Source organism: Betta splendens, chromosome 3 (genome assembly GCF_900634795.4).
Source record: "Betta splendens chromosome 3, fBetSpl5.4, whole genome shotgun sequence".
NCBI lineage: Eukaryota > Metazoa > Chordata > Actinopteri > Anabantiformes > Osphronemidae > Betta > Betta splendens.
The window spans coordinates 4937023-5081201 of NC_040883.2; the positions used below are offsets into that span (position 1 = coordinate 4937023).

The 144179-nt window shown below is 48.6% G+C and overlaps 1 protein-coding gene and 1 long non-coding RNA gene across 2 annotated transcripts in view; both read right to left on the bottom strand.

Moving 5' to 3' along the window:
- Positions 1-4297, bottom strand: part of LOC114851738 (uncharacterized) — a 25119-nt gene extending 20822 nt beyond the window's left edge. Inside the window, exon 1 of the long non-coding RNA XR_003785244.3 lies at positions 3975-4297. This is a non-coding gene — a long non-coding RNA (uncharacterized LOC114851738). The remainder of the gene's footprint in view (positions 1-3974) is intronic.
- A 7401-nt stretch (positions 4298-11698) lies between these two features.
- On the bottom strand, positions 11699-110333 carry fto (FTO alpha-ketoglutarate dependent dioxygenase). Its single transcript, XM_029143554.3, has 10 exons — positions 110090-110333; positions 92733-92810; positions 91624-92641; positions 89245-89370; positions 86357-86436; positions 86005-86148; positions 81134-81253; positions 66997-67121; positions 13505-13645; positions 11699-13261 (listed from the first exon to the last, which is right to left on the bottom strand). The coding sequence occupies exons 1-10, from the start codon at positions 110165-110167 to the stop codon at positions 13255-13257; spliced, it is 1917 nt and encodes a 638-aa protein (XP_028999387.1). The 5' UTR covers positions 110168-110333; the 3' UTR covers positions 11699-13254.
- Between the last annotated feature and the right edge of the window lie 33846 nt (positions 110334-144179).

Below are 144179 nucleotides of genomic sequence, written 5' to 3' on the forward strand. Positions count from 1 at the left end.
CCCTCCTCACTCCGGCGCGGGGCTGCGCAGCCAGTGGCGGTCGGAGCAGCAGCCCGATCGCTCCGGAAAACTGACCAGAGCTCACAGTCTTGTTATTGTGATTCCCAGAGTATCGGATTCAGAAAGGGGGGTTGCTGAGAATCTAACATTAGCAACCGGACCTTTTAACTGTTTAGCCTTTGGAAATCATCGAAGGTATCGGATGTACTGGATCCACAGCGGAGGCTCCCATAGTGCTCGTTAGGGCCGGGCCCAGGAGTCTTCCTGTCCCGGCACCGGTGGCCTCTCGTTTTCCGCGAGCTGGGCTCCTTTTGGGAATGCGCCGCGCCGACTTCTGACGAGCCGGGCCTCAGTCTTTGGATGTGCACACAAATTTGTGGGGAAAACATGTTACGCATGTGATACATGATATGTATTAGTGGGGGATGTGTATGCACACACACACACGTCAGCTGCTCCCTGAACCTCTTAAGAAGAGGTCACTCAGCATCTTCAATGACCCCAGTGCCTAATGCACGCACACACACGCACACACACGCACACACACACACACACACACACACACACACACACACACACACACACACACACACACACACACACACACACACACACACACACACACACACACACACACACACACACACACACACACACACACACACACACACACACACACACACACACACACACTAGCTCCATCTCTGTCAGGAACAGGTGTATGCTAAGCCGCACAGAAAACAGCCACACAGAGACAGCATCCATCTAACCACAGAGGCTTTTAACACATTTAAAAACAGCGTTTCCAGGAGAGCAACTCGTCTCAGAAGAGCAAAGTAAAAAAGAAAAAAAAAAAAAAATAGTCGACAGGAGACACAGTTACTAATTTATATCCAGGACTGGATGAAAGCTTTAGAGGCATCGGGGGGGACAGAGAAACGCCCTGAAATTGAAATCAGCACGTTCATTAGACTGAAAAGCCTGTTTTTGCTGCACCCTCTACTTCCTGTGCCGGCAATCACAACAACACATGGAAAAAAATGAAACAGGGGTGAAACAAGGCTTGACCTATGTCCACTAGCCAAGCATTCCATTTATTTAGCCCTTATCGCAGGGCTGATCTGAAGAGGCAGCTACACACTGATAACGCCCCAGGATAATAACAAGACCAGACAGAGTCTGACCAAAGAAAGACAGTCAGAAGAAAAGAGAAAGCGAAATAAAGAAAAATGCATTTGGGGATCGTCCTGACGTTCGTTGAGCTTTTTTTCCACACCCGCACACACAATGCTGAAATATGAGGGGCTCTTAGGAAACTTTTACAAGGGCTGTTTTTTGTTGTTTTTTTTCCCGCTGCCTCCTTTCTTGTTTGAGCCTGTAATTTAGTGGATCCCCATCAATAAGTGAGCGAATAGCTTTGTGGACGCCCGACTTGACAGCTAACAAGACCCGGGCCCTATCTGCAACAAACAGACAGAATAACAAACGCCGTTGTCTGTGTGCACACATTGAACAAACAGCGAGTGCAGCTCATCATTCATGCAGCAGCGCCGCATTGTGCAGCCCCTGCGAAGGCGCCTCGCACTGTACCGGCGCGAGCGCGCGTGTGCTTCGGCGAACGGCAAGGAAAAAAGTTTCCGCCGCCGGAGTGACCTGAATAGCGCCGCTTCTGCTACGCCTCTAATCTTCCAATGGTGAAGATCAGCGCGGCTGATGGCTTCCTCCACCTGAAACCGGGGCCCATTATAGCTCCCCTCCATATCAGCGGGGCCCCCCAGCCGGTGTCACCCCGCTTCCTACTGCTGATTTATGGCTACAGGGTTCACGGGCGCTAGCACATGCGCGCACGCACGCCTAAATGCAGGAAAACCCAAGTAGGTGCAAATTGTTCGTGACCCGAGCTCAACTTGCTACACCAGAGGTAGAGCAACCTGTCTTCAAGGGCACCTTTATCAGACTGGCGGTCCCCTCTTCACCTGGAGATTAGTCTGCGAGGCTGAGTGGCCTGCTAGACGGAGACCATATCTCCACTCACACAAATGAAATACAAATGGACTCAAATGTATCTACAAAAGGAAAATCTTTATTCAAATCCCTCAAATCCTAATGCCTATGCAACTCTCTCCTCTTATTCACTGTTCCAATCAGACAGAGAAAACTGTTTGCCCTCCGCCCGGAAGCGGGGAGTCTCCATCCCCAGGGGGAGCGTGCAGAGGAGGGGGTTCTGGGAAACTACAGTCACTGCACAGAGTTCAACAAAAGCCAAAATGTCTGTCATGGACGAAGTTCATTTCCTCATGAAATGAGCACTAATGCAACGGTGCAAGGCGAAAGCACACATTTACAAAGAGAGGACGCAGAAAGAGGAGCACGCGTGTAAACCAATGCTCCCGAGATGGCACGAAGATTTTGCATTTATCCCATGCACAGCTGAGCTCCATTCTAGATGATACCGGCCACATAGGAGTGTGTCCAGAGGCATTTCACAGCTTATCCATATTTACGGCCTGGAACGCGCTGACAGAGCTTAGCCCCGGGCACGCGAACAACTCAGCCATATATACAGGAGACAGGCCAGTCAAAGAGGCCACTGTTGACCATTTATTTATGAAGTCAGCGCTCGCTGGCAACAAGCTATCCACTCTGAAACAACTTAAAGCGCTTATATCCGAGCTGAATATTTCATCTTCGGATCACTCCTCCTTTTGAGTCGGTTTCAAAGCGAGGAAATAAGGACACAGGGCAAGGGAGAGAATAGAAGGAAAGATAGGACACTGCAGGTGATGCAAGGCCCCGCTCTAACCCAGGCAAAGTAAACAGGTGGAGCTGGGAAAGGAGGAGGAGGAGGGAGAGAGCCGCTCACAGACCTCTTCAAGGTCAGAAGAAGGGGAGCTTAGTATTCTTCCTCCCCCCCTCTCTCTCACTGTCTGGTCTTAAGCTTGTGCCGCCTCGTGCTTTCGTCGCTGACTTGTTCCGCGTGTCCCTCATTCCCCAGCACAACCATCTAGGAAATAAAACCAGCACCTTTCATGTGCTGAGCGGGGAAAAAAAGTGCTCAGGGCAAAAAGAAAGGGGCCTCAGAAAACAAAACGTTGGGCACAGATTTGACAACATCCAGGGACTCTTTCCATCTTTTAAAAGGACCCGACTGTTATGAAGCAGCTCCGTCTCACTGAAAATGTAAATGCGCCGACAGACGAAGAGAGAGGTGTCTTTTACCGTTCGCTCGTTCGCTCTCCCCCCTTCAGTTTGATCTGTCTATCCATGGTCTGCGCGCGAGAGGAGAGGGGCTGGCATGTGGCTGTCTGCAAAGGTACTGAGGCCTATGAAATATTTACCAAAGCAATAATGACTCCCTGGACAGAGCAAACAGAGGAAGAAGGTGTGAGGAGGAGATGAGGAAAAAAAAAATGGGAGAATGATGAGTGTCTGTCTTCTGTGTGTTCAGCAGGAAGAATGAACAAAAATGAAGGAGGACTTTGAAACGTTAAATAAATATAACACAAATAAAATTAGAATTGTCACATTATTGGGCTATATTAATGTACAGCTAGCTATAAAAGTCATTTTTTGGCACTTGGTTCCTTTTGTTACTAAATAAACAAACCAACAAGCGAGCTAGGACCTCACGCACAACATGGCTGCCTGACACACTGACAGAAGCCGACCCTCATTCACAGACCCAAACGTAAGCAAAATAAATTAACAGCAGTTTTCACTCAAGGGTGTACAAATAATCATAAACACAAAGTCACAGCAAAAACAAATAAAGCGTCAGCTAAAGCTTATAATGTGATGAAACCCAAAGACGAAGCATAAGCAGGGATTTCCCAGACAAACAACACTATATATACTAATATACTAACAATACTGAGCAACAAAGTAACAAGAAATATAAGACAGCAATACTAATAGGAATCACAACTTATAATAAATAAAGTTCCAAAGTTCAAATCTGTGGAAAACAGACTCACGTGGTGATGTTGATGGAGGAGTCTTTACAGGGCACAGGTGTTTGTGAAAACAATGAGAAGGCCAAGGCAGATTAAACAGGAAATGATGTTCATGAATCAGGTGACTTAACAAGTTGAAGAGTGAAACAGCTCCCCCGCTGGGCGGAGGCTGAACCGCAGCATCACCGGGTTTCTGCTCAGCACCGGATCACCTGCAAATAAAACCCTGTGAAAACGCTGCAGCAACTCTCTTTGAACTGCGAGCAAACATATCACGTGTTACGGCCCCGCGTCCGGTGTGGAGCAAAGTTGGACCACAATCTTCAAACAACACGTGAACACACGCTCCCCACATACACACGAGCGCTCCCTGTAATATTAGCCTCGCCAGAGCTGCTGGAGTAAAACTTCTAAGACGCGCTCCCCCATGGAGAGCCTTTAATGCACGGCCTCCCCTTGTTTGCAGACAGGACCCCGCGTCTCGCTGTGGGCCGGTCTGATCCGGAACAGCCAGCAGAGCCCGCGTCAGATGAGGCCGGGGAAGGAAACTGCAGCGCCGTGGCGCAGAGCAACAGTGAGCGCTCTCGCCCAAGACTCTGGGTTCAGCGTGGAAGGAAGGCGTGAGTGGCTGCAGCGGCGGTAGGGGGTCCGTTTGGATGTGTCTACAGTGGGTTGAACCTTTGTACAGTTTGACTCTGACTTCCAGGGTTTTCACTCAATGGTGAGATTTACTGCGTACTTGTACCACAACATCAAACACTAGGAATCCTATTGCTAGAAAACCTAAATATCCAATAATCAGCTCTTGTACTTGTTAGTAGCGTCTTCCTCACACTTGGCAGCAAAGCCCTGACACAGCACAAACACCCCCCCCCCCCCCTCGTGTAAAGCACGGAAGATTTATGTCAGGGTGCGAGCATGTGTCCAAAACACGACACTCCCTGTGTACTCCCTGAAGCGAGAGGCGACGCTTCCTGATCAGCAGGCCTGACACGCTGGACAGCTGACCTCTGACCCCTCGTTTCACCTGGGTCTCGCAGCGACCCCGCGGCCCATTCTCCGGCTCTCGCGGGGTCGCCGGGGTCGCAGTTGACACAGCAGTACTGTGTTATGCTGAGCTATGAGAGCCTCGGCGCATCAGCACCACCCCTTCACTCAGGAAATCAGTGTCAGGCCAAATGGACTCTACGTGTGAGTGTCTGTAGATTTGTGTGACTGCTTTTTCTATTATTAATTATTATTGTAATAGTTTTATTAGATTGTACATGTAGTAATTTGTGGACCTTTGTGTGTTGACACGGCGTCTGTCTTTAATCCATATATTGATTTAATTTCCCCCTCCACACATCTTCGCTAATACAAACATTAATTTCTCTCTATGTAGATATTACAGAAAGCAATGAGAGGAGGGACGTGCCGGGAAAAGACGAAGCACCTCTTAGAAGAAATGCGTCACGGGGCCGCTTCCGAACGCGCCCGTCCGCAGGATCCGTAATTGATCAGCGTGACGGAGCGCGGAGCAGCGGCGCTCGCGGGCCGCGTCTGACGAACGGCCGGCCGCGACCTCCAGAGCCGACCCGCACGCAGCGAGGAGGGCGCAGAGGAAGACCAGGCGCGCCGTGAACACGCAAGCGGGGCCGGAGAGGAGGAAGAGGACCAGAAAATCCATGCCGCCCAAACCGAACGGCACTTCACCTGATGAGCCGTGTTAAACAACAACCGGACCGGCGGGCAATTACCCTGATTGGAGGGCTGGGCTTCGCGAATCGCCATGGCGACGGAGGCAGAGGTAGCGGTGAGGCGCTCCTCAGCCAGCGCTCATTAACATGCATGCTTTTACAGGCCTGGTCAAAGCAGTCAATGCTCTGCACTTTATTTATTAGTAAATAGAGACAGATGGTGATGAGGAGGTGCTATCGACTACCCATAGCCTTTTAAACAGGAATCAATAGCAGGGGTGGAGCGCTGAGATGGGGGCATTAACTCACTGATATGGCCTCGTGAAACCACCCAGGGCTGTGTTGCAGCTTCCCCAATCTGCAGGGGTCATTAACAGAACAGCATGTAGCGTCATTTGTTTTGTGATGTTGAGGGAAAAGCCCGCGTTTCCTGTTACCCACAAGGCCCGGCAGCTGTCAGCACGTCTACTGTACGTGCAGACGCAACGCATTGAGTCGATCGCACTGATTAGCCAGACGGGCCTTGTTGCAGGTTTCGCTGTAGTGACAGGATCGACGCGGGCCTGTGTTGCGGTCGTACGGGACGCGATGGGAGGCGTCGGAGGCGTCGGACTGACTGATGCACGGACGCGCACGTGGTCAAGGCTGGAGGCAGACGCTGTAGGTGTCCACATTAACATTAACAGCATGTAGCGTCTAAATTCATCCCGCTAGTGGCTATTGATTTTGGGGGTAGGGCTGAGGTCAGTGCATGTGAAGCAAATGCATCCGTGTTCTACAGAACCGGCAGACGAGGTGCACGTGAAGGAAGGTAAAACAAAGTGCTAAGTGGTGAGGAATAAACAGATGCAGCGCCTGTTGTTGAGTCGCTGCGGAGCCGCTGTCAGAGGTCATCTCCATCATCTATATTAATAAGTCTTTATCATCTCTGAGCACTGGCTGCTCGCACGCAGCAGCCACAAACCAACACAAAGCAACTCATCCCCCGCAATAACCCCGCAGCCCCCTGCACAGGGACCAGCTGAGCTGTAGTGAGCCGGAGCCTTAAACCACCCACTGCCGAGGCAATTAAGAGTTTAACCTGGATGCAGCCGAGGGAATCCAGGGAGAGTCTCTAGTCAAATAGAGCGAGGCTGTGCAGAAAGAGAGAGGGGAGGGGGGGTGGAGAGAGAGAGAGACAGAGAGAGAGAGAGGCGCAGCACTGTACGAGAAGAGGACAGGAGGCAAGAGGGGAAGAGGAGACGGGAGGTGAAAGCGGAGCTCGGAAAAAGACAGAAGGAAACATGTCTGAGTAAACAGGAGGCTGGTGGAGGCTGGTGGAGGCAGAGTGAGCGAGCGGATCTCAGCCCAGTGTACACAGCGCTCTCCTCCCTGAGAAGAAGGTCAGCGAGCCCTCTCTGAGGACTCCCTTAAATAAAGTCCCCTAGCCTGCACTTTTCTGGGCAAACAACCTCCTCTGCTCCTTTATTAACTAAATATGAGGGGACTTTGACAGGGGACAAAAATTCAATATTTTTCCCCCACCAAATATTTAAACCGAGCAAATAAACAGACAAATAAATAGATCTCCTCTGCCAGGGGAGCGAGGGCCAGCCGGTCCTCTGGATGTAATTTGACGGCCCACTTACTTGGAGGGCTACTCAGACACTCATTTGAAGAGCTGTCAATCAAAGGGCAGCGGCGTTGGTGATGGGAAAGTGTGTGTGTGTGTGTGTGTGTGTGTGTGTGTGTGTGTGTGTGTGTGTGTGTGTGTGTGTGTGTGTGTGTGTGTGTGTGTTTGGAAGGGTTGGACAGCAATTCATCCTCAAGGTTGGAGCAGATAAGGTGAGCGTCCTCCTGATCTCCTTATTACCTTTTCTAGACTAAACCTCCACCCGCTCATATTTGTCCCACTCCTCCTCCACATTATTAAATCGCCTGAACATTAGCTGGATATCCAGAGGTTCATCTTGACCGTCTCCTGAATAAACCATTCATGTTCTTGTTTTATTTTTCTGACCCGATTTCCCACGATTCACCAGTCTCCCACAAAACCAAGTTACAGACAGGAAGCTGTGGTAATAACTAGTCTAATCTAAAGCTTCAACTGGTCCGTTCTGCTCTTCGTCTACTGGTTCGTCCCATTCGTTCATGTGTTGTTATTTAATAGAAACTCATCGCTCCTGACGCCTGATTGACGTCTCCCTCTCGTCTCCATTCTGTCCTTCTACAAAGAAGCCAGCGTGCCGTTCCCGCTGGGTACTGGGGCTTATCGGGGGGGGGGGGGGGGGCTGAAGACAGGAGAAGTCTTTTCATCAATTTTAGATGAGATGCAGAGGACTAAATTATGCTTGGCCTGACATCAAGACCACTTCGTGGAGAAGCTGCTAACGCCGGAAAATGATCCATTTAATCCCACTGATATGAGTGGCAGGGCACTAATAGGGACTGCAATGGGTGGACAGGAGACGGGCAGAGATGCTTCAGGAGCACAGGATGCAGTGTGGAGGTGAGCCCTTGGGAGAAGAGGCCCATACATGTGTACAGTATGATTAACTGATAATTGTTTGTCACAGACAGACACCTAATTAGAAAAGTGGAGGCTCACACACGACTGGCCTGTGGTTGGTGCCCCAAAGCGGTCCAGCTGATTTCTGTCTGCACATCAAGCGACACGTGTATCAAAATTCATAACATGAAGTGTGTGCGAGTGTTACAGTAAACTGATGTGACAAAGCTTTTCGCCGGGACTTCTTTGGTTTGGACTTAGCAGGAGACGACGCGGCCAGCTCGATCAGAGATGTACATAAAGAATGAGATCGAAGACCGAGCGAAGGAGGGAAATGGGTCACTTCAGATTGGAAATGAGAAAGAGAGAGTGAAATCCCGCAGGACAGATGATAACAGCGCCGCTGGTCACTGGAGTCAGGACCACAGCACCGACCCACAAACATGCTCCACATTCAATCAGACTGTGGTTTGATGTGCAAGGCCTCCGTCCCACAAGACCCACACACACACACACACACACACACACACACGGTATAAGCCTCCAGTCATGAGAGCTGCTGCGGCGATAGCATCACTTCCTTTCAGCCCACCAGATGTAATGCTGAGTGAACCGGAGGCCGTGAGCGAGAAGAACTTCACTTTAGTTTGATCTGAGCCCGAGAAGAGGAGATCTGGTTCAGACGGGAAACTGGCAGCATGTTGGTTCCTTTGAGAGCATATGGTTGTCTTCCCCATAGCTGCTGCCCAGTAATGTCTTTATTCAAGAAACATTTGTATTTGCGTGTAACCATATGGACTAATTTTGTAGAGCAAGTAGATAAAAGCAATTATTCATGTTTCAATTGATCAACTTTGAAAATCAAAGGAAAAGCTGAGTAACCAAAACCTGTAATCCATATAAAGATATCATTTTATAATGAAGGTTTACTTTAATTAAAAGCAGCTTTAGCAATAATCTCAATTAAAGGCATCCTCACAACGCTTCCCGCACATATATGTGTATTTTTAAATGTAAAATATTTCAGATGATGTTTTCCCACCGGCGCCCGTAACACCTCCGTGACCTAACGAAGCAGATGTTACTGTGCTCCCGACTTCCAGTGTGATCTGTGGCGCAACTGACAGTTGCAAAACACGCCTGGTGTTACTTCACGTGTAGTCAATCAAGCCGGCGTTGTGCTGGCGCTGAGTGGTGTTTGTCTGCGCGGGTGACAAATGAGCGCGGCCCCTCCCACCGCTGACAGCCGCCCCAGAGCTGCGATGCTATCGGCAGCGCTCCTACAATTACGGCCGCCTCTGTGGCCCCGGGGGCCCCCAGCGCCGGCCGGCATCCGGGGGCCCGGGACGCGCGCGCGCTCCAATGCGCTACACGTGTCTGTTCACAGCAGACAACGCTACACATGTATGCGTTTGTGTGGTTGCAAGAAACATGCAACAACTCAGGGTAACAAGACGTTGGCGTCAGCGTTCCTGCTGTGTAAACTATGTGTGGAGGCGCTCCTTCTCAGCATTATTTAAAAATCTGCATGATCATCCTTATTAATCTTTTCTGAGTTTAAGTAGAAAACACTTGTTGAAACTGCACTCATTGATTTTCTGATCTCATTAAATGACACCACCTCCAACCAGGATCACTCACGCCGAAACATTTGACTGGGATGTGACCCCGAACTGATCCCTTTCCTCACAACACACCTGGTTATTTTATCTCTCTCTGTGCCTATTGTTGGCCTAATTGAGGGTGGCTTGGCTGGCTGGCTAGCAGCTGACCCCAGTCAGAACAATGCATACCTGTGCCTCTCACCAGCGCTGTGTAATTGTCCCTTCAAGTGAGGCCCTCTTCCAGTCGTCCCCCTCGGGGGGAGAGCCCTCCACACTCATCCATCACTCAGTCACTCAGCCACTAAAGGAAGTAGTTAACATGGGCGACCTCTGGGACGGCGGCCCACTGTTGGTAGGGGTGTGAGGGTTTAGGGAGACATACAGAACATTAGCCATCACTTCATCACTGGGAGTGACATCACTCAATCCATCAATCCGTCAATCAGTCTGTCTCGGAAACTGTTTGCTTTGCTAATCCAACTAGCCGCTTTGAAGTTTAGGGAAAACAGATCGAGGATGGAAAAAGCAGATGTATGTACGTTTTAACCAGATGCCTATTGGTTCAGTGATCTTATTACCACGCATCAGTTTATGCATCACCTTGGAGCTAAGTGTTAAATGCACACTCAGCACTCTAAGACAACCACAGTGATCATGCTGACACGCTGACTTTGCCTTATTGATTGCTGCATAGTGCTCAATGTAAAGTAAAGCTAAGGCTCATGTGGCTAACATCATTTTTTACCAAATAAAACAATAAAATCACTAGCATTCGACTCTCTATAATAGTATATTCATATATACTCGTCATATATTTATGATATCCATCTGACGGAGTAGATCATGGACCATCTGACAAACAGGCCTCGGTTTGTGAGAGCCAGGGACTGTGTCTGACACTCTGACCTGCAGTGTGGGGTCCCACAGGGGCCTGTACTGGTCCCTTCCTCTTCGCCCTCTACACATCGGACTTCAAACGCAACACGGACAGCTGTGTTCTGCAGAAGTCCTCTGTTCTCCGTGATGGTCAGACTGATCACCGATGACGACGACGCAGAGTACAGAAGAACTCACTCAGAACTTTGTGGACTGGTGCCAGTGGAACCACCTCCTGATCAACGCAAGGAAAACAAAGGAGATGGTGGTGGATTTCTGCCGACGGCAGATCTTACCTACCTGCTGCTATCAGACTCTACAATCAGAACTACCTCCCACTTCACTCACTCACCCACTGCATCAGTGGTTATGTATCTCCTCTGCACAATATTTATGCAAACTCTGTGCATTAAATATATTTATTATATATTTACACAACATGCAACAACTCTTCTGTGCAACATTTGTGCAAACCAGTGCAAGATTTATATTTACACACTGTGCAATAACCCTTCCAATGACCTCATACTCACTCTACCACTGTACTGTACTGCGTTGTACTGTGCCAACACAAACTGTCTTCAGTTCTGTTGCTGCAGTCTATGCTCAGTACTTTGCTGTTGTGTGAAGCAATTTTTCCACTGTGGGTCTATTACAGGTTTTTCTTATCTCTCTTCTCTTATAGCAATCCATCTCTTAGTCAACCAGCTCCCTACAGATACAGCATGACAAAACTATTATAGAGTTAATATTTCAATTTTATTTTAACATCATTGAAAAGAGTTGTGAACATTTTTATAATTGAAAATGTAAATTGCCTCGGTTCCGCACCCCTGATGTTCCTGTCCATTATAAATATGACAGATCTTCTGTTACTGGAAGTTATTTGTAGGCCTACTGTCAACGTCAATGTGCTGAGTTACCCCACGAAATAGAAGATCTCTGACTGTTGCCGCGGTCTTTTATCCGCAGGTTCGAGGTACGTATTAAACATTCAGCGAATGAATTCAGCGTTGAAGCTTAAACACAGCTTACATCCACCAGGAATTAAAAAAAAAAAACTGACAAAAGGCAGTCACAAAACAGAGGGGACGCAGGTTGTTGGATAAAACACTGTTTTTTTTTTTTTTGCTTTTTTTATTTACTGCCATTCCTATTGCTTCAAACAGACAAGCTGTGGTGCAGGGAGCACAGAGTGATTTAAACAAGTCAACGCTACTGGCAATCTACAAACAAATCTCTCTGACAACAACAAACAACAGAGGCGCAGCAAAAGAAGAAGCAAGAAGAACAGCATTTGGCAACCATTAACATCTTGGAAAAAACTTCAGAAGTAAAAAAAGGAGTGCATTCTGCATTTTTAATAGTAAACAGCGTCTCTACTTCATCATGAACTAGATAGAGAAAGAAATCAAACGAGGAGGGCTGCTACACTGCTTTGACGTCGGCCCCCTTTTCCACCCTTTTTAGCTTTTATGAAAGTGGATTTTGTCAGAAGCGCCGGATCTTTCTCTCTCTCTCTCTCTTGGATGGCCTGCAGCATTACAGGGGAATGTGGTGCTCTACACACTTTAAGAGTAATTAAAAGCGATTGAACAGCTGTAATTATGTGAAACGGCGGTTGTGTTCCGGGTCATTCTATCAGTGCTGCCTTTCATCAGAGGAGAGGCAGAGGGGGCCCCGCTGCTCGTCTCTGTTTCTTCATATGCGCATCTTGGAGAACAAACAACTGGCAGGCTGCCTGACGGCTCAAGCACCCGCTATCGCACACACACACACACATGCAAACACACAAACACACGTGTCTCCACGTGGACCTGTGGGAGAGCGAGAATGCAACCGGGCACAAACACACGGGCCGACGGGCGAACACACACACACACACACACACACACACACACACACACACACACGCTCTCAGACACTCACACTGCAAACACCAACACCAAACAAACACATTCTTCATGTTCTTTATGGGGTGACATTCATATCTCACTTATAATCTTCCTTTGGTCTCTTCCTTTATGCTCATTACACATCAGAACACGGGAAACGGGGGGTTTACACCATACACCAAGTGGAGAATGCAATAGCATGTGAGCAAAGTTGGAATTGGTTTTACCATTCTATACTGTATTATAACACTGAGTGACAGATAGAAAGCATATATGCATGTACTGTACTGTGGCTACTGAGAATGAGTCAATCAATCGATAAAAGCATGACTGGGTTACATGAGATTAAGATTACACCGAAATAATAAATACTTGCACAATGTATGCTAACACTGAGATGCAGGTTCCACTTATGCTTTGTTAGACCATTGTGACACTACTAGCTCGTCGCTAAGCTTGCGTTGGTTGTTAGCATGTTACTGAAGCACTAGTCGGGTTGCTATTGGGATGTTTTGGTTTCCTTCCGGCCCGATCCAACCTGCGGTGCCGGGGTCAGTCAGGGTGGTGGAGCGGGTGTGGGTGGGGGTGTGTGGGGTTGGGTGTGCGGGGGGTGGATGTAGACGCCCCAATCTAGATGAACTTGATCCTGTCGGGGTAACAACGAAGCCGTCTTCAGTGGTCTGTCCCCTCTGATGTGGGGGCGCTTCAGAAATAAGCTGGTGGGTTTTCCTGCCTTTTGTTGCTTCATGTAGCTGTGCTTCACATCCTGTAGAAACAAACAGGTTTAGGACTTTATCAAACCTCAAGACTAACAAAATTAAGAGGCTGTGCTGTTTTATATCCTAAATTATAGGAGGATAAAATCTGTTTTTCATCTGTAATATAATAAAAAGGTGAGCAATAAACCGCAGGCGAGTAACAAATGATGGTCTCACCACCTGTGAGTGAGTGCATGCTGCCTGGGTTATGTATGTGTCTGTGTACACAAGCACATCTCCACGGGGCCCACCTCCAGAGCAGCGACTCCACTCTGTTGATGATGTCAGCCAGGTCAAAGGGCAACGGCATGCCGGGGTCGTCGACTCCCCAGAAGGGCCGGTCCACTGGGGCCTCCTCTGGGGGTAACGTCTGGGCCAGACTCGAGTGGCACCTGAGGCGACAGGACACAGGAACAAACAAAACCCGTTAACTCCTCCTCCCCATTAAACCGACGCAGTAAACACATCGCAGGCCGCCCTTTAAACACTGCAGTGTTTTACTCCTAATAGATGTTGACTTGACACAACAGCATTTTAGGTGATTTCTGTATCCATCATAACTGCGTCAGAGAGTTTGAGTCCGTGGCTGCTGATGGTCTGTGTGTGTGTGTGTGTGTGTGTGTGTGTGTGTGTGTGTGTGTGTGTGTGTGTGTGTGTGTGTGTGTGTGTGTGTGTGTGTGTGTGTGTGTGTGTGTCTGTCTCTCTGTCTGTCTATCTGGGGGCTTTGAAGGGGCCATTCCCACAAATGTCAAGTTGTTGAGTCACTGGTGTGTGTGTGTTAACCTCTCCTTAAACACACTAAGCTGTGTTTGACCAGAAGGCAGGCAGCTTGTGTGTTTCCTCTCCTTTTTATGACTCCTAATTATACTGGCCATAATTAAAGCCTCCAGGATATGAGAGAGTAAGAGTGTCTGCGTGTACAAAGGAAACCATACGAGGCTCCACTTCACTTCGGTTTCTTGCACAAATTTTAGGAATATTGAAATAATTGATCTTTATTCGGCTCGCGCTTCTTCCCTCTGTGCAACCTTCAAAGTTTCAAGCCCGTAAAGCAGACGCTGATTAATAATAATAATAATAATTTGTCTTTCTACAGCTGCAATTGGCCGCAGCGGACGACGTATCATGATTAATCTAGGCTCTGTTCATTACACACACAGAGACGCACACAGCAGGATGCTTTTACAAGAGCCTGGCACCGTGATGTAGCAATGGTGAAGCACAGTGAGGAATCACGTCCTAACAGGTCACTGTTCTAATTACACGCCGTTGACTTGTGATTTCTACAGCCTCTGGAACCCCCGCAGACCTCCGCCACATCTTTTGTCAGACCAGTGTAAATATTTACCGCGGCGACTTGGTGCTGCTCTCTGCTGTCAGTGTAAATCTACGCTCCCTGAGCTTCTTGACAGATGAGGGTGACCCCTGACCCCGAGGTGCAAGCGGGAGAGTCGGAGGCTGGCATTTGGACGGTCGCGCGCGTGTTTGAGCGGTGGCACGAGGGTTTCCTCCTCACTCCGCTACTACAGCGGCGTCTGTCATAACCGCGCTCCGCATCCACACACACGACCACCACCGCCCTGTGGCCAGAGACTGCGGGGGGGCGTCCGGGAGGGAGCCACGGGGAGGGGCAGGGGGGTCAGTTATGGATGGGATGAGGGGATGTTTAAGTTGTCAGGGGACAGCCGGGGCCTGCCACAATTTGTGGTTATATATTTTCGCGGGAGCCTCTTAATGTTCAACTGGCACTCGGCCTAAGTGCTGCGTTTTGGTGCGGTTAGCCCTTTAAAGAGCTGCTGCATTACGGTGGTGAGGAGCAGCATTAACATCCACTGTTCCAATATATCTTGTGCGCTCTGGATCAGGGCCTGATAATAGCATCTGTTAACATGCACTAAGTACCATTATGTAGCACATCACTTCATAAATAATACGATTAGGCGACCTTGGGGCTTTGCGACGAGCCGTGTGTTTAAATGTTCTCATCATTTATTTAGGGTGCGAATTAAAGGAAGCGCCACTTCAGAGGAGGAGGAGGAGGAGGAGAAGGAGGACATGGCTGGCATACATATCTGGAGAATGTGTGAGTGAGAACCAGAAGGCACACACACACACACACACACACACACACACACACACACACACACACACACACACACACAGCTTCTGCTGACATCAGCTTGAGGACACCACAGGCCAAGGGAACCCAGGCCTTTGATTTGCTGTGATTAAGTATTCATCCAGCGGAGCTATGAGAGAAAACACTCCGCTCTCCGCTGCTGCCCTGACTCCTAATGGAAAGGCTACATACTGTAAAACCCTGACCGACCGCCTTCAACGCGCGCTGATTCGTTTATCTGACAGGGGATCTTGGAACATTAGCTTGCAAATAGAAGGCTCCTGGTTTACCAGAGATATAAAAGATAGCAAGACGGGAAGACTATCAAAGATAATACGGTGGAGGTAATTCAGCACACATTTTTACACAATCTGCCACTGTTCACAGAGCGCCGTCCCTTGACTGCTAAAATGGAACCAAACAAAAAGTCAATATCAAGCGAGGTGCCTTAAGCTCCCCAGGGCTCTCGCTAGAATTTCAGTGTAAGCCACAGTAGCGTACAAACACGGCTCGCCGAAAGACGTTCCCATGGTAAAACAGCCCACCTTAAAGTTAAGGTCAAAGACAAAGAGGTGCGTAACGGGGGCAGGCGGAGGGTTGGGGGGGGGGGGGGGGGGGGGGATTCTGCGAGAAGGGAGAGAATGTGTTTGTGAGTCCAAGCTGTTCCAATGGATTAACCCCAGACAGATATGGGCCTAACTATCCCATCTGGCACTCGGTCAAGAGAGATTGGCAATACAATCACTCATTTCAATTTGCCCTGAAACCTTATAGCCTGCCAGGGCCCTGCTCAAATGGTATGCTAATGTGAAAGGTATCTGGGATTCTATCGCCTCTATTCCACAGAGGCCTTTTCCTCCATGCGGCACAGTGCACTTGAACTGCGGCTGGGGCGGCAGCTCCGCGGCCCCGGCTGCAATAAGGGCCGGAGCCCCCTTTGCGCTTAAACTAACCACTTTAGCTAAAGTGAGTGTTAATTATAGACAGGCAAAGCAGTCAATAAAAGGTTAATGTAAAAGTCAAAGGATAAATTCCTTTAAGCATTGCATCATTCCACCATCTCTGCGACCAACACAGTGCTCGCAGGTCTCCTAATCAATACGTTTTACTGTAATGCGCTCCCCATCGATTTCCACCCCCCCCACGGTCCGGGCTCCATCGCTTGGTTAAAGAAAGGAAAGGAAGAGCCAGATAGAGAGATACAGGAAGAAGGGAGGGAGGAAGGTAGAGAGAGGCGTGTGAATAAAATGATTAACTTTAGTTTCACTTTGTTTTTTCAATCGGCTCCCTCTAAAAGGCTCTTTGTTGACGAGCGTGCGGTGTTCCAATAGCGTCGCTGTCATCGCTATCATCGCCATCATCTATTTCACAAGGCAGCGCAATCTGTGGCTGCTGCGTAATTGTGCGGCGGTACACTCGAGCAGGGGCATACATTAAAAGGCCCTCAGCTCTTAACAGGATGGAAATCCGCCTAATAGACAACATCAGCGCTTCCGACTCATGCAATTACACTGATAAATGCACAATTGTGTCAGGCCAAGTGAAAAAGAACCCGGAGAACATAGATAGGAGACAACACTTATTGCATTATTGCTACAGGAGGTCATTTGTAACCACTTGGGACCAGTCGGCTTGGGCAGCTTGAGTCGGGACATCACATTAGGACATGGGTGGATCCATGCTGCACTGGGAGAAAGCTTTGAAAAGGTTTTATGTATCTGAGTTTCATAGTAAAGGTGTGGCCTTTAAATATTCTTTGAATTATTTGATGTAAAGTTCTGCGTAAAATTTCACAGAATTTGAATGAGTAACACACTGAGAATGTCCTCAGGTACAGTATGTGGCACATTAGCCAAAGCAAAAAGTACGGGAAGATGCAATGAAGCGGAAAATGAATCAATCATTGGTGTCAGCTCTGAGCTGTATTCTGTGTGTGTGCACATCAAGGGAAGCCAAATACCTAAGATCACCTGCTTCCTCATGCCCTGCTTGTGTTCCTTCTAACGCTCTAGAGATTCTGTGCAGGTGTGAGGTTTTATGGTTTTGGCAACCAGAGTGCCCAATAGCTGAGAATGCAATCAAACAAGTCATGAAAAAACAGACATGTGTCTCATAAATCAGCGTGCCCCGAAGGTAGAGCATGCAATCAAACAGTGTCTCAAACACTGCAAAGAAAGAAATCAGTACATTATCCATGTACATTCTGTGTTTATGCAAAGTTGTGTAAGAAGCGAGCGATTGAGCACATCTGTCTTTGTGTGCGAGGCAGAGGCAGAGAGATAGCGCTAGCCTACATGCTTATCTGTCTACTGTGTTGTGCAACACAGCGGTGATGTCACGCAGAGGCCAGTAGAACAGGCAGACTTTCCAGAACAAGGCCCAACCTGTGAACTGTCAAGCTCTGGATCCCATCCTGCACCACCCAAGCCTGCGAACGGGAGAACCAGCAGATCGGAGAAGGAGCAGATCAGGGAACCAGCAGATCTGAGAACCAGCAGATCGGAGAACCAGCAGATCAGAGAACCAGCAGATCTGAGAACCAGCAGATCGGAGAACCAGCAGATCGGAGAACCAGCAGATCAGAGAACCAGCAGATCCAATCCCTGCCCGCCGCCCCGGCTCCCATTATCCCAATCACTGCCACATTCGGCAATAAATGCAGAGCAGTCAGCCAGAAAGTGTGGGCAGAGACGCGTCTTAACCATTTCCTCAGGATCAATCACATGCTATTGTGTCTGCAGACAGCTGCTGACTGTACACTTTGTGAGTGTGTGAGGTGGGCAATTGTGGGGAGAAAAAAAAGAAACAGAGAGAAGGAGGGGGCGTCATCAAATGCACGACATATGTTCCTTTCATTTTGATTCCCTCTAAGGAGCCCGGGCTAATAAAACTAACATCTGATGCACCCCCGTTCCCTTTAATTAATGGTTGTCGAAGCCACACTGAAGCGCATTAGCAGCAGAGGGGGTCCGAGACGAGGTGGGCACCACCACCACCACCACCACCTCCTTGCCTGGTCCACGCGCCACCGTGACGGTGCCGAGCACTGGGTGGGGCAGCCCCTTCCTCAGACGCTGTGAGGTCTCCCTCCTGCCAGCTGCGGTCTGGGCTGCTCATTAAACCACATGAAACAAATAGGACTCATTACTGGCATCTCCAGCCAGTTGGGAGCGCAGGACTCCTAAGTTTTCATCAAGTCCACGCGCCGTACACAGAGCGAGGTGCAGACAGCGAAGGTTTATTACACCTGCACGTCCCCCGCCTGTTTGCCATCCAGGGCGTTTGATGTGGTTCTGCTGGGTGCCCCGTCTAGAACACACACACACACGCACACACAGGCAGGTAGCCTCTAAACAGCCTTAATAATTGCTGGCAATAAAACACTATTGTAGTCTGGCAGAGCAAAGGAGGCGAGCTCCTGAAGTGCAGCTACTATTCTCAAAAACCAGGTGGACGTCCATTAGGTGTTTAACAGCGTAACAAATTACACCGCGGCCTGCTCCTGCTGCTCCTCGGGCGACGGGGATGGAATGTGGCCCGACGTCGACGCAGGCGCAGAATTTACGTGCGGACAACTATTGTTCAAATGCAATCAGGTTCTAATAAAAAAGGAGGCAGGAAGAGGACAAATAGTTAGAGCCCTCCTGGCCATTTGGTCGTTGGACAAAGGGTGAAGAGACAGATCACCCCCCGAGGCTATGGATCTGTGTTAGACAGACACGGTGCTGGTGTGTATGTCTGAGGAACGGCAACAGAGTAAGTAAGAAAGAGTGAGAGACGGCATCCAGGTGCCTGTTTGAGAGGGAAACGAAGCTTGTGTGTGTCTCTCTCAGACAAATGACGGCGGCTGCGCCTTTCGGCCTACTTGCCACCTCTGCCAGGCTAAAGGTCAACAGGAGCAGCGGGTTTTCGGTAAAATAAGGAGTAAACAACACGGCAACACAAAGTGTTTACTTTGGACACACCCCCGAGTACTGCAACGCCGAGGAGGGACGTCTGCCTAGATCAACACAACAAGCCCCTCAATCATCGTCCCAAATGAGCCGCACATGACCAAATACCGGAGTGAAACATTGTGATATATACAGACAGACCTAATGAGGGCTGCTTCTGAAGAGATACTGGAGTTTTTCCTGATGACGCCGTTTATTTATAAAGCCCAGGAGAGAACATGGAGCAACACCAGGTCTTGATGGTGAGGGTAAAGAGGTTACGTGCCTGCAAATGACTGTGTTTTTTCTCTTACAGTGCGGCGTTTGGCGGCTGTAAATCTGCTGTTAGGGAACGGGACGAGTGTTAGTGCGGCGCTGGGAGCACTAACTCTTCGCTCGCTGGCGCAACGACGCGGCGTCGCCGCGGAAAGTTGTTGTTGCGCGAGTGTTCTTGCAAAGCGATCGCTCCTTAACCCTCATCCCCTCCCATCCATCCATCCATCGCGTGCCCCCCCCCCTCCGCCTCCCAGTGCCTCGTGGGCATCGTCTGAACGCTGCAATAGAGCCGGTGATGGATGAGGCCGGACTCAACAGCTCCGCAGCAGAGCCGCTGGACGACACCTGACCCCCGGTCACGTGATGAGGTCGATCGCACGCGGGCACAACTCCCACCTGTCTTGGGACGACAAAGGCAGGGGTCAAGCCGGCCTCGCTAATTATAGCCCATTGTAACTCCAGTTGCGTGGTTCCAAGGCATCTTTCTGGCTCCGGGGAATGTGGTGTTGAGTTCTGAAGTCTTTGTGTGAAGCTAAACTGTGAGACAGAAGCTTCAAACTGTTGCACAACAGATATTGGGTTTCAGGAAAGCGTAAAAAGGGGAGACACTGAATTCAGGCGCTCGCTCCAAAGAGTCAACCGGGAATCGGGTTCAAACTGTATGTCTAAGGATCAGAGCAGCGCTAATAAAGACATGAATCTTAACTATTTACAGCAAGTGGGACAGCACTAGGTTATTTCCTCCATCAATCAGAACTGACAGATGATCGATGACTTATTACAGCTGTACCTTGCATGCTTCTGGAATGTATCTGGTGTCTTTTCATTAGCCTTCAACGAACAAACAAAGGAGTGGCACAAAGACAGAAGATGTTCACATTCCCACAAAGGTATTTACACTAAGTCAGTGAGTTCAACTATCGCTCATCGTGCTGACAGGACAGGATCAAGCAACAGATATAGTGTACAGTAACCTTGTTGCAGTTTCCGAGATTCTTCTAAGTTTAAGAGAAAAAACACACCACTGGAGGAAGTTCACCTTCCAGGCTTGTAGCAAACCATTGCACACGACCGCGCGCGTGTGCACTCATGTGTCCACGCCGGAGCAGCGCCTCCTGCCAGGTGCTCGAACCTCTGCATCACCTGGCGCTCCCGCTGCGTGAACACCAGTTGTGTTTCACCCTATTAAGTAAATAGTGTAATTAAAGGGCCCCGGCATTTTAAAACGCCGTGAACAGCCAGCAATTTGTTTGGAGGAGCAGCCAGCCCAGGCCCCGAGGTGCTGCAGCAAACAGGATGCAAAAAAAGTGCACACAATGAGTCAGGGAACACACTGTAATGGTGTGTGTGGGTGTGTGAGCACATACGCTACCTGCCCATGCAAATGAGCTGGTTTATATGTTTGTGGAGGTGTGTGTGTGTGTAAATCTCTCATTTGAAGCTGTTCGGGGTGTTGACAATAAGGTTATTTGTGGTCTAACAGGTAGTCCACAGCGTCGTGTTTACAGTGATAATATCAGGATTTAACTGTAATACCAGCACGACTGTGGAGCCTGTTTTGTGGAGCCCAGCCCTTTGTCTACAGTGCCACAGGTGGTGTCCATATTAGAGCAAAGTACAGGATGGTTTTCAATGTATAATCAACAAATAAATCAAAGTAAAGGGTGACACAGGCACAAAAGGAAAAACACAGGAGTCAGAGAGTTCAACATGATCAAACCTGCGTTACCACCTAGTTAGTACCAGAGATCAACCCTGCTAATTAGTTTCCCCTATTAAAGACTTTTGTCCTCATGGCACAAACACACCCACTCTGCACAAGCAGCCCCACCAATCATTCTTACTAAACTCTCTGCCGTTACTGCTGATCCAGGGTCAGCTGTGGGGAGTAAGAAAGGGATAACCTCTGCTTCGGTACCACAGAAGCCCAGATGGCGACGCAGAAGCTCTGATCCAAGAACCAGCTTACATCTCAATCACTGTGGCCACATCTCCAAGTCCACAGTTTAACCCCCTCCGATGTCAGCCAAGGTCACAGATGCACACTTGAGAGGCAAAAAAGAGCCAGGAGTGAAGTGCTGCCAGAGTCGGAGGAATTAGATCCAGGCTGAGTGGCCCTCATCTGGCTAAGCCTGGTAAGCAGCAAGACTAACAGGCTGAGGCATGGGGGTTTGGGTTCCACACACACACACACACACACACACACACACACACACACACACACACACACACACACACACACACACACACACTCAAAACCCGCACAAAAATGAACACGCATAGACAAGGAGGTAGATGTGCACACACACACACACACACACACACACACACACACACACACACACACACACACACACACACACACCCACACACACACACACACACACACACACACGGAAGGACTCCGAGGGCTACAGATGGTGTGCCCTGGGCGTGGTGACTGAAGGCTCGGAATGAGCTGGTTTTGGATCCAGCGTGGAAGCTGCCACGATGCGCGGGGCTCAGGGGCGGAAGACAAAGAGGAGCGGAAAAAACTGCACGGAGGGAGGAGACGAGGAGGGGATCGAACTCTTGCCCCCAACATTTTTGGTACAGCATCGTGTCACTGTCCATTCGCTGCCTTGCCCCGTTGCCTGTGGCCTACCCATGGGTACACACACACACACACACACACACACACACACACACACACACACACACACACACACACACACACACACACACACACACACACACACACACACACACACACACACACACACAAATACCCAAATGCTAACGTACAAACATGCACTCTTGGAGCCAGCGGCCACTTCAGCGCTAATTCCACCTGACTTCCGCTGTCTGACTGGCAGAACACAGGGAGGGTGAGGACAACAAGCTGTGAATACGGGAAGAGACAGAAAATCATTGAGAACCTTGCCTTTATGAATCTTTGATGAGGGAGAGTGGGGGTTGGCGGGGCTTCGCCTCTGGTAAAATCAGAGCATAGTGTGTGTGGTGTGCGTATGACTGCCAACAGAGGTTGAGATAAACAAGGCCTGGACCGGGCCCAAACAACTGCAGTCGGGAACATTTGTCCCCGCAATTAGTCCCTGTCCTCCCTGTTCATGTCGCAGGTAAGTGGTGCTGGTTGCGAGCAAAGCTGCCACAGCTGCGAGGACAGAAGCCCAGCGAGAGCCTGAAGTTTGAGGTGAGGTCAAAGGCATTTCCTCATGCGTTCCTATGAATCTCCACGGTGACATGAACTGCCCTAATCTCTGCTTGTTGGGCTTTTCCACCCTCGCGTTCTGGGTGCGGATGCACTGCAACGCCTGTTACTGTTGCTGTTGTTGGGAAGTTCTGCAGCCGCGACCCACATTCTAAAGCCGCGTTTGCATTCATGGTTAACACTTCAGGCGGCGCGTGCGGGAAACGTCTGAACATACGCTGGGAATCTTCTCTTATGTAAAGCAACAATCAGTCTGTCAAAAAAATGCTTTAATGCTTCAGCTCCAACCTTACATTATAAACTGAATATGCATGTTGTTATTTCTTTGACATATGGCTATTCTTTAAGGAAGACTTTTCTATTCAGACACTTCCTTGTAGCCATAATTTGGGAATGCGTTTTGTTCTTAATGGCTGGTAATGGCCTCAATTCCTCATCTGACAGACGAGCAGTTTAATAAACACTAACAAGTGTGGCTTTCTGCCATGATGAATGGCATGAAACTAAGTGCAAGGGGAAAAAAACACACACAAACAATGTGACGAGCCGGTATTGTGTTGTGGTACACTGCAGTCCTCTAATTAACAGTGATAAAGCATGTTGCAATGTCTTGTAAGGACATACGAGCTCGCAATTACAGTGTGGGAAGTTGTGTTCCACCCACGCCCTGGTGATGCGTCGTCTTTCACTGTTCATTGTTTTACCTTCACACCTGTTCTCATTTCGGACACATAAAAAGCCGCCGGTGACTCAGAGGAGGTAGCTTTAATTAAAAATACAAGACGTGTTACAACAACCCTCCCTCACATCTCCGAAACGGCTTTTTAATAGGTGTCAAGCAGGTGCCAATTTTCTTCTCAACATGAGTTAGGTTATGTTACGAAACAAGCAGAGCAGCATAGTAGCTTTATCTCATCTGCCACCTGTGACAGCTCAGAATTCAGTCCTCCAGGAAGCTCGGCTCGCGTTAATGTGCCACCGACGAGGCCGTTTGAAGGCGCGATTCATCCCGCCTGTCAGCGAGCACACAGGTAATGCTGACTGACTCTCGATCACATGCGCGCTTGGAAATGAGATGAAGTGTCACAAAGTGATCAAAAGTTCGACTCGGCTTCCATCTACATCTGTCAGGTTCAAACTTTACACGTCACTACACATGTTGATCACATACAGCAAAAGTTCAGGCGAAATTTCAAGCTGCCGTTTGGATTGAATCGACCTTAGGCTTGAATTAACGCCGACTTTCTGGGACCGCGGACTGGAGGTGGAGGGTTGATTGACGCGCGCGCTGCCTTTTCTCACAGCTCGTAGCGCTGCCACCGCTGTGAACTCGCGGCTTCCTGCGCCCGCAGGAGGAGACAAAGGGGAGCGCTGCCAGGTCTGGGTTGGGTCACGCACGGAGTGGAAGAGCGAGTCTAACAGTGCCCCCTGATGGCTCCTTCGTGCGCTCTGAGGTGCAGGTGGGACGAGCGGCGAAGGCGGCGCCACAGAAGTAGTGGCGCCTGACGTCAAACGGGGGCCCACGTCCAGGATTTGGAGGCGGGAGGTGAAAAGAGCGGTACTTAGCGGAGCGGCTAACCTGTGGTCTGATCCGCTGGACAAATCAATAGCTGTGTCTGAGAGCGGAGCTGGGGGAGCGCTGGAGGGGCCACCCCTGGTCTGCTGCCCCCCGGGCCCCCCCTGGGGGTTACCTGCCTGTCTCCTCGGCCTCCATCTCTTCTGCTTCGCTGACCCCCCCCCTCCGTCCATGCGACAGACTGTATTCTGAGTGATGCACATCTCAAGGTATACAGCGCATAGAAGAGCGAGTTCGGGACAAGCGACAAATGGCTTCTCGTTGTAGTGGGTTTTTACTTGAGAGGTCACGGGAGGCCTTGTCTGACGCCAAAGCCCCGGAGAACAGTCGACAGCGAGAGCTGGGATCGGGCGCTCTAAAAGGCAGCCTCTTCTCCTCGTCGCTCCTCCGCGTTCTGCTGCCTACTTACTTTCAATCACAGTTAACATCGCAGAACAAGAAGTGGAGGGACGGGAGGAGGCGAAACACAAGCCGGCTGCACAATGCACTTGTCTGGCAGCTGCTCGCTCTGACATTTGAGGCCATAGGGACCTTGTTGAAAGAGCAGATGCTCACTGATGTACAGGCACAGGAACATGGCAACTACACAAGTGGCTGAAGCAGGAAAAAAAATCTGCACAAACATATGACAGGAAAGAACGGGGGGGGGGGGGCTCAAGATGGCAGGATCACGCTGGGGTGTGTTTGAGTCTAGGAGCATGACCACAGATGCACGGCAGAGTGGACATGACAGTGACATGCACCTGGGTGGAAGACGGCATAATGCAGTGACAGTGAAAATAAATGAAACTACACTGATGCAAATGAAAATGAGCTAAACAAAGAAACTACTGCGTTTGAATGGAGTCATCCCTGCACACAATGACACACAGGGCACCCGAGAGGCAGTCCATCCGATGAACTGCCGGCCCCCAGGTGACATCATGTCGCTGGAACAGCAACCATCACAGGAAAGGACGAAACCAGGCGCCCGGGGCTGGAAGAAAGCCAGCAGAAGATGAATGCGGCAGAAGATAGTGGGAAAATGAGGCACGGCGAATAAGGAGCGATGTAAAGATGAGAGCGGGAGCAGATGGAAACAAAAGAGAGAAGCACAGGGCGCAGAATGCAAAGCGAGCGCGGAGCGGCGCAGGCAGTATCGCGGCGCATCTCCGGCAGAGAGAAATGGGTTTCCGCCGAGGACCGCGGGCGGCGTTATGGAAATGGGTGGCTGGCAGCTCCTCGGCTGACTGTAAACAGGATCTCAGCAAGGCATATAGCCTCTGGTGAGGCCCTCGGAGTCTGGCAGCGCACTGCTCCCACGGTCCCTCCTTCCATCCGTCTGGTGCCTTCGCTCCAACCTGCCCGAACGGCTCCTGTGAGTAATTCATGAAGCGCGGCGGGGGCGGCGGCGGAAGCGGGACGCGCACATCCTGACACCGAGTACACGACATGTTCCACATGTCTCCCAACCGCACTACAAAGAGCTCTTTTGTCTCCGCGAAGAAAAACGAAACACAAACTACGCTTGACGCGAACTACAGCGAACCAGGTGGTCGGTAGCAGGAAGAAGCTAAGGCTACGGAAGGATATGACATCATCCTGCACAACTGTACTGTGGACACAGAACACTGCGGAAAATGAATGAAAAAATGAAAAAGAGACGTCTGTACAACAGGACATCACACTCAATCCCACCATCCTTTGCCACCTCCTCCCTCGTTACCCGTAAACCTCGTTTTTTTTTCCAGGTGTCGGGCTTTTGCGTCTCAGCCCCGGCACGTCCGAGTGTGACTCTCAGCAGCGCCGCTCTCTGTTGCAGCCGCAGCCGGCGCAATTAGGCCCGCTTTATCTTTGGCGTGTAATATGAAGTCCCGCACAAAAGTAAACAACTTCATCTTGTGTCTGAAATATGTGTCACCGCGATTGTGCAGAGCTGCCCATCGACACAGCAGCGTTGGCCTGAAGGAACGTCTCTAATTAATGAGCGAGCGAGAGAGAGAGAGAGAGAGAGAGAGAGACGGAGAAAGAGTGTCAAAGAGACAGAAACTCTCTCTTCCACAGTTCTCCTTCAAACAAACACTTCCTACGGGACTCCATTGTTTGGACTGAGGCATCATGGGTAGCCTTATTTACAGATTTTAATTGCTCTGGTGATCTGTGGGTAAAACACCCTGTCGTAATCACCCCACAATAGAATTGTTACTCTTTCTGACAATTGTAATAAAATGCTCTACAGCATCCAGGGGAAAACAAGCAGGGAGGGTAGAGACGAGGCAGCGCAGATGATAGACGACGCGAGGAAAAGAAAACAGGCAGGAAAGAAGGGCGAGAAATATTTTGGATGCAAATTTCCTTGGTAGCGAGAGAAACTAATCCAAGGGGGTGGGAAGCACGGATGAGGAAGGGACTGTTGTCCAAGGAAATGATTGCTCTCCCACCTCAAAGTGACAAGCGTGAGAAGCTCACCGTTCCTGGACCCCCGAAGCGGAACCGCAGAGGAGACATGCGCCGCAGCCATCAGGCTGCGCACACACACACACACACACACACACACACACACACACACACACACACACACAGGAAGAATTAATAGGTAGGTCACCTACAGGAAGAGATTAGTGTCACCTGGCGGAGGTGTGAACACAACACTGTCACCTGCAGCTGTCCCTGATCTGCCACAACCAACTCCGCTTCACCTTCGCGCCGCTTCCAGAGCGGCGGTAGAACACAGGTCGCGCCGCAGCTGAGGTTCTGATGATTCTGAGCATCCGCCATCATCAGCACGGCGCCACGAAAAGCTCCGTTCGAGACACGCAGACGCTGTTCATCTGACTAATCACAAGAAGAACTAAAGAGCTGCCAAGTGTGATGCGATGGAGAACAAGAGCCGTGCATTTAGCAGAGATGGCTGCGGTCGCGTTCGTGATGTATCACACCGCGCCCGTCACTTTACAGTAAAAAGGACCGAAAGGAATGAACAGCGACGGAGTTTCAAAGAGCAGCAGCTCAACTGTGAAAAAGCCCTTTTCTTACTTAAGTGTGTCAAACTCTATCCCATTATTATTCCTGCTGATAAAGGTAAGACAAACACCCCGTGCATCAAAGGTCCATGAAAAATTAAACAGCCAATCAGCTGGCAATTATTCTCTTTAATCTCCTGGAGGCAGCCAATGGGGATGTGCCTGCAGTGATGGTGGCCTGGGAGGGATTCGTGCCTTAGGTTCAGCATATTTCACAATCCAAACACTCGGCACGTTTGCGTTGTGCTCAGCACAGACTAAGTGCAGGCAAACTTTCCAAATTGTTTTACTTTTTCTTGTTTTTGAAAATATGCCATCTGGAGTAAAAGCGTGATAAGTTAATTGGTCTTTGTCTCTTTGGACTATTGATTGTTTAAAGACATTCCAAGTGGACGCGGAGACACCCTGTTCATGTTCCAAGGGAGCTGATCGATGCTTCACTTAAAGCAGCAGGATGCGGTGCCACGCTGTTAAAACCAGGTTATTGTATTACCATCACAGCTTAAGACTATTGAACATGTGCTGCTGATCCTGAGTTATCAATGCTCTCTGTTCATCTATTACAAGTTATCCAATACTCTTTATTATGGATTACAACAGAGGCAGATCAGCAGCTACTGTACACAAACTGCTTATTAAAGCGGAAACAGGAAAACAGAAAATTGACCAATTCATCAGCCAGAAGTGATGCAATTATTAGAATGCTGAATGAAAACTATCTTTGTTCTTATGCATAAGACAAAACGCTCAATAAAGAGCTGCCACAAATTGCACCTGAGGTGACCCAAAAATGAAACCGGCAGCGTTTCTGTGGAGCGCCGTGGCTTTGCTCGACCCACCGGCTTGATTTCCCTCACCGTTTCCGCCCTGTCCACACAAACGCCGGCTCCCTCCCCGCTCCGAACGATGGGCATGTGGCGCCGCTCGATGCCAACGATCCTCCCCCGATCTTAATTAGAGGAACGCATCAGATACAAACGACACCTCGAATCAATCGACAAGTGGAGGCGACCGCGTTCACCTGAAGAGACACCGTCTCCTTCAGCGTCATTCTGAATTCAACGCGTGCACATTGAGAATTCTAAACCATCAGCTTCGAGGCCTCGTAGGAAACTGTAGCCTCATACCGAGATTCTCTCCGGATTCCAAATTAGTCACAAAGTTGCACAACATAATTACAAAACAGAGTTCCTAAATGGGCTGATGAAATATAGATGGAGCGAGCTTCCATCCAATCCCTCTCTGACTCCTCCACCCAATGTTCCTTCCTTCCCGCTTCGTCTCCATTTTCCACTCCATCTCCTCCCCACTGTGTGATGGTGGCTGGATGGATGGTGGCGCGCGGGCAGAAGCGGGCTGACAGGCTCCTTAGCCGCATGGCTGAGCGTATAACTAGCAACATTAGCGAACACCTACACCCAAGGAGCCCAGAGAAGATGAGAGTGTTTAGTGCGGCACCTGGGGAAACACACACACACACGCACACACACACACACACACACACACACACACACACACACACACACACACACACACACACACACACACACACACACACACACACACACACACACACACACAAATGACACTGGTGTACTCCGCGAGTGTCTGTGTGCACCACAGAATGCTGCTAAAGCACACAAACACACACACACACTCACCACTAACAGAGTCAATAGTGCTGATTTTCCTTGTCAGCTCCTCGACAGGCACTGGTTTAAAGAGACATCAATCTGTGATGTCAGCACTTACCTAATGAACCCTTTCAGATCGATGGAGGCACTGGTCCGCTACACAGCCTGCCTCCCCTGCCCGGCCCGCTTTTATGTGGACTCTGACACTTTTGGAATCCACGGACCAGGCTGCACTGTGTCCGGGTGCGTGCGTTCACGTGCACACGCAGACAAATACACAATAAAAAGAAGGACGCTGAAACACCCATGCATTCCACATATCTGTGTCTTAATAGGAGTAAATGCACCAGCTCCAATAACTAATGACTTCGTCAGAAGCTTGTACTGGTGCTGCGCACAAATTAAAACGACTGGCGCGTTCCTTGTTTCGATTAATGTGTATCTGTCGCGTGCCAGTCCAACGGAGCAGCGTGTGGCCGTCACCGGAACTGCACGCGCCCCGTCTCCTCGGCCGACGCACTGGCTTATAGGCTGACTGCTGAAAGCGGCGCTCGTGGAGGGGGCAGCAGCATGAGATGCTGTACAATTAGATTAGTTCCATTTCCTTTGATCGCCCTCGCCCTGTCCCATCTCGCATGTGACACTTCAAATGCAGGAGCCTCCCCGCGCCCCCTAATTGACCAGAATAAACATATTATATTGTGATAAGTGTCGCAATTGTAACAAATTGTACGGCGTGACTGACACAAATCACGGCATTAGCCTTGCCTCTCTTATCGCTGGCCTCCGCGTGCCTTTTCAATAAACAATCTAGCAGGCGGAAGGAGAGAGGAGGGCAGAGCGCAGAAAGGAAGGAGGGATTGATGGCGGGCGCGGCGGACGGGAAGCGGCGCGGCTGAGATCCAGCGTTCACCCACTTAACCATTCAAAAAGTCATCTCCCTCCATCAGCGTCTCGCTTGGCGCTGGGTGGGAAACATTATCTTTCCGCGGGAGCTATCACTCACCGGTGGCTTCCTTCCCCTCAGCAGCCCGCCGCCGCGCGTCCCCACATTGGATTTCGTGTTCGCGCGTGTGTGGCTGTGTCTGCCGTAGGAAGTTCATATGGGAAGGAAGCGTCTGCTGGGACATTTCATTCTGTTTAAACGGCCATATTTATGCCGGGAGCGTAACGGTTTGAGCAGAGGCGGAAGGGCCGCAAGCTGGAGGCATGTGTGTGTCTGTGTGTGTGTGTGGGGGGGGCAGGCTGACGTGTTAATCAGTGAATCAGCGTCCATCCACTAATGTCTGCCAGTGTAAATAAGGCCCTCATCTCCTGCCGTCACATACGCTGGCTTTCCAGCCCATTAGGCCCGAGCTGGCGGGCTGAGGCGGCCCACCGCTCGCAGGAGACTCATTTACGTGTCTATAGGCATCTGTGACTGGTGATAGGGAGCTCACGTGAAATTAATGGGAATATGGGTGCTGCCAGCCAGCTCTCCTGTGCCTACACACACACACACACACACACACACACACACACACACACACCAATCACCAGTATGCACGCTTGAACGCATGAACTCACACACCTACACGTGCGCGCACACACACACACACACACACACACACACACACACACACACACACACACACACACACACACAGAAGCACGGGCACAGACACATACAGTGGCTTTTAATGCATGCTGGGTAAACTAACCTTTGCAGTAAAGATTTAGCAGCTTTATTAGTTCAGGAAATGGCTGTAATTAAGGATAATTCATAATGGCTGCTTCTCCCCTCTCTGCGGTATTAAAAGAGCGTTGGCCTAATTTAGTCCACTCGCGTTTGTGCACTAAGGCAGTAAAATGGGTGGGGTAGGTTAAATACATACACGCAGCGAGCAGGAGGGAGGCCTCCGCCAGGCCTGCGCCATCAATAGGCCAGCCCAGGGTTATTTCCTGAGGTCCTTAGACGTCCTATAATGCAAAACACTGTACACGGCAACATTTGTTCCGCTATTTTACAGTCCCTGAAATCCAGATAAGGGAGTCTATCATAAATCATAAATCATAAATATATTATTAATTTGTTTTTCGATCAAGGATATTTAGAACGCTTTAAATTATAGAAACAAATAGCCTCGCCACAGATTATTAACAGGACACAGTCTCCCCAGAATCATTAAGACATTTGTCCTTTCTGCACCTAAAAGCACAAGAATAAGAATGTTACGCTAAGAATATTAGCAAAGGAATCAGATCCAGTTCAAGCTCTGGGGTCAAATGCATTTTGTCACTGACCTCCAACAGGTCAAGGAACAAAACAAAACGCTGCTAGACTGAACGTTGCACGTAACAGAAACTACACACTTGAGCATTTGTTCAACACGTCAAAGCTAAGACAAAGAAAACAACAATCAACTCGGCCTTAAAAGCAGAAAACATACTCCAAAGTTACCTCTGTAGCCTTTTCACCTGCTGCTCCTTTAGTGCTGTGATGCATTATACACTATTTTCAGGTGTGAGCAGCAGCGAGGCGCTGACCATCGGCCCTTAAGTTACAGAAAAAGGGCTCAACCTTAAAGCTTCACCCAATCAATTATGAAGCAGCAACCTGTCCAAAGTGTGATTTCCACACTGTCTGCTACATCTTTCACACCATTATCGATTACCTTTGCTTGTAACGTTTTCTGTTAATTCTGTTCACCCACACAAAATCTATATGTGTGCATTTCAAAGTAGGCGTCTGAGCTGAGCAGAGGCTGCCTCAGCTCTCTGGACCAGACAATCACTGTCAATCTGCCTAATGACCAAGCGTGTGCTGATGTATGCCAGCGAAGTGCGGAGTGTCCCCGGGTGCAACATGAAGCAGAATGAAGAGCATCCCCTGCTTCTCAGTGTTGAAAGTACATGTAAACCCCTCCTGCTGGCGCCATCCCAGTGCTTCTCACTTCCCTCTGTAACTTTAGCTAGATCAAAGAGAATGGGGTCCTTGCGTAGAAGCAGTACAGATCAACTAGGGTTGGGATAGGTCACATGAAAATGCAGAGGGAAAAGGGAATGATCGAGTATTCTGTAAGAGTGCGATTCCTCGGCTAACGAAAGTGCGCTCTAACAATGTATGGCACGAGAAAACCTTCTCCGAAGGTTCAGGTTCAGCGAGGAAAGCGCCGAGAACGCGGGCTGAGCGGGAAGTAGCGGGGCGGCGGCTTTGTCCCGTACATCAGCCCGAGGATGTAGGAGATTGAATCACACCTGCCGGTTCACTGGCTGCTTCAGCAGCAAAACAAACGTCGAGGCAACTGGTGATGGGGACGCGAGGGCAGCCCAAAGGTGCAACCCCACTGATGAGATGAGAGGGTGGGACGGAGCTGCCAGACGCACTATTAGGATCTGAGTCAGACATGGGAGATGGAGGGAGAGGAAGAGATAGCGGGGGCACGGTGTCACTTTATCAAATTCCTCCTTGGCACGTGGTAACAGAGGTCAGGGGAGGAAAAGCAAGGGGGCCAGAGTGTAAAGCTGAGTGAAAACACACTGCTCCTCTAATACCTTTCATAAAGAGAAAAGCCTCCTCATCCGCCTGCTATGATTAAATAGAACCGCAGTGCCGTAAAGCTAACCCCACCCGGGCCCGCGCCGGCGCGAGCCTGTGCGCGAGCGCACTCGCGGGCGAGGAGGCTAAAAGCAATTAGTGGAGGAGTCGGCGGGCGAGCGCGGCGCGGGGGGAAAAGTGGGTGTACATCCTGGCCTTCAGCTCCCCGACACAAGCCGGGCAGGAGTTAGCGTGTCAGACGCCTGGAAACGAGTGCTGCCATCAGCAGGAAATAAACGCTGAGCGGGGACTTTGCGACGGGTGCCGAACAGTGGCCACTGTGGACGCGCCGGGCAATTACGCGACTTACAGCTGTAGCGCTGCTGCTCGACCGTTGGACCAGCGCCGGGACCACGGGCTAAAACGAGCGAGCGGTCCAGTCAGACGTCGGTAACGACCTGCCAGGGTTGCAGCGCCGCTCATTCAGAGAGCGTGAGTTCCCTCCCTGAACAATGTTAATGCAAAATAACTAACAAACGCAAGTGACAGAGAGCAGATTATTAAACGTGCAGACGCTCATGAGCCGCTGCTGCTGCTGCATTTTTGGGTGAACACGTCAAACAAAGATGGCTGCACAATTACTAATGCAGCTCCAGAAATTTAAGCAGAGTGGTACATCTTGATTCAAGAGGATCACGTATTGTCAGTTTTAAAGATCATATTTACTGTTGTTTATCTTGTTTATCAGACTTTTTGGTATTTGGATCATTTCGTAAATGAAAAATAAGCTGTGTGTGATTATGTAGGATGCAGTCGATGAGTCGCGTTCTTCTTAACTGTTAAACTGATTAGCAATCCCAAATGAACAACTAGCAGTCATCTCTGACAGTCCCTGGCCCTTTTTCCTTGGTAGCTTGTCTTATTACTTTGCAAAAGTTCAGTTTACACTCTGTACACTGACACAACATGCCAGAGATTTTCACCCTCGAGGCCATTTTGAAAAACTTTCCATTCTGCAGAGTAGAAGTAGTGTTCCCCCGGCTTAATGCAGACACACTCACAAACTGTAAAGAGTCATTTATACCACAAGTAGGGAACAGAATGTGTGGTGCATTTACAAGCTGCTTTACACAAAATCATCTCTCAAAAGCTACACATATCCGCTAAAGGCAGGCTTTTTTGCTCGCAATCCGAAAGGCATTGGTTGTTGTCAAAGAGTTAAAAAAGGGAACTCCCTGACCCTGAATGCACCATGGAACCTGACCCCTGTGGGTCTCACAAAGATACAACATGATTAGAAATTTCCTTTTACGTGCAGGACAATTGCAAGTAAAAAAACAAAAAGGGACAACGATGCTGTTGACACTCAGATGTGAGGAGCCAATATATACAATAACCTTATTTTATATATGCCTAGGTGGTCCTCAGAGATGGAGGGAAATTGGGCCATCAATGTCACTCAGAGCCTCAGTGTGTAGGCTTGTTTTCTTGATCTAATAGAAGGTAATGATCCAGAGAGCAGGGCTAGGCTTCCTCCACCGTGGAGAAGGCCTCCAGGGGCTACTCCACCCCTGACAGCGGCAGTGATCGCGGCAGTGCAATAAGAATAAACACATGCAGGCGGGGAGTCTATTTGGCTGAGAATGATGGCTAGCTTGTTGCTTATCCCAGCCCAATAAATCTCCATACAGGGCCAAGAGATGAGGAGCGCTTATCTCATCAGCCGCGCGACTGATGCCACCAGTCAGACCCCTGATTTATCATGAACAGGGGAGGAGAGAATTCTTTCACTACACTAAAGCTAAAATAGAAAGGGGGTTGGGGGGGGGTTCAGAGGCAGATGGAGGGCAAATGAAATAAAAGTTGGGGAGGAAAAAAAGGAAGACATATCAAAAGGCAGAGGACAGAGTCGCATAATGCAGAAATATAGGGAGCAAACAGAAAGGTTTTCAAAGGAAAACACGGAGGCTTTCACGCAATAAAGTAAAAATAAGAACTCCCAGACCTGAGGAGGGGAAGGGGGGAGGGTAAATGTCACAATCTCCATGTCAGAGAGTGCTGGGGAGGGGAATTACACTTGACGGTTGGATTCTGGGGGATTCAGCAGTTTCTCCAGGACAGGGGAGCGGAGAGAGGGGGACGCTGTGCTGCTGGAGTCGTCAGGGCTTATTCTGACTGATGACGGAGCTGCAGAACTCAAACGATGCTCATTAACGTAGAAGGCAAATCATACAGCAAAATGTACCAACTTAGCTTATAATTCAATAAATGAAGCTTTTGTAGGTATGTGGGACTTAAGAATCGATGCCATCTTGGAATAACCCACAGATGGGGTCTTGCCATCGCAGGCTCTCCTGTATCTTTACTCAGCCTCCACAAACATGACTCCCACCACGACCAAACTTCAGCGCGAGAAATGACACCGTGCCCCCATCTGCCCACCAGCCCCGCGACGTGATGAATAGTCCGGCCCAGGTTCAGCAGCAGATTTAGCCAATAAGAGGTTTTTAGCGGTATGAGAGCTGCAGGGCAGAGGATAAAGAGCGAGTATGTGTCAGCGGCGGGAGCTGGCGGCGGTGGACGGGGGCGTCGGGTGAGGAGGGGACGGACAATAAAGCGCGTAAAGGGGACCGGGAGAATTATGTCAGTGTGACTGTCAATCATGGCGGGCAGATGGTGAAAGTCAAACACGGGCAGCGACGGGGGCGGCGCGCCCGCCGCTCCCCGGCTCTCATTTCACTGCGCTCGCTCGCTCGCTCTCCATCTTGTGGCCGTGCGAATTAGTGTGGTGAGAGGAGCGAATGAAGAAGGTGGGAGGGGAGGATGGGGAGTGACGGGAAACAGACGGGCATAATATTCTCATCACTCTTCGCTCGGCAGTCATTGGCGAGGAGCGTGGCCCAGGGCACTCAGCGGCCCAGCCAGCCGCCTCATAGACCCTGCAAATATTTCTAAACCTCAATTTTTCATATTTCCCTGTATGCATAAGGAGATGAAAAATCATCCGATCATTTGTATTGTCTGACTGAGGTTATACACAAATATTAGTTTATCTACTGCACCTAAGATTGCCTCCCTAAGCAAGACGGATTGGTCTTTTGGAGAGGGCAATATTCCCGGGGAACATATTCAGTCCATCTTTTATGTGCTGCAATTCACAGAGCAGCAGGTATGAGTTCTATCTTCAGACAGGCTCGATAAAGCTAAACACCCAATAGAGACGCTGCTTATTATACACAATATGCTTTAATTGCTAGACAATTTGCAGCTGGGCGAAACATATAGTTTTCCAAACTGATCTAACGCAAAGAGGCTTGACACCCAATATTCATATTCACTCTCTGCACAACACTTGCCTGAAATGAATATTAAAGCAAAACAAGCAAAGGAATCAATTTAACCGGAGAGAGGGGAGGAAAGAAAAAAAAACTCCAAATCACAGTCTCAATTGATTTCCGTTACCTCTTCTGTGAACTACAGAGTGTCTGGTCGCTGCCCTGCTCCGGGAGAGTGAGAAAGTGAGAAAAATGAGAGGAGGAGGAGGAGGTGCGAAGAAGAGTTCTGGGTCAGAAATCACCGGGTGATTTATTCACCACTCAGCCATGTGTAAAACTCATTAGACAATGCATAATGCCTTTAATCAAATCAATGGCACAAGCAACTCCAAACTGATAGCTCCCATCAAAACTTACAAAAAGCGTGGCAAATTTCTCATTTACTTATAAAAATAGGTGAAGGCAGGGGAATTATCCCCAAAACGGGCTTAATTGTTGTCTGTCCTCGAATCGATACTTGTTGGGAAGTAGATAAACAGATAAATAACAAAAGTTTAGTATGAAAACAATGTGGAAAGAGAGGAACAGGAGAGAGGGAGCGAGGCGGCGGCCGACGCCTCCTTCGCGCGACCAAACCCGCAGGTCACGTGTTCGCTGTGGTGGACGTTGGGTCGAATCCACGGTCACGTCTTCACTGCAGTGGACGTTGGGTCGAATCCACCAGTCACGTCTTCACTGCAGTGGACGTTGGGTCGAATCCACCGGTGACAGCGGCCGGTCACGTGTTCGCTGTGGTGGATGTTGGGTCGAATCCACCGGTCACGTCTTCACTGCAGTGGACGTTGGGTCGAATCATACTCATCTCACCTCGTCCCCCTCCTCAGCTGTAGCGTTCAGGTGGTGACAGACTAGAGGGCGCTCGGGCAGGGGTGTTGTGGGTAATTAGGCGGGTGGAGCTACAGATGTTGAGCTGTGGAGGAGCCTTACTGGGACACTGGGAAGCACTGGAGCACAAATAACGCTGCATCTGCCTCCCTGTGCCAGCTCTAAGTACCTTTCTTTGTTAGGGGATGGGTCTTCATTTTTTACTGTTGACAGGCTGCGCTATCCCAGTTATTTGGTGGCATCTGGTTAGGCCGGGTGTGAGAGAAAAGGGAGTGAGGATGAAAAAAAGCTGCTAAAACACACACACACACACACAACCACATGCACAGGATGCACTTTAATTAATTGCAAGGAGATTACATGGTCTTCCAACCGTGTAGTTTGTCATCAGAGCCCATTACACACTTCTATTAGATGTTTCTTCACAGTGTCAAGTGTAATTTGAAGGAGAGTCTTGGTGCAGGATCTATAAGTACAGCGAGAGGCCTAATCGGGGCGACGGAGGTTCTCAACTGAAGCAAAAATAAACTCCACACCTCAATTAGCAGAAAGCAAAGTGTAAACAAATAAGTCTGACTGGAGCGCTGCCTATTTCACGGCGTGTCACTCACTCTCGCCGCCGAGCGTGCGGCCGCGTGCGGCGCCGGCCCGCCTCGGCGGCCTCCGCTGCCATTGCTCTTCATTCCGGCGGGAGAAGCTTTATTTTCATTGCCGAGCAATGAAGTGTCTTTGTGCGACTGCGGCGCGCGCCACAATCAATCTTGCACCGGCGGAGTTAACAGGACAGAAACCAATGCAGCCGTTACCCGGCACAGAACATTACCAGTGTATGGACTCATTATTCATCAGGGGCTCCATTAGACACCGCTCGCTACGCCGCCGCACTGGATATGAGACAGACAGCAAGTCAATGCGGCGTCGCACACAACGCTGCCCACAGTGAAACAACGCGGGAGACAACCCGGCACAGACGCCTTTGATTTGCGGCGCTGAAAATCTCCCGATCCATGCGCTCGGCTCAACGGAATTTCTCCATTTAAAGCATTTAACTGCGCTTCGCTGTTGTTTTTAATTTTGGGATGCCAATTTAAAAGTCAACCCATTCGCTCGGCTCTGCGTTTTAATTTGATGGCAGCCGTATAAAAGCGGTTGCTGGTTTACCTCCCTTAAATTGCCTGGAATCCTGTCAGCGTTGGGCTCCTTCCTCCATCCCACGCCGTGAGCCCACAGAGAAATGTGCGTGACAGACTGTGAGCCACCGCCACAGTTGGTGAAGTAACTAATGACACAGCAGTTAATAGTCAACATTAGGGAAGAAGGAATAATAGACTATAATCCATACATCAGCCTCTCAACCCCAGCCCTAATTGGCCACACATAATGTGTAAACTGAGAGAAGCGCACACGACTTCAATGGCAGCGTCACTTACGCGCTTTTACAAGGTTAGACAGCAGTGAGAGGCAGACAGCAGGAGCCCAACCAAGGTGGCAGCGCACAACACGCGCACCGTCCCCTATGAGCCTTCCTCCTCCTCCTCTTCCTCACTGTCACCGCCGTTAACTCCAACCATTCCCTGCCATCGCTGGCAGTGAGGCCTGGGACAGCTGTTCACCAGAACGAGCCACACACACACACACACACACACACACACACACACACACACACACACACACACACACACACACACACACACACACACACGCATGCACGCACACACACACACACAGCCCAAACGCAACTACAACCAGGCACTGGGACCCATGGTAATTGGGCTTTCCCATTCCAACAGCCAACAACAAGCAATGGCACATTCCTGTCTTGCCACAATGGCAGTTAAAAAAGCGGCATAATAAAAGACAGCGCAAACAAACATCCCAGAGGACCTCGACTGCAACATTCAGATGGGTGCAAACCAGGCGATAAACACCAGGCCGGGAACAGACGGCTAGATGGTGGTCAGGAAAACAGGAAGCTCTCCCACAAACAGGAAGTAGCGCGCGCCGCCCCCTCTCCCCGCCGCTTCTGACTCAATAATATGTGCGGAAAATGAAAAGAAAAGCTAATGAGAACAGCAAAGACATCGGTTTGGCTGTTTACAAGTGTCTGACTTTAATTTGAGAAGGAACTGAAATGGAAATTGAGGACAAACAATCAATGCCTCATTATAATCTCACATCATGTGCGCAGGCTTGTTTTTATACCCCTGTCAGTTTATTGTGAGAAACTAATTTTGGCTTGTGTTTGTTATGCTACCGCTATTACAGGATGATGTGTCCTCATTCTTAATTTCTGTCCTAGTTACTTTTTTTGCTTTCTTGTTTGTCTTGCGCTCAAATGTTCCTCCCGACTTCTTGGTGCTTTGAATCTACCCTGCATCTCTCGTTGCGCCGACGCCGGTCCCACGACAGCGAAAGAGTTAAGCGGATGACGTGCGCCTCTCACGCCTTATCTGCAACATTATTTCTTTACGCGCGTTTTCCCAAAGAACAAGCAGTGTTGACGTCTGCCAACACTACCACTACCCGCCTCAGTCAAACCTGCAATTACCGCCGTGTCTATCTCTACCTTAAACATTGCTTAACAAGAAAAATATGCCAATACGCCGCAAATGCTTTCATTTGGACCTTAAGATTAAACAAGCTGCTCGAAGCCATGTTGTAAATTACCCGGAGGAATGTGCAACTGGGCGTAGACACAAAGAGAACATCACACGGCCTCACTCATCAGTCGAACACTTATAATTTGTAGCATTTTGGAGATATTTATTATTTTCCAGCGTCGTCTTTTGTCCCAGTGGTCTGCGCTGGCCCCGGGCCTCGGCTCTTATGTGATTAGCGTGTCATGTCAGACATTTGTCACAACGGCGTAATGTACACGTTGGCTTTCTACAGGAGCAGAGGCGCTTCCATGCATGCGAAGACACGGCCACGTATGTGCACAGCATAGATTCATCTATAAGAACCTAAACATTATGTTTAAAGGCATCCATCTGCACATTTCTTTTTTTCAAATTATGGCATTACATAAATACAATTGTTTAATATAAACAATGCTAATGTTTTTATTTCCCTTTGCTGCAGATTGATTAATCATAGTGCACGTAGTTGTTGCACTTTAAAGCAGCTGTGCGGGTGCTGCACATGATGTGGCACTGCACCGGACCTTCAGATTCAGCCTCCAGTACTCAATACTAGCTGCCACGGTTAATCTTAACCTGCAGTTGGTGGGTGTTACTTCTAAGTCCTGTGCACTCATGACCACCAACACCTGAGGGCAGGACTGGGCCCTAAACAGGCCTTAATACCTGGCTCAGTGTCCCGCCCGAGGCCGCTGTCAGCGCATGATGGATCAGACACACCTGACGGCTCTATCTCTAACAAGCATCTCTGAATCCTCATCAGAGCACTTACTGAATCGTGATTAATTCCCTCCAACACCGCTGACAGACAAGGTGCTTCATCTGTCGCCGTTCACTTGCCTGGCTGGGCCTCGAGCAAAAACAGACAGGCGGAGATGGAGCGATACAGACAGAGAGAAAAAGAAGGTGTAATGCAGTTTAGCTGCCGGTAAAACAAACAATATTGAAAGCAGCGCACTGCAAAGAGGAAGAACAAGGATCATGAGTGATCTATTGGCAAACCTTTCATTTAACAAAGGGAGTACTGTGAGACCAGAAGAGCGGAGAAAAACACGCGGAACAAGAGAGGCAGAAAGATAAAGTGGTAAAGGAAAATGACAAGAACAGAGCAGGAGGCAAAATAAAGATGATGGCAGGCAAACAAGAAAGGGATTAGGGGTTTGTTATGAAATGCGGGAGAGACAAAGACGATCGCATTCTGACACCTTTGGAGTTTAATTGCCAAAATAAGAATTTAGCGCTGGCCCTTTGTGTTTTCTCCAGAGGTAGAGGGGAGACACAATGAGCACTCAGAGGCAAAGACTCGCACAAAAAAACAGACATGATGTGAAGTCAAAGAGGAAGGCTCCATCTAAACCCTTAAGTGAGAGGAACCTCACTCTGACGAACCTTCGCAAACTGTCACGCGCCGTGAACTGACGGTACGAGTTCACCGCCTGCTTTGATCGGAAAAGGGAGTGCAGAGCTTTGAATGTCAGGGTCACGGCCGACGGCTAGTTAGCGCGTCAGTGTTGGTTCTAGCGCCGTCGCCGCTGCGCTCGATCGGACGGAGGCCGGGTGCATCCGGTGCGTTGGCGGTGGGTCTCCAAGGCTGAAATGGAGTAAAGCGGAATCAATGCGAGCTGCTTTATCCCTGTCATCACTGATATCATAGGAAAGTGCTAATTAACTTACTGCAACCTCTGGAACAGCTCTGACCAGAGGGCTAATGTAGCCTAATCGCGTGTGGGGCGCGGTGCTTACTTACCCGGGACTTTCCCCCTCCCAGCGAGTTAATCGATTGTAAACCGCAGCTGGGGTCACACAAGCCCAACAACTTCCCCTGCTGACCCTTCCACATCCCCGGGCAGGACCTTAATGGAGCCATGCTCCCCAGAAATCAATACTCAAACTGGGCATGGATCACTACATGAGCCCCTTCCTGATGGGATCTGACAACACTGCTGCGTTTTGAATATCTAAATACAAGTAGCTGCTGCTAGAATTATTTTTACCTTCAAGCAAGATTTAAAAAATATATATATTATATATATTATATATATTATATTATATATATATATATATATATATATATATATATATATATATATATATATATATATATATATATATATATATATATATATAGGGAAAACATAGATGAGAGAAATATTTCTTCCGATTTTGTTTACTTATTTATTTATTTTTCAAATTAAGAGCCTCCCCTCGACTTGTGCGTTAATATGGCACGCGGAGAAGAACACATGTCAGCTACAGGCCAATCTGGTCTACGGAGACGCATAAGCCCACGCGCCGAGTGGGGAACGACCTAAAAGACAACAGCAGCAATAACCAGTGAGGCAGCCGCATTAATTCTCCCTCACCTTGGGAGGACCTGTTTGAGTGGCTGTGTCCCGTTAAGATTAATTCCCGCCTAATACTAATTGGTCCTTGGGCTGGGACGGCCCCGGGGGAAGGGCTCCCTTTGGTCCACTCTCGTTGGGACTCGCCACCATTGGAGGGGTGCTGATGAGCCGGCGTTTTTATCAGCCACAACATTCTGCCAGAGCTCCCCCAGGGCTCTGTGCAAGCTATAATTAAGTCTCACACAATCCATAATTGCTGTGTTTACAATTACTGTAGAAGAGGAACACAGTGGCGAAGCAACGGGAAGATAGGAGAGCGTGCACGCGAACGAGAAGAAGCAGCCCGGCCCGACAGAACATTAAAAGGTGCAATATTTATATTGAAATCTCTTTTTCTGCTGCCCCATCTCCCTTCGCTTTGCCTTAATAAGCTCTCAGGGCTGTTTGGCAGGGGTAAAGCCCATCACTTATTTATTTTTCCCAGATAGCCCTATTAATTTTCCCCAGGCCTGGAGTGCTCCATCAGACAGAGATGTGGACTGGATCTGCCGTCCCCCGGGTGCTCCTCGAGGAAGAGCCGTAAATGACCCAAATAAAGGGTACTTTTGAAGGCTGCGGAGAGGCGCCGGCACCATTAAAACTAAATGAAGTGTTTATTAGCCGTGCCGACAGCGCTCTAAACACTGCCAGATCAAGGGCAGTTACAGTTAATGTCTCTCCAAAGCATTCACTGTTTGCTCAGCCCGGCCGATCGCCTGGAAGAACCAAAGGACGGAGATTCAAAGCTATTTTTCATGCATTTTTCTCACCTACTCTCACACCTGGTATCTCCTCCCCTCCATTTTTTTTTTTTTATCTCCTTACCCGCCACCAAGCGCGCCTCTCTGTCTTTCCAAGGCAGGAGTAAGCCTGTATATTTTTGGTTTTCTCTTGGATCTGGAATCCACACTGCGGTGTAAATGCGAGAAAGGTGTGACAGCAGCAAAGCACATCGACAGAAGGTGGAGTAAAAGCAGTCAAATGGTTTGTGTCTGCGAGGAAAGGGGCCTGTTGCACGCTGTCTGTGGCTGGGCAGGAGTCTCTGTGATGGGGGGACCAAAAGCTGCTTTAAAGGCTCTGATTGCTCAGCATTCGAAAATTCCCCCTAAAAGTTTCCCTTCCCTCTAATTACATTCTTCATTTCATTTCGGCTTTTAGACAAACTGCCAGGGAAGCTTTTGGAGACGGCAAAAAAAAAAAAAAAGAAAAAAGAGAAGCTGGGCTCAAATTCGCTTTATTTTTTATAAGGTTTGCGTTAGTAATGAAGAAAAAATGTGCTGGAATGGGATGAAACGCAAAATAAACTGTCCATTTATCTTCTTTATATTTTCCCTCTAATAGGCAGAGTTATTACACACATGACACAAAACAGACGTGCACATTTACAGAAGCACATTTCATAGCACGTACTATACATGAGGTGGCTCCGCGCCACCTTCCGTGATGCCTCCGAATCAGACGGTGATTGTTAGTTTCTCATTAACTCATATTTAACATTTTAATATATTTTTTTTCCAAGCCCGTATATATTTCAAACCAGTATATTTTCCTCCTGAATAATACTGCGTTTGAGTGAGAATAATGACTCTCATTTAGCGCTGAATTAAAAGTTCAAACAATGAGCGCTGTGAAAACTTTCATATGCCACCTCAAAACACATATTTTTTTTCTCCACACAGATCTCTAATTATTTTTCATAACCTGAAGCAGTGTATAGTAATATCACAGCTTTCTGTTCTAACTTGCATGTCTACGGCTGACACCGTTTAAAGTAACTCACCACTCTCTCTGCCCCCACTTCCCCCTTCAACGATCGACTTCCTTTCTTGAACTTGACGCGAGGCTCGACAACAGCAACAAAGTTTTTCTCGGGTGAATACTGGAGTTGGACGCAGTGCACTTCTGAAGTCAGGCACTGCAATTACAATCCAGACTGATTATCCTTGCCCATTAATAGCAGCAGATAGCATGTCACAATCAGGGATGTGCATAATTAATCAGTGGTTACTCTTGGCACCCCCTTCTCTCTTTTCTCTTACCCCTTTTCCTCTGGGCTATTTTTGGTGTAAAACAGGGTTACGGACAATTCCCAGAAGTGGAACTAAATGCAGCGCCCAAAGCTTACAAGACGACGTGGGTCCTGCTATTGATAAAATATCACTGACTAGTAATGAACACGGCGCGGGTTCCAACTAATTCTCGATTCCTTAATTTATCATCCGCGCACGTTATCTCCGGCGCACAACCTTCGCGTAGCGTCGCTTTAACGTTAGGCGCGCATTCACGGCACGGTTTTTGAAAAACACATTATTTATGTTCCCTCCTCTCGTTGATGTCTGCGTGCCCTTTTTAATGAGAGCAGCCTGATATTGTAATCCAGCATTATTTTTCCCCTCATTTCCATTTTGATATCAAAACAAAGCGCTTGAGGCAAGGCAAAAGACACGCAAGAAAGTCACACAAACTCGGCTCTGTTTTATATTTCCGTATCTTCACCTGTCCTGCTCTAACACACTGTTTGTAGATAACTATCAAAGCTTTCCTTTCCCTTTATTTGACCTTCCTCCCCAGAAGAAAACCTCGGGCTGATTCCCTTCACAACACAACAACACTGTCAAATCGAAAGCCTGCTGACTTTCAAACTTCCCCTCAGTATACACATGACTTTCTGCTCACCAGTTCTCTGGAGAACCGGGCCTTCCATCACTGCCATGCCCAAACCGTGGAGCTCCGGCTCAGTCGCTGTGATTTATATAAGTTATTACAGCCCATTACAGAACAAAAACAGGACAAAAACAGATGCCGGGCCAAACAATGGGACCACGGCGGCGAGCGCTGGGGTGCGGACGGGTGAAGTCCAGCACACGCCTGAGCCGCCACTCACCGCACATTGTCTTTAATCTAATTCTACACATGGTTTCGTTTCAATCTGAATCAAAAGCTCTCATGTTAACAAACCATAACAGATCTCCCTTAATCCGCCTGGCAACAAAAGATGGATGCAAGAGACACTCCGCCTCTCCGTCCCTGAAATCACAGCTCATTTGCATACAAAACACTCGCTGGAGGTGAGGGCATATATTAAAGCCATTATTTTGCGTTGTTCTCATTGAAGGCAAAAGTTTGCATAATTATGTTTAGCATTATGTGGGATGAAGCCTCAGCTATCCAAGAGCTACTCGCTAAATCCTTCCTGTTGCTGCTGGCCATCCATGCTCCTGCAGTCGCTTGATAAAGCGCGACGAGACAAACGGCGACATGTCTCCCGCAGTAACCAAGCGGAAGACGCCACCGCTTCAAAGGCTCCAACGCTCCACTGGTATTATTCATGACCTTCTGAAGTCAGCGTCCCCCATAAAATGATGAGAGGAGCTTCACAGAAAGCCCACAAAAAAGTGAACTTAACGTAATCTAGACAAACGCGGCTTACTACTAAATAAACAGGAGAGAAGAGTGATGTTACTCAGTAAAATAATTAAATGAAACAAGTCACTCTGTGAGGAAGGCCATTATTACTGTGTTTTTTTTTTATTAATAAACAGCCGCACACATTGTGATTGACAGATTGTCAAAGACTTTGCCCAACGATGCCTCAGACACGTGACGCGGGGGGGGGTCTAAAACAATCCCAGTGTGACAGCGGGCGTCAGGAACGTGCGCCGTCTCCAAACCAGCAGGCCAAGAGAATTAGTCAGCGCTAATGTGGCCACTTTCCTAGATCAAAGGCTGGAGAGGCTACGGGACCGGGAGATACGCATCCAACGGCATGTCGGAGCAGAAGGCCCCATTTGCACAATCTTCATACTCCAGCGCTAGCGCTAATGATGGGAACCTGACTTTTACATCTGTTCATGACAGCCACCTCGGGCCAATGTGCAAGTGCTGAATCAAAACATAATTCATTATGTTGATGCGGTGCTCTTTATATTTTTACAACCCACCGCCCCCCCCTCCACACCGACACATGCAGGTCCTCCTCAGGTGAGGTGAAGTTTGCGCTGATCTGTATCTCTGGGATGTGCAGGAACTCACCCGGCCTGACTTGCCGGGCCCTGTTCTGTCAGCGCCTCCGGGGCCTTTACCTCACACCTGTGCTGCACAGGTCTGACGCTAGCCTGAGCGGCGCTTCTCGGATTGGCCCTGCCTCCTGGTGGCTCGGCGGAGTAGCGCGAGCGCGGAGGAACTTCAAACGCAGACGTGAAGGCCTCGGCGGGTGCTTTTATCACGCTGCGCATTAGCCGTGCCCCCCCCCCCGTTCATATATGTGACTGCGCTCCCTCAAAGGTGTGCTCATATCATGCGTGTGCAGCCCCTGTCATCTGCATAGGAGTCCCGCGCACGCACTTACGCGCCAAAAAACACATACACATTAGCATCCTGTCATGGATGTATGAGCGGCAGCTGGGTGTAAATTGCACGCGGGTGTAGCGTAATGAGGACTGATGGCTTATGCCTGCTGTATATTCCAGGAGGGTGTCTTCTGACAGCTTTGGGAGCCGATAAAGTAATAACTAATAATGTGCAGATAGCGGCGCCACTGTGTGACAACTGTGCTGAGAGAGTGTGACTTTGCGTCGGTGTGAGTGAGTGAAACAAGAGAGAGAGAGAGGGAATGAAAACAGAGAGAGATGGAGGGGGCCTGTGCTAAGGGGCTTCCTTTCAAGTTTCAAACAGAACCTCCAGTGATGGTTTCAAACCTAATTCGGCACCTCCAATAAACACGTGGGCAGAAAGAGAATACATAAACTGTTTAACAATCCCCAAAAAAAAGAGAGAGAAAGGAAGAGAAGGCATCCGTACCCATTGCTTTTTTATAATCCGTCAAAACTATAAAAAGAAATTGAAATAAGAAGTGCTAAGATAGGTGTGTAAGAGAAGCACCGGGGACAGAGGAGGCTGCCCCCCCCTCTCTCTCTCTTCCCGCAGAAGTGAGTGATCCTGCTCAGGTTCTTACAACATGGAGACTCCTCCATAAATCATAGCCCCCACTGCAAGAAGACTGAGGAGTGTCTGGCAGTGACAGAAGACTCTATGTGCACAGCACTGTTTGTTTCCTCTTCTTCTCTATCCACTGCAGCTGCACAGGAGTCAAAGCTTCTGACTCCCTGCCAGGAACCTGTGACCCAGCGGAGGGGTGCGGTACACAGAGTCTCCACAGAGCATGTACCGCACAGTCAGGCCGCTCGCAAGTGCGATGTCTAGCGACGATTAGCCTAAATATGTGTGGGAACGGAGGACGAGGCCGAGACATTTTAGTGGGTGCAGATAAATAGAAAAATTCATTGGTGCAATGAAATAGTAAATAGAAAGCTTCATCGGTGCAACAGTGTCGTGTGTTTTCAAAGTTAACATGTGAGTGGTCATAAATGAGTTCTTCGGAATTCACGTATTGAGTACACAGGTACAAAATGGAACTAGATAATAATAACTAAAATATTTCTGTCCATATGAGGTAGAACCAAGTATTCCAGCACTCATCACCCATTTAATTCAAGCTGCCAGGTCTGATTTTGTCCTTGGTGTTAATCTATTTATTTACAGGTCGGTGCTGAACTCTGCAGCTGCACAGTCAACTTTCATCAAGTTTTTGTTGTAGAAGATTAGAAACACGACAAGAGGTGAGGCGAATGACAGAGTGGAAGAAACGGGCTGGGGGCGCCGGAGCAAAGGGCTGCGGTCGTGTTTCAAGAGGTAAACCACAGGTTGGGTCTGGTGCGGCGGCACTGATCTGTCTTTTCCCTCTGTGTGATTGGGTCTCTCATTACGAGCCAGGCTCTGAAACCAGAGCTAGGCCTAATGCCTTGCTGTGTTTAGAGAAGCGCCGAAACCATTTGGCTATAATGGCAACCTTTTCAAAAACAAACCTCTGAAATGAAAGCCGGCCAGACTTGCAAAAACCGACAACCAATTATTTTGAAAAGGAGGCAGGGGAGACATGACCATGAAAAATTGTAAACTGCAGCTGAAAATAAAGCTGGGAGAGCTGTGTGCACCCACCCACTGCCCTCCCGCCCCCCTCCGTGGCTTTTCTTTCCATGCTTGTTCATCTGTGAGTCCATATTTTACTCACCTTCACCCTCCACCATGAGATGTGTCAAAGGGTTAACGCACACACACCAGGCCTTCATTCCTTACTGATGCTGTCACATGATAAGCCGCTCTCCCTGTCACTTATCGGTAATTTACAGCTACTTCTTTTTCCCCTTTTTTTCTTTCTATCTTTCACACTAAATGAGCTTGTTTGCCTGCAGCCATTCCACTGCTGTGGGAGAGAAGCGCGTATTCCTAACTCACAAAGTTTACTGACATCAACAAGTAGGACCTTCCATATGTGTGAACGCACAGATGCACCATGGATGCGTCTCCGTGCCTCAACATGCAGCAAGAAACGCAATGAACCAGCGCAGCTTGTTTCCGTGATAACTATTAAGGATGTTTATGGTGAACGTGCTCGTTCCAACAGCTAAGGCGAGAGCTAACTCAAGGGGTAACTGTGGTTGGGGTCAGGGGTCCCGGATGCTGGGCTACCTTCAGAGCTTCACGCTCTGGGGGACAGGCCATCAAAGAGGGAGGGCCACCCTGTTCCGTGTATCGGCCTGGGCCTGAGGGGCCCCACCAATGACAGCTCCTATGTCACAGCCAGCCCTGTGGAACACCGCTAATGCACCCCCAAGGGCCGGCTGGAAGATAAAACAAATGCACCAGGACACCTGTGTCTGCCGCTGTAATTTGTCTTCGCTCATGTTCAAGGTGTTTTATGAGAGCAAAAGGACAAGGTGAGACACCGAGCAAAACAAGCAAGCCCACGTACTCCCCCGGATATCCTCTCTCCGTGTCTGCACACTGCTCGGGGCGAGCACCCAAATAAGCTTGAGCACCAATAGAGCAGCGTGTGGCATGATGTTCTTCAATCTGAGTGGAGGCTTAAACAAAATAGTAGCAATGAAGCAAAATAATAAGTAAATAAGTCACAAAGTTACTGCACTAAAGCTCTAGCGACTTAGATGCCCAACATCCAGCAGGCAAAAAAATAAAAGCTAAAGTCAAAAAGTTTACTAGAAGTACTTTTCTGTTTGAAAGTGGGTGTGTGCATGTGCGCGTATGGCCGGAGGTGACTGGTGATCCCTGCCTCCTCCTGTATATCTTATGTGGGGGTATTAGCGAGGGTCCCTCCCAGAGGCAGTGACTACACAGGCTCTTCTGAGAAGGCGCTCATCAACGCCACTGCTTTCAAAGGCAGCTTTAGCCAGTGCCATTCAGAGCAATCAGCCCAGTCAGGGTCTGCCCATCCAGCCCAAATCCCTTCATGGCTATCAGGAGAACTCTGAGCCGGGCCCTGCTGGGGGCAAGGCAGGGATGGGGGTGGGATTTGCTCATAAGGGATTGTGAAAAGGCCGTGACACACGCTTATTCATGCCCCAGTAACCCCTAACAAAATATATATATACTCTTCATGAAATAAATAATTAAAAAGATAGGAGTTAAGCGATACCCTGCTTCAGAAGTAATGAAGCCCATCTTGAGTACTGCACATATTTATGTACACAGGCGTGTACACAAATGAGCACCCATACACACACGCATGCAGCCGGGCTCCTATCTGCCATGGTGGATGACTCAACCCGCTACATTATTCAGATTGCCCAGGACATCGCTTTGGTGTTGGGAGAAGGATGGCATGGCACAGGATAAGTGGCAAAGGAGAGAAGGGCCAGCAAAGCCTGTGTTTGCATCAAACAGACCTAACGCAGCTCTAAGGATGTGGGTGTACGGTACATGAGAGGCCAGTAGGACACCAGGCAACCACCAGTAAATGACTGATGAATATATCATATATACACTTAGCATAACATAATGTTTGCTACTGACTGCACAGCTGTAATAAGGTCCCAGCTGTCAGGTGTTTTATAATCTTTGATGGGTACACAGAAAAACTGCAAGGCTCCGAGTTTCGCAGTACATTGGCTCCGGTTGTGTGTCTGTGGTGGGGCTTCACGGGGAATAACGCAGGGCAGGATTTACCCAGGAGAAACAACAAAAGAGGCCTCAGACGCGCAGTACTGTATGTCAGAGTGGCCTCATATCTCTGCGGTGGGAGCGAGGAGGCTACAGAGAGCCATGAAGGGTCAGCCAATTTTAGAGAGCGCCTTGTTTTCTATCTGCATCCAAATCCAGCAGTTGTCTTTGGGCTGCAGCCGTGAACAACACAACAGAAGCTTCTCTGAAGAAACACTGAGCCAATCAAAGCAGGGATCGGGAGCTAGAAGCAGCAAGTATGAGCCGATTATTTGAGGTTTTCTCGTCGCAAACAAGCTCATTTACGTTTCAAGCTTAAATGTTTATGACAATGTCTTAAAAATTACATTGCACACTTTGATTACAATGAACCCAAACACGTATGAAACAAATGGAGACTCAAACTGATGCAGCACATCTGAGATTCAGTTTTTTAAAATCAAAACTGAGCTGTTTGACTGATGGAATTATGAACATAACTAGGGATATTAAGCATTTAAATAAAGCTACAGTATAAATACGTATACAACAGTGTTGCCAAGAATAAATATTAAAGTTGAACTTGGTTTGTTGTCCTCAGACTGTGTGGTTGTTTAGCCAGAAAAATGCCTGACACAGTAAACAATCATCCCCAACGCTGCTGTGACCTGATAGATTGTGGTGAAGATGGGGGTCTTGGGTGGGTTAGACCATGGATGCCTACCGCAATTAGCCACAGCTTTCCAGGGTTGATCCACCAGTATGGAACCAAGGCCCAGGACTCATCCTGCATCTGTCAGCCCACAACTCTCAGCCCAATTACCCCAGCAACTGTGCTCCTCCTCTGAGCCCTGCTAATCTGTGGAGGCTGTAGTTCTGCCATCGGCTCCACTCTGTCACTGCGAGGGGGGGGGAGGCGCAGCGCTGTACCACGTGCGCCCTATGAATCATAAGGCATAAACATAGCAAAAGAACAGAGGACGTCTTGACCTGAAACAGGATGAGCGACAAGGAAAAGGGCACAGACAGGAAGGTTATTGGCCCAAACTTTGAAAACAACTACTGTATCTGCAGAGGAGTCTAAGGAGGGCTCCAAACCTGCCGACAAAGAGCTTAAAGAATTGGTGCTTTCAAGCGCAGGACAGTTGACTGTGGGGATATTAGGAAGGCAAAGGGCCTATTGAATGTGGAGCTATCTTGCCTTGGCACTTAATCAAAGGGATTAAGGCTTGGGAAGCCAAGCCCACAGGTTATCTTCCAGGAAGCATACCAAGTAGTAATCAAAAACACCAAAGTTCAAAGCAGCTCAATTTTCCTATATTAGAAGTGTTTTGGTCAGCGCCCTCAAGCTTGATTCTAGGTAAAAGAAATGCTAGTAATGTTTGTGCTTCATGCATGTGGCCAGTGGCCAGTGAGCTGGTTCTTGGAGTCAGGTGAAGACCTGAGCCCAACAGACTCACTGGACTCTCATCAATCAATCCTAGACCTTGCCTCCGTCCCTAGGAAATCTGATCTAACCTGTCCCACAGCCACAAAGGTGAAAAAGTGTATTTGTGACAATTAACCTGAAGACTCGAGGACAGCTGTCCGTGGGGGACAGTGTTGTCTATTAGATTAGCATGTTTACCGCAGCCTTACTAGAGATTCCAGGAGTGAGGGAAATGAAAGCAGGAGTCACTAAATGCCTCAAAGCTCTTACTTTGTTCGATACCGCTGCCCAGTAGCAGCCGGGAAGCAGGATCAGCCTCCTCCATGACTGTGGCCATGCTGTTCACACGTGTTGTGTCTAAGTAATCAGTGTGATGTGTTAGGCAGGCGTTTCTTTGACATTTCTAATTGGGTGAACACGAGGTCGAGTGAGCTTCGAGTCGGGAGTTTGAAAGCGAACGCATGTGACAAATGTTATGATTCCTTTGCTCCTCTTTTGCAGTTTGAGAACAATGCAAACAAAAACCCAAAGATGGCAAAATGGTTGTTCTTAGGTTTAACAGTACTGGGGACAATATACTGTCGTATGAACACACATTTCTATGATGGCATATGGAAAACTGCCACTGTGTGATGTCAAACAACTTTCCTTCAGTCCTTTATAAATCTTGAGTTATATACAATAAAAACCTGAGGGAGCCACCTCATCTGAGCCTGACATGAGTGAGTCCCAAATTGACTGAAACATACACATCTTGGATTGCCGGGCCCGAATATAAACATGGGTCCAGTATTTCTTCCAGGCCTCGGCTATAGCTTTAATGTACAACAGCTTCTTCCTATGAAAAAGACATTTACTTGTTGTAACCCACTGAAGCCCTGTTATGATGGAATCAGCCCGGTCACATATTCAGCATGTTCATTACCAGAACGCCTAACCTGCCAGGACCCTGGTATGGTTTCAATAGATAGAACCCATCTGTCTGATGTTAGGAACATGGGAAACAGATGGGCCTTTAATTGTATTTTGGGCCAAATTGCAAAATAGCTACTTGGGAAAGGAGCTAAAATAACATACAAACAACAGCAACTATGATAACAACTGTGTCTAGAATGAAATGAGTACAGTAAGAGATCAAAAACACGCAGCCTACAAATGCAGCTGTGCTCTTTGAAAGGCCACCCCTCCTAACGTTACTGGCCCAGTATTGATTTACTCTACAATTTCGTGTTTTCCTCCTCACGCCAGCACCACGGTCTCTGATGAGCAGGAGGTCGGGCAAATAGCACTCATCATCAGTTTTTTTCCAAAACATTAAAGATTGATACCTTTCTCCTCCTCGGACAGAAGAATATTTTAGGAAGGATTGAAATTGGTATTTGAAGAAAGCAACACTCAAACTGAAAGCAGACGCACACACCCCAGAGTTACTTTAATAATCCATAATGGGAAAATGTTGCAGAGCACTTGTGCCATGGAAAATCTGCACGTTATAAAACAGTCAACTTTTACCTATCACATGCTTCAAATACAGTCGCGCGGTTATGAGAATTGCAGCACTTTGAACGCTGACCAGCTGTGACAGGAAAATTGGACAATAGTTACCAAAACCATACAAAAACACCTTTTCTTTCTTATTTTCAACCAACTTGAAACAGCACTAATACAAGAGACGGTGCCTTTTTCCTCCCGCTGCCAGCAGTGCAGTGTATCTCAAATGCCTCTCTTTCCTAAACCCCGCAATTTTCAGTCATGGACGAAAGAGAAGAAACAGATAAACAGACTTCTTTTTTTTTGTATTTCAGTCCAAATCACATCAAGGTATAAACAGTGAGCCCAGAGCACATCTCCTATTCTTTTTCAAAGTAAGTCCTGCTGTTCCATTTCAAATACCTCGGGGTTATGGGTCATAATGCTGCTTTCTAGCTTCTGAACACGTTTATTCAGGCATCCTACTGTAAATAGGGGGAGATTCAACATCAAATATCTCTATTCCCCATGCTGGCCCTTTTGTCTGTTTCGAGTGGATGTGTGCTTTTGGCTAACAAAGTAATGGTTTCTCCTCATCTCTTACCAGACTCTGAATACCAAGTGGCAAAAATAATTGAGGCGTGTGCTGAATAAAGTCCTCTTCAGTGTCATAATACACTAAGCGAGGCCTGAATCACCACAATGCAACACTAAGTATGAAATCAATCCACGAGGCAAAATAACCAAAACTCAAAGACAACATGAAGTCAATATATGTCACAAAATTAAAATTGTGTTAGCTGCCAGGCCATTACAGTGGTAATAAATGTGTTGTAAAGCTCCTACAAGCCCTTGAGGCCATTAAGGGTTGAGCCATAGAGTTGTTTATGAGACTGTTTATTACAGACTAGGCTTATTATCATTTACTGCATAAAGGTGGCTAAAACAATCTCTATAAATAGCAGATGCACTAATACCAATCCGAAGCAAGCGGGGCTGATACAAAACAGAAATTCTGTATGTGAACTGTGACAAATGCATCCAGTGGCGAGGTGAGGAAATAAAAGGAAGAGGAGGAGGCCTCATATTGTCTCCATCCGCCACATACGTCCCGTCCACTGGCGAGCTGACAGGCAGGGACACAATATGTTGACCCGGGGGCCTGTTAGAGACCTGCAAGTGGATAAATATAGAGCAGAGGGAGGCCATAGGTGTCTTAAATGACATATCTAATGACGCCCATCCTCTGCAGTCTGTTTCCCCGGTCCAGAAGAAGCCAGAAGTGCCGGGCGACGGCACAGGCGCAGCTCTAACTGTTTATTCTTTAAAGCAGCAACAACCGCGGCCTTTTATTCCGCCTTTCACGTGACGCGGGCAACACCCTTCCATCCGACTCCAGCAGCAGCGCACAACATAAATATAAACAGCCCTATCCCTCATTTGGATTTGCAGTGAATGGGGGAGACTCCTATTAAGCCTTTGCAGCTGTGTGTGTTCCATTTGCATATGAGAAAACAGTTTCAAAAGGCTTGTCTATAATGCATAAAAGCCTTTTAGGTTGTGTTTACTGCAACACTCTATTCCTCCCACTGACATTCCATGCACGGGTTTGCATCATTTTGTGAGACATGCCAGTTTTGAATTATTCAGTCACTCATCTCTGCCATAGCACCGCATTTAACAAACACATATGCACATTCTCATATAAAAAGAGCGACTGGCCTACAAGGATACAACAACGGCACCTCAGCCGGTCCCTTTGGAGAGGTGAGAATCCTATTACCTCGCCGTCAGAACCTGTCTGACGCCTTTTGCTTATGCCAGGCCGCCTTTGTTGGAGGGGAGCACGACGTGCACCGCCGGTCCATTTAGAGGCTGTCTCTTCTGTGTACTCTAATGGGCCGCGGGCCCTCGGCATCGCGCGCGAAAGAAAACACAGTTCGCTTCCCCTTCACAAGTGCACAAAACAAGCACCTACGCCGCACCGGGCCCATGCATAATTCACTCTCAGTGATGTGTGTCTTAAACGCTGCTGAAATATATATGGCGGCATATGCAAATGTGGCTGTGCTCTCACATGCCGTAGTTGCTAAACAGACAACAAGAGCGTAGCATGCCACACAGACGGGCCTTTCTGGACGAGAGGTTTCAGCTTTGCATACAGACCCGTACTGCATGTGGGCAACTACATGCGCATTAAACAGAAAGAATAGTAGATAACAAGGCATTTTCAAGCTAGAAGCTACTAGAGCTAAAATGACAGGTCTGTGGAAAATATCAATTTTCCCTGTCCAGAAACACACGCCTATTTGTGTGTACATCAGTGAAAGGCCAGTCGTACAGTCCAGAGATGTACGACCCTGTTATCTGGACAGAAGGTCAAAAATGCCACAACACAGACTGAAACAGATTCCATCCTTAGTCAGAGAGAAGGAAACAAGGTCGTTATGTGTGAACCGTGTTTTATAATCATCACCGTCCTGTGATCTTTTAGAAAACATGCTCATGAGGGCAGTGGAGGAGGCAGACTGGCGGTGTCAGCTTTTATAAATGAGGGAGGAAATATCTTTATCCCAGGTTTGTACACCCCCACCACTCCTTGCCGTTCCCTCCCTCTGTGTGTGTGTGTGTGCGCGCATTGATGTGTGTGTACACGGTTTGGACCAGACACTGGCTCAGTCCGATTCCCAGCAGCATGTCTTTAACAGGGCCTTCCCGCCACGCTGCCAGCCTGTCCCCCCCCCCCCCCCCCCTGACGGGACAACAGCCCAGCTGACGCCCCCAGCAGCCTTGCCAACACAACCCACAGCTCCGACCCACAATCTGCTTCTTTCCTGGTGAAGGGAGGCTGGGAAGTGATTAAAAGAAGTGAGAGAGCAGGCAATAATATAATAATAATATAATATATTTGAAATTACACACATTGTGCAAGATTTGTAACCTTGGGATACTTTGGGTCAAGACACTGGATTCATCCTGGTTGATCTTTTGGTCTATAACAGGGCTAATACAGACACACACACACACACACACACACACACACACACACACACACACACACACACACACACACACACACACACACACACACACACACACACACACACACACACACACACACACACACACACACGACATATTAGGACAACCACGATCACAGAACTGGATTTGGCTCTTTTTCAGGAAACCTATGCAGAACAACAGGATGTCATGAGTAAACCTTGTGTAAACCAACAGTTCAAGTGATTGAACCTGAGCTAGCCAGGTCTAAAAACGCACAGACACTGAGGTCACAGCAGATAAAACAATGGCTGCCCTTGGGGAAATTATAGTAGTTATAGGAATAATAGTAAACAAAAAATAAGAATAAAATTACTAAACTAAAATCACTAAAAACAACAAAATGACTAATAAAAAGTAAGTTGCTAGTATCTTGAATGAAGGTAATATGTGATTAGTGTTCCTATAAATGTATTTATACACCTTTAAAGTACTTCTTACACCCTACAGTGAAGCTACACATGCAAGCACCAATCACAGCTTGGACGCACAATTTTAATAGATCACACCCATTTTCCATGCGTATTCTAAGCAGCAACGGATTCAAAGCTGAAGTCCATACCTTCTGTTGTGCCATTAAATATATATAGTGAATCTGGCCCTCGATGCACACGTGCGGCTGCCAGGGCTGTGGTGTCGCTGGTGTTCACTGGTGTTGAACAGTGTGTTAACAGGATGTGTAATGCGGTGTGCCGGTCCTGTGCAGTAGCCAGGGCAGGGCGGCGGCAGCACTGCAGGCTACAGCATAGCGGTTATCATGAAGCAGTTATGTCGCTGCTCTGCTGGGCCGGTCTAATTACAGGAGAACAGCGTGCACCAGTCTGGGCCTCCAAATGGCACCATATGTTTTCCCAGACTAGCCGGCTGAATAAATGGCATTTACACATTCAGGATGCACTGCGCTCCGTGTCTGGGAATCAGTCACACACGCTCACATAAAACCATTCACAACCTCTAAACACCCTGCCACCCACCTCTGCCATATAAAACCCTGCTGAGGGTGATTTACCCTGCTCACCCCACCATGTATCCTCACCGAGCTTCCTCTTCAGTTTAACCATTTACACATCCTTTTGTGGGCTGTTCTGTGCGCGCAGACTCACACCGACTGTAAAAGCGTAGTTAACTAAAGTGGTTTCGGTTAATCAGAAACGTTCTTGGAGGCCAGCGACGGTGTCGGGGCGTAGTCGCGTCCATCGATGACACGCGGTGAGCGCTGTGGCTAACTACTCGCCAAAGATCATGGCAGGTACTGTACAAACAGGTGAGTCAGTGACGTGGGACACAAGCGTGGAAATGATCTCTCTGGCTGTCGTCCATATGCAGCGAACAAACAGAAACGCCTTTGTTTCAATAATTGTAATGCCCTAAGAGAAACTCTATCTATGGTGGCGCAATAATACAATTTAATAAGGTTCTGATACAAGTTAATGTTGATGTTGTTTCACTTGGCTTTGATTGGAGGACGGATTATTTCCCCACCAACATTCTGGCAAAACTGCCAGCGCAGCATCGCTGATAACAAGAACATAACTCTTTGTGGTTGCAAAAAGCTGACAATATTTGTATCATGACCTCCTTTTTTTCGGGGGGGGGGGGGGGCGCACCCTGTATCACTGCGCGATAGACCGCATCATCACACATCATCGGTTTGTTAATGAGAACAGCCTCGGCAGAAGTGGTCGCAGATGCCTATCGAGAGCAGAAAACAAAAAGAGAATGTAAGTAAATACGGGCTGTAATTAGTATGACAAGGTTGAAAAAACAGATAACACACCGCGGCAGCCAGAAGGCCTCGTCTCACGCACGCACGCGCGCGCGCACCTGCCCGCGCACGGCTCGCACACGCCGGCCCGGGCGCCACGTAAACACCCGCGCTGGGAACAAATCGAATGTTTTAATCAGCCTGCTACAGCGCATAATGAGGATCCACTAAGCCCCGGCTATCTGCCGCCATCGGCCACTTACTGGTGCCTTCAAAGAGCTGATTTTTCGCTTCTCCTACAACCAGCTTAACAGAGCGGCTATCAAGAGCGAACACAGGCCCTGCATGCGCAATAAAGCCTGGAAAGTGTAAGTAATGTTTCAGCGAGTGATATATATGTGCAGTACAGCGAAGACACAATTAGGTGCAAAGTAACAAGTTAGTGGAGCCTATAGGGAGGTGTGGGAGCTGAATGCACCGCTGTTAACACTGCTCTTTACACGGAGGAAATATTCAGCGAGGTGGTTTAAGGTCCTGCTTGGAATTCTCATCAAAATGCATGATATGCGGTGCCCCGGCCCCATAAATCCATGCACCAGGCTGACATTCCCTGCAAAGCACCTAGACTAACAGACACTGTGTCAGATTCAGCCCGGGCGCACACGCTTTGCGCTGCAGCGCCGCGTGCACCTGGTCCAGCCACACCTGCCTCATAGCACGGGGCCCTCGCATGAATCAGTCACGTCGGGTACAGCCAGACTAGTTCCCACAGAGTTGCAGGTATTTCGAAATTCTTCCGTCCAGGTGTGTGTGTGTGTGTGTGTGTGTGTGTGTGTGTGTGTGTGTGTTTGTGTGTGTGTGTGTGTGTGTGTGTGTGCGTGTGTCAGACGCACAGAACGTGTGCAGGTGGGTCTCCCGGTGCACTTCCTGGCCTCCTGGCCCAGCACTGACCCCTGTGAGGGGGACTCACGTCTCCAGCCCTCCAGCTGGAGAAGCGATGACCTGAGGAGGAGCTCCACTTGGAGTCCTCCTGTCCTTGTCGCCGCTCTTTCCTGCCTGCTGTGTGCAGCCTGACATCCCACTGGATCAGCCTGTGCCCTCCTAATGATTTCACCTGAAACTATCTACTCCTCTACCTTGATATTTTCAAACAAACACTCGTTTGCATTCATAAAATCAATTAAGTACCAGTTAATATTACAGTGTGGCCGTCCCGCCCTCAGCGGAGGCCGCCGCCACGCGCGTCGGCCCTAGAAGAAGCGAACGCGCGCCTTTGTAGCGACGTCCAGTACCGGCTGCTGCAAAATAAATGACGTTGTTAGCTGCAGTCTCGCAGGTGAAATGCGCCGCTGCTACAATTATTCTAACGCCAGCAGGCCAGAATGCCAGCGCTTCCAAATGCTGCTGTCAACCCGGGGGTTTAATTAGTTTGGCACGTGCGCCACTTATAATCACCTGCCATTACCAGTTCTGGCCGCATCTGCTTACGCGTCTGTCAGCGCGGGGCAGGCCGGGCGCTGTACAGTGGGTGTGCATAGGTCGCGGCTGTGCTGAACAGTGGCTTGGTGACTGTATATTTTGGCAACACAACGCATGCCCCGACCAACATGACTTCTAGACACGCCGGCGCCACTTCTCTTTATTATATATGTATTTACACATATACACAAAAGCGAATCAAACACAGGCGTCGCCTTTTGGAGTGTGTAACAACAACGTTAGTCAAAGTAGGCGCGTGCTGCAGCCGGGGCAACTGCATCAGGGGTGCGGCTGCATCAGCAGTCCATCTGTACAGATGCATTGTGAAAACAGAGGGGGAGTGGGGCTTCCTAGTGTCAAACTGCATTGTGAGTAGAGCTACACCTCGGGCTGAATACATCACATTGTGATTTCATGAGAGCTGGAAGAGGAGGAAGACGGGAGGAAGAAAAGAAACTTCAGGGCGGCTAGCGAAGCTCAGCCCAAAACAGGAGAAATGGAAGTTAAAAGTGAACCGCTCACTCCCCCTGGCGTAGCGCAGGCTACCTCTAGGGCTGGAGGAGGAGGAGGAGGAGGAGGAGGAGGAGGAGGAGAAGAGGAGCCCGTGGCTCCCACAGTCATGTGACCACAGAGCTCAGTGACTGTAGGATGGACCTCAGGCTGTGTGTTTAGCTACCAGGTCATGTGCTCCAGTGTGTGCGTGTCCGTACAGTACGTGCACGCGAGTGTGGATCGCAAAAGCGCGACTCCGTTTTCCAGATCCGCCGACGTTTCCCACAATACAATAGCTCGGACTGTCCCTATTATTCCCAGAAAGTTCCCATTTAGCTCGAAACCAGAGCTTCAATATTGTGCCGCCTCAAAAACATCTGTCGGGGACTTGTGTGGCTACACTAATTACAAATATCTGCAGTAATCCGGTGCTGATAAGAGAGTCATTACTCCACCAGACATTTATCACTATGGGATTGATGACCCATTTCAGACGCAGCCTTTGTATGGGGAAGTGAAATCGCTGATATCCCTTTATCCTACATCGCCGCTGAAGCCATCCATTCGTCAGGAGGCAAGCTAGTTAGAACTGTAATTAACATCTATAGACTTTGGCCCTAATAGAATTTTTGCAGGAAACTGGAGATTGACACACGAGGGGGTGGGGGGTGGGGGTGTACTGTGTTTACTTGGACTGGTTTTGTGTTGGGAAGAACACCACACAACTGTCCAAAAGGTGCATCAGATGATCCAAGTGCAGACGTTTGTAATGTGCAAATAAGTGAATGTTGTAACAGATATACACACACACACACATACGCTGCTGCAGTGCAACAATCCATCACGGACACAAATGCAGATTCACAGGTCAAACATGAAATCTCTTCCTCTCCGCTTCTTCTTCTCCCACCTCCATTCATTCCCAAAGCACACGTCCGCACGCACAGGCGCGCGCCGCGGAGCAGCAGATGATCACAGTAGGCGAGGAGCAAAGGTCCGGCCACCTGCTGGCCACGTCCCATCTCTGAAGCAGTAATGAACATGGACAGCTTGGGGACCGCCCTGCGAGCCCCCCCCCCCCTCTGCCTCCCTGCTTCAGGGCAGAGCTGGGGGCCCCGGGGTGACAGCGACGCCAGAGATGTTCCACACACTGACAGGCAGGTCTTACCTGGCCAACCCGCAGCATCACACACACACACACACACACACACACACACACACACACACACACACACACACACACACACACACACACACACACACACACACACACACGCATTACACATGTGCGTACTTTAACTGTTCATGTATTCATTTGCCTATGCATATAACTAAAGAGGACATGTACACACACACACACACACACACACACACACACACACACGCTGACCTGGTGTAATTCCTCCAGCACACGGCTGGTGACAGGAGCAGCTGCGGCCGTTACGGCAGACAGATGAAATTTTCATAACTATCTCCTCCAACTTCCATCCTCACCTTCAGGATAATTTATGACCTGCCTGCCAGCCTTGAAGAGACAATATGCTTGCAACGAAATGAAGTGTTCCAGCGGTGTAGGATATAATTAACAGAGGAGGGGAGAAAGATGAGTGGGAGGGGGAGGCTCAGGTGTGGCGGGGGGGTGCATGCATGTACGTGCATGTGTGTCTGAGCGTCATACACATGGCTTGGATTCGCCAACGACTGCAGTGACGTTAACACGCGGCGGTCGCGGGTCGAAAGCGATGTTGAAACGAGCGAACGGGACTGAGGTGAAGTCGTTTTCGGCGAGCACGGCCTCCACGGATCCAGTCGACTACACCACTCTCATGGTGTTTGTCTCATGTCTGCTACACATCATCGCCCAATCATGCTCTATCAGCTCTCTGGGATGTTGGGTTTAACCAGAAAGAATGTCCTGGTTTTCCCGAGTACCAGTAAAACAGGCCCGAACCCATTCCCTCCCCGCTCCTCATTACCACATTGTCTTTTCCAAAAACAAACCTTGTTTCCATATTAAAAAAAGGAGCATTTAACGATCTTTAACAGTCCCCGAACAAGTGAGCTAAAACATGTGTGGGACGTTTAATGACATTTTCACCTCGCCTTCCTTCAATTCTGTGCCACTTTTCATTTTCAGGCCTTTGCTGCGGGACGCGTAATTAGAAATTAACTCTTTCCATTTAAACCCGTGAGCGATTTAATGCAGTTGTGACTCAGTCAAGGACATGCAAAGACATTTAACAGAGAGCGCCATGCACATTCTTTCCAGTTGCGAACCGTCCGTTCCCACACGTAACCACAGCATGAGAGAAAGCATGTACCTCAACAGCTCTAATTACTGACTTCGGGGACAAGGCAAGATAGAAATAAGGGCATATTTACATGAGGAGAACTTGTTTGTACAGTAAGTATAAGGTAAAAAACAAATGTCATCATCCGTCATCTTGTTCAAAGCAAATTCTTCCAAGATGTTCTTTCCAGCCTGGGAGCCGGACGAACGCAGCGGCGACGGCCGCTGCGGAGTCGCCGCTGAGGTCAGGACGTGTCATGCACAGCTCGCTGATTGTTAAAAATGGGCCGGTGCGCGAGAGAATAATTCATAATTTAGCGTCGGGCACCGGTCCGGTCCAGGAGCGGTCCCTCCGCACGCATGCATGCACGCAGCCGGTCGGAGGGACCGCACAGACATGTTTCAGATAAAGCCAGACAAATTAGATTACAGCGTCGTAGGCTAACCACTGCGCTTGCGCTAATTACAGAGTGAGGCCGCGATGAAAGAGACAGATGACATGTCCCTATTTGTTTTCTCCTCCGATGCCTTGAACCGTGTAAACACAGCGACGCAGACGACGGCAGATGTGGGCGGCACGAAGACAAAGGCACGCGGACAAAAGACAGAGGAGATCATTGTGGGCTCGGAGTTCCGCCCACCACACACACACACACACACACACACACACACACACACACACACACACACACACACACACACACACACACACACACACACACACACACACACAGGTGTTCGCCTGCCATCGCAGTGAACAAACCCCCCGAGGAAACGGCAACAAGAGCGCAGCCCGCAGAACTTTTAGCTGCCAACCGGCGCCAAGGAAAACAAACTTTCTAGTTCTATCTGCTCTGCTTGCAAAACACGCTGCTGGTGTTGCGGGTCAGCGCGGCGGCAAATGTGCGGCGCGGCGGCTGCTCTGATTAACCCGTCACCTCAACTCGCAGCGTGCGTCCCACAGACTGACCTTCTGCCAACCAGGACGCAGTCCACTTGATGATTACCCAAAACTACCGCTGCCGTCCTGCAAAGCTCGTCATGAGCGAGTGGACTTTAATGGCCGATTCTGGACAGCGCAACTCTGAAGCTTCATTCACTTGTGAAATGACAGCCATGGTGTGAACCCAGCTTGCTGCTGAGTGGGCTGCATAAAGCATGATGGCAGCCCCTGCAGTGGAGCTAAAGCTTTAAGGAGCTCCACGGACACATCAGACAAGGCTGTACTTTGTCCATCAGTATTGTGGACATGACACGGGCAGCCTTTTCATCTGGCATTCTGGATGGGGTCTCTCCATTGTCTCCCGACTCCGCGTCCCATCCCAGTGCAGGGTCTGTCACGGACAACACAAAAGAAATGTCACCACTCCTGGAATTAAGTGTCAGCCTATGAAGGTCTCCGTCTTCCTTTACTGTGGCTCTATGCGGCTCCACAGGAGGACGACTGGTAATGGACAACGGCGCTAGGGTCGTCCCCGGCCGGGCGGGGAAGGGTCTCCCTGCTGACCCTTGGGTTTGATGACAGACCGGGCCCTTTGTGGCGCCGTGCCCTGTCCAGGTGAGGACAAGAGACGATGACAATGCCAGGAAACATAAAGCCCTGGGAGGTTGGAAGACAGCCCTCTGGGGTCACGGGTCCAGCTGGACAGCTGAGTGATGAGTGCAGCTGTAGACATGTGGAGTTCCTCCTCTGGCCTTTAGCCCTGGCCGCCATGTCAGCTGACGTTGCCTTTGTGCGTGGATAAAGACCTCACCAGCTCTCGACAACCCAAGGAAAAGCAATAAACACGGGAAAAGATGTAGCACGTCACAGCTTGCGAGCGTATCGCTGCTGTAGATGCATGAGTGCAGCTCAACTAGCTGTCTTTTCAAATTTGACTTTTAGTAGCAGGCGTGTTTGCACCAAGGAAGAGCAGAACTGTGACAAAGGAGCATTTAAACTGCACTATGACCTAAGCCAATCAAACAATGAGCATCTAAATGCCTCCGAACCGCAGACATTCACACACTGTGAGCCGTCCAACCGCTTCCAGGGTCAAAGGTCAGCGGCTGCCTACTCCTCTGCCGGCCCACACTGGGACAGTGCAGAATAGCTTTGCCAAGTCAGGCACACACCCTCTACCGGGTCATAAACACCTCCGCTTTTTCCTCCAACTCCGTCCTCCTCCACAGAGGTGAGGTGGGCCTGCACTCTGTTAATCTTTCACTGCAGGCCGGCTCGCATTTACACTGGCCCACTGGAGAACAGAGGCAGGCAGTGAAAGAGGGGTAGTTAAGGACAAGAGCGGATAAAAGAGCAGGAAGAAAAAGCCATAGAGAGGGCCAGATGGGCACCTTCACAGTCCATTTATCAAACCCAATGTGGCCTCCCCTCCCCTCCCTGCTGCTCTCATGTCCTAAACCCCCATGTAATTCTGTAATGATTTTCATTATCATATAATGACCTTACAAAGCCTACAGCAGTTTGCACGGTCAGTACAAAACTCACAGCTGTTCCCTTCAGTGTTTACTTGCCAAGTGTGACAAAGCTTTTTTTTTTTTTTTTTTAATTTGTCAGAGCGTTGACCTTTAGGATCCTAGAGGTCAACGTGAGTTCACCTTTTGCAGGAGTTTACAGGAGCGCAACCAAACTGTAATCACGTAGGACCTATTTAACAGGCTCCTGGTGCTGTTGTTGTTATTCATGTTATTCAGGCTCCTTGATGCATTCTGCATTCATTCCAACCACGCGGCTGTTGATGCTTCGACGTACTGTGAACAAAACACGTGACCACCCGACGAACTATTGTGTGTCAGATCTCCTGTTGCATGCTGCAATGCCAGGACCTCATTCTCTAACAGTAGACATTCGCGTTGTGTGAGCATCTACATGTTGTATTCGGCAACCGCTGAATCCCAGTTTGCCTGCATTTGCCACGGATGTGAAACACAACGCATGCATATTCAACACCTACAGTAATAGCCACAGCTCTGACGCCACTGGGATGTTCCATTTCCTATTCTAATTGGCCTGCGCCCTGGAGGCTGCGCTTTCTGTGTGGCACAGTCAAGGGCTCGGCTCCGCTACAGTCACCCACCCGCGTACTGTAATAATCCATCTATTTCCAGGGCGCTCGTGGGGCATTCACCGAAGGGACACGGAGGGCAGCATCTATCAAAGAATTCACCAAGTGCATCAGGAAAACCCAGTTACCAGAAAAGCTCATAAGAATAAAAAAGCTCTCATAACTTTGTTGGCTCAGAGTGAATGAATGCACTGCTTCCGCTAGCAGGGCGAACCCGAGCATCACTCACTCTGAGTGCCTATAAGTCACTTGTAAAGAACCACTGGTCACCAAGTGCAATTCCTCTTTCTTTCCTTCTTGCTAGTGGTAAAAATGTCCCGGAGGCAAAAAAAGTAAGAAAAAAAAAAAAAAAAAAAAGAGAGTCGGGCCGGCACTGCAGCGCTCAGCGCTGCTTTAACCGCTGTTTAAGAAACAAAAGTCGGGGAGAAACTCAATCAATCAGTGCTGGTTGTTTATGTTTATGCGCCTCTAGCAACAGTCATCAATCACGTTTTTTCCACTTTTTCATCCTTTAGCAGGCAGTTTGTGCTAAATGGAAACCATAGAAACAAAATGGAAGTATCATGATAAAAGCGTGCCTGTTGCATACTGTAAAAAAAAAAAACTAATTAGGAAACCCACTATAAGAAGACCTGGAAAGAGAATTAGCAATTCAACTTATTGTAATATAATAACTGTGCCTTTAACTAATCTGCATAAAGAAATACTGAATTGTTCTTTCTCCAATAGTGAGACAAGCGTTTAGCCTCATCTGACACAAATCACCAAACAGTACCAGGACATCCCACTTAACATTGCACATACCCACGTGTTTAGTTTTGTGTAATTGCTATCTGTTGACAACCACTTGACTCGACGACCTCTGGCTTTTTTGTAAGTGGGGGCAGTGGGGGCCAGGGACAGATATTTAATGTATGTAAAGGGGAGAGGTACGTATCAGGAGCAGCTGGAGTTCAAAACGCTCGCCCTCCACCAAACATAATCTAATCAATCTTTCAGTGCTGATAGAGTAAACGTCTGTCCTGTCTGCCCCGCTGACAAGGACCGAGCACTTCCTGTGCCAGTTGTCAGGTTCTAAGGCTGGACTCATTGTGGGTGGCGGGGGGGCCAGGACGGTGAGGAACAGCGCTGATGTTGGCTTGGGGGTGGGCGGGGTGGGATGGTTCCTAGCTTTTAGCACCTGTAGCTGGAATGCATCAGTGGAAGTCCCTACATCAGGGTTGGAGGGCGACAGGCGTCGACACAGCAAAGCGAGGTGTGTGGAAACAGTGTGTTTACAAGGCTCATCTGGATGGGGAGCGGCCAAGGGTCAACTAGCGGGGACCCCTCAGAACAAAAGGCTGCCATAGAAGGACTCGGGCTGTAGCATGATGAAGATTTCCAGTCGTTTTAGATCTTTAGTCTTTTCCTAGGCTCTGAATCCTATGTTAATGTTATGTGGACATACATTCCCCTCATTAGGTCGAAAAAGCAGAGACACAAATGGGATCTACTGTGCACAATGGCAGTGTTTGTGTGTGTTGGCGCTAGTGCTAATAAGGCGAGAGACTAAGAGAATGAGCAGCTAAAACAACACTGTGTGGAGGACCCTGTTTTATCTGAATGAATGGTCACTAATCCCTGCACACTCTGCGCTTATCTGGAAGGAAGGAAGTGACTGGGCTTATCCAAGACGCATGTGTCGCTGTGATTGCTGTGAAAGCTGCCAGGCCCAAGGGCCACAAACAAAGCCTACGCTGTTGCATATCTGTGGAATTTGCATCAGCTCCATAGAAGCACTCGTCGTCACAGTATAGTCAATTAAAGCAGCACGGAGGTGATAGACTCCTGATCATTCAGGATTTCACCATCGTTACTATTAGCTAAGCCAAGTTACTGTACACTATAGAGCATTTACCCAATAAAGAGGCCGAAGGTTTCAGTTTTACTATAGTTTCCTGAGTCAATGTTTGTCACCACTGAGCAGTGGCAAGTCCTCAAGTCTATAAATCTTCAGTTTATACAGTGCTGCAAATGTAGCCACTCAAACTTTAATGATCAGAGCTCATCTCACAGTAAAATTTTACAGTGTTTCTACACTGTAAAATCCATTTTTTTTAAATATTAAGCAGTAAATAACTCACATGCACAGAAAAGTTTCTAGTGAAACTTTTTTGGCATTTTAAGTTATTTGAGTGCAACCGCACTTGCGTTTTGAATATGAGGCAGCTCTCATGCCTCGCTGAGTGTCTGTTTTTATCTTCCCCGCACATCTGTCTTCTTTTTCTATGTCCAACGGAGGGACCGAGTCGGCGGTACATTGTGTTACCTGTCTCTCCATGTCTGTCTTTGCTGGTGTCTGTCTGTCAAGGCAGACAGCAGGGTTTCTGCCATCTCCCTCCTCCCCTCCCCTGCTTGGCCCTCCTCCTCCACCGTAGCCAGGAAAAGCATAGTCTGAAAAATAGAATTGGAGGAAGATCCATGAAGAGAGGTGTAAACGTCACAACACGACCCAGGAAACAGAAAAAACCTGTCGTTGTAGCACGGACTGAGAGTATTGAGAGTATTTGGGTTGGTGTGACATGATACAAACTATAGATTAGAATTAAAGTAGAGAATTTAAAATTAAACTTTAATGTTGAGGATTAACAAACATCTGCACATCCTTGCATAAGACACATCAAAACTATCACAGCGTGAAACCGAGTAGAAAAGACTACCTGAACCCCCCCCTCCATCCTTGAGCTTCTATCCTCAGTTTAGAAATTACACAGCTCTGAGCAAAGACTCCATTATAACATCCCTGGGACGGCGACATACAGTAAGTCTAGTATAAAGTCAGTTTCACATCAGAGGATGGGCAAATTACACCCAATATTAGAGTGTGAGTCAATTAAGCACGTCCTGCACAGCGCAGTGTAATGTGTGAGTATCCCCCTGTTGAACATGAATTACAGGCTGGCTTAAAGTGTGACGTGGCACATCACTGCTAATCTGAGACATCCTGGCAAACCTTCGCCTCCAAGTCCTCCACAGCGTCTAAGCTGGTTGAGAGGGAGTCAAATGAAAAAGGATCTGGCAGCCCAAATTAAATGCAGCGCTGTCAGCCACACTCAAATCCCTCTTTCCCCTTACCGTCTCCCTCCTACTTTCTACCCTTCACAGACTCTCTCTCCCACTCTGAATATCCTTAAATATCTCCCCCTCCTCCTCCCAGCCTCTGAGACGTGATGGATCTGTAACTCTGACTGACTGTGACGCCTTGTTAAGAACAGTCTCTTCCTGTCACATCCACCAGTCAGGCACGTTCATTTCTTCCCATTAACAGTCACTCGCCTCCCCAGTCATCCAACCCTCGTTTCAAAAGACCCACAATGTAAGGGAACCTTCATTTCTTCTCCTCTGCCTCTTTTTTAATCCCTTCCTGACAATCCACCTGTCTGTCTTAATTCACGTGAAGATAGGTTTGATCGCCCGCGCGCGTGTTTCCAGGGGAGAGGGGTGCGATTTGCAGACAGAGTAATGTGCTTACTTCTACCACACGCCGGAGGACAGGTGTCAAAACATGTGGCGATGTGTGACTGATTACACCTGACTCGAAGGAGACACCAAAGATTACGATGACCAGGGGAAAGCAGGGCCGGCTGCGCTGCCTATGGAAACTGTACCTCTCAGTTTGGATCAAACCCCGTCCTCCCAGGGTGAGTGACAGGCAAAGAAAGAGCCAGAAACTGCATTCCCACTGAATCGCCGTTTGAGCTGCTAGACATCGTATTGCCATGCCGGCCGTGTAGCGCGCTTTCGAGCGGTTTCAATGGGGCTGAGGAGCGAGTGATTCGTGGTCGGTCTGAAAATGGCTCCGGCGCGATTGTGTTTGATTTGGTTCTTCTCGAAGCTTCCCTGGGAAAAGAGCAAGCAGCGTGAAAGCAACGGCAGCCGAGTGCTGTGACTTTGTTCCTGTGGCTAATCTGACAGAAGCTTAACCGTACAGTAGGTCAATGTGAAAAGCCCATCACCTTGTTGTGTATAATGCATGGATGGCGGAAATGCACCAATAGATCTAAAAACCTGCCACACAAGACGCCTATTGTCTTCTATCAAATGCACAGGACACACAGCAGCAACAGCCTTGTGCATGTATGTGATGTGTAGGTGCGTCTCCGTTAATATAAATGCATTCCCAGCCTCCAGTCTATAAAAATGCACCCGTGTTTGTGTGCCAGAGTGTCCAGTGTATGATCTTGTGTTGAGTAGAGAGGAGGCCTTCAGGTTTAGCCCCAGGCTGATCCTACGGCCATTCAGATGCCCCACTGGTTGTTTACTGGTCAAACTGGGCTTCAGCCACCCTCGGCCAGACCGCAGCCCTTTATCTCCTGACCTGGCTGTTCCCACTAATCGTGCCTCCTCTTCCCTCTATTTACCTCTCGATGACAGTAGCTGTCCTCAGCCTCCACTTCTCTTGACCCGATTCTGGCCACACATGTCCCCACGACCCGGGCCACATCCAAAGGTGAATGAGAGGACAAGGAAGACCCCTATCCCATGTCCTTAGACCCCAAACTCAACCTTGTCTATTTTACTAAGTACAGGCGTAAACATTTCCGTCCCTGAGCAGAAGCAGGGCAGGTAAACAAACGTGCGACCATGCAGAGGTTATTTTTTGGCTGGTTTGAGAGCTGGAGTGATGATAGTGTTCCAAGGGAAAGCTGGCTGGAGGGCAGCCTGGGGCAGCTCACCAACACCTCGATGTAGGACTGTATCGTAACACCAACAAGCATCTGTCTATTCCATCACATAACAACATGTCAGTCACTCAACACAGAATAACAAAACAGGAAGATCGTTTGCTGCTGTGCAATATAGCGGCGGTGAACCATAATGGGTCACATAAGAACGACGAAGCTGGTCCTTAAAGGGAGGAGGATTAAAAAAAGATGGATGCAGAACTGATGGTTTACACGTCATAAAACAGAGCTACGAGCTGACCGCCAGAGTGTCTGAAAAACAGTTAACACCCCATCAAATGCCATAGCTGCCTTCAGACCCGTACTTGCAGGGACTCAGAGCTCACTGGCACCTTCCTATATGGGAAACCTCTTATGCCATGAGGCCACAGACGCCTGCAATTGCCCAAACGCACCTCACTGATTTAACGCACAGGAGGGAAATTCTAGCCCCAGAATAGATTATTTCAAATTATGGATGGTTCTTTAAAAAGGTAGGTGGTAAACAGACTCACTGGGGCTTTTAACTCACAGCAATGGTTGGAGAGAACTTAAAACCTGTCCAGAACTGCTTATTCTGCAGCTGGAGTCTAACAATAATTCAACCGCTGCAAAGTAGCACGTGAACCTTGTGGCTTCAGACCAGCTGTGTCACCTACAACTATAAACCCCAACAGGCCGTGAAGAATAGATGAAGTTTGCAAATCCTAACATTTCCTTCCAATTCTACACTGTGTTTAACCCCTTTCAGACGCTGCACTGATATCTGCCACAGTTTGGGCTCAGCTACTCCCACATATGATTTGTGTGTGATTTTGCGATGGACCGTTCGGCCGACTCTTGACTTTCGCTGTCCCCCACTTACCCCCCAACACGAGACACCAATATCACCCTGACCACTGGTGGAAAAGGGCATCAGGTACCTCGCTGGGGTAACGGATAGCTTCTGTGCACCGATAAATACAACTCAGGAGCAGTGATCCCGCCAGGGACAGTTGCAGTCTGAACAAGAGAGCTGTGTGCATGTGATGCATGCCACAGATGCGTTACTCTGCTCCACAGAGGGGCTCAGCATCGCTGGAAAAATCATATTAGCCCAGAAGGAATCAAACCAAGAACACATTCACTTTAGAGTGACATCATATTTGAAGTCATAAAAACAGTGGGTGTTTAAGTGTTTGTGCGCGTGTGTGTGTTTTTTCCCCTGCTTCCCCAATATTGTCATGTAATTGCACATAACTCATAATTTTAGCATTTCTAAAATTGAATTTACTCAGTTTTCATTATGTAAGATTGATAATGTAAGATTCATACTGTAGATAATATCTGTTTGTATATGGGGGGAAAAGCCCTCAAAGTGATCAAGAAAATGGGAAAAGTTCTATAAAACTGCTTTCATTCATTGTATGTGCATGGGTGTAAACAATAAATTAAGGTTTATGTAAAGACAAATAGATTTTTTTAAACAAAGTTTTCGATTTAACCCTGCATGTGCACGTTATTCGCCGCAGTGTGTTCTCGCCATCTCCGTGGCGACAGAAACTGAGGCTTCTCTGTCGGCTTGACCCCTGCAGGGTCGCGAGCTCCATCAATTACGTCGGTCAGTAAAAGGGGGCCCGACTACACACAGCAGATTATATGGAGTGTAAAACATTAGAAAAATGTGTCTGAAATATCAGAGTAACATGTTTGAAGTGACAAAGGGTCGGGGCGAGAAGGGACCCTCCCAAAAAGGGGAGACCCTTGACAAGCGGCTGCGTTTGAAGGCTTTGTCCCTGTGAAGTGGGGAGGGACGCTCTCTACAGCCGTCTGTCTTCTGGACAGAATGCAGGCAGGATGGAGGGACATATGCTTTCCACGAGGTCAAATGAAGCAGAACTCGCGGGCTTTTGTTTTGCCTCTGAAAAAGAAAAGGCAAATCTGTTGTCGGGTCGTCGTCCAATGGGCCACAAATACCGCAGGAAAATTGACCGGCCTGTTTCTTGTGAGGTTTTTTTTTTGTCGCCATCTCACGATAAGGAGCGTGGATCCAGTCGGCCTTAATGGCTTAACCACATAGTTCTAGTGTGAATGAGCTCTCCAGCAGGCCTGGATAGGACACACACACACACACACACACACACACACACACGCGCACACACACTCCTCAGTGGGCTGGCGAGAAAGCCTCATCCATCCATCACGACGGCTTTGAGAGGCGCTTTTACTAATTCAGAACAATGAAGACAGAGCTGGACAAAGATGTCTGCGATGAGTGTGACACTCAAGCACCTTCTGCTCCGGTGAAACCGCCTTTCTCTCCTTCACTAAACCAAAGTTAAGTCCAGATTGGAGCTAGATGGCAGATTATGATCAGCACTTGGCTTAGCTGCCAGAAAAAGCTTTTTGCTGAGTGGAGCCAAAGCCAGGGCGTTACAGTATATACACTGCACCATGCAGGTCTTCTGAAATGCTGAAGCAATAAAAAGGGTTTCCATCCACCTACGCTTGCTGGCATAGATGGATATTGTCCTGAGAGGAGGATCTGCTTGCCTGGGCTAAAATGTCTAGATTTGTCACGTTTTGCATCTGCTACTCAATTTAAACAGGCTTCAAGATGTGCCCCACTGTACCAACGAGGCACTGGATGCCTGCCATAACATTTAAATGGGGACTGCGCATCACAATAATGCAGGTTTCCTCATATGAAAAAAAACACACAAAGTATTGCACAATTACTTACATTTGAACTCTAATAGATATTCGTTTTCAGATTCAGCCATATAATACAATAATTATATAGAACAATTTCCAGACATTTTTATATTTAACACAGGTTCAGGTGACGACTGAGTGATAATATTCCATTAAAGCATTTGAAATATGATTCCGATATGTTGCTATTGCCGTCAATATGCTGGCAAAGGTTAGAAAAACAAGACGTGGAACCTGGATTCCACTCATTTACACGGCAACCTGCCCAGCCATCGCGCTACATGCACGATATATGTGTACGTATGACTGCTCGCCATCCGGGGAGGCTGATTAGAGCAGCTAAAGGGTGTTTATGAGACTGTTAGCCAGGAGATGATGCCGCCCTGCAGCTCTCGCCCAAATAAAAGAGCCATTTATTACATTCAACATGACCCTCTCATTACGCACAAATAGGAATTAATGAGCGCTATATCGGGCACTCCCAGCGGAGCGAGGCGGGGCCCGCTAAAGGACTTGCGTTAATTACACTGTCCTACATCTCACCCATTTAACACCACCCATCAGATCGCTCACGGAGAACAGGAGCGAAGAGGCATCCACTACCTGGAGAATGGCTTCAAAACCTGCCGTAAGGAAGTTCAAAGCTGATTCTCTCTGGTATAATCTATAAACATATAATAATGAGGTACTTTAATGTAGCTGTAATATAACTACAACTACTACAGTATAAGTGTACTGTAGAATAAAGTGTCCTGTCCTCTCTGACAGGACTACAGTGTCAGTATTGGGTCATTAGTGTTGGGATGCCAGCAGGAAATGTGAACGCAACGGACTAAGGGTCGAACAGGTTGTGAAAAAAATGACATTTCTTCCAGGTTTCACAAGGAAAAGAATCTGCTTTACCAGAAACTCACATATCACGTTTGATCTCTGTTGTGTTATTGTCTTTATACTGTCCATGCCTTATTTTGAAAGGTGCAAAAAAAACAAGTCATGAAACTTCCCGGAATCCACTGAGGGCTTGTACTTCCTCCTGACTGCACTCACGCCCGCTTGTCTACAGCATCAGCCTTTCACTCCTTTCAGCTCGACTCCGTCTCACACAGTCTGACTCCAAACTAAATCTTCTCAGTTATCTCTGAAAACCCCCCACCCCCCAAACGCTCGTTCCACCCCCCAAAAATATTACCGCTATCATCCACGATCTCTGCCCATGCATATTCTTTTTGTTTGCATCTCATCAAGTGTATCAGACAATTTTACACTCCTTTCGTCTTCCCATCAGGATCAAGCTCTTCTCTGCGCTCATTGTTTTCAGAGAAGGCTTCGCATGCTTTGAAAGACCAACACGATCACTGCTCCAGTGGTTTTGAAGAATACCAGGTTCTTAGTACTAAGCGTCGGAACAATAAGGCTGAAAATGGATCAGATCTCAGTGACATTGAAAACCTTATGCTTAAGCCTTTCCTAATAACATGTAAAAGCATAATCTGGCATCACAGTAATAATTGTTTGTGCAGCTTCCTTTGTTTTGTTTTCCAGTTTTATGAAAATGGCAAATCGTTTTATTAAGGTTTTACATCTCACCTACTACGTGTAACAGCTGAAAATCATTTATGCTCCACATTAAAACCTGCATCTCAAATTTTGTTCCCAATTAGATTTTGTTTCCACTTTTTATTGTTCACTTTGAAGTTCTATCGTTGACGTGGGTTTTCGTTTTCATTAGGCAGTTTCACTACGTGGGGGTGTCACTACATGGCTGTGACGGTGGGTCTGTAAAAAGGAACGCGATACAAAAAGCTGCGTGCAAATGATTTTATTAAATGTGTGTGCGCATAGTTTGGAATATGAGGTCTATTTCTGCTCACGCTGCCTTTCAGATCTCAGGTAAATGTTTGTACCCCTATTTCTGAACAGGAGGAAAATCAAACAAGTGATAGACAAACTCTCGGCCATGTATTCAATATTAAGTGAGATTAATATTGCACTAAAACCATTAAACAGTCAGTTATTGTCCTTTCTGTTAGGGACAAATCTGCCTCTTTCTTATATCTTATATTTTCTTTTACTCAAGGCGCCTGCAAGAGTAAACAATTACACCTGGATCAAAGTATTGGAATAATTATACGTCAAGTGCTGGTTAGTAATAATGTTCCTAGTCAGCTATAAGAGGGGAGGGCTTTGCTGCGCGATGCTCTGAAATCTCGCTTTCATCTTTTTATACTTTCTACCCCATCAAGGCACTTTTCAACACACACACACTCACACACAAACACACACGCGCTACTTTCTTGCATCTCTCCCTCTGTTGGTATGACACAGGAAGAAGCCGGGCCCTGCAGCCAACCCCGGCGTCCGCACTGAATGCGATTAAGCTGAGCAGTGATTAATCTGGGCTGCCCCATAATTCCTCTTTACCACTTTAATGGATGTTATCTCCCCTCCTCTGAAGACTTATCTTGCTGATCGGGGCCAACGATGAGGAGAGGGATAGGAGGAGGAGGAGGGGGGGGGGGGGGGGGGGGGGGGGGGGGGGGGTGATCGGCCACGGGTGGGAGGGAAGGCGAATCAAACCAAATCCATACAGAGGTAAGTAAATGAAAAGTCAGTAAATAAATAAATGCAGGGATTGAGGGAGCTGCTAAGCGGATAAGGCAGATCAGTCTCTGTAAAGTGCTCATTTGTTTTCTAAGAAGACGAGACAAGCCGCCTTCAAAGCCTGCTGATACAGTAAAACACTGTCAACACCACAATTCACAGACAAACAAAATAAATTATCCAAACCACTGTCAATAAAACTCCCCACCCCCTCACTGTTGACATGAGGTGTACTTCACTCGTGATTACAAAGCTGGAAAGAATGAGGGATGTTTTTCTGTGATGATCTCATTTTCTTTCATAAACGGTGGCGGCGTGAAACAACGACATCTGTGGTTTCCACATGACCCACAGGTCTGACAAAAATCCAATGAATGCATGGATCATCGTCCACAGTCCAGAACACGTCTGCGCGCGTCTATTCTAAGAAGGACAAAGCAACAGCCTAAAGTTTCAGGACAACGACTTACTTCCTGTTATTGAGAAATAATTACACGCGTGTGTGAGAAATCATTTTAATCATTTAAAATGAGAACGCCCTCCACGAGGGATTGTCTCAGGTAAAAGAGATGAGCTGCTGTCAGGGTTTGTTCACTAACGTGCTGTGATACATGGTAAACCACAATGAACTTTGACATCGAGAGCAATCAGGGTTTTTATGAGTTATGACGTGCCGATCGCTCTCAATGTTAAAGCTTCAAAATAAACTCACTGCATGAAAGCGGAAATAATTTCTTTTTCAACATTTTCATTCAGGGCTCATGAAACTAAATGGCCGTGCTTCTATGTTCTCGGTGCGTCTCACGTCCTCGCGCCTGCGAAGGCCCGCGGCGGATGAATGCCGGGGTTAAACCTGTTCGTGGCTCGTTTTTTTTTTTTTTTTGGCTCACAGCGATGCTGCAGTGAGATTCTGTCATAGACAAACCTCTGTGGGATTCCATTCACTACGAGTGTACATCTTTAGGTACAAAGCTGCGGGCTGCATTGGCTTCAGGTAACATAAACGCTCCCTTCAAGCCACCGCGTATCTGCCCATGAAAATTCTCTAAAGGGGTTTAAGCATTTACGTAGAACACTATCAGGCGCTGCCGAAAATTCAGCTTACCCTGTTGAATGGGGGACTTCAAAGAGAATTGCAAATACCTTTGCACTGCTACATTTTCTCCAATCTCGCTCTTCCTCTCTCTCGCTCTCTTTCTCTCTGTCTCTTCCTGCTTCTTTTCATTCTTCAAACACGAGCTGCCGCGCGATATAAAATGCATTATCAGCCATATATTTCCTCTTTAAATGAATAATAACAATAATCTTTGAGTAATTTCTTCTTTACACAGCTCGGCCTAAATAGGGCAAAGCAAGAAAGCTAATATAGAGCCGCGGGTAAACAAGGACCTGCAATAATGAACGTGTGGATTAGGCCTCTAGTCTATGTTGCGTGATAAGGAAAACAGCTGCTACTATCCAGGTAACAGCACGTATTGACTGTCAATGAAGGATAAAACTACTGTGCAGCCTCGCTCCAAGTTCCTTTACTCACATGAGGACAAACACACAGGCACATAAAAACACACGGACACAGACATGTGAAAAATGTGCGTATGCATAAAAACGCATTTGAACATAATAAGTGTGTGAGCGCATTTGCATAGCACAGAGCTCCGAATGCTAAATAATGTGATGCATAAGCACCGTAATTTAATGTAAGAGATAATAAATGGCTTCATAATGAGCAATAAAAATGGTCTTTAAACAGTTTACTGCTTAGTTCACGCTTATAATTAATCTGGGTTCCATATGTGCATATAAAGTGGGTATAAAACTCTGCCCCAACGTGCGAGTAAACCAGCGAGCGCAGGAGAAAAATGACTGCTGGTAAACATTTGCTACATGATTCAGCTGTGGCCTCCAGCTTTCCAGCGACGCTTCCCGGCTCTCACGGCTGGACCAGCGCTGCAAAGAACGCATTACAAAAAATTGCTCCCTGAAATTATTTACGGCGAAACACACAACAGAAACCATAACATTTATAATGTTTTACAAAGCCATCAAATAAGTGGAAAGGGGATTAATTGCCCTGCCCCGACCCTAAAATAATTATTTTGAGCGGTGCAACTCTAAACTCCAATGAAATTGATACACTTTGATAATTAGATTCTTGGCACTGACCCGCTGAAGTCAATAAAGGTTATTAAGGCCAATTGCTGTCTAAACGCATTACGGGCAGGGTAAACTGTCCGTCGGAGGCCCCTGCTACTCCAGCGCCAATATGATAATCCATTCTCCGTCCTGGGGGTTTCTTCCCTAGCGCCTGTGTCTCCACTCTGCCATACAAAACCAGATTGGATTCGCTTAACCTTTCCAGGACTTTGATCAAATGAGCTCACACAGCAATAACATTTACATTGACCCTCCAACCCTCCTCCCCCCAACAGACATACAACCCTTCTCGCTCGTTTCTTTGTGCTTCTCTCTCTCTCTCTCTCTCTCTCTCTCTCTCTCTCTCTTTCTCTCTCTCTTTCTCTCTCTCTGCACAGCTCATCCTATCCCTTCTGAGCACCTTTCCTCCACAAGCTAGGTCAATAACCTAATCAGCTATTGATGGCAACCGGGCCATGCTGCGTATGATTGCAGTGCAGCCCTCTTCAGTCGTCCAGATTGTTTCCGAACACTGTTATTAAAGTCAGGGGAGAAGATGAAACGGTCACCGAGCGCCTTATACACACCGCACATACACACACCTCTCTTAGAAATCAGAGGAGGTAAATGTTGTTGAATTGTGTGTATTGCATATAGTGCGTGTAGGCGTGCGTGCGTGTGGTCAAAACATTAGTAAACGGATAGTGACAGGCTGGGTGAATGGAGTAGAGGAAGACATGGCCCCCGATACTACTTCCTGTTTTGTACAGCTTGAAGTATACAAATGTATTGAATGGAAAGGATCCCATTTATTATGAAAGTAGATTAATTTCCTTGATATGTGTTGAAAAGATTTCCATCTACAAGGCGCTCCTGTCAAATGAGGGAAGAAATCCGAGAAACAGACAACGGGATGGCGAGGAAGTGGGAGCGAGGATTGGAGAAGAACAAGAGGAAGAAAGAACATAAAGCGCGAGAGAGGGAGAGAGAGCGAGCGAGACGGAGAGCAATGAAATCTCTTTGCATCCGCGGTGGCTTTTGAAATTGTGAGATGAGCAGCCACAGAAGTCAGGAAACTGACAAATTAGGGAAAAAGCTGTGCGATGCAAGCAGAGCTGCTAAATCAATTAAAGTCATGCCGAGTGCATACATTAACATCAATGGCGCGCGCGCACACAGACACACACACACACACACACACACACACACACACACACACGCTCAAACAAACACACATGCACAGGACAGGGGGAAAGAAAAAAGAGGGTGATGTGCTCACGGACTCAACGCTGTCACTTCTCCCCCACAGCGAAGTGGAGAGATAAAAAATACCACACCACTGTTTAAAATATTCTGCATAAAGCCAAGACTCCCTGCCTACTGTCAGTCAGACGGAAGCTAGTCATTGTTGCTAGTTTAAGGAAATGTGCCTTTTGTGTGATAGCCGTGATAGGAGCCTCCGGAGGGAACACGGCTGTGAGCCAGGCAGGTCTGAAAGGCCCTTAGCATCCTTGATCACACTGATATGTAAAGTTAACGTCCTCATATGCGAAAACCTCACACACACACACACACACACACACACACACACACACACACACACACACACACACACACACACACACACACGCTCACACACACACAGGCACACACACACACACGCTCACACACACACACGCACACACACACACACACACACACACACACACACACACACACACACACACGCTCACACACACACACGCACACACACACACACGCTCACACACACACACGCACACACACACACACACACACACACACACGCTCACACACACACACACACACACAAACACACACACACATCTGCCTGTGCCGGACAATCACACGTGAAGTTCCACACGGCTTGTTTCTTTTCTTTCCATCCAGAAACCCCATTAACTTGCCAAAAAGAGGTGAGCAGGCAAGTGGACTTGTTTTGTTTCTGCCCCATATTTATTTATTTAATCAGAATGTCATTCAAATGGAAGGATGGGTATTTGCATGACAACAGCCCGAGGAGGCAGCGAGGGAGCCCCAGGGACAGACAGTATCCATAAACAGAAGCTAGTCCCCCCCATATTGTAATATTCTTCATACAGACTAACAAACGCATACACAGCCCAGCGCATCCCACAACACTGTGTGCTAAATATGACAATAAAGAGAGGAAGGCTGGCTGTTTGTATTACTATTTTAGCAGGATAAAACAATAGGCTGTTTTATTGCTACAGCAGAGTGTATAAAACAGCGCCGTGTCATTTTATAAGCCCTATTTAAAGAGACATATATTTGTTATTTTAAAATACCCACGGTGATATAAAATTTGACAAAAAAATAATGCTGTATTAAAATATACTCCGCAGGCAAGAACGGGAAAATCTAAATAAATAAATGGCAAACAGCATCCGCACACAGCAGGTCACTCGTATTCCACTAAATCACACGGTGCTGTCAATTCGCTGCTTCCAAATGTAAAATATATGCAATAAAGGAATGTAAGGGTGAAGCCACATAATTTAAATAACTCAAAGTAATTTAGAGAAATGTGATTTAATCTAACTGCAGAAAAGCCACAGCTATCGAAAGCTCCAAATGAAAAATCTATAAGTCACATCTATAAAGTGCTTTTCATCAGCATATCACAGGTCGATGCATGTATGTAAATATTGCTTGCCAGAGCAATAATGTTGTCTTTCATCACAATAGTGAATCATTACATCCAGGCGTTCGATGTGCGTTTCTGCAGAAGACATAGTTGCCTTTGTGTTATGTGCCTCCACGTGATTAAACCAAATTAAGCCTGAGAATATAGACTGGAAAATTAATGTTTTCATAAGCACATGATCTGAGACACAAAAATAAACTAAGCTAAGCTGGGTTGTAAAAATACACAGCAATATATGAAATTGTAATTTCACATATGTGTTACAATATTCCTTATTTAATTATCGTATTCATTGTAACTTTTATTGTGAAAAAACTGTGGCCGCACTGTTAAAGTATCCTCTGCATGACACACACACACACACACACATACACACACACACACACACACACACACCAGCGGATATGGTTTGAGACACAGCGACAGAGAGAGAGAGAGAAAGACCTCACATTTCACTGATGCCCTTTCCTAAATACGGGTCCAAATCACACACTTCATCTGGGCCCAGAGGTGGAGCTCTAGATGAGTTTAGCCCCTGTATACTAGATCTCCCCACACGCACCAACCCACCCCTCACTGCCAGGCTGCTCGTCTCCGCGAGAGAGGGAGCGAGCGAGTGCGACTAGAGCCGAGCGGCGTCTGCAGCAGCAGTGCTGTTCTCCTCCAGCCCCTGTCTTTATCCCCGTCTGAGCATTAGATGTGATTACTGCTCAGCGCTCGACACTGACAGAGACAGAGAGCTCCCAGAGACAGCAGGAGAGGCTGGGAGACATAAGGAGACGCGCGGAGAGAGAGAGCGGAGGGGGAAAGAGGAGCACGGCTCGGTCGTTCCCTCCGCCGCTGCCACAGTGATACAAGAGTGCCCCCTGCTGCTTCCTGGCTCTGGGTCTTAACACACACGCGCTCAAAAAGTCAAGCTATGACGGAGACATTACTGAAACCAAGTGTATCGCTGTTCTGTAACTAAAAAACACTCAAGTTATTTTTTAATTTATTTATATAGCCAAATATTAATTTACCTCAGAGAACTTAACAACAGCACTGCATGCAGCACCTATAGATAAGAAAACACTCCCCTAACACTGCTCAGTGTGTGTGTGTGTGTGTGTGTGTGTGTGTGTGTGTGTGTGTGTGTGTGTGTGTGTGTGTGTGTGTGTGTGTGTGTGTGTGTGTGTGTGGTTGTGTGTGTGTGTTCCTGCGGCCTCTAGGCTCGGTGCAGAACAGTGACTAAGGCGGTTTAATTATGAGTCTGACATTACTAAGTGATTCCATCCTAACTAATAGCCGTGTGCGCACGTTCCTCCCCAATAAAACTTCTGTGGAGCTGCGATTAAACACATGACACATCCTTAATAACGCACTGCGATGAGAAGCTCGAAGATCTATCATCATGTAATCTAAGTCACACCTTCCCTTGTGAAGAGCGGTGTCAGACAGAAGGGGCATTCACTGTACGTAGTGTGTGTAAAAACACAAGTGAAGACATGCTGAGTATTTAGAAAAGGTTCAAAGAAACTACAGTGAAAACATCTGTCATTATAATTGGGGACATTTTTATTGTTTGTTATATTTTAGTTACTTAAATAAAGACTGATGTGCTATATTGCTTTTAAATGCTCTGCCTTTACCATGGTCTCCATGAGCTTCCAGTCCTTTTCCAGCTGCTCCATCGGTCTCGTCCACCAGCTGCAGAACCGGGCGTAGCGCTGGCCCTGAAACCAGTACTGCCGCAGCCACTCGAACTCCACCTGCACACACACACACACACACACACACACACACACACAAAATATGAGCAAAAGCTTAAAGTAACTACTGGAAAAATATTAATTTAACTAATATATATATATATATATATATATATATATATATATATATATATATATATATATATATATATATATATATATATATATATATATATAATACATAGTATGAACATAATTCCTGTAATAAGGTAAAAAACATAAATAATGAAATGAATTGTGTTAAAACATTTTAAAATACTATAAACATTTTCCTAATGAGAAATCTTAACTTTATAACTTGTAAACATATAAAAGGCAATGTATTCTTATTATTATTAACATTTCTAAGTCCCTATTAATATTATTGTGTGTTATTGTGTACGTAAGCAAGCTGTTGCAAAATATGTTGAATCATTTTTTCTGACAATTGTTTGAATAACATGAGGAACAATAGTTGGCTGATGATCTGTGTGAGCACCACCGCCCCCTCAGCGTTCTCATGCAGACGACTGAATGGTTTGGTGTGACTCTCCTTCCACGGACGCACACGCCGCTCCCAGTCAGCACACCTGAAGACCCCGCCCCGTTCCTCCCGTGCTCATTCCCCTCCCTGCTTCCCATCCTCTCCCGCTCCCTCGCTCCGTCTCCGACGACGGTCTCGGCTGCAGAGCGGCTCCCCTCTCCACCACTGGGAGTGTTTTTGTTTCCTGTTCTTTTGAAGTGCTGATTTAATCCTCGCAAGGATGCCTCGTGTAGCCAGGTGTAGCCTATCTGCGTCTAAGTGAGTCTTTCAGCGTGTGTGTGTGTGTGTGTGTGTGCGTGTGTGTGTGTGTGTGTGTGTGTGTGTGTGTGTGTGTGTGTGTGTGTGTGTGTGTGTGTGTGTGTGTGTGTACAACACTGCCCCAGTTGCCGCCAACACAAATGTGACACACTGCGAGTTGCCCTCCTCCAAAAACGCCCTACAAAGCATCATCACCACACAAAAAACTGCACACTCCGTTTCATTTTGACACAGACAACTGTACAACACAAAGTACAGTTGCATACAAAGCAGTCTCATATCAGTTGGGACTGAGGAAGCGACTGTTCCTCTTTGGTAAACTCTTTTTGTTTCTTTCCCGCTCTCTTCTGCTAACGGAGCGTTAGCCGGTGGAAACAGCAGGGCCTTTCATTGCCGCAACAGGGCTTGAACATATTAGTGCATCTTGAAATGTCTCATGACTCAAAAGGGATCAGATGAAAATTTGTTCCTTCACAGCATTGTCCCACTGATACATGCCGCACATGTAGTCCATACACAGGAACAGATTCTGAGGTGAGTCACTGATCAGCGCTCATCTAACCCAGTCTCAGACAAATCCAATTTGCACTTAATGGGTTCAGACCAACTTTAGCGCTGCATCCAAATTCAGGCTTCAGGCCTTGGGGAAGTCATGCAGGATATGGTAGAACAATACAAAGATCATGCACTAAAATGGTTGAGCTGTCGTATAATTTTGCAGGATGATGTTATTTCTGTAACAGTGTATTTTCAACAATAATTGTTAGAATGTTATAGTTAAGTCAAAACAAAGTTTGAGAAATAACAGCCCAAACAACTTATGGGAGGTGTGCTCTGAGTGCGAGCTGTGCACGGAGTCATCCTGCCATTTGCTTCCAAACGGCCCTGATCACAGCGGGGATGACATGCAAGGACTGGGGCATGTCAGGCAGAAAACACAGCCAGTGGCGCTGCTCAGCGGCCCCTCAGTCGCTCCATACAAGCCACCCTTCAAAGAAATGTCAGCCTTTATGGCCACTTCAACACTCTCCAAATCCGCTCCCCTTCGATCACCGCTGCTCAGAAGCACAACAAAGCCGCCGAGCGCCAATATCGGACATCCCCTTGCCTTTGTCTGTCCCTTCCTCCGGCCCTCTGATTGTCTGCCTGTCCTTTAGCGGGAAGAAACCAACCTGTGTCTCCGCTTTGAGCCGACATGGCCGCCCGTCCCCCGCCGCGCCGCCCCGCGGCAGCCATAGAGCCCGGCCCTGCAAAGCGGGCGGGGAGCGCCGGCCGCGTGGCCTTTGCAGCCTGGCCGTCCAGCTGAGCATCACCGAGAGGGAACTCTGGCTAAATGCCACAAATCCAGGCAGACAGATCGAAGGTGTGCGCCAGGAGAGAGTGGTTGTTAGGGCTGGTTTTTCTCTGAGACGGTGCCGGGGTGCGGGGGGGCGGCTGGTGGCTCCCCTGCGGCACTCACTGTCATCTCTGGGTGATGGACACACTAACTACACGTTGGCCCTGCATTAGTTGACCGACCGCCCACCTTGGTAAGTTAAAGCCAGGTAGCGGCCTCATTCTCTCCATTTAATGAGGCGCTTTTTTTTTTGTTTGTTTCTTTCTCCAGCACCTTCACGCTGCTCCCTGAGCGGCGCCAATCAATTTCCGGGCCGGAGCCCCGAGGTGGTAGCTGATGAGAGTGGGGTCGATTCCACTGTGCCGCCTCGTGTGTACCTTCACACCGGCCTCCTCACACATCAGCCGGGAGGAACCGGTCCCCTCAGCTCCCTGTGGCCGAGCAGACATGCTACCGTGCACAAGCTAGGCCGCACTGCAAACACACACACACGTTGAAACAATACAAAGTGCACACTTGTGTCCCTCCCAGGCCACAGATGAAGCTTTAGCTGCCATTGGAAAACTTTCACATAAACGTGACTACTGTCAACACATTAGAATGCTGGTTGTATCATGAATTCACAAAACTTGAAACATGTGTACACACACACACACACACACACACACACTCACTTTCACAACATTTGATCCCTCGTGCTGTTTATTTGCATAGCACTTTCTAAAACAAACTTACACCGTACAAACACCAAAAAACCTGGAAGTATCGCGCACAAACCACACACTGCAAGTAAAAACGTGTTTTGAGAAGTGATTTTTTTTACGACTACAATCGCACCGCGGCCCTAAGCCCCACTCGCACCAGGCTAAGGTGTTCTAGAGCCGAACAAAGATCGGGGAGTCTGGGGACGCATTTTGGTCCGGACAACAGGACGCAGGAAGGTCACACACACACACCCAGTTTACTTTGTGCCAGAGCATGTGGGAAACGCTGGTCCCTCCCTTCAATATTTACTGTGGGGGACTTGCATCATTAGAGGGGGTCCCTCAGGGCACTGTGTCACACACCCACCTGGGGAGTGACACAGTGGCTTTAAATGAGATAAGACGTTTGCATGTGGGATTAGCATTTCAAAGGCAAACATGCACGCAGGGGCCATGTGGCGATGCCGTGTTGGACTGGCCCCTCCCACCCCCACCCCCACGCCACCACCACCGCCACCGAAGACAGGAGGCGAGATTAAAACGAGGCCGTGCCTAACAAACAGGTGGGAACTTCACTTTCCTCCATTTCTGTCCGCGTCCCCCATCAACCGCTTCCTCAACCTGACATCCCGGCCCGTCCCCGAACACTCACACTCAGATGGCAGACGCTCCGCTTCATCATCGTCAGACCCGCCCACATCCACTGACAAGTGTCAACCTCCACCAGCTCCCGTCGCACCGCAGTGCCGATGTCCCGCCCGCCCGCGTTCGCCGTCCTCTCTGGGTTTTTTTTTTTTTGTAAAGGAAAGGCCCACAGGCCTCAGCTCGGGTCATGCTGGCGGCGCGTCTCAGGCTTGTTCGCTCCTCGGTCGTCCATGTCAAACACGACCTGCACAATATGCACCCGCCAAGCCCCAAAGTGGGACGCCATCATAAATAACTCCACCAACAATACATCATTGAAGTGGGTGTTCTGCTCTCGTGGGCAACTCCAAACAAATGGCCACATCGATCATTGCGAGTGCCACGTGGGGTTGGCCTGAGCCCACGAGAGCGCCCACCCCCTTCACTTAAACGCTTACGCATTCATACGCGCACACCAGCCATTTTATAAATAGCCTCCTGTTTTCCTAAATAACCCCCCCCCCGGCCTCCTGGCGGGGGCCTACGCTTGGTAATCCTGTGGCGCTATGCGGCAAACTAGCAGGTGCTGCTAGCTCACCTAGCGCAGCGTTCCTCCAGACGCGGACAGCGCTATTGTTTGGCAGTGCTGAATAATTAATATTGTCTACAACCTTTAAACAACCTTACGTCAGACTCATCTGTCACGGAGCCCCGCTGAGGTGCCTGGGTGCTAGCGTCGGCTAGGATGTGCCGTTTGAGCCCAGGGGTGTGAGGCGGGAGAGGTGAGGTGCTTTATTAACTGCTGGCTTGCGGCGAGCTAAGACAGGAGGATGGCTGCTCCGCAGACGGCCGCTCACGCTGCTCTCCCCTGACCTCGCGCCATCCCTCAACACCCGGAGCCAGCATCACTCATTGTTGCGTGTGGAAAAGGTGTGAGGGCGGGGAGAGGGGCACGACTCCATCTTTAGATAACATATGGAGAGGCTATTGCCTCGCGATCCATCACGGGGCAGGACAAATGAGAACAACCTGGATTTCATATTGAAGGCACTTCCCGGAGTGGGAACAACAAGGTAAGTGGAAGGTAGGGAAAGCGGCGAGCTCCCATTCTGCCGTTTACAGAGCTTTAACCTGTTATTAGAAGGCTGCCAGCGAAAATCTAAAGGGTACAGTGAACTAAACCATAATAAATCTGTGCACCACAATCTCACACTTTCAGTTAGACCAGTTTCCCCATTCAGGTACAAAGGAAATTAAAACCCCAGTCAAACACTTGGGCAGCGACCAGCACCCCCTCCCCTCCAACCTCATTGTGAATCTCCTCGCAGTGTTGTAGCGTTGTTGGCAGCAGGGCCAGCAGGCGGTGGGAGCCCGTCTCGGGGTCAGTGTGCAGGTTGGACAGGGCCTCCTGGCAGCGGGACTGGATGTAAGTCAGCGTCCCAGTGGAGCACTGTTAGGAAGGGACAGAGCATGGAGTCAGTGGAGCTGTCACGAAGGCGAACGGGAGACCAGGCAGAAAGGTGAAACGCGACTATTCCAATGCGTTACACACTGTGATCCCGCTGTTTAACAGGGCCGCACGGAAACCACCGCGGACCGCCGGCACGCTATAAATCACTTTCCAGATTTGACGAACTGCATTTTCCTAAACTTCTCACCTCAGCCACTCTGTGTGTGGAGCTGAAGCGCGCAGTTTCTCCAGCTAAGACACAGTGCTGATGAGTACTGTTCAGGTCATCTGATGAAGACACAGAAGAAGAGAACGGGTCAGAACACCAAGGCCTCTAAAAACCAGCGGATGCAAAGATGAGGTGAAGGCAGAGAAGAATATTAATACACCAAAAGCAGCTACTGGAGTAAGAGCCTCGAAAGCATTTACATTCTGATCTTGTGAAATACTAATAAAAAGGAACGGAGATAATCAGAAAGAAAGGGAGCTGGTTACAGGAGGAAAACAGATGAAAAGCAGGACGTGAAGGAACATGACAACTAAATCATCTTGTACTCGCAGACAGATTGCACTTGGTCCAGCACCAATCAATAGAATGAGCATCAATGTACTATAATTTTAATTACCAAACAAAACCAGATCGCACTCAATCTGTCAGGATGGAGGAGCCATACCAACAAACATTTGTCCAATATCACAGGAGCTTTACACAGAGGCCTTACTGCTGTTTCCTGTGTATCCCTCCATGTGTTTCCTTGTGTGTATAGATGTTTCCCAGCTCTGCCATTATTTGCCTCATACCAGTAATTAATTTAGCCACGACAGAGCTGTCATTCACAGCACATGTGCATATTTACACTCGCCTTGAGCAAGAGTACACTGGCTAATGCCTGTTATTTGAAAGTCAAACAGCCAAATGCTTTGGGAGGAAGATATTATTGTTTGGTGGAAGGGGAAAAAAAAGATGGTGGCGAACAAAACAACTTGCCGGTGTTTTCTTCACCCTGATGAGATTGTGAAGGATTAGGTCTCTGGGCAGAATTACTCTGCGTCTTTAAAACTGTTTATATCCAATAACAAATTATCTCCATCAATCTGCTCTTTTCTTGGCGCGTCTGATGCGTCAGTGGGATCAGGAGGGAGTCGAGGCAAACTCGATAACTGTAATAAATATTTATCTTTCTTTCAACCCCTGCGCCTGCTGCCACTTGTCCTCCTTTTCCAGGAAGCAGGCTTTTAAATATATTGGGTCAACTCTTTCCTCCAGTCGCCCCTGTGCATTGGGAGCTGGAAATCTGATTATTGAACAGGCCTGGTGTCAAGACTTGCATTGTTCTTTTTTAACCACTGAAATTCCATTTGGGTGGAAATGATGGTGATTCAATTTGCCTCCAGCAGCTCAGGCATTAGCAGTTCAAAAGGGCCAGCCAGCGACAAATGGTGCTGAAAAGACATTATGGTGTCTGTGGTTAGACACCAGTGTAAAAACTACTTATCATATGGTGTGTGTGTCACTAAAACACTGGTACAAGATATTTTAACACTTGGTAGTGCTCCGTCTGTGCACACGCAGGACTACATCCTCCGCCTGTCTGACACCGTGTACTGTCGTGCATGTGCAAATTTCTAGCGGCGCATATACGGTCGTGCATTGTGCCAAGTATTTCATTCAGGTGGCCTGACAAAGCGACAGACGGCCAAGGACTGTGTGAGCCACTATCGTTGTGCAGCAGTTGGCCTCTCAAGGGCGTACTCACCAAGTGGAGCATAAATCCCCACTGATCCGCGACAGTCAAGTCCCATTAGAATGGTCTGCACAACAGCCCATCACTCTATTATCACGGCTGGCCTGAAACTGACTGTTCTATTGTAAATCTTATCCAGCTAAAGGAGGTCGGCTTCAAGCCCTGTCAAGCTGAATATTAGGTACAGGCATCGCTGCTCTTGGATGAAAACATAGCAGCTTCAAAGACTTTGGGAATTTATTAAAACCATCCGATTTCTTACAGTGACAAACACTACAGTAGAAGTGGCCTATTTGACAGCCAGCCCCATAAATACAGTAGAATGATATATTTGGTAGTTGATGAGGTTCCAACTGAAATTTTATTTTCTACATTTGGTCTGTATCCAAATGTGCCGTTTGACTTTGTTTAATAAATGCCCTGTACAATTTGGTGACACAGTGAATTAATCATTCTAATAATGAATGGAGCACAGTCACATACTAAATATGTCCTAATAAAAATAAATACATAAGAAAAACAATAGAATAGATGTATCATTTTTCTATTACCCATTTTTCTATTACCCCCACTTTTCTATTATGTCGTAATGCAATGTACTCCACATCATCACAGACAGACAACCATTATAATGTGACTAAAAAGAAAAAGAATTGCAAAAGAATTAAACAAACCAGAAGTAGAAGAACACAACTTTAACATCAAGATATGAAATTAAATATAAAATACAATTATTCACCAAGCCAAAGGGTTCATTCACTAGACTGTGTGTCTATGACTTAAAATCAGAGTGTGTATAAAACTAATAAACTCCTCATCCATCCAAAGAGGGTCCTGACTTTGTGTACATCTGAACACAGGCGTCTCCTGTGATGTGGATAAATGTCCTCACAGTCAGAGAAATTACGAACACTTGGAAGGGCCTGTGGGGCCCAAAAGAGGAGGGTGGAGGTGTGTGCTGCGGCCAAAAGGCATTAAGCTATGATTTACGCCCCTGTGGCTCGCTGTCTGTCCCTCCATAGAGACATATTCAGCACTGAGTTACAGGACTTCAAAAAATAACATTTGGTTTTCCTAACCTCTCTAATGCACACAATTTCATGGAACCTTAAAGCTCCATGTTCGGGCCAAGTAACCCCTCTCACACACGCACGCCTCAGCCCCATTCACCCTGTGGAGAGAGTTAGAAGAAGAGAATAGAGCACGGAGGTGAGAGCGGAGTGCATCCTGCTGGCATGGGACACCAAACGCTAACACTCCATGGTAACACACGGTGGTGGCTGCGCTTGAGTCGCGGGTGCAACGTGTTTACATGTGCATGTGTGTGTGCTTATGGAGCAAGATTTATTACCTCGCATGTAATAGCAGTCTCCCGACTCCAGCGGCAGCATCAGGCCAGGTGTGTGGATGTCCCAGGCTACCTTGAGCCCGATCCTCCAGCAGGCCTTCTCACCGCTGCCTCCCTCACTGCTCTCCCCTGTCAGTCATGCACATCACATTTGCATTTTACAGTTATATTCAGATTTCACTTTCACCCAATGTGAATGTAAAGGTGCGCAACTGCACATGAACTCAAATTACAAGTGTGTTATTACTGCAAATGCAGGCTAATGTAGGACACTATTATTATAGGCACGCTCACATCTGCAATTAAACTATTACAGACAGTTATAGCCCTGGCAAAAACAATGATATAAAATATATTCAACCACAGGTGAAGGTTAATTCCACACCCAAACAGAAAGTGCCAGCCTTTGTCTCCATAAAGCAGCTGAGCAAAGATGATGCGTGTTGCTGTGGTCAATTGGCTGTTAGCACAGGATCTTTATGCTCTCATTATGCTGCGCAAGAGGAAATAGTTGGATAAAAGGCTTTTATTTTGTTTAGCGAGTGTGTGAGAGTGTGTTATTGGCGAGCATGTATCCCATGATATTCCTGTTTCTCGACCCATTCTCTGTAACCACCTCCCCGGTTCTACTCTCCCCTTCCATTATTACATGGCACACTCAGAAAACAAGATTTGGCTTGGCTGCCCAACACCCCTCAGCAAAATCAATACTAAAGTCTTTCTGGGCCTCTCTGCCCCACAGCTGCCTTTTCCTTTGCTCAGCACGGATAAATAGTAACTTAATTTCCAGCCATTGTGCTCTCAGAGCCGGCTAATGACAGCACTCCCCAAGGCCCCGGGAATGGTGGAAGATCATCAGCCGTGCCGGAAAACACTCAGTCGCGGCAGATTCCTTTGGATCAGCGCAGCTGGGAAAAACACAACCCCTCTGGTCTGAGGCAAAAGGAAGGTGATGCAACCCTTTAATGAAGTCGGTGCCATATAAACATGTAGTTTCTGTGCATCTACTGTAAGTTATCACTTATTGTGTTTGTTTCCTCTCAGACATAGGCCTCTTAAAAAAAAGACATCCTCAGGATAACAACTTCATTAGCCTGGATGTACAAGTCCTCAGAGTCAGTCAGTGGAGCACATCTCCATAGTGCTTTGCTCTGATCAGACTTTCCTCTCAAAAGCATGTTACTCCGAACTGGAGAAGACACAGCTGCTAAGCACTGCAAGGTGTTATACCGTAGTGTTTGAAGCCCGTGTTCACAGGGTCAGAGTTGAAACGGCCTAGAACAAATCATCGGAGCAGGCCTCCGGAGCAGGTGTTTCTGGTTAAACAAGCCCAGTTGTAAAGTGCGCTGGGCTGTCGGAGCGGTCGGCGCCGCACCTGTGTGATACTGTGAAATTACAGCTTCAAGACGCAGATGCAGACTGTGTGTTTGCTGAAATGCAGCTGCACCTTTATCTACATTCCCAACAGGAAATGGAGGAAAGCCTTTCCATCTTTGGAAAGTGCAGGGAATGATCTAGCAAACAGCTGGTCAAGCAATAGTTAAGACTTATTTCAAAATCCATTCATAGTTTTTATGGCAAAGGTTAGAGAGTTGTCCATTATACAGTAATGCGGATGTATCGTGTATGCAACATAAAGCTGAAGCCAAGCAGACATACAGTACGAGTGACAAAGACAATATTTTAAAGAAATAACTTTGGATATGATGGTTTTATCTTTGGCAGTTGCCCCGATCCAGAAAGCAAAGTCTTCTCTTCCTGAGATTCTCTATCAACTCAATCAGCAAATGCGATCAGCTCTTGAAAGAGTGCACACTCCATAATTAGGCGACATTGTATTATCCATACAGTACAGTCTAGGAACACTTATCAAAGCAGGGCTCATTATTCCATATCAGATAATTGCACATCGATCATTTCTTGGGGAAATGATTTAGATGAGATGAAGTGTTTGCGATAAGGGCCCGTTTGTTAAACTGCTCCATTGAGCCCGTGTTGAGAGCTCAGGCTCGAACGCCTGTGATCTCCCAACGCACGGCTGGCGATAAGGCCGTCAGCAGCACGCCGGTGATGACATTTGATAATGCCCTTACACTATCGCGTAGATGGATCTGATGGTTACCTCACCAGAGGCCATGTCTACAGCTGCTGCAGCGCTGCTGTAGGGCCACAACACACAAGGTTAGCTGCGTCTGATCCACCACAAAGAGATAAGTTGGCGGGGACATATGAAGTGAAGGAGTGAAAGTAATTTCAGAAGCAAAATGCCAAAAAGCAAAGAGTAGCACGGCATACTTTGGATTAAAGTGCAGCAGTGTGAAAGGACTTATTCTGGCTGTCGCTCAGTCTGATTAGGAAAGCCGTTTTAGCTCAGACCCTTACCTTTGTCATCGTGGCAGGTGTAGCTGTAAACAGCCACTGGTGAATGAATGATCAAGTTCTCATCGTGGTGCCACCCTACTGCCATTTTCCCCATGCCGTAGTACGGCTCCTCTTTGAGCTGGCTCGTGGCAGCCGGGTCCATATAGTTGAGCAAGGTGACATTGAACTTAACTGGACCAGTGCATACCTGCGGAGGACTGGGCTGGGAACAGCCCTGCCCACTTTCCTGTTGCTCCTTGTCCTCAATGTGATAATCTGACAAGCTGTGCTTTAGTTCGACCACAGGTTTCTCAGGTTCGGCATCTGTGCCGCCAATGGCCTTGGGTGCCCATCCAGGGCATTTCCCTCCACTATGTTCATACCCTGTTGGGACGCTGGTGTCACTTGGCTTCACCTGGGATGACTCTCCCTCCTCGCTGCTGTGTTTGGACTCAGTGTCCCACTCCCCTTCTTGTTTGGACAATGAGCATCCTTCTTCGCTGTGTTTGGACTCAATGTCCCACTCCTCACTGTGCTTGGACTCTGTGTCCCCCTCCTCACTTTGTCTGGATTCTGAGTCCCCTCCTTCACTGTTCTTGGATTCTTCGCTGTGTTTAGACTCAGTCTCATCCTCCTCACCCTGTTTGACTTCTACCTCTCCCTTTAAACATTGCGTTAGCCTGTCGCCTTCCTTCAGCTGAAACACGTCGGAGCAAAAAAAGGTGTTAAGCTCCCACAATGCCTTGCAAGCCGCTCTCAAGTCAGGGTCACAGCAACTTTGTCCTTTGGCGTCTGAGTCCTCATTGTGCCAGGGGATGGCAAAGAGCCGCGTGTCCAGATAGCGATAGGTGTGGCCCGGCTCGCCCAGCAGGGCCCGGGACACGGCAGTAAAAACATCTCTGTCACGGACACGGACCAGGTCCCTCAGGAGACAGCCCTTGCTTCTCAGGGTGAGCAAAGCCGCCTGCACCCGGCCATGAAGCTCAGCAGGCAGTGAGCAGGATTTCCTTAGAATCAGGCCGGAGTAACTGGAGTCCCACTGGGAAACAAAGAGACAATTTTATGGTACTGGCGAACTATCACTATGTAGATGTTTAAAGCCGAAGTTTAAAGGCAGCTGGTCGACTCACCAGCTGCTGAAATCCCCGATTTGAAGGTCCTAAAAAGGGGATCTTCTTGTCTCCCAACTCCTGCAGTAGCTTCCGCCTCTGTGGAATGCAACAAAAAAGGCAAATGAGCAGCAGCAGGCGTCTGCTCCGTTTAACTAATGTGTGTTTGAATGTGTTCGTTATCTGAGTATGAGATGTTATTTCCTAGCAGCAAAGCATGTGCAGACCCCAATCCACCTGAAGTATGTTGCAGACTTACAATAATTACTTAAGCAACTGCAGTTGCAGGGCACAATAACATCACGCGCTAATTAACCCCCCATCCTCGAATAGTCGTTTCTAACAAACGGCGCTTTCAAAACGAACGGAGACGGAGCAGAAACCTGGTAACCAGTCGTTTTCATTGACGTCTCACATTTTTATGATTTCATGAAGGCTGCCGTGGGGTCCCTCACAAGCTTATAAAAGATGCCCTGTGCCATACAGAGCTCCTGCAATAAAACCGTCAACCTGGTGTGGGGATCAAAGTAGCTTTCATCGGGCCACATTCCATTCTGACCTGTAAATCCAACGGCAACTGGCATAAAAACTATACGCTCAAATAAATTTCACAACTGTTTCCCAACCCCGCCTCCTTCTTTGGCCTCCCATGTGCACTCGTGTGACTGTATGTATAGCTGGAGTTCTTGCTTGCATGTGGGTTAAGTGCCTCTTCCTATTCATTCCCCACAGGTGCACACGCAAAGCGACTCTGCGTGACGTCTTACGAGCAGGAGGAGGAGAGAATCAGCCAGATCACCACAGTTTAGAGAGAATTAAAGCATCCTGTTAATTAAAAAAATGCATGTCCTCCAAATGGTCCTGGATCAGAACGAGCAGTCGATGGCCCTAAATAACCGAGGGTGGGAAATATGGGAGGGCATCACATCTGAGTCAGTCTGGTGAAGGTATCTTCAGGGCTGAATCTTTACCTTAGGCTAAACAACGCAACACCTGCTGGAAGTGTTCTTTAAGGACGGCGCGCGAGCGTACGGGCCTTGCCGAGTTATTCTGGAACAAACACAACCAGACTCGCAGGCAGTTGGAATCTAAAAAACAAAACAACATGCACTATTCATGGCCGTACTGCGTTCAAAGGCTGTTTGGAGGAAATTGACAGCCTGACACGCGTTCATTGGTGTCAAATTCTAACTCATGACAGAAACTCGGGATATCAAGGTGAGGCTCTGGGCTACTGCTGTACGGTGTGTGTGTGCATCTGTGTGTAGCTGTACTGTACGTGAGCAGACAACTAGTGTAGGTGTGTGCGCACGTACAGTAACTAGTTATTACACAATGCTTTGCTCACAGTGTGCAAACCACTACTGTGTACACAGGCACAGAAGTGTGTCTCTCACACTGCGTCCGTGCACACAGACGGAGCACGAGCGCTTCCTGCAAAAGCCGGCATCCAGGATTGCGAGCGCGGCTCCTCAACCCCCGATCGCACACAACCAGGGCTGTCACACACGTGTCAAATACATCAAGCTACTCCGAAATTCCACGGGAAAAAGAAAAAAGAAAGGCAAGAAGTTACCGGAGTCCTCTGAAGCAGATGGACTCTCACAGTATCAGAGAACGGCTGCGTCTGTCTGCCCGGTTCCAGGAGGAAAACCACAAAGCGCCAGAAAAGGTCTGAGTGAGAACGCAGACCTTTTTATGCGCCTTATTATGGGATTACCAATCCCATAATAATCCCATAATAAGGCGAATGCTTCACGGTAGCCATGCCAGCCGTCTGCACTGAGTGATATATCTGATACTTTTTTCTCCTTTTTTTAATCTCTCTTTTCCTTGATGGGATTATTTCCTCAGCCGGACTGTTTATCACAGAAAAACATATTAGGTAGAATAGAACTCAATTGGTTTGCTTTGATCTTGGCCTATAACAGATATCAAACTGTGTACCATATATTTATTAATTTCATTTATTCCCCGTCTGTGACAATTCAACGGACACTTTCTTCAAAGCGTTCCTTGCAGAGTAGATTAATGTCCAGCGCTTAGCATCAATAGCTCAAAACAGCCAGATAACCGCTGCCGCGAGGATAAAAGCGCTTCCAGGCGAACTCGTGTCTGCCCCACAGGGTCCGCTGGAACATGCTGTATGTGGCACAACCGCTGAATGAGGACACGCGGATCTCGGGGAGCTGGTCTAGACCGGGCTGATGCGCCCGGATGCAACGTGGAGGACGGGCAAGAAGTAGAAACGCGAGATAAGAGCAGCACGCCGACTCAAAATTCCGGCCCTCGAGCCGCCCAGAAGAAATGATGTGATGCGATGGGAGACAGCTGTGTAGTAGAGAGCTGTGTTTAAACTGCGAGCCATTGGTACGTGTGTGACACCCATTTCAGAATGGGCCTTCCGCATAAGTGTCGGTGAATCAACAGTTTTGACAAGTCGGCTGTAAAACGCCTCGAAGCGGATTCAAACAGACAGGCTACCTGTGTGCATCAAAGGCGCTTCCGCCCTGCTCCGTGTGGCACGGCATCGGAGAATGTGGGACGCCGGTGCGAAGCCCGCGCCCGTCAGCACCTTCGCGTTCGCAAGCTACGATGCACGGGAATTCCACAGGAGCCACGGAGTCTGTCCCGCATGTAGGAAACACGTTACAGGGAAGGCCCAGAGTCAAGTAGGTTCCTTAAAGCGCTGCAGAGGTCAAGGGTCGCTTCATCCTCCGTGTGTGACACGCACTTAAAGTCATAACACTCCACCAATGAGGCAACACGCTAATGCTAACACGGGCAAGCCAACCTCGCAGACTCCGGTGCCTCTAAACATCCGGTTTTTATCACCGCACCAACTTTTAAAATATGCGCGTGTGCAGCTGGAGGCCAGCAGCTCCAGCAGTATTTGCCATGCGGGGTTGTGTCTCTCTTTCAACTTCCCGTCCGCTTCATGCACTCTCACGTCTGACATTTGGTGGGGTTTACGTGTTCCACCAGCGGCGGCTAGCCGGGTGAGTCAGTGTGATGGCTAACCGGGCGGACTGGTAAATGGCTAACTGGAATGTGTGGGAGCTGACCTCCGAGCGGTGGCATCGGTAATGTGTAACCCCCGGGTCTCCACACCTGCCCGGGACCGGCCCATGAACACGAATGGGAGCGCGCGAGCCAGAGGTCGTCCGGGAGCGCGTCGCCGGGAACGCCTAATAACAGAAACTTGCTTCCAGCTGCTTTTCTGTTGATATAAAACTCGGTGGATAATCTGTATTATCCGGAGAGGTGTTTACAGATTCCGAATACAAGTCCAGGCTACATTTGCAAATCGTGTTTAATGCAAGGCAGACTATTAAAGCTTGCGCAAACAGAAACAGGATCAGATGTTTATGGCCGCTATTAAGAACATAATCTTTAAACCGTTTCACACATTGACGCGTTTCGGGTCACATCGAATACGTGAAGCTAAGAAACAGCGGTTGCTCTTAGAAACAATAACAAAACACATCCCTAAAAATAACAGAGGATGAATGTTTTGCTATTAAGCGTTTTTTTGCCAGTGAAGTGAACACTGTGTAAATATTGACAGACGCGTTGAGCGCGGGTTCAGCGGGGATCCGCAGGTGCAGTAAGTGATGACAAATGGCTGACAGGCCGGCTAGGGCCTGTTAATTGTTGTTGGAGGCTGAAGGCTGCGTTGTTCATTTCACCTCGCGACAGGTCGGCGGGGGACTCGATCATTAATATTAGAACATTTCCATCCATCTACCTGAACAAGGGGCCAGTCATTTATCGGGCCGGTGCTGGGCAGACCTTTCACGCCCTGTTTATAACACTGATCTAAGCACATTACCAGAGCTGTGGGGGACCACCGCCAGTCATTAATTAGATTCACACACGCGGCACACCCACGCGCACAACGCAAGCGCCTTCATCAGCGTCCAGTCACATTTGAAAAATGTCAGACGTGCTAGATAAGGTGCACGGACACACACCCGGTGTTCCGATTGAACCGCACTTCAAAAGGCCCGGCTGTCTTTGTGAGTCATGTGCGCGCTTTCTCACACGTACTTACTTGCAGCAACTCTTCCGGGCATCCCAGAGTACACGTGCATGCGTGTGAGGCAGAGGACCGGATGGGGGGTGGGGGCTCGGTCACTGGACCTGGTCTGTTTATTGAACTCTCCCACTCTTCATCTCTCTCACCGCACCTGACAGGCTCACAGAGAGACCCAGGTTTCCAGATCAATCACTCAAAGGTATTTACAAATGCACAAAGCCAGACTGGCACATGGCCGCTGTGTTTAAGCGCTTTTCAATGTGTCCGTGGTGTCAACAGCTATTAAGCACTTATCTACACTACAAGGGGGGGGGAAAGCGATGTTACTCTGACCTTTAGCGAGTGTCGAATCCGGACAGAGGCGGAGGCAGAACAGAGCAGAACTTTCCGGAGGTCTGTGGACGTGTGCCCTACACGAGCTTTTTCATATTTCTGTGGGGGAGATTGACGGAATGCGCTCTTTATCAGAAACATACTGGCTCCTTCACACTGACACACCTACACAGCTTCACACACAGGAGCTGCCCTGCCCATCAGCAAGGCTGTCCACACACCAGGTATTCAAACTACCAGCCTCACGGTACCGGGACACAACGGCCCGGTTCCCTCAACTCTTGGCCGGCAGCTCCAGTGTGCAAGGACAGTTTGCCATTATTCCTTAACTGTTAGTTTGCGGCCAGGCCATAACGTTCCCATTAAGATTATGTCGATCGAAAAAGCCTTTTTAGTTTTCACCTTCAAATTACAACATGCTTTCATGAGGTCAGCTGTTTTCCATGCGGAATGGCTGGTTTTAATGCAGACACAGTCCCTTGGTATTCAGGCGGGGTCTTGTTCGGCAAGGGGAAAGTCAGGAGAAAGAGGAAGAAAATGGGAGGAGGGGAGGGGAGAGAAGAGCAGAAGGAGAGTGTTGATTGAAAGACTGTGATTAGCAGTTTTCAGCAGGGCACCAGGGCCACTGAGTTGTTCTAACAGGGCTGTCGCGTCCCGAGGAGCAGTCAAGGAGAAGTCAGTGCTTTAGAAAGCTCCCTCAATTCCTCCACCCCCCCCCCCCCCCCTCCTCCTCCTCCCCCGCGCCATCCAGCCACACTTCTCCTGCCCCTCCAAACAAAATCAATATGACTGTGCAAAGTGCAGCCCGGCCCGGGGGGAGCGCAGGCTTGCTGCGGGGGCTAGATGCACGGCGTGAAGGAAGGACAAGAGGCGTCCTCCAGGCCTGTCCCACAGGCAGTGTCAAGGACGGACCTGAGGACCGGAGGGCTGCCCTTCCCCTCCGCATCCTGCCCTCTCCCTCTCCTCCTCCGCCCGGCCGGCTCAGCGGGGCAGAAGGGATCGATAGGCAGGTGGAGCGTTTAAAATCCCCCCCGCTCAGGAGACCGACGTTGCGCTACTCAGAGCCTCGGCAGAGCGGCGCGGCGCTCTGGGCAGAGCAGCTGGATGGATGGATGGATGGATGGATGGATGAGTACAACGGTGGCACCTGGCCATTGAAAGGTTTGTGATTTGTGACAATAAACAATTCAATAGCACTTAGCCATACACAGTGTCTGAGGGGTGTAGAGCCAGGCTCTTCACGCACACCGCCATTGTCTCAACATGTCACAGATCAGTAGCATTCAGGTCAGGCAGACGCACACCAACACATTCTGGTACAAACCTGTATAGATGTAGCTGAACTATACAGCTCCGTTACTATAATAATGCATATGAATGGCTTAAAGTAAGTGGCATGAACAGTACTATCATCGTCAACAGCGGTGTTCCTCATTTCCATACAGTAGGCTCTGTGATGAAGGCTGTACATGATGAAGTGCACAAGGAGGATTTCGGTCCTGCCGCGTGTCTCCGCGTGTGAGTGACTGATCACAGTAGAAGTGGCTTGTGCCTCTAATCCGGTACCACTGTTAGACGGTGCAAAGACCCAGCTCTGTGTACAGCAGCACGGGTTGATCAAACCCATCATGTGACAGGCAACCTCTCCAAATGACGATGATTTCCCAGCTCTGTGTCCTTTCGGCTCCGCGTTAGATCGTCTCCTGACACCAGCGGCTCTGGTACTTCATCTGGGATGAAGATGACGTGCGATCCGACCCGAAGGCTCGGGAGCCAGGGTAAACGAGGGGCTAAGATCGGGGGACTGTGCTGAACTAGTTGACAGCTGTGACAGTTATGTGGTATATTATAACCTTATGTTAAACCTTATGTGTGTTGCCTGGAAAAACACTTATTATTACTTGTGATATTATGCTATGAACTCTGCTATACTACATTGACTGCAACACCTAAAACGAGTTTAGGTACATAATAAAAATAGTACAAAATAAAAAGACCATAAACAACACACATAATGGATATTTTGTTGATGCACTTGGTGTTTTCGTACCACAGACACAAAGGAAAAGCTCTTGTATTATTTGCTGAGACTAATTTGTGACTAAAGCATTAACAAACATTAGCATATGGCCATGTTAAAATACAGACATCACATAATCCACTAGAAAAACATATGGCACAAAACAGATGTGCACTGAACATCTAGGACAGGCCTCATGTAGTCTTTGACCCAGATAAACTGGCATTATGATGTGACCTGAGATTAATATTAAATTAAAGACCAAATATTATCTGTGGCTGTTTACACGGCCGTCAGCCTGTCTTCCTGGAATCCTGCAGCAGATACCTTTAATATACTGGCATTAGCCAAATCCTGAAGTAGAGCAGACGTCGCTTGTCTTGCTTGAGAGGCCACCTCATTTCTTTATTTATTTTTCCTTCACTCATTCTGAACAAAGGGAAATATTCTACCAGGAATTGAATAGCTTAATTCTCTCCTCACTCTCCCCAGTAGCTTGAATGGTGACAGATTAACATCCTCGAGGTTTACAAACGCAGCCACTTGAAAACGCAGTAGCTGGCGCCCCACTGCCCGCACAGGTCTAAGTTGAGGGTTAATGTTAAAACTCCAAAATCCACACTTGAGTCGGAGGCTATGTCGCCTAATCCCGCGCAGGATGAACCATTCTGTCACGTACAGTACCTATCAAAGAGTCGCAAGCCATCCCAAACGTTGACTCTGTGCCATAGTTACTGTTCAATTCGGCTAATTATTACAGCCAATCAGAGGGGTTAACAGGGCGGAGCCTTGCCAGACCATGTTCTGGAGCATTTAACAGCTGGCAGGAACGGAGGTGAATGCATTACACACTGTCCTCATCCAATAAAAATAAAACACCCTGACATCTGAGGTGTACTTAACACGGAGGGGAGGAAGTGAAGGGAGGACCTAAGGGAGGGGACTGTGGGGGTGAGAGGGAGAGCATCTGATAACGTGATGTCCAAGTGCCACCTAGTGACAACATTCCAGTTTGTCCGGTCTTTAAGGTTCTAGAGCATCAGAGGTGGGAGGTGGCCGAGGACACCGGGGTTAATGACACCTGCATGTTGTTCTGTCCTTTGAAGGACATTTCAGGTGGTGCCAATCATTTCAAATTTTACCATTAGGTAAAAGACGGTGGACAAAAATGACAACACTTAACGAGCCTTCATGTTCAGAGGGGGGAACGTGCCTGTAACACTCCGCTGGCAGGCTGGTGGCCCTAGGCCCCCGGGTCCCCTCCCCTCATTAGCCCAGGTATAAATCACACTCTGTTGGTGCCCAGAGGTGAGAAGGATGAGAGTGGAGGTGAGCTTGAAATAATGCTTATGTCACAACGGGTCAGCCCTCCATTATGGCCGTTTCAAAAACTATTAATCTTGCTTGTAGTCAGTGGCCTAGAAATAATTACTTCATCTAACCCGTGTAATACAGCATGACCAACAGTTGAGTTTGGTCAATTTGGGGCTGGGCAGGAAGGATCGGGGATGGTTTGTGGTAGTGGGGAGAGGGGGGAGACGGGGGGGGCTACAAATTACCAGGTCCTGTCTCCTGCTACTGGGTGACTGATGCCCTGCTCACTTTAGCGGCGGCCTTTTACACCCTCAACACTGATTTAGATAGATGCACGCGACGTCTACAAACACGTGTACGGACATTAACGCGTGACTAAACGTGCACGTTGACGGGGGGTGGGGGTTGGGTGGGGGCACACAGATCGCATTATTTCAAACAAGGGCTCCCAAAAAACTCACGACGGATACCACAGCATCCGATTGGTCGCAGTTCGCCTGTAGAACAGAGCGACCGATCAACCCAATCACCATCACATCCAGTCAGCATCAACTGGATATCACAACTGGTTCCCATCTAGTCTGCTGACACATCTAGGAAAGTTCAACAAACTCTTAACAGAAAAAATTAAATAAATAAAAAATATTTAGTAGTTTTAACAGCCTTATTCAGGAATTAGCGCTTTGGTTCCACTGTATCTTCTCGTCCATCTTCCTCCACTCATTGCTACTCAACAGTGCCCCGTGGAGCAGTTCCATAACTGCAGGTACAATCACCTGTCTCCATGACGACCCCCCGTCCCACTCCTTCAACATCATGACAGATACAAACACAATAAAGGCGACTAGTGGAGAAACCCACACAGCAGGTAAACACAGGAGCGAGTGCAAACTCAGCCACAACGGACGTCACGGAAGTATGTATGGAGTGACATAAATAAATGCATCCCTCCAGTGGCTGTCACAGCTGGCGTTGCAGGTGCAAATTTAATTAGTCAAGGTGAAGTCTCCTCTTGTTGTCTAAGAAGAGGGGGTCCTCGCCGTGCAAGACTGTAAACACACGCTATATCCTAATCAGGTGTCACGGCGGCGTTTGATCAGCCGGCGCAAACTTGTCACGAATCCCCGGCAGAGAGTGGGCCGAGGGGGTAGAACAAAGGGAGGGAGCTGTCACCAGAGAACGGGGCGGTGGTGGCGGCGGCAGCAGCGCCGGATGAAGAGACTCCCCCCATTAACAGCCTCAGTCGCCGATGCCGCTCCCGTCTCTCCTGCGGCGCCTTTCTTTGGCTGCGCGGCCACTAGCGGTCCCACTCGAGCGCCGCCGCCAGAGCTTCCGACCCAAAGTGGTGCGCTACTTTTGTTTACCACCAAAAATAGACACGTTCTGAGATGCGAGCGGCGCTTGTTTTGTTTTTATCAAGCGCCATCGTCGGGAGCTGGGCCTTCCTGCTGCGCGCCTCCACGCTGCATTTAGCCGGTGCAGGAAACACACGCGCCATTAGATACTGTTTACCTTTCAGTTTGGATGATATTGAATACATTAGCCGATTGAACCTCATAAGAAACGCCGGCGAGTGACAAGGCCCAATCGTCTTTGCGACTACCCTGGTAACTGAGATTACAGGCTAACAAAGAGCAGACAGGAGGAAAAATATTTAAAACCCGAATAGTGATACATAAATTAATTAAAGGACAAAAAAACAAGTGGAGAATTAAAGTTGGAACATCTGTCAGCGACTTAGCTTCCCAACGTAATACCAGTGTTAGAACATTTATACCCTTGAAGTTAATGATCCCCTCTTTAATTGACAGTCAAGGAAAACTGGCTGCGGCAGCATCCTGCCGAGACGCCGATAAGAGGCCCCCTCTCCCCCTCCTGAAAATAAAATTTAAAAAAAAAATGTTTAAAGAACCTTGGCACTAATCCCTATTGTCATCCCAGTGCAGCAGAAGGACTTACAAACACAGATAACTCTGCTGAAGCTGTCTATTTCTCAGGAGTTATGGGGACAGCCGAGCCGTTGTGTGCCTTGAATCAGTCACTCAGATTAGCCCAATCCCTCTGTGCTGTCAGTCAGCCGAGACACTAGCCTGTCGTCACATTTACATGAGTCCATCTCACATGTGACAATGCCCCTATATGCGACAATAGCTGTGGGGAAGGGGTCCACTTCCTAGCAGATAGCGGCGCCGCGGCGTACGGCAGACGGGCTGTTGTTGGATTAAGCTTGCGGCGTGCGACGTGCTCATGTCTGCGGTGACACTCCGACAACAAGTTTAAGGAGTCTTAACCAGCGCTGCTGCTCCGCAGTGGAGAAAATGTGGGAGATGTATGTCAGATGAAGCATGCACTCACACCTACAACGACACACACACACACACACACACACACAGACTCACTCGGTGGAATAAACTTCAAAAAACTTGAAGGAACAAAGTGAGTGTTGTATTAAAACCACGAGCTTACCAAATGTATGTCTTCCCCAAAGTTGGCTTCAAGCATGACTTTAATCCACCTACTTCACTTAACATGATGAGGTTCAAAGAATAAAATGAAAAACAGCGGAAAAAGTGTGTTTTGTAAAAGAGAAAAACATCTGTATCACTCTCAATCTTCAACAGAGGAGGATATTAAAAGAGCAAACCTAAAAAAAGGATCTTAAACAAACTTTGGGGGGGTTGAATTAATAAGGAATTAGCTCCTGCAGCGTAAGTTAGTTTGTGTTTTCAAATGAACGTGTGTTACTTGAAGGCACCTGAGAGCTCAGACCGCGCTGACTGCTTTTTATGTTGCTGCGGCTCACTCCACTTCAAACAGTCCTGCAACAAATGACAGTGGATGCCCTCTACATAGCAGGGCCAGGGCAGGCGTGACACAGGGGTTGACAACTGAACCCTCAACCAGCCCAACCCCTCCCCCCGCCGCGGCACACGCACACACACACACACACACACACACACACACACACACACACACACACACACACAGGCCCGAAAGCAGCCCTGACACGGCCGCCCGGCAGCCCTCCCTGACCCCTCCTTGTGTTTTTCTCTCTCCATCTCACTGGAGACAACCCTCGACTCAGGACCGTTTTAGCCAGGCAAGTGGATGTGACCCGCTGCCCCCTAGTCAGGCTCATCTGAATAAACAGAGCTGGAGAAACAGGCAGAGGAGGGAAAATCTGCCTACGTTATGATGGGGAGCGGGAGGATGGGATTCAGCCAAGGGGCTCCTTTCTTTATGCACGTTTGATCAAGTGCTTGACAGCGCCGTTGCATGGAATTACGGACTGCTGAACAAAAAGTTGTGGTGTGGGTATGAGCGCCCGTCGGCATGAGCGCGCGTGTGTGTGTGTGTGTGCGTGCGTGCGTGTTGGGTGCAGTCTGGACAGGCGGGCGTCCGCGCTCTGACAGCGTTCGGCCGCCGCATCCCACCACCACCGCGTGCGAGACGCAACCTGCCCACCGGCCTTCACAGTCCGTCATTCAGGGCGGTCGAGGGAAGTGCCGGGAGAAGAGGTCAGACGTGGAGGAAGGCGGGAGGCGGGGGAGAGAGAGGAGAGGAGGATGAGGAGGACGAGGACGGAGGGAGGGCTGGTCAGGGGTTAAGTGTAGAAAAGACAGCGATGAAAGGCAACTGTCATGCACCAGTGATCGCCCAGGAGCACCTGTCTCGCGAAGAACATGCAAAGTGTGCCGGTCACGTCCTGACAATACCCCCACTTTCCTCCACACACACACACACACACACACACACACACACACACAGACACGCACTCACACTCAGACATAGATCAACACACATATACAAGCTCTCAGGAAAGGGTTGATGCTCCACCATCGGAAAGGCACCGCCTGTCTGACAGCATGCCAGTCAAGCTGTCATTGGCCCTTTCGCATATGCAAGGAAAAGTTAGGATGATAAAGAAAAAACACACGGGGCTCAGCGGAGGAACCACTGAGACATGAACAGACTACTTGAAGTAAGTAGACACTTCTCAGACTTGATGCAGAGTAAATGCTGGGACAACACAGAGCAGTAGTATAGCCCACCCTGGTTACAAACATCCTCTTATGACCTAATAAAGTGATACACTTTAACATCATGTATGTTTTTATGGTCTGTGGAACTTTGTTGAGGAGAATTAGCAGCAGGGGCCGAATACACAAATAAAAGCTGCAGGCCGAACTTCCTACTGTATGTTGAGCCTCTACAAGGCAGCGACCCAACGCCAGGTATTTTAACACACTCTCATTGCTCATGTTTATGGCAAAAAAACACTTATGATGTACAAATTAACGGTTACGATTTACGGCACCTTGTGAACTTGGTCTCCTGCAGATTTTGTGAATGGAGGGTGCCCATTGGAACCAGATGTGGGGCGATGCGCTAGCGGCGGGCGCTCGGGCTTTATTGGAAAGGTTAGTCATTACAAAGGAAAATAAATTCACAAATAAACAGCGTGAGCAAGGGCTTTGTCCTGTACAGGTGGCTGTATGCTGTAAAATGCTTCTTTTTTTTATTAGCATTAGCTAAAGTTAGCAACAACCAGATTAGGTCTGGTATGAATGTTCATCTTCGGGCCTAAAATCTACTGAAAAAACACTTTTTATCGTCTTGGCATTCACACACTACCCACACACACATGTACCAATAACAAACAATATCTGCATACACTCATCCAGCCATGCTTTCAAAGACATGTACAAACCTCTCTGCTCCTCTTCTACACACACACACACACACACACACACACACACACACACACACACACACACACACACACACACACACACACACACACACACACACACACACACACACCAGAATGCCAAACAAACAGAAATGTAAAATAACGACTTGCCCGGATCATAGCCTCGAGTGCCTAATGAATCCCCTGGAGGCCAAAGCCTCTGTGTATGAGGTGAGGGGGTCATTCCCATGTTTATTCAGCATCAGTCCAATGAGCCACCACCAACTATTGATTGAACTGATTATTCTATGTCTCTCTTGTGACAGGAAACATGCATGACAGATGAACCCTACTTGGGCAGGTCACATTCAATGTAATCTTATTGAATGTGACGGCTGATCTGGTCGGCCAGTTTGCATGATCCACATCGCGGCCTTGTTTGCGAATCCACTGACATCTGTGACTAACGCCTCAGCAGTAATATGAGGTGCTTTGTAGGGGCTGTCAGACACGTAAGCTGTCAAGAGCTGTTTGGACCAACCTGGTGACTGCTTCCATTAGAGAAAACCACCATCCTAGTGGTGCATGGTAAACACGACCACAGCGGATTTATTCCTTTGTGTTTTTCAACAATCACTCTTCTATCTCTTTGCTTTTGCGTGACAGCTAGAAATACATCAAATTACATGAATATCACTGGTGTAGAACATTCTTTATTTTGCCTCTGATCTGTGGAAATTATTATAGACAGAATCCAAATACACATCTTGCTTAATCACATAACTGTGAGCATATTGAAGAGCCCTGCGCGTGACTCACTCAGCTACACCATTACTTACTGTGGAGTTTAATCCCACAGTCACGCTTAGCAGAGGGCTATCTCTGTTATTCTAGTCAAGCCTTTAGTAAGATCACAGGTCCACAATCCCATATGGGAGCCCATGTAGGCTGAGACAATGCAGGGCCATAAAAGCTGATACTCTTCCAGATGCAAACCAAATGTAGACATGTGCACATTTACAATGTCACGCATTCAGCACAGATTGCTATAAAAAGGTGACAGGAAGTGAGGAAAGGATGTGCAGGGTTTCTATCACCCTCTCATCATAAAAGATCAACAAAAACTCAAAGTCTCGTTAGCAAGAAAGCATATCTGTGCATCATTTTAACTGTTATGGTGTGAATTATTAATATTACCTCTTACTCTTACATACAGTATAGAATGGCTACACGGCTGTTTCAGTCTAAGACTTTGTGTGTTGGCAGAGTTAGTTTGAACAAACAGAAGTTGGTCCAGCCAAGTCGATCTGTAACCACTTCAGTCCAGATATATGAGCCAAAGATCAAATAGGAAATACAAGGTAAAGACATGTAGGGGGAAAGGCTCAGCGGCAGACTAATCAGCCCCCTCCAACTCCCACATAACAAATCAATGAAAGACCTGGGCCCTTGGGCTGGCACTATATTACACACCAAAACTTCATATTCATTCATTGATTTTACTTTTCAGAATAGTATATCACTGAGCTCCAATGGGAGCAAAAAACAGAGGGTGGGGTGGAGGTCAACCCTCGCGTGGACAGATGTTTGCACAATATTGATGGTGCGTGGAGAAAGAAATTACTAAATATCAGGATCAATAGCTAGTTTCCCTAGCCATGACAGCTTGTTCCAGATGGAAATATATATAAATACTTTGTTATGGCTACTGGAGTGGACCTAACAAACAGGGCTAAATGCCTCCCTCTCAAACTCTTTGATTAGCCGAGGCCAGAGGTGACAAGAAGGGTCTACTGATGCTGGGACGCCACGCCAATGGTCAACGCATGATAATGCACATACACAGGGGCCCAGTAAAGAGGCCAAAGATATAACAGGTCACCAGCCCTGGGCAAAGTGCTCTGTGCTACCTGACCCCATCCATTTGTTATAATGACGGGCCCAGGTTGCACCATTCTTGGTCATGTTCAGATAAATGCATTGTACCGAGTTGAATCTGAAAGGAAATTGGTAAACTGCTACAGTCAACCCTATTGAAACTAATCTCAGCATGTGACATTTATCTGCACAAAGAAGGAACGAAGCCGAGTTAAATATGAAGAAACTACAAATTCAAATCATGTCCTGCTGTTTGTGGTTCTTATTTACACCACACAGTTAATAAGCGCGAGCAGCGTCACAGTTTCCTGGCTCCACAGTGACCACGGGGCCAGAAGGAGGGAAGGACCACGCCGCCGTCCATCCTTAATTAAATGAAAGCCGTTAGCTTCACTTGCCTCCTTTTTAACGCATTGAACCGGACCTCCCAGACGCCGTCTCTGCCCGGCCCTAAATCACAGCAGCATAAAGAGCCGAGCGGGTCCCTGCTGGACACACAGCTGCCGCCCAGCGGCAAAGCCAGAGCGGGACATGTGGTGGATCGCCGCCTCGCCAGCTATAAGTAATTCTGTACAGGATTAGCAGAATGATAGCCTGATCAATACTGTGTGCTCAGGCCATTAGGAATGCAGCGAGGAAATGACCCCCTCTGGTAATAAAGCAGGGCATCTGGGTTCTCCTTCATTTGCCAGCTCCATTAGTGTAATGGTATCATTATCTGCCATAGCCGTATTTTTCTGAGCCCTGGCTTTTCCACGGCTCAACCGGCGGGGGTCTGATGAAGCAGCGAGGGCCCACATGCCGAGCGCTCCCCTTCCTACCATTCTACACAGTTCCTAGGTGTAAATCTAGTTCTGTGGGAGCTTATGTGCTGCCCTGCCTTGGGTATCCATACCCCTGTTTTATGTCGGCACCAAGCACTATTTCTCCATTATTGGCTCATTAATAGCACAAGCAGCATGTAGCTTGGGTTAAGAGGAGGAAAAAGATGGCCGGAGGAGCACAAAGCTGCTGAATGTGCTGATTCTGACACCCCCCTCTTGCTAAAACACCAAGCCTGACATGACAGGACGTCGGCATTAGTCGCCATAAATCGTTTCCTTTACACTAATTCACCAGCTAACATTTTGTGGGGGTGCATTGATTAACCACGTCTGGATGTGTGGCCACATAATCAGCTTTTACCTCGCAGGTTGTTAATTTAACTCAATTGCCAAGGGAAACACAAACCATTTTAATGAGTGTTTAGAAATTAAATACCCTAAACAGCTTGCAGTAGGTGCCACAACTTGAGCAAAGCAATGAAGCTGATCTAAGCAATGGGTTGGGCTGAGCCCAGAACCTCACAACATCTGGTGACCCCGTGTGATCATTACTTAGCGTGCTGTTCACACACTTCCTCTTTCGAAACGCCACTTTATACTTGTCATCGCCGGCCAAATGGCAAACTCGCATCAGCGACAGCATTAAAACATCAGGTTAAGGGACAAGGTCAGTGCTGCTCCCACACTTGTGAAAGAGCGAGTGGAAATTCATCCCGTGATGACAACGCGGTTAGAAAATAATGAGATGTTTTCATTTCATTAGCAGAGGGAGCTGAATGTTGCTGCAAATCCTGCTGTGAAGCTGAAAAAAAAATCTGAAATTACATGAAATTTGAGTAACTGTTAGCAGCTAGTCTTCCTGAGTGTTTAGGCTAACACTCCACCTGACAGGATGCACCATGGTGCTGCTGCGGCGGAATGTGTTTTCATTTGGCACTAATCTGTTGGTGCGCGCGTCCCCTAACTCAGAATGACAGTGGGCCCAACGCAGCGCATCTCTCACGTTGTGCAGCTCCGCAGACAAACTCCCTGACTGGAGGAGACAACCGTCAGATCCAAGTTATTAGATACCATAACTGTATCATTATGCAACCGCTAATATTATAAAATCTGGCAAAACACACGGCGCCCTGGCAGTTTAACAGCCATGGAGTTACTTCGCAAATACGGCTCGTCTCACTCATCCTATTATTTATCTAAAGAGAAAAGGAGCTAAGCCATTAGGTCTGTGCAGTGCTGCCTGACTGCCTGAGGGCCAGCTGGAATGAGTTCCCTCTCTGAGCCGCTCATCTGGCCGCCACGGCTGCTTTCATAAACAGGAGGAACCACGTCTTACATAGTTTCACTGCTGTCTGACATGATCCAAACACATGTGCCACAGCACACAGCATCCAAGTCAGGAGATAAGAGGAGACGCAGACAGACAGAGCTCCGCCAGCCGTTGGGCACGCGGTCCTTTCCTTTCCGCCCTTCAGTGCAACAACAAACCCAGAAGTTAGTTAACACACCGCCAAAAGCCCGATTAAGCCCAGTCCAACGCAAAACACAGCTTGGGGCACCAGGTGAACACAACGCTGCACCTATCAGTTTTACATCTCAGCAGGTTCTACATATTTAAAGAGGGAATCATTTAATCATCCAGGCTCCCATTCGTCCCACAGCCGACATTAGAGCTCTGCTTTCTGTCCACTGGGTTTCCCATAAAGGCTGCAGCAGCTGTACACTGCTGGACTGGCAGCCTGCCAACGCTGTGGTGCACTACACAACAACTTTACCTTGTCTTTTAACTGCTCCTTGTTCAATTATACAATTAGGCACTGAATCACTGGTGTCTCTTCACTCCACATCATCATCCCAAATTACCTCCTATTGTGCATGTTGTTGTTTTATATTATTATCTGTTAATCATTAACCTATAGATGGTTAAGACTTTATCCATCCCCTTATAAATATCCCACGTATTGTAATTCATATGGCATTTCTGCTTGATATGGGGTGTGGCTGAGACGCTATACAGCAAGCTACAGCTTCTCATCAGCAGTGTCTTTACGTGACAAAACACCGTTTTAATGCAACTGTAATTCTTCATTGTGGCAGACTGGGGGGAAAATGGAAAACACAATAAAGGAAACAGGCAAGGTGAGGTATGCGCTGACATTGGCCGCTTCCTAGCCTTCGTAATGCAGCCAGCAGCGTCACATAAGGCGCATCAGACAAACAACGAGCGACAGGTCTTAGAAATATGCCAGACCTAACGGAGAAAAACGCTATCAATACCTTTGTTCTCTTCTCCCCCTCACTGTCAGCCGATCTTTTCATGTTCCTGGAGTTGTGTTTACACTGCCTCGCTTTCATTAGGGGCGATCTTGGTCATTGTAGTGCGCAAAAAAGCGCTGTGCCGGTGTGTTATAGAGCAAGACGCGGCACACGTGGGAGCAGCGTTGCGTTTTAATTCACTGACAACACAGTAGTCAATATATTTCCAGCAAAATGTTTTACCGCGGTGAGGTTTTTTCAACAGACGCTAAGCGCGGAGCCACAAGAACTACAAATCCCAGAGAGGACGCGAACTCCCGGCGGAAGTAGCTTCGGCGGAGTCTAAATGTTGCACTGCGCAAGTTCAGCGCAGGTACAGCTCTACAAACAGATACTGGAAGCTGATATCACATCAACATACTACATACCGTCAACTACATAATAACTAATGATAATAATAATAATAATAATAAGAAGAAGAAGAAGAAGAAGAAGAAGAAGAAGAAGAAGAAGAAGAAGAAGAAGAAGAAGAAGAAATTATTATTATTATTATTATTATTATTATTATTATTATTATTATTATTATTATTATTATTATTATTATTATTATTATTATTATTATTATTATTATATTAGTAGTAGTACTATTATATAGTAGTAGTAATACACACAACAAGTCCTACTAAGAAATACATTAGTAGGGCTGGTAGTTTTCATCTGTATTTGTGGGACGGCTGAAGTTATACCACAGAACAGGGATATGCTGATGTTTTGAGTTTTTGAGGAAGTGTTTTCTTTTTTTACAGAGTTTTAGTGTTTTTCCTTGTGGATGTCCCATGTGCTTCCCCTTTGTGCTAAAACAAAAGCACTGAGGCTTTCATCTTTAACTATGTGTAAAAATAGCGATTACACTTTGAAGGTTGTCCAGTTCCAGTCCCGCCAGCTTCCTTTCAACTTTTGCATGCATCTCAAATCCAGGTGCGCTTTCTGCCAGTGTGGGCTTCAACCACGTCAGCGATCATGAAAGTGCACCGTAAACGTGCTCGCTGCCTTTGTGCAACACCCACAGCCTCAGCGCCCTCCAAGGGTTCATCCAGATTGCTCATAACGTGTTTTGAGTAGTGCTGAAATGTGTTCCCTCCATTGTTCCTATCAAAGCACATGTGAAGTACATGAGGGAGCTTCACGCATGGAGCAGTGGTGGTGGGAGACTGGTGCAGGAGAGGTTTGCAGGGGTCTCAAACACCTGCTACATATTACCACTACAGACTTTGATCAGTGTCTTCATTAGTTTCCTTTGTAATCTCTCTTCTTTTATGGTAGAGCTGACCCAAGTGAGCTGGGAACAGTGATTTAACACACATGTTTCTTTCACCTGTCTTGTAAAATGCTCAAAAGCTCTCCCACTTTTAAAGATGTGGGTGTCTGCGGCATCCCTTCCCTATAAATGGAGGGGGTTCTTTTGATTCCTATTTATAATCTACATTTCCTCTCCTCTGCCCTTGTGCAGATAATGCATGAAAAATATCCCCCCAGTCCTTTGGTGAAAACCAGATCCATGTGCACGCATGTATTTCTTACATGAACATATGTCAGCCGTAGACCCGGTTCCTTTTTAAAGCCACTTTCATAAGAAGAAATATTACGATGTTGTAAATTGTTCTTCTTTTTTCTATCTGAGCCAAACTGTGCCATCGTTCAACCTCCTTCACCCTGATCCATCATTAAACTATGCTCCTTTTATGCTCCGAACTATCATTCACATGTTCTCAGTCAGTCAGTCACCTTTATATTTAATATTTCAAGCAGGAGAGGGTTGTCTTACCGCTATGTTTGGCTTCAGTTTGTCAGATCTGAGGCTCCTGGAGTGAAGTTATTGCATCAGGCTGTTAATGACAGACAGACCCCTTACCTTGTTCAACAGTTCCAGCAGAAGCAATGGTGGTGGGCCATGGAACAGTGTTAAAGTCTTGAAACATGTGGACATGATGGACCCTGTTATAATAGAAATCATTAAAACCAAACTAATTCCCAGTAATGCCGGGTGGTGGCATAATTTCACTTGCAATTGTATTTTTTCAAAATCCATAGCACATTATTCAACACATGACACAATGTTATGCTGAATAGTACGTCAAAGTGTCCTCGCTGTCAGTCAAAGTGATGGGGAATATGTCACAGTTCTCTGGATGTCCTACGTTTGATGGTCAGCTTTGAGGCTCTGTGAACAATCACTGTGTACAGGCTCTTTACACTGAGACACGCCAATTACCTTCCTCGACAATGCCTGTCATTTGTCCTACAGTGAATCAGCCTCCAAAGCAGGCACCTCTCCTCTCATGTTTGACCCGTGGGGTTCGGCACAAAGCAAGGTCATCCCTGTACACACTCTGATGTGGTATCGTATGGGACGGAGGTAGAAGAAGGAAAAGAGCGGCTTTGAACTGCTCCTATCATCATATAGTTCCCGCCGCTCATCTGGCCAGTGTGTCTGCGCTGACGACGGGGTATGTTTTCCGTTATTGTGCATTGCATCAGCTCCGGATGACCCTTTGACAAGGCTTCTTTTTGTGATATAATGAGCGTCTAAAGTAGACGGGGGACGAATAAAAGATGAGGAGAGGGCGATGCCAGAACGTACTAACGCACAGCAAAGGAAGACAGAGTCCATTGTGCGGCGTCTGAATTAGAACCAGAACCCGGAGCTCGGCAATCATCCCCGTCCCATTCCTCGGGCTGCTGTACGGCCCGAAAAATGAAAAATACAAGAGACAGGCCTCTTTGTGAGTGGCGATATCTTTCCAGTGCCGGGGTTTCTATTGGGCCACCTACATTTTATTATTTCGTTATCAAGTTAAGCTGTGGTTTCTGTGCGAAGGAGGGGAGGAAGACTACTGGAAGCACTACAGTCGAGCTTTGGCCCGCGCCACATGAGAGCTCTGGTGAAGGTACCGTGAGCAGTGTATTTAACTCACCACAGCTCCGGCCAGGGACCGTCCTTAGCATATTGAGCTGCCGCCATGAAGGCAGGCGCTTTTTTTGATTTTTATTTATATGGAATGAGCATATGGAGCAAGTATGTGCCTTCTCCGCTTGGTAAGCTTCAATGCTTAGCCTTGGGAAACTGTTATTTGTCAGTGCTATAAAGCAGATTGCTGCCCAGTGGTTTCAATTAGCATCAAAGAGCTCGTCGCAGGCAGTAATAGTTATATCAAAACCTGAAATGGATTATTTAGGTTACGTGCTGGTGTCCTCATTCACGAGAGGCTTTTTTTTTCCCATCCCATAGACTCCGCTGCCTTTGCCCTTGCTTCTTTGATGCACCCCCACGTCTCTCCTGTACAGGCTCTTTGTAGCACCAGGGCACCTGTGTGGCTCTCACTCGGTGGCCTATTAGTTGCAGGGCATAAAAGAAGCAGTATAATAGTGATAGAGGAGATTAAAAGCTCTGTGTAACTACATGTGGGAATTAGGGCCTTCTCACTGTTAAAGGAGAGTTCATTTATACAATCACAAACCTTTTGCTAGAATGTCATGTGCATTCCTGAGGCCTGTCTGAGCAGCAACATGCTTTATTTTAGGTTATGTGTCTTTTCAATTTGATTAAATTGGAAACCAATTAAATGCTGTTAGTGGGGTTTTAGGTTGGGCTCCAGATTAATATTAGGTTTACACACAAAAATGGAGTCTGACTTTGTTTCCATCCTGAGCTTGTTGTCCAAAAGCAGAAGAGAAATCTGGAAAAAATCAAAATTTTCTGAAAAGTAAAACATTCTCAGAACCTTGAATTTGACCTTGAGCTTGACCCACGCTAAACCTACGGCTGAGGGGCAGAGTGCACGCAGGCCGCCTGAATATCCATACATCCACCGTTCAGTGTATGTTGATTAAACCTCAGTAGAGCCACGGGGAAGAGCGAACAGAAAGATCGTGCAGGCTCCGTTTAAGATGTGGTGCAGCTCCCGGGCCGGGACCGCTTCCAGACACCCGAGCGAGGACCATTCGAATACCGGGTATTAAAACGTGAGGTTCTGACACACGAAAGGGCCCCTGTTCACGTCTCGCGCTCCCTACGGATGCAGGCGTCCTCCGTGTGTCCCTGCCTCGCGCCACCAGGAGAGGGGGTCCACTTGTTCAGCTTGTTCAGCATGGGGCGCACGCCGGTGTTTTGAAATATGCTCACGTGTCAAACGGCCGCGAACCTGCGGAAGTAAAAAGCGATGAACGGGAGCAGCTGAGGTGGGCACCGTGACCTGCCGTGCACCATGACCCAGCGTGGACCCACCGTGCACCATGACCTAGCGTGGACCCACCGTGCACCATGATCCGCCGTGACCCCTGGCCCCGCCCGCTCCTGACACTGTTTATAAAGTGCCAACTCCGCTCATTAGCACTCGCATTAGCCCAGAGTGGCAGCAGCCCTGCAGATCAAACGCAGCCCCAGTGAACAATGGCTGAAATGGCATTTTTAAGATATGTAGGAGTTCCATAATATTGGGAGGGACGTCTTTGATGGGGACTGGTTCACATTAAAGGCTTTTTATTGGGGCTTCGCTGCTCTTTAATGTGCATGTTTTCCCCTTGAGTCAGTGTTACCAGGTTTAGGTCCTGTGGTACGACCGGACACATGGCGCACACGCACACACACACACACGCACGCACACACACGCACACACACACACACACACACACACACACACACACACACACACACACACACACACACACACACAAACACACTTGTAAGTATATAGTATTGCACTGCTCACTATGCGTGTAGTACTTTGGAAAAACCAACAGTTAGGGGTCCTTTGGTGGTCGTAGCCAATCAAGGCTCCTCTGGGCTCGTACAGAACCGGCTCCTCACACAGACTGAGCCCATCACACCGACCGCCGACACCAGCGCCGAAGTGCGTTTATTTACACACGTACGTTTCTCCTCGCGTCCAAATTAGTGGACATGACGGAGCGCGCCGACGGTGACAGGTACATTTAGCCTGTCTGACAGGTTTAAATCACGCCCAGCGTCTAATTACCGCTCACCCCTGTGAGTGGCAGCGTGGTTTATAATTCAGCAGAGGCTCCTTCTGTCGTTCTGCGGTTCGCCTCTCATCAGGCGCCAGGCTTCAGGCCTCCATCTTTATTTTTCCTCTGCTCTTTCCTGACGAGCCGGACATTCTGTTCTCCGCTTGACACCAGGGGCCACGCTCCAGTCCTTCTCTGCCTTGTCAGCCATTTTTCCACACGTTGCCGACACGCGTCCTGACTGAGTGGCTTCTAGCTGTTGCTGTAGGTTCTCAGAAACGGGAGGGAAATCAGATTGGATGTAACGTCGCCATAATCGTCTGAGCCGTATTAGAAATCTTTTGGACGCGGTGCCACATGTTTTCGCGTGTCTGTTTGGTTTGGCCGGGAACCTGACAGCAGCTTCTGGTTATCCAGAACCCATTAGATGCTTTGATCCCAAATGGGCCTTGTTTCCATTTGCTGAAAATGGTGCTCTGTGTTTGCGCTGCGGTACACGGACGGAACCTCTGTGATTTGTTTCTACATGTTAAATATGATGTCTTGCGAGATCACTTTAAGATGCACGCGTCTCCGTCACCGCGCACGTCTTTCTCCACGTACTGTCCTCAATAACTGTCCCCGCTGCAAAACTGTAACAGCTAATGATTAGCTCTTCAAGAATGTTGGTCTCTGAGGGATGTTGTGATAGTTGTAGGATAATTTATAAAGCCTGCCTGTTGATAATCCCTCAGGCATGTGCTGCTCTCCCTTGGTGTAATTACTGATGTTTGGGTGATGTCACAGTGTCAGCCTGACATCCTGACCTCTGCAAATCTGTATGTTATGCGGCACCACACACCTAGAAGTAATGCTTTCCATGTAGCTCTGACACAAAAGCCGTCTGCAGCCGCGGTTTGAAGGCGCTGAGCGGTTCTGCAGATTATGTTGTTTTGTGGTGCACGGTTAAGGGAGATTAATAAAGAATGTGGGCTTTCTGGCTATTGGCTGGAGACAAGCAACTGACAATGTTAAGAACAAAGAAAAAAAACTAGCTCCACAGCTTTCTTACACATGTAGATCATATATGTCACCGAGCCAAGTCCCCTTTTCAACACAGTGTCAAAGGCGGCTCTGGACCGCATCCCGAGCTCTTTGCTTGTTTGTCTTTTGTAAAAAAGGACAACTACCCCGGCGGTGCCAAAGCACCCCGGGCCCTTTGATTCGCCAAAGCCCAACAGTGGGACTGCTCCCGCTCAGCTGCTACGCAGATGTGTGCGCGTGTGCGAGTGTGTAGGGGGAGTCCGCTGTCTGAACCGAACACAGATTAGTGACTTCTCTTTTTTTTTTTATTCCTAATAAATAAACCCCAGTGCATGCTGGGGTATGTGAGAGGGGAAAATAACATGCCACTAGCCAATCAGAAGCAGGTGGTAAGGCTTGGTGGCTACAGACCCTGCAGCTCTTATCATAAAACAACTGCACTTTTAACTTTAATTGAAGTTGCGGATAGATTTTGAGGTTTGGGTTAGAAGTGTTTTATTACTTTAGACTGGAATCAAAGCAGCAGAAATATAATTATGTTAAAATCAGGCAACAATTTTGTTGTAATGGATGGCGGCCAGGCTGAACTCTAAAGGTAGTGAGGCACATAAAAAAGTGGAAAAACATTATTTTTTAAGCTTTATGGCAGCTTTAGGCATGTTTACTATAGCACTGCATTTAATTACACTCCTGAGGTTTTTCATATTTTTATGCTACTTTATAATAATATTCCACCATTTTCTGTTGCAAAACAAAATGTTCCACATACAGTAGATGCATTATATGCAGTGCAGTTGTTAAATAAGGTTCAGGTAGCGACTGCCACAAGTGAAGTTCACACCTAATACATCAGTAGAAATAATCCAGTAACAGGATAATAAAGAGACTAAATCTGTATCGATTTTCTCTAGTCGGTTTAAGAATGTGGTCCTCAGTGCTAATAAATAGATGTATTTTTGATGTGATGTCATGACTGATTTTCTTTAACAATATGTGCTGCAGCTCCTTATACAACGTAATGTGTTTTTTGGCCGATGGTAACTGTGACACGCAGAGATCTCAGTGAATAAATGGATATTTGTTCTCCGCACACTCGTCTTCTGCTCATCAGTTCAACCCTCCAACTTTTACAGCGGATGCCGACTTTCCTCCCACAGAGCGCCTGCCTGTGTGATGAACTAGGCCATAGGTAGAGCTCCGCGTGGCGTTGGAGGCGGCGGCTCGGGGGCTGATGGCCTCCAGTGAGTCTTTCTGTGAGCGCGGTGGGGAAGATTATGATGAAAGGAGCAGAGAATGAGATGACACACCCTGTCGCCATAATTCGCTGCTTCATCATGAACAGAGGCATTAAACGCCCCCCGTTTTTCTCTCCGGAGAATCGTACATGTCACACCAAACAGCACCTCTATATGAGTCAGTCACCTCAGGTGATTCGCACGCACATCAACCGGGGTGCGGCGTGTCGTCAGATTACTTCATCCGCAGCGCAGAGATCAGAAAAGCACAGCCCACGGTTGATGCAGCGGCGCCAGTGGACGCTTCGCTCGTTCTTGACTTGTTCTCACCTCGACGAGACTCACATCTTCTGCAAAACCACGGATGTTCATTTTGTATATATCTATAGTCTCTGCATTGTGAGGCCTTCGCACAAAGGAGACTGACCCTTTTCTGACCCGTCTCACATCTGACCCCACTTTCACACGCCGTAAATTAAATTAAAACACACACTGTAAATTTAAAAAAGCGCCACTCCAACTGCTGAACCACAAAAACATCAGACTGCCATTTTTGGGGCCTTTCCCATAACGCTTTGCTCTTGGTAATTAGTCAGCGACTGGAGATAAAGCGTGTGATTGGGAGTGAAAGCAGCGCGGGGAGCGCAGACTGCGGTCTGGAATGGCGAATTCCTCCGGGAGACACAAGTCTGTCACAGAAGGAAGCGCTTGATTTAAAGACGTTGATTCAGTAAATTACGCGCTTCGTGAGACAGCACAGGAGTTTTTAATTGCAAACATTAAATTACAGACTGAGAAACTGTGGCGTGTACCGTACAGTGTGTATTTAGACAGACTCGCAGCTGGAGCTTTGGTCCTGATAAGTGTCAGTGTCATCTAATTGTTTTTGGGAATCTTCACGTGTAATCAATCTGTACTGGCGGCGTTTGGAAATTGCTTTATGCGTTTAATGGCTCTGCTGTGTCTCAGTGTTTGGATGCATGAGGATCTGCCTTGTATGTTTGTTGCACAGACTTCGTGCTCCTCAGCATTAATCTAAGCTGCACAACCGATTATGCAACATGTGACTTTTTGACTCCTGCATTGTTGTTGTATCTGCCACATATCACTGGTGACTTACTTGGATTGTACAATTAGCGTGCGGCGCGCGACCGAGCCGCCCGTCCTTGCGCCGCACGCAACTTCTACCGCGCATGTACGCGCTGTGATATCCAGTCCACCGAAACGTCTACACGGTGTTTTTTGGTTTCAGCTGTGGTCGTGCTAATCTTCCAGCGGCACCAAACAGATTTGTGTCTCTATATCGGGCCTGGTGATCGCTTCCCGCTCAGCTATGTTGATCGCTCTGCGGACGGATGTGTGCTCGTACGTGCGTCAAAGCTGTGAGTCTGAGTGTGTGTGTGTGTGTGTGTGTGTGTGTGTGTGTGTGTGTGTGTGTGTGTGTGTGTGTGGTGTGATTCTGAGGGTGTGTGTGTGTGTGTGTGTGTGTGTGTGTGTTTGTTGCGGGGGGGGACTATGTAATGTCAACAAACAGCAACAACAACAACAACAGTTCCGCTGGCTGCCGCCGAGCCTCAGCTATGTCGTAATTAGAAGTGGATGAAAATGTGGGACAACGCTGCCTTCAACCATAACCAAACATTTCTCTCAGGCAGAGGATTACAGGCAGGGCTGCATGCGGTCTGCTCGCTCCCCTGCGTGCCACATGTCGCCTCTCTCTCTCTCCCCCCGGCCTCACCCACCGCTGGCCGGCCGGGTTCTGCGCCCCAGATGTGCGACATGGTCACCTTCCACCGCTGCAGCGACTCTCGCATGCACTGGATCCTCCAGTCTGTGCTGCCTCCCACTGGCTGGGCACGAGACCGCCGCCTGCCGCCCCCGCGTCTCCCCGGGCTCCGTCTCCTCCCGACACGCGAAGTAACAACGCTGCTAATTGACTCTTGCATTTTGGGTGAATCTGCCCGGATTCCGGCGCGTCGACGCTTCTCAGACCGCCGCCAAAGTGCAATCAATCACGTCCGCGTACCTCACATCGCTAGGCCAGCTGGAAGTCCGAGAAGTGGAATAAACGCTAACAAGGAGGTGAAAATCCAGCGTTGCCTCACATCTGTACTTTCCACTGTCAGAAAATGAATGATTTTTCACTGTAGCTTTGGTCTGAAACAAGACCACCACATGCATGAATGGGTTTGCAGGCTCTGAGTGCTACCACCATGTCCTGGCATGGAGCGCACTTCTGAGAAAACTTGTAAACAGTCAACCATAATCATATGTAGCCCGAGCGGAGACATGATTAATCTAATCCCCGGCTGTCTGGAAACGCCGGTTCCTTCTGCCGAGAGGAAGCCGGCGCGTGCTCCCTCCCTGCGGACGCGCGCCGCGCAGCGACGGCTGTGGAGTGTGGAGCGTCCGACGCAAGCTGTTTATCCGACGGCTTAGGTGGTCAGGTTCCCAAAAAGGCCGGCGGGATTAATGAGACCCGCTAACGGCCCCCCCCCCCCCCTCCGCCCCGTGCATCTCGGGTCGACCTCTGTGCTCATATCAGGTTCAGGAGTTTAATGGAGTGCCATTGAGCAACACAAAGGCCCGCTTGTTGTCCAAACACCCCGTCCGGCGTCCGGCACCAGGCTGGAGCTGGGCAGGTTCGACCCCTGTGCCCCCCCCTCCCCCGGGCAGGTGGGAGCGGGTCCCGGGCGCCCGGGGCCCACGGCATGGACGCGGACGCCGCACTGCGCTCGGCGGCCTGTCGCTTCAGTTTGTTTGGAGCTGCGGTCCTCGCTGGAATATGAAAATAACCGAATTCCTTTCGCTGTCCCACAATCGGGGTCTGCTGCCAGCGTCCCTGGCAGAGAGGCCCTGAATTAGGGCCAGTCCTCCTGCTCATCCCACAGAGCCTTTCATGTTCCCAAACCGCAGCCTGAGCGAGGCGCCTCGGTTTCAACAGCAGCAGACCAGCATATGTTTGCCTAATTCCTGAGACATGATGACAGTGGTCTCCCGGCCACGAAGAAGACAGCTTCAGTTTTTTTCCCCCTCATCTTGCACTTTAATTATTATTTTCTGTTGTTGATGACTTCCAATAGTTACACACCACATGTTTTCTCATTACACATGTTTTTATTCTTTTTTTTTTTGTAACAACCCCCGTCCCAACCCACATCCCTAAACTTCTTCTCCTCCTCCTCCACCTCAGTCACCCCTCTCTTCCCACAATGCTTTGCTTAGCGCATGACCCTGCGACTGGAATAAAGAAACAATGAGGAAAAGGGGGGGGGGTTCATTGCCCAGCAGGAGATGGAATTATGGTTAGTTTCTGCCCACAGCAGATGTTAGGTGTAAGAGAGGATCACAGAGCTGAGAGGTGGACACAGTTTTTCCTGCCACAGGTCACAGCAGCGTCTCCGAGACCTGGTCTGATCTCATAAAGGCAGGGTGTCGGGACCAACACCCAGCGCTGCCCTCTTGAACTTCAAGTCACACTCGCTGGCGCCTCCCATACATTTAAAGCCTTTGTATTTTTATTCCTGTCTGTGCCATTTACACAATATTCGCGAAATAAAGTCCAGTTTAATCAGGCAATATAATTAGGAATATGAACCTGATCCTCTGCACCGCGGCGTCTAGGAGCAGCAGTGGGCGTTCGCCGAATCCCCGCGGTGATGGACGCCTCGGCCGCCGCCTAAATTAGCAAACCTCGCGCCGTCGCATTGGACTTCGTGCCCGCTCTCGAGGCGTGACGCTCGTAAAAACACGCCAACGACGCCCTGCGTGACCTGCCCTCCACACGCACAGGGCTTTATTGATGCCGGACCCTCGGCGGCGTCTCCAGCCTCCGTCTCATTAGGAGCGGATCTGGAGCCTCGACGTGAGAACCGGTCACAGAGGAGACAAACGCATGGGACTGGCAGCCGGTCCGGAGCACCGGCTGACCCCTGTGACCCTCTGGGATAAGTGGGCGTGGCTAATGGTGGGGTAATAGTTCCCCTTGAAGGGGAAATGATTCGTATTTTCTGCCTTTTGCTCCCACTGATCAGCGGACGTGCTTCCTCTCCCCTCGGGCCGGTCTTCCAGGAGCTGAGACCCCCGGGCTCCCGCGCGTGCGCTCCGCTCGGCATGTGTTACGGCCCCGCGCTCCCCCTCAGATGGCGTGTGACACGCACTTATCCCGGGCAAATCTGCGCATCCCCTCCTGCCAAGTCAAACAACTGCCGACGTCCAACTCAATATCTTTGGACTTTTAAAGACGCGCCTCGCGTTCTGCTTTTTCATGTACAATGTGACCATAGTTTCAAATACTCAATCATTAAATTCTCAGCGCTGCTTGCTGAAACACTCAGAGTTTATTTTATTCCTGCATGTACAGACAGCCGCAATACATTTTTAGCAGCCGCAGCAGGAGCTGTGTGTATTTTAATGCGCTGGCCATATGTGGCACCCTGACCTCTTTCATAAACAGAACAGTCTGCAGTGCACCGTGGGTCTGTTTCACCCGTTTGAAAGAGGAAGGGGGGGGGGGTTAAGGGGTTCTTTGGGAGGGATTCTGTTGTGGCAGTTTGAATGGAAGTCGTGTTGGAGCCTTTCCTCTTTGAGAAAAGATGGGCAGCACTTGAAACCCCGCGTTCGACTGAGGTCCAGCTCATTCTTGTATTAGTTAAGCCAAAAACTCCATCCGTCTGTTCACCAGAAGGTTGACAGAGTTAACATGAAAAGGACTGTCTCTCCTTAAACTGTCAGGCAACATCCAGCCCTTCAGGCGAGTCCAAATCTATTGGACTATTTCTAATCCAATCCCGCATCCTTTGTGCTTTGTAGTACGGTCTTGGACGCAGAACAGTGGCTAGGTGGAACAATTAGCTTTCCATGAATAAACAGCTCTTTCTCAGCAAAACAGATGATCAGTCTCTGTGTTACGGGGTCTTTGATTGATGTGGGTGGCCGTAGTTGAATGCTGGCCACTCTAAGCGGGCCCTCGGGCCTCGGGGGCTTATCGCTGCCGCGGCCCCCCTGTGGTGCGCTACCTGCAGGTATCAGGTGTTGCGAGAGCTTTAGTCGGGCAGGGGGGGGGGGGGTGTCGGGTGGGGCAGGGTGGGGTGTAATTACACATGCATGTGAAGGAAAGGCTTCTGAGGGTAATAACTCCGAGGGCTCAGAGGACGCGGCGATCTCGGCGGGTGGTCCCTCCCTCCCCTCCGACACCGATCTCACTGCCTCTGTGTCTGCGGCTGCTCACGCGAGTCGCCCCCCCCCCCCCGCCGCCACCACTCACGCTTGGACAATCGGATGGGCTCCGGCGGCGCCCACAGAAGCGGCGCCCACCCCGGTTGCTCCCGCCAAGCCGACTCCCAGAGCTGCTTCAAGGCATTTCATCACATTACATCAGATCAAAAGCAATAAGCTAATTACAAACGACTGTGGGCATGCGAGCAGTAAATACCGAATCAACATAATTGATTTAATCCTCTCAATGCTAAGTGAAAAACTTATCAATGCCGGGGCCAAAATTACAACCCCGTTTTCCAGGGCGACGGCAACAATTGGACGAATTAAAAGATCACACGGAGTTCATTGAAGCAAGATAAACTCCGGTTCAGACAGAAAACGGCGGTTAATGGGGGCAGAGACGCGTCTTAGGCCTCGGAGCCTCGTTTTGTTTGTTCATCTATTTTCTGTTCAGCTTTTCCCCATCGCTCATCTGAGGGGGGGGGTGTTGAGGTAGGATGTTTTATGCATGCATCGCTCGACGCCAGCCTTAAAAGCACACGCATTAGGAGAAAGGATGAGAATGCAACGGGTTTTCGTCAACGTTCACTTATTCATGACGCTCTGGGAGAAGCAACGGAGTCTTAGAGCAAATCCGTGTTATCGTTGGAGACGCCCACCCCCCCCCCCAAACACACACACACAGAAGTCACTTTCCACCTGAGGACATGCGCTTAAATGACAGTTTGAGGTGGTGGCGCTGGAGCAGAGATACGCACTCCATGTTCACGATGGGTGCGACATCAAAGCCGAGAGGAGGAGGGTTCTTCTCCATCTCACCTCGTTTTAATCAGCATCGGCATGAACAATGGAGACAAACAGCATGTAGCTCATCTGACCAGTCTGTTATTATAGCTTCACGCTCCTCTAGAAACCTCCAGCAAACGAAGCCAATCAGCAGACGAGCCACCGCCTCAGCGTCCTCTTTCACCTCCTTCTGTCAGTTCCCGCGTCCCGACGAACGCCGGTAGCGCTCCTCGCGGCCGCGGCGTTCGTGCGCGCGTGACGCCGCGGTGCCGTGCGGTGCCAAACATGTGAACACAATAGTCTGCGAGGGAGCGGTAATGTGTGTCAAACCTGGCGCCCCCGCGCTCGTCTCTTGGCGCTGGCTGCGCGGTGGCAGGCCTCTCCCTGACCCCTCATCTGTCACACAGCGCTCGCATGCAGCATTGTTTTCCTGGAAGACGTGGAGCGTGGCCCGATCGTGAACCGCGAGCCCCCCGTCCGCGCCGACGCGCCGAGGGTTTGTAGTACAAGTAAGCCATCTAATGGACACCAATGGAAACTATGGAGGCTTGGCATTCTTTTAGTCTGCCTGCGTAGAGTTTCTCCAGATTAGCGCTGAGGAGTGTAAATACGCCGAATGCCCGAACCAGCGTCCTCTGCTGCTGCCTGGGGTTTGTTAGTCTCTTCTTCATCCTGCGTAAATAACCTCCAATTATCCATAAAAACATAATGTCGAAGAATTCTCTTCCCACTTCATCTGGCTCTGATTAATGCTTTTACAGCGTGGAATTAAATGTGCCGGAGCCTCGACCCGTGCATGTACGGGGCCCCTGAGGAGGAGAGCTGCACCAAAAAAAAAAAGAAAAAAGCCCAGATCTCTTTGTTTTTTCGCGAAAGGGACACGTCGCCCGTAACCGCTTCCATGTGGCGTCCGTCGGCGCGGATCTGAGGAGCGAGGTGGCAACAGATAATAATGCAAGTAAAAGGCATGCGGCCGTAGCAGCTGTGGCGTTTGAAGCGGGCCGGCCGTCACTGGATGGCTGCGGCAGCCGGACCGGGCCGGGTCGGGCCCGATAGACCCGCAGCCTCGCTCCTGACGGATGAGCGGCACTTGTGCCGCCGCCGCCGCCGCCAAAGACTTCCCCGCGACCACAGTAGCAGGTGTCTAATGTGAGCGTTCGGGTTATTCAGCGCACGAGTCCATTATGAGCGCCGAGCCGTGAGAAGAATGGCCGCTCCTTCAAATGGAATCTTTAATTTCACAGGCCTCTTGATATCCTGCCGCAGTTGTGATTGTGTAACAGTAAAGAGGAATCAAGGCTTTTGAAAAGCACATTAAGCAGAAAGCAATTAACCAACACACAGTAGTTAATTTTTGTATTAATACTTCAACAGCTGGTCCAGATTGCTTCCTCGCCTTTATCTCCGCTCCAGCTGTTCTCCCACCGACAAGAACATTAAAGAGGATTTGTCCGTAATAAAGTGGCTCCATATATAGATACCTCGCTGAGAAACGGAGCCCACGGGGAACGTGGATTTACATGTAGAAAAAGTTGGGGGGGCTTCTTTTCAATGCGCCGCCGGTCCTCCTTTCAGCGAGCGCGTCCGAAGCCCCTCTCTCTTCGGCGTCGGTGCACATTTCAAAGTGCGCGCTCGACGTCCTGTACAGATGTGCTGCGTGCAGGACGCTTCGGGCACTGAAGGCGCGGTCCAGGAGCATTCGATTAGCGCGCATACGTACGGCGCACGAGGCTCCGGTGCCTGTGTGTGAGTAGCATCGCTCTGTTCTAAAAATGCCAAAAGGCGCGGGATGAAAAAATAAAAACGAATTTTTTTGTATGTTTCTCTGGGCAACAGCTTTCCATATTTAAAGGATAACGTGGCTGCTATTTCTGTCTCTCCAGAAACCAACTCTATGGTGTTTTCGCATCAGGAGCGAGGAGGTTCTGCCCGCGGGGTCTCAGCCACCGGTGCCACGTCCGTCCCGTCTTAGACCAGCGCGAACCGCAGGACGCGTCCTCACGCAGCCGCACCGCCACACGCCGGCCTGGTTACGTGGCGACGGAGAGGCAGCGACGAAGGCCGCGGGTCTCGGGAGGAGAGTCCGCAGGAGCAGAGCTGGTATAATAGAGAGATTTGGAGGATTTATGTGGTGCTCAGTAATTGAGGATAATTGAAAAAGTGCTCGACACTTGATATAGATTTATATTACCACTTACCCGAAGAGCAGCTTTTTTCTGACGGCTGCTTTTCTAAACGCCGGTATTCAGCGAAATGACTGATTTTGGTTCTTCGTGGAGATTCTCAACACTAATTAAAACAATGTCGCCGGGGCAACTGCGCCTTCAGAGCCCTTTGATTGCAGAGTCGTCGCGGAGTGAGTGATTTACAAAAGGGGGGAAGCGTTCCTGCAGCGTCAATGGGAGCGACGCGCGTGGAAAGAAAAGTGCACTGTTGCCACTTCTCGCAGCAAGAATTAGTGGCAAAAATTATGAGAGTGCGAACCATTAAAGCAAGGAATAAGTCCTAATTTATGGCTGTGGTCTGTTTGTCATTTGGCTCGGCTACTGCTTTGTTGCATAAGCATGTGTGGAATAATTACAGACACAGCGAGATGGGATTTATAATAGGGCCGAGGATGAGGAGGAGGAGGAGGAGGGGACTGCGGCCTTCTGCAGCAGCACCTCCAGATGTGCGTGTGGGTGTGTATGTGTGTGTATGTGTGTGTGTGTGTGTGGGGGGGGGGGGGGGGGTGCTGAGTGGTTCCACTTTAAACACAGCGGGGGAGACGTTGTGACGCAGACGGTACCAGCTCCAGTGTCAGACGCAGGTATGACACGGCTGATGGTTTCACAGCAACAGCCGGAGAAAGACTGTCTGGAGAGCACATGCTAGCAACACTGATTTATTAGTGACAGCTTACCTGACTTCACCCTGACACACACACACACACACACAGCCTTGCATCCTTTTTGCTCCCACGCTGCCCCACCTCTCACCTACAGGCTTACGTGTCAGTGCTAAGTGCCTGTCGCCTCAGATCGTCCTCTCCGCCGGCTCCTCGCTGAAGCCCGACCGCCGCCGGGTCGTCGGGTCGGTCGCCTCCCCGTCCGGGGCCGTCTCACGGGCTCCAGGGAACCAGGCGCTACATCCTTCAGGCTCTCGCTTCGCCGTCGGGTCGACGGGGGCGGCGCGGCCCGAGCGCAGGGATGGAAGACATTAGGGCCCGGCTCCAGCCTCAAAGTCAAGCGATTTGCCCAGCTGCTGCACACGAGGGCAGGAAATCAGAAGCTGAATCAAAAGCACAGCAGCGCATATATTAGAATATTTGCTCCATGGAAACGGGGCCACATACTGCACTAGTCAGTCTGAACTGCCGCGACCTCGGCTGTTTAGCGGCTCGCTGCTTTAGCATGACTAAATGATATTACAGCAGATCACCGCCTTCTATTTTTGTCACTTCTGCTCAGATCTGCTCCCGGTGCCCGTCTGCGTTCCCACATGTTAGCGCCGCGTCGCTAATAATAGCATTTCATGTAGCGTGTTGTGTCCCTCTGGGAACATTCTTTGACGCCGGTTCCAGGGCTCGCCACCGCACACACACACACACACACACACACACACACACACACACACACACACACACACACACACACACACACACTACCGACAGATCTGTGTATTTCTGTGACCCGGCCTCGACGAGCACCTCGGATAAATCCAGCTCGCGCGGCCGCACAGCTGTCCACAGCTGTCGGGACACGGTGGCCTTGGGTCTCTAACTATAGAGCGTGCACCAACTTTTTCCCATAACTTCCAAGCGCTGCGTTAAGGCTTTGCAGCCCTGTGTTCACATGTAAGTGAGCGTGGGCCGTACATGCCAGAACAATCTGCCCTCTTTGTACTCTGTCAGCGGCTCAGACTGGATTCCTTTGCGAGGCCTCGTGCAGCGTGCAGACGCGTCTGACTTTCCTGTGATCACCTGTGATGCCGTAATAGCGCGCAGACCCTTTGATGGCGCGAACCAACAGCTGAAATGATGATTACATACATGTCTGGTCATAAAGAGACAGTGAGAAAACGCCAAAAAAAAATAGTTCCCCTTGATTTTTCCATTTCAAAGTCTGGTATCATACAAATATGTCGGGCAGAGATTACGCCCCCCCCCCCCCCCCCAACCCCTTTTATACATGCTGCTCTCATCACTGAGAATGCAGTGTATCCATAATAACTTGCACATGTCCCACTTTTGTCTTTGCGGTTTTCATTGCGCTATAAATTGAAGGTAGGCGCTCTTTCCCGAGCCTCTTCGGGTGATGTGTACGACAGGTTTAAATGGATGTAATTTCACTTTGAAGCAGTGGTGTGACTCATTAAATGGTGCCAGTTCGCTTGTACGTCGCCGGTGGTTTGTGGAGCGGCGCGCGGGCCCTCGGAGTCACCGCGCGCTCGGCTGCCGAGCTCAGACCCCAGGAAAAAAGCATCTGGCACCCATTGGGCCGAGACGGCGAGTGCCAACATGAACACATTAGGCGACAGACCGAACGCTCTCAACCCCGGCCCGACGCAGCGCGTGACAACCCAAATCGAAAGCTTTCAGCGGCGCTTCAGCATTTGCACTTCATTGTGCGTCGTGTCGCTCTAAAGAGATCCCTTCCTTGACGCCAGCCCTCTCCGGAGCGAAACCGATCTTTATTGAATTACAGAGGAAGCGTTGCACAACCGTGTAGCCCGGCCACTCTCAAATCCACTGTGGTCGACATGAAGAGGATGGTTAATTTTTACATTAGGGAGGCTGAAGATGATTTGGTGAGTGGCGTGTTGTCACCGCTCCCCAGATGACCCCTACCCTGTCTGCTGGCTGCTCCCCAGTACATCCCAGCCCACCATTAAGCCCACATGCGTCTTATCCTCCCTAAAAACCATCTGTGGTTTGACTTTTGTATGTTCTGTATGTAAACATTGTTTATATGAAATATTATTGGAGCTGGCTCCACATATTGCTGCTTTTAGGCCCTTTTCCACTTTATAGTATTTAAAACACACCATTAAAATTCTGGATTATGTGACTTCACTGAATGAGAGACATTAAATCTCTTTTATTTAGGTTTTGGTTCAGGAACGTTTAATTGCAACGCTACGGCAGCGTGGTGGGTTTTCCAACGTCTCCACTTTTCCAGCCAGTGTCGAACTCGCTTAAACAGACGTATTAAAGTTCTTGGGTAAACGGTTTTATTAGCGCTCCCTGTCACCCACGGTTGCGGTAGTTGAACTGATATGTTATCTGGAACCACAACACAGCGCATTTATGGTTGGTCATGTGACTCAGGTAGAAATGGCCAATGTTTGGCCTGGAAGTGAACATGCTGCTTGCATTGTTTTTGAAAAATCCTGAAGTGTTAAGTTGTAAATCAGCGAGATTCCCCCTAAAAGTCCGATATATTACACTTGGAAGCAAGGTTACAAAATGGGGAGCACATACATCAACAGTATTTAACAAAATGTTATTCTAACATGTAATGTGCTGAAAAAACTCTGTGCTACAAGCCAAACCTTCCAAATCCAAATAAACCTGCCTACTTCATACCAGGCAGCCTTGATGGTTTCTGGGTAATCGGCCTTTTTCCCAGTCAATCTATTCATCCTGTCGGGCAAACGGATCAAAGTTGGGCATCGACTGCTCCATATCTCGTTTCACGATGAACCAGAAACATCTTGAGTGTGACTGTGTGTATGGCGAGCTGTGGAGCGGTGGTCTGCCTTTGACCTTGGGGGGTGTGGGGGGGGGGCGCAAACGCTGTGGCTTCGCAGAGATTTAACAGTTGTCATGAAAACATTAAAAGGCCGCCGCATCTGGCAGTCAGACAACAGGGCCGGTATATCACGGTGCTGCTTTCTAGTGCCAAGGACCAGTGACTCATTTCTGATAAACATCTGCATCATAAAGTAAAAGCGTGGCCTCGCTTGCGTCTCTGCAATGGTACGGTGAGCATCAGTTATGCGAGCAAGTGCTTTTTTCTTACAGAATTAGAGTTCATTCAAAGCAAACCTCTGCATTTGATATAAAATATCAGCAACAGATTGAGTCGGGTCATACGGTGTCATGGTTTCCACATTTTAGAAGAAATTACTGATAAATGGTCATTATAATTATTGTCTGTGTTACGTAGTCCCTTTTTCCATTTTCATACTTAATATGAATATATTTGGGTTTTATGAAATATTTAAATTCGTCCAAACATCTGAGGATCATTAAAACCTTTACACCAATAAGCTGTTGATCGTAACGTTCCAACAGCTGCACAGGGTGCATAGTGTTTCTGATATGTGTAAGAAGGCAGGTTAAAGGTCAAAGGTCACTTATCCACACAGGAGCATGGCAGCAGGAAATCACTGGGCCTCTCAGATTAAAGGTGGTCAACAGTTACGACCAGGAAAAGCTGAGGAAACAGTTCCACGTGAAAAGAGCTGGTTGCTCCATCTATCGTTATGTTCTTTGGACACTAAAGTGGTCGTATGTTCACAGGAAGTCAGATTTTTTGCTCCCTGCATTCACCGGCCTCATAGTGGATGAAAAGCCTCTCCTGCATCTCTTCAGGCACCTGTGAACGTTGGAGACAATCTGTACACCCACTGCTGATTTCAAGACTTTCCCTTAATATGCATTTTACTTGTTCAATAAACAAAACCACATTATCTGCACTTCCTGCGTACGAGGGAGCTGCTGTGGAAACGACTTAATAAAATATCCTTAGAACTACATAAACCTTGTTGCCATATTCTTAATTCACTATTACTAAATATATCAGGCACGCTTGGTAATAATCTTTGGGTTTGGTTTCATTAGGGGGATAGAAAAGTACAAAGTAGACTTGATGTTAAAGGACAAAGATGGATTTCCCAGTGGAAATTAATGGGGCTTAGAGCATTAAAAGGACCCCTGGTGATTTTTCTCCAAATCAATTCTGGCTACAAAAAAAGTTAACTTAGATTGAGTGCATCTGCAGAAGTCAATGGGATCGCGTGAATGCTGCCTGCTACAGTGTCGCTGAGGCCGCGGACGTGGACGCGATCTCACGCCTGTGGCTCTAAGTGGCCCAGTTTAAAGGACTCTTCCGTCCAGTTGATATCAGACGCTGATATTTTAATTAGCTTGTTTGTTGCTCGGCTACATGGCTGGATCTGGGATGTTCACGTGTCCCAGAGGTTTCTCTTAATGTCAGCATCATGTGGAACCTTCTAATGGCGCTTTAACTCAGAGCCTCCATCGCTGGGGCCAAAGCCATTGTTTTACAAGTGGAAACCCCAACAACAATTATGCCTCACTGGTTACGGTTTGGCCGCAGCGAGAAGCCGCCGCGTTGCGCCGGAGCTCTCAGAATGCGGCGAAGCTGCCGCACAAACGCAAACAGACAAGGAGACAAAGAGACCCAAAGAGACACAAAAACTCCACCACCGGATGAAACAAACTGATCAAGCTCCACAGCAACAACAAAAAAAAGATTTTAAAGTAAATTTAGGATGTTTCGCAGGGCTGACAACTCATCTGACGGCAGTTAAACGATCTTGATGTGGCGGCTCCACCCACAGCTTGTCTCAGTTGATTGCACTGGTAATAATCCTTTTGCACAGTCCGCTAGTATTGCTGTGTACATCTTTTATAAACCGATACCACCATAAAGGATGATTACCCCGGCAGTAATGATCCCAGGGCTGATTGCATCTCATGCAGCGACTGTCATTGCACTGACCCCGTCATCAGCGGCGATCGGCTAAGCTCCAAAGGAGCCTAATAGGCTGTGGTAGAGAAAACACGGTGCCATCATCAACTCAGCATATTCACGGTTTATCTGCTAACCCGTCTTAAGGTCTCGCACTAAATCAGCCCGAGCAAGGATTTATGAAAATGCCTCGCTGAACCCAGAGGTCACAGGCAGTTTAATTTGATAGTTCGCAGTAAATCCCCTAATTGTTTTTCAATGCGTCTTCACAGTCGTACAACGATACCACAAGAACACGAGCGCGCAGATCTCGATACGCGAAAGGGAACGAAATATCCTTTTTTTAAGGTGCCGTTCGCTGGACGCGCCTACGTTTAATAAAAATGCTGCACTCGCGTTTCCCCTATAAACCTCGTCTGCAAAGTAGGAAATTAGCTCGTTACCCTGATGCTTAATGAGATGCGTGCTTTTTAGGAATCCAAGCGAACCGTTACTGCCATTTTGTCATGATTTGGCGGGCTGGGTTTCAGTCCTGGCCTTTATTATGTCTTATGGGCTAATTAAGACATTAGATATTATAGAAATTCCTCCGCACTCGTTGGCTGCAGCCTTTTGACTGGTTCCAACCCCCCCCTCCCGGCGCAGCTGTGCTTCCTGACGGGACGGCGACCTCTCTGACCCCGTCGGCGTCCGTCCGAGGGTGAGGCGCGGAGCGGATCCTCGGCCGCCGAGGCCCCGGCTGCACGCCGGCTAGAGTTTGTTAACTCCGTGGCTGGCAGGGAGACTCCACAAAGGTCACTGTCTGTGTATTTTTCATTAAGAACGCGGCGGCGCTCGCTCCTCGGCTGGATAATGAGAACCATCGCCTCGGCAGATCTGGAGGCGCATTTTTGGTGTCAGCAAATGTCGCAGCTTGATGGCACATAAATGTAATTTATCAGCGTGTTTATGTTGCTGGTTTAGTAGGACATTTTTATGCCCCGCTGGAGCAGGGATGCTGTGTCAGTGCATAATGACAATGTCACTTGCAATAACAGACAGATCTGGTATTTGTGGCGTCATCTCATAAAGCAGCTCTGCACAGTTTGCGAACTGCGACATCTCCGCGATTGTATTTTGGTCTCTTTGGGATTAACTCAGGACAAACGGTGCTATTCTCGCACTCGTCCACGTTGAGAACAATGCGTAACAGTCAATAAAAGCGCAGATACAGAGTGTGTTTATGCCAAATGCCACACAGTGGTGGTTTAAGTGGCGCTGGACACTTTAATCGGAATGGCTGCGTCTCCGAGTGCGCGTTTCGCCTGTAAAGATACTGTAGTCTTCAAACAATACGAGGGTTTGAACTTCTCCAGCGCTCGCATCACGTCTGCGAGGGAAGGGACGCTTTAATGGCAGCGCTGAAAGAAACTGGCTGAACTTCCACGCTTGATCCTTCCAGAGAGCAGAAAAAAAGGCTAACACTTTAATCAGTTCCGTGCCTCTGTTTTTTTTTTTTTTTTTGCAGCACTGTCACAGAGTAATTGTCAGACTAATTTCGCCTTTTAAAGCGATTCCCGCGCACGTTCGACGTCCTCCGAAGCCTTGTCTTCGTCGCATTTTGAAGCCGTGTCCCAAGTGTCGAGGGGCCACACTGTGTTGTCAGCGACGATTATACGGAGTGACAGCTTCAGGGAGGGAGGGCGCTCTGTAAAGACTTGTAAACAAGTTGCAAAATGGAAAATAGCACCAGCTCCAGTGCTGGCGCTGATCAAAGGCTCTCTGCTATTGGACAACGGCCACGCCGGCAGACCCGCAGCGAGCGGGAGCTCGACAGCAGCCGAACTGGGAGGGTTCTGGTGCCAACGGGTTTCGGAGGTGCGCGTTCCCCGTTGATGCCATCACCGCCGGTGACGTGGACCTCACATGGACGACTGACGACTAGATCAGAACCAGACCGGTCCGACAATTATCACTTTGGCGGACGGGTCGTCTGTGCTTTCTCTCTGCAAAAATTGCTTCATCGGAAAGAAGCCGTAAAAGAAATGAAATGTAAAATAAAGAACACAATTTTTAAAAAGTCATAAAAAAGAAAGAGCAGAGAGTGTTCGATGGCAGACACAAGTATCATAAATTCTTTCCTGGGCTTGAGACTAATCAACAAGGCATTTTTTTTTTTATTTCATTTATTTGCTGTTGCCAGATTTGATTGATGGCTCTGCCATTTTTCACGGATCATTTCACTTCCAGTAAATATGTGCACAATCACGCTGTCTCTCTGAAATGAGAAAAAGAAACATGATTTCTTTTTGTTTTCAGCCTTGTAAACCACAACATTTGTATGTTGTCCAGTAATGACAATGTCAGACACAACGAGCCCCAGAGGGCTTTCTGGGCTCCGGTTCTGAAGGCCACAGGCTGACAGATACAAGCAGGAGAACAAGGCCGAGTGGAAGCCTCCGCGAGCAATTGTGCAACCGCCACCCCGGCCCCTCGTAGCCAAGACTTCCTCCGCGACCGGGACCACGTAACCTCAGGCGCATGACACAATCCGATGGCAGACACTTGTGGAAAAACAATATTTTAGCCGAGGGTGTAACTGCTATTTTTTCAACCGCAGCGATTTATTTCCACAGCGACGGCGATCAATCAACCGATCCCCAAATGTTTGAGTTTAAATTAATGAAGCATGAGGAAATTCATAACCACATGTGGAACTGGATATGAATAATACCCTTTGAAATCTCGTATGAGTCTTCCTTCTTTGTACTGTATGACTCTTTGACACATATTCACGTCTTTACCGTCATATTCACTCAATGTCTGAAACAAGTCCTGATCAAAAGATTCAAATCAATATATCAGCGAGAAGCACTAATCAAGCAGGAGGGTGTTTATCGATATTCTACTTCTAAATGTAAAATTATATTAAACTTTCAAGTGTGTCAACGTCGACTTTTGACTTTTTCATATTGCAAAAAGTGTCTAAGTTTCCTCCGAGACTCCGAGAAACGCACCACTCCGCCGTGGCCCAGGGCGGATTTTACCTGCGTCAAGATGCTCCACACGTCTTCACAAGTCCCTCGCAACTCAAAGTTCTGCACAACGGTGAGATTTCAAAGAGTTACACCACAAGCTGTGATAGTACACGCGACTGCCTGTGTAAGCGATGAGTCTTTACAAAGGGGCCTTGGGTGTCCCTGGAGATGTCCTCATCTTCACGGAGAAAGGTAACGCGGAGGACAAGCCATAGCTGCCTCTCTAAAGTATATTTATAGACGCCCGCTTGCATTTAAAAAGTTTAAAACCTATCTGAGAGTGCTAAACGTCTTTGATCTGCGTCTGACTATAATGCAAAGGGATAATTATGTTTACTTTTTTCTGGCTATTGATATAAACACGGCTTTTCTTATGAATACAGCAGATCGTATCAAAGATGAGCCTGTTCCTACAAGGAGGCTTTGTGATGCTCTCTTGTCTGCAATTTGTCAGCATGATATTTATATTCACTTTCATTTCTCCACTGGCACTTATGGCTCCCACTCTGATCCAGACACGAGACGAGGATTCATCAGCTGCTTCTTGAGTCTCATTGCGCGTTTTGCTGATGGAGCTGCTCCGTCGCCGCGCCCCCGTCCGCGGCCGACCTGCGCTCACGGCCCCAAATACGTTCGACGCGGCCGTTAATATTTGAATACGCAGAAAAGCAAGCGGAGAGGTTGGACTCGTGACTGCCTGCCATTAAAATCTGAGGGAGGCTGGCGTGACAGGCGATCGGTCGCGCTCCTTCTCGCGGGTTTGATCAGCTCTCGGCTCCATGCTAGTCAATCATCGGAAACAATAAACTAAGTAGCTGCGGGCGTGACGGCACGGAGAGCTGAGAGGAGCACGGTGGCTACTCGTCAGACTAATTAACCGTACAGACGGGGCCCGGCGCCATAACCCAAGACAATTCCAATCTGAGGGGCTGTAATTGAAGTGACAAGTTAATTACAGGCTGATATTATCGTGCATTCCTTGTAACACTCCCTTCGAACCCCCTCCCCGCTCCGTCCGCGGCCCCCGTCTCCGTCTCCGCGTCTGGAACCCGCTCTACCTCCCGTCCTCAGATGTGTTAATTAACAACGGGAGCCCAACAGGTTTCGAGCTTGTGCACATGCCCTCCTGTACCCCTGACCTTTTCACCCGCGCTGGATGTATAATTAAACGGGAATAAGTCCACTTTGTCTCATTTTCATTTACAACATTTATGAGCTGCACTTTGTAGACTGGAATCTCCCACCAGCAGCACCGCGGCCACGGAGCCCCTGAGCCCGGCCCTCTCCACCCGGTCCCACCCTGCACCTCTGTGCACCTCTGTAATTAGCGTTAGCATCTTCTTTAAACAAGCTACATAGAGTTTAGTAGCAGGATTAAATCAGATCATTACCATAATATGGCTGTGCAATTTGCCCCTATCTCGCTGCTTTTCCGCCACATCAAAGCCCGGCGGAGCACTGGTGTAATTGGGCCATGCCGCCTTGTCAAGATGATTCAGCCTGATGGCTGCTCCTCTCCCTGAAAACCCTCCTGGGCATGATAATTAATGAAGAAGAAAGTCAAGTCAACATGAAGAGAAGAAGAAGGAGGAGAGAAGAAGAATTAAAAAAAAAACTTTGGACAGCTCCACATGAATATTTCACACCTTTGACTTGCTCAAAATGAACATTATCAATCTGATGTATAATGGATATTAACTTTGTCAATTGTGCTCCCTTTAATCCCGCTATGTTTTTCATGATGTTCCTCAATCTGATTATTTATGCCGCGACCTTACGAGCGGTTCTAATGATGTAAGCGGCGCGAAATCAAAGTTTGTTTGGCTCGTCGCGTTGGCGCTCAGATCACTGTTGTCGTTCCTGACGAGGTGTCGACACAAGGACAGCTGCCATTCAGCGCACATTTCGGAAGACGGCTCCCTTTGGAGTTCAGGCGACAAACGGGGCCTTGTACCGTTTCCGTCTTCAAGCGGTCTCGTGAGACCCGCACCGACGGCGTTACAGCAACCTCCGCGTCGCGCACAAAATGAGTTTTCCTTGATAATTTGCATCATTATGTCACCTTGTAGAAATAATGCAAATTACGGGCCTGCTGTGCCTTTGTTGACACTCGTTGCCAACACACTTTGGTAATGAATAAGGCAGGGCTTCAAACGCAGACAGGTGCTGAGCGTCGAGCAACTCCGGCTATGAACATCCAGAGTAGAACGTCCGCCCGGGTCACTGTTGATTTGTTGCAAATTAGCACCATATGTTTTATCTCGGTGTTTACATATGAATGAGTCAAAACACAGAATGGGAGGCTGGAGGTGGGCGAGGGAGTGGATCTGGGTGTAGGGGGGGGGGGGGGGCCTGCCATTCAAATGTCCATCATCTGTTCATCCAGTGAGGAAGGGGGAGACAATGCTGGTGACAGTTGGTGACAGAGACAGCTGGTCGTCCCAGTAGCCCCTGCCTATGACCCCCCCCCCCAAATAAAGAGACAAGTGGGGACTAATCAAAACCCCTCTCCTGCGCCAATGAGAGGCCGGTGCCACATGGATGCCCGGCCTCACGGCCTCCTCCACCTCCTTCCATCCGTCCCTTCCTCGAGTCGTCGGCTAAACCTGGTAACCTTTCGTCTCCTTTCATTTCCTCCACCCCACATTTGAATATGAAAAGGGAGCCACTCGTCTCCAGTCAAAGACCATCACTTTAATGACATTTGGCAGTCATTTGATTTATTACGTTTCGGAGGGTGGGGAGAAGAAATCCACTAAATATTTCATATGCCATGCTAATCCTTGTAATATTGCCAGCTGAAGCCGTGTACCTGCGCTGCTAAGATGCCAGGCACAAGGATTCCTCGCAGTCAGGTGGCTAAAAGTGAGTCTACTGAATAATAAAATTGCTGTATTGAAATATTTAGAATTTGATTCCCATTAAAGGAATCTTTAAAACATGAGATTTACATTTCAGGGGGGAGCCGAGTGGTGATAGTGGAGACAGCAATCACAACACGCTCGCGCGGAAGAAGAAAGCCCTTCATCTCGCCTGAACTGCAGCCGCCGCGCCTCCGAGTGCGAGCGCGCCCTCTGAAAAGTCGATTTGGGCAGAAAGCGACGGCGCCGGGTTCAAACAAAGAGCACGCCAGCGCGCAGGAACAAATGGCTCACAAGGAGCGGCTCGCGTGCTAGCGTGTGATGTGCGTCGACGCGGGGGCCCCGCGCACACGCGTCACGCGCCCGGCGACAAGCGGAACTTCAGAGCCGCCAGCGAGAGGAAACGAGGTGTCGGCAGTTTCATCCCACTCGCGACACTTCTCTCATCGCGGCCCCGTGTGACGTTTGCGCGGCTGCTCGCGGCGGTTAGCGCCGCGGCCGAGGACGCTAGCGCTCCCCTTTTGTTCGCCGAGGCGCTTTGGCTGTTTCGCTGTGCTCCAGGGGGACTGAGGGGAGAAACCCAGGGTGACAGAGGCATAAGCAGAAGCACGTGGTTCAGCGTCCGCCGTCTCGGACCTGGAGGGTTCTGCTGAAACGGGCCTGATGTGCGGCCACATGTTGCCCTCGCGCTCCCTGTGAGAACGCCTCTGCTTGAATGTGTCTCTCCCCGCAGCTCCTTGGCAGTAGCCGCGCTCCCTTTCATATTTGACATTGACCTCGCGGTGACATCACCCCCTCCGGGCGCTGTGGCATCGCCGAGGCACGGGATGAAAGCGTCCAACGGCAGGCCACCGTGACTACACGCGAAACAGACACCGCTTTGAACTCCCCGACTCCTTTTGTTTTCGCTGCAGTTTAAAGAACGGGGGCGGTCAGAGGCCGGCGCAGCTTGTCGTAATATGTGGCTCACATGTGGCCAGAGCCTGAGTAATGCCGTTTTTTTTTATTTTTTTTATTTTAAGTTGGGTCATGTCGAGAGACGCGCCGCGGACTGAAATAACAGCAACTGTACGACAGTAAACGCTCCAGAGCTGACATTTCGCTCTTAACCGACCGAAACTTCTCGGTCCTGTTCCACATAACTGCACCGCTGTAGGCTATTTGCAAAATGCAATACCCAAAGGCTTTGGAGCTGCTACGACGAGAACTCACTCGCTCGAATCTGTGATCTTTTGGTTCCCGGAAGATTCATTTGCTTTGGGAATACGTGTCACAGTAGCATGTATCACATTATGGCATTGTTTGTAAATGTGAATCCAGGCTCACCCCCGTTGCCTTTAAGAAGAGATGCGTGGGGCAGCTACAGTGCAGCTTGTCACTTTAACAGACTTGTTCATAAGGTTTCCTTTCGGCTTATGGAGAAAATGCATTTCCCCGGAAAGCTCAGCAAAAGCTCCATTCACTGCTAATGAAGCGGGTGATGCGGGTTGATCTATGTTTGTTTATGTCTCTTCTACATCTGCATGTGCACCAGAGCTGGAGCCGCTGCTCATACATGCTAATCATGGGTGCTGGGTATGTAATTGGACACAACAGGCGTCACTCGCGCGGGGGCGGGTGGGACGAGGCAGCGCGGCTCCTTGAAGGCCGAGCTGCCTAATTTGCACACAGCGATATCCCCGCGCTGACAACAGGAGGCGAATAAATGAGCCGGGGAGAGGAAGCCAGACGACGTGCCACCGTGCACCCGCTGCTTGATTTGCCACCAGGGCTTCGGCGCCCAGGTAGCACAATTACTGCCCAGCCTCGCTCCCCAAATTGTGAAGCGGAAGGGAAGTGACACCCATAAGGCGTGCGTCACCGTAATCGAATCTAAATGAAGGCTGTGCATAACCAGAGCTCCCACCTGAGACAGTGGGAGAGATGTGACCGTGCCAGGCTGTCAACACCGTGTCAACACGCTCGTTCACAGCCCCGTCCGCATGCATAATCACACCCATCATTACGGTGTCAATGATGATAATGTAAATATAAAGAGTGGAGGCAGAGAAGAAGAGGACGAGCAGGGAAGCAGCTGGGGAAATGACGGGCAGAGCTGCACCTCAGAGGTGGAACCATGTTGCAATATGGAGGAAAAGTGGTTCATTTTGATGGTTTAGACTTTGGCGACTTTGCACCGTCTGGAGCGCACGTGTCAGAAATAGAAAATCTCACGTAGGATTTTATGAGACAAAACATGTCAGCATCTACAGTCACTCGCTTCTCATTCTCCTACATGCATTACGTTGGGACGTTCCCGTCGCCCTCGAGCCGGCGAGGGTTCAAAATGTCGTCCTTAATGAATGAATGAAGTGGGCGTGCGATCGTCCCCGTGAGTTAATTTTAGCCTAACAATTCCAGGCTACGTTGGAAATTTGTCGGCTAGAATATCTTAATAGGTCAAGTATGATCCCGGTTGTTGATGTGCATCGTGACGGTCTGCTGTTGAGTTGTAATTGGGCTTAAAAAAAACACAGCACAGGATTGAACATAACAATCTGAAATAATGAGCTATGTGCATAAAAATACGTCTGGCTCCTGGTTGGACACGCTTCGACTTTGACATGTGTAGCACAGGTCATTGCACACGGTTGTATGCGCTAGCTGGTTAGCACGGCAGTGTGCGCGCAAAGCTGAGCACTCCTGTCACTAAACCAATTACCCCTTATTGAAATCCCTGCATGGAGCCACTCCGGTACCACCTTTTATGTTACGCTGCTGCTGCTGTGGGTGGCGCGCGTTGAGTCCAGTCTGCAAGGACGACCTCTGGCTGAAGAAGACCTACTGAAGACCTATGAAACCTGGTCCCAGCGCCTTCAAATGAAACCTGAATGCAGCTATTGAGACCTGTAAAACATAAAAACACCATTCAGGTATTAAAAGGGTGGTACTGGTACTGTAGGAGCGGGTGTTTGGGGCGTGGGACTGACCCACTCTGGATGAACACTGTAAGGGTTCACACACACACACACACACACACACACATATACATTGAGAGTGCGCTCACCATTGCAGGCGTTTAAATCATGGCTGATGTCAGCAGGGACACGCTCCGTGCCACCCGGCATCATTATCAGCACTTCCTGGTGCCAAAGGGGAAGCATTAAATCCTCTCCACCACCCCGGCGATTGAGACTGTCACTGTCATTAACCTGAGGTGACGCCGGCGCCGGCCGCTCAGCCTGTTAGCCACGATCCCCATTGACATCTACACACTGCTAACCTGCCAGCGACACAGACGCGTGTCTGTATAATACCCGGGCCTGAAAGCTGCCTGTTTCTGTCACCGCTGGATCGCGAGCAGAACTTCACTGTGTTCCTACTGTAAGTGGAAGCCACTGTGAACGGACCGTATAGGAGTTACTGGCGAGCACCTCACTGTGTTGTTCCTGTGGATTTAAATGGGCAGGGCCGGCTGTGTAGCTACTGCTCTTCATTTGACTCCAGCTGGTAGCTGACTCCATCCATCACTGAACGAGTCTTGGTTCACTGAAAATATTTTCTAATGGGAAATTAAGCACATTTTTAGTTGTGTATAAAGACATAAATACATTAACTGTTCACTCATCAGTATAAGTGCTATAGATGATGGATTGTGGATGCTGTATTTCCTTGACGTCACCTCTGTGGCCCAGAAATAAGCTGCTATATTTGGTTTTCCGTGTTTTTGTTCCGTAATCCCATCATTCCAGCGTCTCCGTCTCCCCAGTGACTGACTTCCTCCCCTGTCGTGAACATCAGTGAGCAGAAGAATCGCCAGCGCCGCTCTGGTCAAAGTGAGGACGGCGACACCCTGTTTAACGACAGCGTGTACTCTGTGCAGAAGCACAACGCGTGATTTACAGCACAGTTGATTTTATTTTAAGGGATCCGACTGCCTTCCTGGGCGATGATGAAGTCAGGCACTCTCTGGAGGCTTTGACCAGACATGTTTTCCTCTTTCTTTAGCCCACAATTAGAAGCAATAGTCTTCCAGACCTACGATGGGTCCCTTTCCTCAGCAGAGATATATTTATCTGAGGATAATTGGCCATTAAATCCTCACTTGACAACTGTGAAAATGCCACCCCAAGAGTAATCTGGCTGCCAGAAAATGACAACGGTTGGCAGAGCTGTCGACTGCTGGGAGCCACATCAGGAAGGGATGGATCTACTCCACACTCACATCCATACACGTGCGCACATACACAGCGAACAGAGCTGTGCTAATCAAATCCTGTCCCGTTCGTAGGTTTCTGGCTCTTTTCTCTCTCTTTTTTTTTTAAAGGAGGAAATCCCTCATTATGATCCTTATTAAAAGACAGGCCTCGCTGCCGAGGATGAGACGGCGTCCTTCTCCACCCTTGTCACCGAGGAGAAATGCGCTTTTTCGGCTTTTATTTATTTTCATTAACTTCGCCAGCTCCTCGCTTTGATCACTTCCTCAGGTACACGGCGCGTTCCGTTGGACACGTCGCGCTGCTTCCAGCTTTGGATTCTTCATGGGCGAACGTCAGTCGGACTTGAGCCGATCCCTATCGCGTGGCGCTGTCGAATGAAAGGACGAGAGCGTTGCTGTCTGAATATCTGTCCTTTCCGTCCGAGTGCCTTGACATGAATCAGGCCAATGTAAATTAATAAAATTAATAAAAGACAGTAGATCTCAAACACCAGCCATTGTGAGCTCCTTGTGACTGTGTGTCTAACCCTGAGAACTGCTGTAGGTCAGTGAATTACATTTCCACTATTGGCTTCTTGTCGGACAATGAAGCTGATTTAGATGCTGGATTTGTTGAGGGAGTGTGAGCTTTAACTCGACTTTAACGTCTCTGATCGGCGCTGAATGGCGTGCGTCCGCTCGGCGTGCGATCTGGGCCAGCGCGCGTTTCAGCCATTTACAGCGCGGCACCTGCGAACGCACACGTCGCCGGCTTTCAGACAAAGGGGGAAACCGTGCTCACAGTGCGGCCCGTCTCGGCACATGTCAGTTCCGAGGGGCTGCTCAAATCACAGCACGGTGTCGGTTCATGTTTCTGCAGGCGCCCGTCCCTGATCCCTGAGAGCTTTCTCTAATATCACTCTGATGGCACCGGACAACGGGCCCGGATGAAAAAGTCATACTTCTAATAATACGGCGAGGATCCTGCTCTAAAAGCTCTAGACTGTGTTGTTTATTAATTCAGAGCGGTGTTTCAGTTTCACAATCCGTGTTATCAAAAATTCCAACTTTGTCTTGAGTGCAATCTCATGTAGGAGTGATAATGGGACGGAAAGTACAGGAGAGGTGAGTAGAAGGTGCACGGCATGAAGTATTCACCAGAGGCCGCGACACGGGAGCAGGGAGAGAGGAAGCAGTGTTCCTGTCTCCACCGCTGACAACACCCAAAACAGACACATCCTACATCTCAACAGTTTGTCGAAGAAGCTTTTGTTTGTTCCTTTTTTTTCTGCCTGTGTTGTTTTTTTACACCCCTCTCTCTCTCTTCGCCGCAGTCCTTCCCTCTGGAGGCTGCTGGGAAACAGCCTCCCTCTCCCAGTCGGCTCCGTTTGATGACCTACATTACGCCGCCTCCGCGCGGAGCTGCGGCGGGTTTACATGAGCCGCGGTGTAAACGGCTGGGGAGCGGCGGCGGCCGTGCAGGTACCGCTGTGCACGTGCGAACAGCATCTTCGTCCTCCTTCGGCCCCTCGCTCCTATTGTTCATGTTCATACGCGGATGCAGAGTCGACCCCGACGGCAGCCCCCCCGGATCACAAACCGCACTGACTCGCTTCAACTCGTGTAACGCGTCACGCGGACGTCGTGTCTGTTTGCTTCTGAAAGAGCCGTCACATGAATTAAGCCCCGTTCGCCCCCCCTCGCTCCAGAAACGAAAAGTTTCAGTGTTATCCCTCAGAGCAGCGCTAAAGCAGAAAGCCAGTTAAGCCCCATTAGGAGCCTGCACGCCATGATGATCTCATTGGAAGTGCTGGATGAAAATTGCCCGGATTAATGTGTTAATCCACCTCTTTAAAATGCTAATGTCCATTTTATGCCCATTAAATCTCAGTGTGCGTTTTCTTTGATGCATGCAATTTCTATCAATTAAACACAGAGGACTGAAACAGGCAGGAGGGAGATTAGTTCCCTTGCTTCAAGCATGAATTTCTCCTTTTGGTTTCATATTTATCTAGAGTGGGGAGGTTGGAGGGGGGTTAACCGGGTTTGTGAAATACAGAGGAAGCTGTGTGGTGATATGGAGGATTCTGAAAGCTCTGCCTGCCTTTTACACAGCAGACACAAACCAATCAACATTACTGAAGCCACTGTTTAATTGAAGACTATATATGTCTTATATATGTAATAGTGTGTGATCATTGTCTGTATTACTTTATTGTGGTCTCACCTGCGCAGGTGACGTGGATGCATTGTCTCGGCTCACTCACACAGATTTGAGAGGCACCGGCCTTTTGTGCACAGTCAAATGATTCAGCTCATGTTTATAATTGTGTTGAGTGTAAGTTTGAGTCCAGAGACCAACCAGTCTAGACTTTAAAAGCCAGCGTGGTCGGTTTCCTTGTTCACTGCCCCAGTTGAAGTGTCTTCATCACACGTGTAGTCAGTCAGAGGATGAGGAGCAAGGTGGCGTCAGGTGACTGAGGAAGAGGAACCGGGACGACAGAGGTCACGGACCACAGCGTGACCTCCCTGGAGCCTAAATCCTTCCCACTGGAGAGCTGCACATCTTAGCAGGCTAATCATTACACTGCGTCTGTGACCACAATCGTTGCTCATGTTTTACTGGACACACATCAACAAAGAATTATGCGTGTCTAATGATGGGGACGCAGTGGATGGCGTTTACCAGCACGGTGTGAGGTTTCTTCTGAAGGGCTGCAGTGAACTGTGTCTGCAGAGGAAGCTCTATTCCAGCGCTAGCAGCAGTCAGATGAGAGACGAAACCACGGAGTTGGACCTGAACGCACCCTGGAAACGATGGACCTAGTTAGCGAAGCAGTGTGTCGTGCCCAGTTCACAGTGGGAGTGGGAGTGACCGTTAGTCAGCGTGAAGCCCTAAGAAGCCGAGTGCATCGATAATGGGCCGCGAATCGCTAAGCTGGGTTGTGCGTCTGCAAATAGAATAAGCAGTTTGGATAGAAACGGAGCGTGCGGTGAATCCTGTGGAATTTCTGGGCCCACAAATGGCAGGATGACTCGCGGATGCCCCTCGCTGTTGTGCAAAGCC

Bases quoted from the DNA above. Each gene is read 5' to 3' on its own strand.
- fto (XM_029143554.3), bottom strand. From the start codon at position 110,167: ATGAAAGCGAGGCAGTGTAAACACAACTCCAGGAACATGAAAAGATCG. The intron at 92,642-92,732 runs GTGAGTCGACCA...TTTGTTTCCCAG, and splicing joins ATCGGGGATTTCAGCAGCTG to TGGGACTCCAGTTACTCCGG. The intron at 86,437-89,244 runs GTAATAAATCTT...TGTCTTCATCAG, and splicing joins AGACTGCTATTACATGCGAG to ATGACCTGAACAGTACTCAT.